General features: G+C 51.3%; 10 protein-coding genes and 1 pseudogene across 15 annotated transcripts; 7 read left to right on the forward strand and 4 right to left on the reverse strand.

Annotated features, from left to right (window-relative positions):
• The first annotated feature begins 34307 nt into the window (after positions 1-34307).
• SCGB1C1 (secretoglobin family 1C member 1) lies at positions 34308-36569 on the forward strand. 2 transcript variants are annotated; one of them, XM_055415089.1, is made up of 4 exons: positions 34308-34360; positions 35003-35148; positions 35783-35982; positions 36404-36569. In XM_055415089.1, the coding sequence occupies exons 2-4, from the start codon at positions 35094-35096 to the stop codon at positions 36434-36436; spliced, it is 288 nt and encodes a 95-aa protein (XP_055271064.1). In that variant the 5' UTR covers positions 34308-34360; positions 35003-35093; the 3' UTR covers positions 36437-36569. The 2 variants fall into 2 exon arrangements, with proteins under 2 accessions (XP_055271064.1, XP_055271065.1); XM_055415090.1 differs by lacking the exon at positions 34308-34360 and adding an exon at positions 34361-34464.
• Positions 36570-38030: 1461 nt separating this feature from the next.
• CIMAP1A (ciliary microtubule associated protein 1A) lies at positions 38031-40973 on the forward strand. The gene is made up of 6 exons (XM_055415086.2): positions 38031-38142; positions 38323-38523; positions 38970-39071; positions 39248-39369; positions 40158-40298; positions 40686-40973. The coding sequence occupies exons 1-6, from the start codon at positions 38034-38036 to the stop codon at positions 40773-40775; spliced, it is 765 nt and encodes a 254-aa protein (XP_055271061.1). The 5' UTR covers positions 38031-38033; the 3' UTR covers positions 40776-40973.
• A 1130-nt stretch (positions 40974-42103) lies between these two features.
• BET1L (Bet1 golgi vesicular membrane trafficking protein like) lies at positions 42104-48676 on the reverse strand. 2 transcript variants are annotated; one of them, XM_055415088.2, is made up of 4 exons: positions 46375-48676; positions 45131-45217; positions 44837-44893; positions 42104-44707 (listed from the first exon to the last, which is right to left on the reverse strand). In XM_055415088.2, the coding sequence occupies exons 1-4, from the start codon at positions 46594-46596 to the stop codon at positions 44540-44542; spliced, it is 534 nt and encodes a 177-aa protein (XP_055271063.1). In that variant the 5' UTR covers positions 46597-48676; the 3' UTR covers positions 42104-44539. The 2 variants fall into 2 exon arrangements, with proteins under 2 accessions (XP_055271063.1, XP_055271062.1); XM_055415087.2 differs by having other exon boundaries at positions 43455-44707; positions 45131-45222; positions 46375-48665.
• A 308-nt stretch (positions 48677-48984) lies between these two features.
• RIC8A (RIC8 guanine nucleotide exchange factor A) lies at positions 48985-54433 on the forward strand. Of its 2 annotated transcripts, XM_055415091.2 has the most exons (10): positions 48993-49182; positions 49475-49522; positions 49608-50198; positions 50681-50772; positions 51242-51392; positions 52205-52300; positions 52386-52530; positions 52603-52747; positions 53136-53255; positions 53764-54433. In XM_055415091.2, exons 1-10 carry the CDS (start codon positions 49099-49101, stop codon positions 53882-53884), a joined length of 1593 nt encoding a protein of 530 aa, XP_055271066.1. In that variant the 5' UTR covers positions 48993-49098; the 3' UTR covers positions 53885-54433. The 2 variants fall into 2 exon arrangements, with proteins under 2 accessions (XP_088688543.1, XP_055271066.1); XM_088832417.1 differs by lacking the exons at positions 53136-53255; positions 53764-54433 and adding an exon at positions 52848-53129 and having other exon boundaries at positions 48985-49182.
• Positions 54434-55750: 1317 nt separating this feature from the next.
• On the reverse strand, positions 55751-79018 carry SIRT3 (sirtuin 3). Its single transcript, XM_055415093.2, has 7 exons — positions 78892-79018; positions 71649-71834; positions 71327-71559; positions 68447-68547; positions 58746-58907; positions 57391-57600; positions 55751-55888 (listed from the first exon to the last, which is right to left on the reverse strand). Exons 1-7 carry the CDS (start codon positions 78972-78974, stop codon positions 55865-55867), a joined length of 999 nt encoding a protein of 332 aa, XP_055271068.1. The 5' UTR covers positions 78975-79018; the 3' UTR covers positions 55751-55864.
• A 1133-nt stretch (positions 79019-80151) lies between these two features.
• On the forward strand, positions 80152-92281 carry PSMD13 (proteasome 26S subunit, non-ATPase 13). Its single transcript, XM_055415094.2, has 13 exons — positions 80152-80327; positions 81605-81683; positions 86885-86919; positions 87000-87055; positions 87282-87325; positions 87510-87596; positions 88065-88236; positions 89199-89278; positions 89356-89481; positions 90130-90192; positions 90797-90877; positions 91077-91193; positions 91793-92281. Exons 1-13 carry the CDS (start codon positions 80233-80235, stop codon positions 91886-91888), a joined length of 1131 nt encoding a protein of 376 aa, XP_055271069.1. The 5' UTR covers positions 80152-80232; the 3' UTR covers positions 91889-92281.
• A 399-nt stretch (positions 92282-92680) lies between these two features.
• On the reverse strand, positions 92681-94252 carry LOC148773837 (cytochrome c oxidase subunit 8B, mitochondrial). The gene is made up of 2 exons (XM_088832079.1): positions 94072-94252; positions 92681-92847 (listed from the first exon to the last, which is right to left on the reverse strand). The coding sequence occupies exons 1-2, from the start codon at positions 94180-94182 to the stop codon at positions 92746-92748; spliced, it is 213 nt and encodes a 70-aa protein (XP_088688205.1). The 5' UTR covers positions 94183-94252; the 3' UTR covers positions 92681-92745.
• Positions 94253-107121: 12869 nt separating this feature from the next.
• On the forward strand, positions 107122-107651 carry LOC129548395 (gamma-glutamylcyclotransferase pseudogene; annotated as a pseudogene).
• Positions 107652-111472: 3821 nt separating this feature from the next.
• Positions 111473-117464, forward strand: NLRP6 (NLR family pyrin domain containing 6). The gene is made up of 7 exons (XM_088832092.1): positions 111473-111752; positions 111945-111983; positions 112199-113906; positions 114808-114900; positions 115889-116059; positions 116136-116303; positions 116729-117464. The coding sequence occupies exons 1-7, from the start codon at positions 111473-111475 to the stop codon at positions 116865-116867; spliced, it is 2598 nt and encodes an 865-aa protein (XP_088688218.1). The 3' UTR covers positions 116868-117464.
• Positions 117465-119070: 1606 nt separating this feature from the next.
• Positions 119071-125259, forward strand: PGGHG (protein-glucosylgalactosylhydroxylysine glucosidase). Of its 3 annotated transcripts, XM_055415099.2 has the most exons (15): positions 119080-119185; positions 119443-119554; positions 119789-120072; positions 120452-120662; positions 120737-121172; positions 121707-121826; positions 122188-122319; positions 122515-122626; positions 122791-122863; positions 123031-123167; positions 123304-123437; positions 123556-123651; positions 123725-123822; positions 123897-124108; positions 124180-125252. In XM_055415099.2, exons 3-15 carry the CDS (start codon positions 119814-119816, stop codon positions 124284-124286), a joined length of 2127 nt encoding a protein of 708 aa, XP_055271074.2. In that variant the 5' UTR covers positions 119080-119185; positions 119443-119554; positions 119789-119813; the 3' UTR covers positions 124287-125252. The 3 variants fall into 3 exon arrangements, 2 of the variants coding, with proteins under 2 accessions (XP_055271070.2, XP_055271074.2); XR_016036331.1 differs by lacking the exon at positions 119443-119554 and having other exon boundaries at positions 119071-119185; positions 123979-124108; positions 124180-125259; XM_055415095.2 differs by lacking the exon at positions 119443-119554 and having other exon boundaries at positions 119071-119185.
• Positions 125260-127477: 2218 nt separating this feature from the next.
• IFITM5 (interferon induced transmembrane protein 5) lies at positions 127478-128557 on the reverse strand. The gene is made up of 2 exons (XM_055415100.2): positions 128351-128557; positions 127478-127703 (listed from the first exon to the last, which is right to left on the reverse strand). Exons 1-2 carry the CDS (start codon positions 128540-128542, stop codon positions 127491-127493), a joined length of 405 nt encoding a protein of 134 aa, XP_055271075.1. The 5' UTR covers positions 128543-128557; the 3' UTR covers positions 127478-127490.
• Positions 128558-137385: the final 8828 nt, after the last annotated feature.

Raw genomic sequence — 137385 nt, forward strand, 5'->3', positions numbered from 1 at the left:
AACAAAGGTCCGTCTAGTCAAGGCTGTGGTTTTTCCCGTGGTCATGTATGGATGTGAGAGTTGGATTGTGAAGAAAGCTGAGCACCGAAGAATTGATGCTTTTGAACTGTGGTGCTGGAGAAGACTCTTGAGAGTCCCTTGGACTGCAAGGAGATCCAACCAGTCCATTCTAAAGGAGATCAATCCTGGGTGTTCATTGGAAGGACTGATGCTGAAGCTGAAACTCCAATACTTTGGCCACCTCATGTGAAGAGTTGACCCACTGGAAAAGATGGGAGGGATTGATGCCGGGAGGGATTGAGGACAGGAGAAGAAGGGGACGACAGAGAATGAGATGACTGGATGGCATCACTGACTCGATGGACATGAGTTTGAGTGAACTCTGGGAGTTGGTGATGGACAGGGAGGTCTGGCGTGCTGTGATTCATGGGGTCACAAAGAGTCGGACACGACTGAGCGACTGAACTGAACAGAACCACAGAGTGCATGCCAGAGAGTTATCACACACTGTCTGAGTTCTTGCAACACCCCAAGTGCTACTTTCCTGGTTTCCCTAATTCCTTGGAGTAGGACATTTGGAACAGGCAGGATGAAGAGAGGATCTTCCTCAAGGCAGAGTTGGCCTTGGCAATGGCTAGCCAGTCCCTCTTCACTGTCTGCTCCTGCCCTGGAGTTCCAGTTGCCAGATGGGGTATGACTCGGTCTCAGGCTTTCCAGGCAAGAATGCCAGGTGATCTGCCCTCTCATGGCATTCTCCAACCCTCCACTCTCTTGAAAGAGGCTGGCATGGAGAAAATCTTGGAGCATCTGATCAAGTCAGAGGACCCACAGGGGCCATCCCCAAGTCAGCCCCACACTGAGCACAAAATCCAATCCCAAAACACCACCTCTGTACACCTGTGCTAAACCGAATTTCAGAGATAGAGTTTCAGGTGAAGTAGAAAAGCATAGCTTTACTGCTTTGCTAGCAAAGACGGACACAGAAAACTCGTGCCCTCAAAAACTGCCCCAAAGCAGGAGGATTTGTTTAGGAGTTTTATAGCTATGGGCTTCCCGGGTAGCTCAGCTGGTACATAATCTGCCTGTAATGCAGGAGACCCTGGTTCAACTCTTGGGTTGGGAAGACTCCCTGGAGAAGGGATAGGCTACCCACTTTAGTATTCTTGGGCTTCCCTGGTGGCTCAGCTGGTACAGAATCCACCTGCAATGAGGGAGACCTGGGTTTGATCTCTGGGTTAGGAAGATCCCCTGGAGAAGGGAATGGCTACCCACTCCAGTATTCTGGTCTGGAGAATTCCATGGACTGTATAATCCATGGGATCAAAAAGAATCAGACTGAGCGACTTTCACTTTATAGCAATGGTTAAAGGGCAGAGTTGTTGTAAGGATTAGGGTGTGTACAGGGCCTGAACTCCCTTCATCGGACCTCAGGTGGTCTCTTGATGAGCTTCTCTGGAATGAAGAATGCTACAATTTTCCTTTTTGCTGGAGAGGATGTTTAGTTGGGTAAAAAATTTAGAGATATTTTTATGTGTATCCCTTTGGACAGAAACAGGACCCTGACCCAAGACAAAATACTCTTTCTTGAGTGCTCTTTCCTTCTCTCTGCATCCCCTCCCTTCCCTGATTAGCAACTCTTCCAATCTGCCCTTTGGAGCTCATGGTAGGTCATGGAGCCAGGAGTCTATTCCCAACAAAGAAACAGGGGACATGGGAAAGGCTTCTGGACCCAGGAGCCTCACAGGGTCCTGCTCAATTTCACTACCAGGCCCTGACCCTACACTAACTATGGCCCTGAGCTGTCCATGATGGCCTGAGCTTTCCCAGTCTGTCTTCTTAACTCTCTCCCTAACTAAGGCCCTGATGCTGGTTGTAACGAACACCCTGACAATACCCCTGGGACAAATGATCTAAAGTGTCTTTTACTCAGGTCTGCAAGTTTTCTCTGAGGCCCTGACAGTCTCCCTAGTTAAGCCCTTAACTCTGTATTTAAGTGACAGCCTGATGCACTCCTGATGCACTCCTTCACTCAAGGCACTAAGGCCTTGAAGAAGTCTCTACCTGAGGGGCTGATACAGTCTGTAACCAATTTTCTGACTCTTTCCCTAACTACCATCCTCATTTTGCCTCTAAATAACACCCTGAGACTCATCCTAATGCCCTGATGGTGTCCCTAATAGCCCTCAATATCCCTACTTTTGCGTGATCCTATTCATAACTAAGGCCCTGAATATGTAGATCTCTGACGCTGTCCCTAACTAACACCCTGACACTGGTCACAACTATGAACCCGACGCTAGCCCTATTAAGGTCCTGAGATGCTGCTAAGTAACAGCCTGAACTTCTTTAAGGCCCTCAAGTTATCTCTAACTGAAGCCTTGAAACTGTCTTTAGCTAAGCCCCAGACACTGTCCCTAGCTAAGGCCTGAACTATAGTTCAGGAATGCCCTAAGCCTGTCCCTGACTCTGAAACTGCCCCTAATTGAGGTCATGATACTGCCCCTTATAGCCTGCTGCTGCTGCTGCTAACTCACTTCAGTCGTGTCCGACTCTGTGCGACCCCATAGACGGCAGCCCACCAGGCTCCCCCGTCCCTGGAATTCTCCAGGCAAGAACACTGGAGTGGGTTGCCATTTCCTTCTCCAATGCATGAAAGTGAAAAGTGAAAGTGAAGTCGCTCAGTCATGTCTGACTTGTAGCGACTCACTGAGTCAAGCTAAGTAACAGCAGAAACCCACAAACTTTTCTCTATCTTCTCCCCTATATCATCAACTTAATGAGAACAAAGATAAACACAAATTTACCATCATAATACCTTTTTTGTAGACAGAGAATACACAACCATTTTGGAAAGACTTCAGTCCAAGCCACATTTTGTTTTTTAAATTTTCTGGCTGTACCATGCCACATGTGGAATCTTTCCCACCAAGGATTAAACACCCACACCCTCTCCACCAGCATTGGAAACATGGAGTCTTAACCACTGGACCACCAGGGAAGTCCTTATAGCCTAAGTTGTCACAAAATAACACCCTGCTCCTATTACTAAGGCCCTGACTATGTCCCTAAGAAAGTCACTGAAGTGCATCTAACTAACAGCCTGAACTATCTCTCACTCAGGCCATGAAGTTATCTCTGAAGTCCTAACACTGTCCCTAATTAAGGCCCTGTTGCTGGCCCTAACTAATGTCCTGCTGCTGAATCTGAGTCCCTGGTGCTCTTCCTGTTATCCTTTGTCCTGCCAACAGAGTTTTGCCAAGAGAACACACTGGTCATAGCAAATACCCTCTTCCAACAACACAAGAGAAGACTCTACATAGGGACATGACCAGACGGTCAATACTGAAATCAGATTGATTATATCCTTTGCAGCCAAAGATGGAGACGCTCTATACAGTCAGCAAAAACAAGACCGGGAGCTGACTGTAGCTCAGATCATAAACTCTTTATCGCCAAATTCAGACTTAAATTTAAGAAAGTAGGGAAAACCTCTAGACCATTCAGGTTATGACCTACATCAAACCCCTTATGATTATCCAGTGGAAGTGAGAAATAGATTCAAGGGATTAGATCTGATAGACAGAGTGCCTGAAGGACTATGGACGGGGGTTCATGACTTTATACAGAAGGCCGTGATCAAGACCATTCCCAAGAAAAAGAAATGTAAAAAGGCAAAATGGTTGTCTGAGGAGGCCTTACAAATAGCTGAGAAAACAAAAGAAGCTAAAGGCAAAGGAGAAAGGAAAGATATACCCATTTAAATGCAAGGAGTAGCAAGAAGAGATAAGAAAGACTTCCTTGGTGATGAATGCAAAGAAATAGAGGGAAAAAAAAAAACAATGGGAAAGACTAGAGATCTCTCAGAGAAGGCAATGGCAAGCCACTCCAATACTCTTGCCTAGAAGAGCCCATGGACAGAGGAGCCTGGTAGGCTGCAGTCCATGGGGTCACTACTAGTCGGACACGACTGAGCGACTTCACTTTCCCTTTTCCCTTTCATGCATTGGAGAAGGAAGTGGCAACCCACTCCAGTGTTCTTGCCTGGAGAATCCCTGGGATGGTGGAGCGTGGTGGGCTTCCGTCTATAGGGTCGCACAGAGTCGGACACGACTGAAGCGACTTAGCAGCAGCAGCCGCAGCAGAGATCTCTTCAAGAAAATTAGAGATACCAAAGGAATATTTCATGCAAAGATGGGCACAATAAAGGACAGAAATGGTATGGACCTAACAGAAGCAGAAGACATTAAGAAGAGGTGGCAAATGCCAAAGAATGTTCAAGTTCAATTCAGTTCAGTTCAGTCGCTCAGTCGTGTCCGACTCTTTGCGGTAGTTGGAGCATTCTTTGGCATTGCCTTTCTTTGGGACTGGAATGAAAACTGACCTTTTTCAGTCCTTGGCCACTGCTGAGTTTGCCAAATTTGCTGACATATTGAGTGTAGCACTTTAACAGCATCATCTTTTACGATTTGAAATAGCTCAACTAGAATTGCATCACAATTGCACTAATCTCACATGTTAGCAAAGTAATGCTCAAAATTCTGTAAGCCAGGCTTCAACAGTACATGAAGCATGAATGTCTAGACATTCAAGGTGAATTTGGAAAAGATAGAGGAACCAGAGATCAAACTGCCAACATCTGTTGGATCATCGAAAAAGAGAGTTCCAGAAAAATATCTACTTCTGCTTTATTGACTACATCAAAGCCTTTGACTGTGTGGATCAGAACAAACTGTGGAAAATTCTCAAACAGATGGGAATACCAGACCACCTGATCTGCCTCCTGAGAAATGTGTATGAAGGTCAAGAAGCAACAGTTAGAACCAGACATGGAACAACGAACTGGTTCCAAATCAGGAAAGGAGTATGTCAAGGCTGTATATCGTCACCCAGCTTATTTAAATTCTATGCAGAGTACATCATGCGAAATGCCAGGCTGGATGAAGCACAAGCTGGAATCAAGATTGCTGGGAGAAATAACAATAACCTCAGATACACATCGACACCAGCATTATGGCAGAAAGCAAAGAGGAACTAAAGAGCCTCTTGATGAAAGTGAAAGAGGAGAGTGAAAAAGTTGGCTTAAAACTCAACATTCAGAAAAATAAGATCATGGCATCCGGTAACATCACTTCATGGCAAATAGATGGGGAAACAATGAAAACAGTGAGAGATTTTATTTTCTTAGGCTCCAAAATCACTGCACATGGTGACTGCAGCCATGAAATTCAAAGACGCTTGCTCCTTGGAAGAAAAGCTATGACCAAATTAGACACCATATTAAAAAGCAGAGACATTACTTTGCTGACCAAGGTCCATCTAGTCAAAGCTATGGTTTTTCCAGTAGTCATGTATGGATGTGAGAGTTGGACTATAAAGAAAACTGAGCGCTGAAAAATGCTTTTGAACTGTGGTGTTGGAGAAGACTCTTGAGAGTCCCTTGGACTGCAAAGAGATCCAACCAGTCCATTTTAAAGGAGATCAGTCCTGAATATTCATTGGAAGGACAGATGCTGAAGCTGAAACTCCAATACTTTGGCCACCTGTTGCAAAAAAACTGACTCATTTGAAAAGACCCTGATGCTGGGAATGATTGAAGGCAGGAGGAGAAGGGATGAGATGGTTGGATGGCATCACTGACTCGATGGACATGAATTTGAGCAAGCTCTGGGAGTGGGTGATGGACAGGGAAGCCTGGCCTGCTGCAGTCCATGGGGTCACAAAGTGGTGGACACGACTGAGCGACTGAACTGAACTGAAGCTCTTCCTAACTAAGGTCTTGATGATGACTCTACCTAAGGCCCAGACACTGTCATTAATAACCTAATTCTTTCCCTATCAGTTCAGTTCCGTTCAGTCACTCAGTCGTGTCCGACTCTTTGCTATATAACACCCTAATTGTGGCCCTAACTCTAACCTGAGAATGGTCCTATTTCTCTGATCCTATTCCTTCGTAAGGTCAAGAACCTCCTCCTCACAAAGGCCCTGACACTGCCAATAACAATGACCTGACTTTTCCCCTAAGTAACACCCCGATTTTGTCACTAACTAATGCCGGAGAGTCGGACACGACTGAGCGACTGAACTGAACTGAACTGAATGCCCTGACACTGGTCCTATTGAGAGCCCTGAGATATCCCCAAGGAACAACCTTACTTGAAGCCTTGACACTGTCCCTAGCTTAGGTCTTGGTCCCTTATAGTCTATGCTGTCACCAAATATCCCTCTGATTCTGTCCATAACCAAGGCCCTGAATATGTCCCTGATAAAGTCTGTGAAGTGTCCCTAATGAACAGCCTTAACTGACTCTTGCTAAGGCCATCAAGTTATCTCTGAGATCCTGACACTGTCTCTAAGGCCCTGATGCTGGCTCTAACGAATGGCCTGACGCTGACCCTTACTAAGTTCTTGCCCAGGCGTTGTCACGGGCTGCTGGGCAGTTTTCTGTTTTCCTCATCTCTCGCCAGCTGCCTGCCATTGGCCAATCTAAGATTCTGTGATGAAGTGGTCCCATATAGGATGCGCCTGAGGAGGCTTACCTACTGGAGGATGGTCATGGCCATTCCACCCTCCAAGAGACAGTGGCTCAGGGTGGGAATCTCTCAGCCAGTATCTGACCTCAGGTTCTGTGTCCCTATTTGTTGTAAAACTCTTGGAGTTACTTCAGTAACATTTTTTAATGGATCTCTCCCTTGGCATAAATATAAGATAAATTTTTACTGAATTAAAATTCAGGAACAACATTATTAGAATGAGCAGGACAACAAAGGATGCCCCCAGTGATCTATTACTTGGAGGGTTTTACAGTTCTCATGAGAAAACACTCACTCTCGTCACCCTCGAGGCATCAGCACGAGGTAGGAATCTTCTGCATTCTTTATTTATCCCTATGAATCTTCAGAAACCTGTCCTTCAGGAGAAATCTCTGGGCTCTTCAGGAACTATGAGTGGCGATGTCAGGTAAATCTGAGACTGAAAAGCAAGAGGAAAAGAGAGGGTGAGGAGATGAGACTTCTTGACGGATAAGCAGGGGCGTCCACGTTCACAGTCAACCTGCGAGTCTGAGTTAGTATCCAGTGAAAGCAAGGACCACCGGGACCTCCCCCACTGGCCTCGTCACCTGGTGCGGGGACTGGAGACACTCGACCTGCCCTGGCCACTTTCAGAGAGATGGAGAAGGTGGGAGAACACCACGAGGGCCACATTGAAAAGGTCACTGCTACGAAGTAAGATGCACTTTTCAAGACAGTGAAGGATGATCCCTTGGTTCTCAAAGAGTTGCAAAGATTCTGTGTTCTTCTGGAGACATGTTGAAGCCTCCAGTCTTTGAGGGCAGTGATGAGAAGGAGTGGAGCTCAAAACCATCCAGCACTCACTCCTTGAGTGCTGAGGATGACCAGTGTCCAGCCCAAGGGTGCTGTGAGACAGGAAACCCCCTTATCACCTGGGATGGGAGGGGCCCCACGGGCACCCCCCTGGGCCAGCGGGGTCTCGGCTTGTAGGCTACAGGCCTTTATCAGGTATGATATCTGCAAACATCTTGTGCCATTTTGGATGGCAGATCTTTTTCCTGACTCCTTTTGTGCACAACTTTTGTTTTGAAGTGGGCTTGCCTGGTGGGAAGTCTGATTCATCTCTTTTGTCTTCTGTTGCTTGTGGTTTTGGTAGCAGATCTAAGAAATCATGGCCAAATCCAAAGTCATGAAGTTTTTCTCATGTTTTCTTCCATGGGGTGTGTAATTTTGGTTCTTACATCTAGACCTTTGAGCCATTTTGAGTTGATTTTCTACAGTGAGGGAAGTAGGGGTCCAACTTTGTTCTTTTGCATGTGGGATCTTGAGTACACTCAAGATGCTGGTGGAATGCGTGTACAGTCAACTTTGGAAGACAGTTTGGCACTCCAAATCTAAACAGTCTCACCTCAGGATCCAAGAAGTGTGTCTCTTGTATTTAGGCAAGTGCTTTGCAAAACTGTGAAATAAAAACTAGCACCAAGTAATGTATGAGAGCTCTATTCATGATAGCTAAACACTTAAAGATATCAGGATGTCCGTCCGCAGATGCATTCAAAAGTAAACCAGGACACAGACATGTCAAGGGGAGCACAGTACAGCACACACGAAACATGCGCCTCTGACAAAAGGGTTATTCTGGACGGATTAGTTTAAAAACAGCAGCACCAGGAGAATCCTGCAAAACCAAGGAGAAGTGCCATTTTATGAAGCAGATTTCCATTTAATAAGGATATCTCCATTGGTAAGGGTGTGTCCCTCTCTGGGACAGGAATTGGATGATGACATTTCCAGATGGTCAACATAGAAATCAGACTGATTATATTCTTTGCAGCCAAAGATGGAGAAGCTCTATACAGTCAGCACAAACAAGAATGGGAGCTGACTGGAGTCCAGATCATGAACTCCTTACTGCAAAATTCAGACTTAAATGGAAGAATGTAGGGAAATCACTAGACCATTCAGGTATGACTTACATCAGATCCCTTATGACTATCCAGTGGAAGTGACAAATAGATTTAAGGCATTAGATCTGATAGAGTGCCTGAAGAACTGTGAATGGAGGTTCGTGACATTGTACAGGAGGCAGTGATTAAGACCACCCCCAAGAAGAAGTGGAAAAAGGCAAAGTCCTTGTCTGAGGAGGTCTTAGAAATAGCTGAGGAAAGCAGAGAAGCTAAAGGCAAAGGAGAAAGGAAAGATATACCCACTTGAATGCAGAGTTCCAAAGAATAGCAAGGAAAGATAAGAAAGCCTTCCTCAGTGATCAATGCAAAGAAATAGAGGAAAACAATAGAATGGGGAAGACTAGAGACCTCTTCAAGAAAATAAGAGATACCAAGGGAACATTTTGTGCAAAGATGGGCACGATAAAGGACAGAAATGGTATGGACCTAACAGAAGCTGAAGATATAAAGAATACACAGAAGAACTATACAAAAAAAAGATCTTCATGACCCAGATAACCACAATGGTGTGATCACTCACCTAGAGCCAGACATCCTGGATACGAAGTCAAGGATGCCTTAGGAAGCATAACTACAAACAAAGCTACTGAAGGTGATGCAAATCCGATTGAGCTATTTCAAATCCTAAAAGATGGTGCTGTGAAAGTGCCGCACTCTATATGCCAGCAATCTGTAAAACTCAGCAGTGGCCACGGGACTAGAAAAGGTCAGTTTTCATTCCAATCCCAAAGAAGGGCAATGCCAAAAAATGTTCAAACTACCGTACAATTGCACTCATCTCACACACTAGCAAAGTAATGCTCAAAATTTCTATACCAGGCTTAAACAGTACGTGAATCATGAACATCCAGATGTTCAAGCTGGATTTAGAAAAGAAGAGGAACCAGAGATCTAATTGCCAACATCTGCTGGATCATAGAAAAAATAACAGAATTCCAGAAAAACATCTACTTCTGCTTTATTGATTATGCCAAAGCCTTTGACTGTGTAGATCACAACAAACCGTGGAAAATTCTTAAACAGATGGAAATACCAGACCACCTGACCTGCCTCCTGAGAAATATGTATGGAGGTCAAGAAGCAACAGGTAGAATCGGACAAGGAACAAGGGACTGGTTCCAAATCGGGAAAGGAGTACATCAAGACTGTATATTGCTACCCTGTTTATTTAACTTATATGCAGAGTACATTATGTGAAATGCTGGGCTGAATGAAAGACAAGCCGGGATCAAGATTGCTGGGAGAAACATCAATAACCTCAGATACACAGATGACACCACCCTTGTGGCAGAAAGTGAAGAGGAACTGAAGAGCCTCTTGATGAAAGTGAAAGAGGAGAGTGAAAAAGTAGGTTTAAAACTCAACGTTCAGAAAACTAAGATCATGTCATCTGGTCCCATCACTTCATGTCAAATAGATGGGGAAACAATGGAAACAGTGAGAGACTTTATTTTCTTGGGCTCCAAAATCACTGCATATGGTGACTGCAGCCATGAAATTCAAAGACACTTGCTCCTTGGAAGAAAAGTTATGACCAACCTAGACAGAATATTAAAAAGCAGAGACATCACTTTGCCAACAAAGTTCTGTCTAGTCAAAGCTATGGTTTTTCCAGTAGTCATGTATGGATGTGAGAGCTGGACTATAAAGAAAGCTGAGTGCTGAGATATGGATGCTTTTTAACTGCGGTGTTGGAGAAGACTCTTGAGAGTCCCTTGGACTGCAAGGAGATCCAACCAGTCCATCCTAAAAGAAATCAGTCCTGTGTATTCATTGGGAGGACAGATGCTAAAGCTGAAACTCCAACACATTGGCCACCTGATGCAAAGAATTGACTCATCTGAAAAAACCCTGATGCTGGGAATGAATGAAGGCAGGAAAAGGGGACAACAGAGGATCAGATGGTTGGATGGCATCACTGACTCGATGGACATGAGTGAGCCAGCTCAGGGAGTTGGGGATGGACAGGGACGTCTGGTGTGCTGCTGCCCGTGGGGTTGTAAACAGTTGGTCTCCACTGAGTGACTGAACTGAACTGAACTTGCACCATTTCAGGAAGTGACTCAGCATTCCCAGGTATCCTTCAAGTCTACACGAATGCGTGGCATATATTAAATCTTCGATTGTTTTTCTCCAGTTCATCTCCCTTTCATTATGAGGATCTCAATAAAGAACATCGAAGGGTAGACAGAAAATTATCTTTCCTCTCATATAATGCAACACAATAGTATTCAGAGATACAAAGGAATGAACCACCAACCCATTTATTTAAAAAGCATGAATCTAACACATTACTAAGTGAAGGAATCCAGCCTCAAGTGTTACACACTGTACAAACTTATAAGACACTCTAGAAAAGGTAAACCAGGCATGATAAACAGTTTATGGAATACGTGGTTGAAATATTTCATATGGTATTGCAGTGATGAATACCTGCCACTATGCATTTGTCTAAGCGCATATATTTTTGTTTTTAGAACCCAACAAGTAAATTAGTACCTATTCACATTTATTTATTTATGGTATGGGAGTGTCAAAGACTGGAATGCAGAATTTAACAAAGAATCTAACTGATTGAGAAATGTATGAAAAACATCAGGACTTCCCTGATGGTCCAGTGATTAAGACTCCACGTTGCCAATGCAGGAAAGGTGGGTTCAATTCCTGGTCAGAGACCTAAAATCCCACATGCCATATAGCACAGCCAAGAGATTTTTTTAAATAGAAGAAAAAGAAAAAACCCACTCTTAGTGGTAGGACAAAATGAGCTGACCTAAGTTCATTGTGGCAAAGAATGGAATCTGCAGGCCAAAGGCAAAATGTACCATGTGTAAACAATGGACTCTGTAAGTTCTTTCCTATGGGAGGTTGTAGCTAACAGGACTGAAACTACTGTGTCAGTCATCGAATGGGACAAGCATTGAATTTGATAAATGACAAGTAGTGGGAGGCAGGTTTCTTACCACTGAAGTGGGAAGTTACAGGCAGACAAAGGGAGAAGGTTACAATACCTGTGTCATAAGAGATCAGGTTAGAGACATAATTATAAACACTCTTTAAACACATAGCTCCCTGTGAAAATCTTCAAAACTGTGTGTATGCCTAGTCTGGGATAGATGCATATGTATTTTCATGCATTGTCTACTGAGAATAGTAAGTTCCCACATGCAAGTTTTTATTACCATTCTCTCATAAAGAGGAACAAGGGCTCTTTAAATATGTGACTGATACTAGGACTGAGACAGTAAATATGGAAAGCAAGATAATCTTAAAATATGAGAAAGAAGTACCAAAAAACCCCACAAAAGCTGAATTATGTAAAATAAAAACAGGAGAACATGGGAAAAGCTCTCAATAGCCAAAGCAAGAATAAACTAAGCAGTCTAATAACGTAGTGCTGGATTATAACCAAAAGTTTAAAATAATTGTCATGTGTCCAAACTGGTTTTTAAAAAATGTCACATAGGTTTTATGAGTAGTGTTGAATAAAAATCTCCATGCAGAAAGAGTCTAAACAATTGATACAGACACTCAGCTGTCCATCAAGTATGTGAAGCTAACTTCCCTCTCCTCAAATGTGGGTCCTGCATTATGACTTCCTCCTTAATAAGGCATACAGGATGGACATGGGGAAAATCAACAATAAAGACAAATAACAAATGTTGGCAAAAATGTACAGAAATTGGAACTCAAACTTTACTTGTGGAGATGTAAAATGGTGCAATCAATGTGTGTAAAACTTCAGCTGCTGCTGCTGCTGCTAAGTCACTTCAGTCGTGTCCGACTCTGTGTGACCCCATAGACAGCAGCCCACCAGGCTCCCCCGTCCCTGGGATTCTCCAGGCAGGAACACTGGAGTGGGTTGCCATTTCCTTCTCCATTTTCTCAAAAATATAGAAATGTAATTATCATATGTTTTGGAAGCTCCACTCCTAGTTCAGTTCAGTCGCTCAGTCTTGTCCGACTCTTTGCGACCCCATGAATCACAGCACGCCAGGCCTCCCTGTCCATCACCAACACCCAGAGTTCACTCAAACTCATGTCCATCGAGTTGGTGATGCCATCCAGCCATCTCATTTTCTGTCGTCCCCGTCTCCTCCCACCCCCAATCCCTCCCAGCATCAGAGTTTTTTCCAGTGAGTCAACTCGTCGCCACTCCTAGACATACATACAAAGAATTTAAAACAAGTGTTCAAATATAAAGTTGTACACCAAGATTCATAGCAGCACGTTCTCAACAGCCCAAGGTAAAAACAATGAAAATGTCCACCAACAGGTGAATGAATAAGCAAAGTCAGGTAAATCCATCCATAAGATGCATTACTCTGCCATAGAAAGGCATACAGTAATATATGCCATATAGTAAAATAGAGCCACAGCTGCAGAAAATAGTAGGGGGCTCCTCAAAAACAAACACAGAGTTAACATAGAATCCATCAATTTCGGTTTAGGGAATACACCCAAAATATTTAAAACCAAGAACTGGAACAGATATTCGTATCCCATATTCATAGTAGCCAAAAGGTGGAAGCAACACAGCATTCAACAGATGAATGGATAAGCACAGCGTAGTATATACACAATGGAATATGATTCAACCTTTAAAAACAAGATAACTCTCACACATGCTCTAATGTGAATGAACCTTCAAGTCATTATGTGAGGTGAAACAAGGCCGACACAAAAGGAAAAATGTTCCATGATTCCACTAGTACAAGATATCCATATAAAACAAACTCCAAGTAGAACAAGGTAGCCAGGGATTGAGGGTGGTGAGTGTTTAATGGTTACAGTGTCACTTCAGGAAAAGGAAAAGATTCTGGAGATAAATGGTGAGGGTACTTTTACAACATGAGTGCAGTTAATGCTGTAGAAGTGCATACTTAAAATGACTCAAATGATAAATATTACATGTTTGTAATCACAATTAAAAAATGATACAGGTTATAACATGGAAAAGCACTGAAAACATCCTCAGTGAAAGAAGCCACACAGAAAAAGCCATGCAGATCATAGTCATCTTGTCACTTTAAATCCACGAAAGTTTATGACATGAGGAAAAGCCCCAGTGGTGGTCCCAGAAAAAGAAAAGTGCATTAGAATGCAGAAAGACATTTGCACAAAGTTTAGTGCAAGCTGATGCAAGTTGAAGTGGTCCTATGGATAGGATTGTAATGTGGACACCATAACTATCCCCCATTTGGGGGTTATGGGCTGGTTCCCTGGGAAAGTGACCCTGTTTTAGGTAAAACACATTGCATTTTTTGGTGTGAATATGGAAAACTTTGTACCACTATTTAAACTTGAAGCTTTTGAAATTTTACTAGAAAGTAAGTTACTTTTTACTACAACCATATAAGTCACATGCCAGAAAATCAGAGATGGCATCAAACATTCCAATAGACTCCAAGACTTAACCAGACCAAATTCAACTAAAGTAGTGATGCTAATTGCCTTGTAGTAGTCCACGTGGTATTAAAAGTCACCGTAGGAAGAGTAGCCACCATGCCTTGAGTGCTGTGAATGGCCCTGATGGAACTGAAACAATGAGATGTCTGAATTCTAGTTTTCCATGTAACACTACACCAAAGCAACTGTCAGAACATAAAGTGAATTCAGGGACTTCCCTGGCAGTCCAGTGGTGAAGATTCTGCACATCCACTGCAGGGGGTCCAGGTTTGATCCTTGGTCAGGGAACTAAGATCCAACATGCTCAGTTGCATGGCCAAAAAATAAATCAGTAGAACTGCAAGATCATGTGTGATTTTCTACACTAATAATGAACTATCAGAAAGAGAAATTAAGAAAATAATCCCCTGTACAATTGCATCCCTCCAAAACTAGAAATTTAACCAAGGACTTGAAAGAGCTGCAAGCTAAAAACTGCAAGACACAGTGCTCAATTAAACTGAACAGATATAAAAAGATATCCCATGCTCATGGGTGACAATACCATTAAAACCTCCATTCTAATCAAAGTAACATACACATTCATGCAATCACTACCAACATCTCATTGACATTTTTCACAGAAACAAAAACAATGTTAACATCCGTGTGGAACCACAAAGGACCCAGAAGAGCCAAAGTGACCCTGAGAAAGGAGAACAGGCGGGCAGCATCTCCATCCCTGACTTCAATCTACATTACACACCTAAAGGAACCACAAGACGTGTGGAACTGTATCAGAAACAGGCACAGATACCAGAGACCCAGAAATAAATCTGCAGGTTCATGGTAATCAATTTACAAGAAAGGATCTAAGAACACATACCCAGGAAAGGACAGTCCCCTCAATAAGCCATGCTGGGGAAAATGGACACCACACACCAAGGAACAACACTGGACACCATTGTATACCACAGACAAAAACTGATGAAAAACCCACAACTTTCCACATCAAGCCCTAACTGTCCTGGGTCCTCTGAAGACAGACACTCAGCAACAGCCACACACAGATAGTTTCTTCCCAATTTTCCTCACCTTTTCCTTCAGCGGCACCACCTCCCTGCAGGTCCTGAGGAAACCAGACTCCTGTCAGACTCGACTGAACCCCACAAGTACCAAAGATGAAGCCCCAGCAGGTCCTGAGGAAACTAGGCTGTCAACCCGAACTGAACCCCACAATGTCCCGAAGCTGAAGCCCCAGTGGGTCCGGAGGGACCAGACTCCCATCACCCTGGGTTGAACCCAAAATGTATCAAAGCTGAAACCCCAGTGGGTCCTGAGGAGACCAGACTCCCTTCAGCCTTAACTGAACCCCACAATGTCCCAAAGGCGAAGCCCCAGTGGGTCCTCAGTGGCCAGACTCCCTTCAGCCTGAACTGAACCCCACAACGTCCTGAAGCTGAAGCCCCAATGGGTCCTGAGGAGACCAGACTCCAATCAGCAGCCACACGCAGCCAGGCGCTCGGTCAGAGCGGGAACTCCGCTTGGGGTGGGGGCGGGGCGGGGAGGCGGGCTCCGCGCTCCTGCCAGCCAATGAGAACTGCAGATCTAGCCGCCCTCACTTGCGCTGGCGCAGCCAAGCGGAGACGCCGCCTCTCAGGGCAGTTCTTAATATCTTGCCACCTCTTAATATCTTCTGCTTCTGTTAGGTCCACACCATTTCTGTCCTTTATCGAGCCCATCTTTGCATGAAATGTTCCCCTGGCATCTCTAATTTTCTTGAAGAGACCTCTTGTATTTCCTATTCTGTTGTTTTCCTCTATTTCTTTGCATTGATCGCTGAGGAAGGCTTTCTTATCTCTCCTTGCTATTCTTTGGAACTGTGCATTCAGATGCTTATATCTTTCCTTTTCTCCTTTACACATATTATCCTTTGATTATCCTTACAACACTCCCTTCCCCTTGGAGTTACATATCAGAAAGGCCACAGAGTCACTGAACCGCTAGATTCAATTACTGGGCTACAGACACGAGGCTAGAACTGTTTTTAACAAGACCCTAACAACTCTGTTCCTCATCACTAAGTCCTGACTGCAAGCCCTCGTCTTATATAAGCCCCTGGACTCCTCAAGGGAGGGGGCACAGTTCCCGAGGCATCACCTTATGGGGTTCCCCTCTCCACTGGCTGGAAATTTCTGTTAGGAAGTTCTATTCTGTAACTTCAGAGTTAAATTATTATGCCTTCAAAGTTTGTATAAGGCATTCAGCACAGACCTTTTTGATGTATAAATCGAGCCAAAACAAAATTCCTATTTTTAAGTAAGAGGTTCTGGGATCACCAGAGTCGGGTAGAGCTGAGAAAGTCAGGCCCTTTTTGGCTCAGTTCAGTTCAGTTCAGTTACTCAGTCGTGTCCGACTCTTTGTGACCCCATGGACTGCAGCACACCAGGCTTCCCTGCCAATCACCAACTCCCGGAGTTTATTCAAACTCATGTCCAGTGAGTCAGTGATGCCGTCCAACCATCTCATCCTCTGTCATCCCCTTCTCCTGCTTTCAATCTTTCCCAGCATCAGGGTCTTTTCCAGTGAGTCAGTATTTGCATCAGATGGCCAAAGTATCGGAGCTTCAGCATCAGTCCTTCCAATGAATATTCAGGACTGATTTCCTTTAGGATGGACTGGTTGGATCTCCTTGCAGTCCAAGGGACTATCAAGAGTCTTCTCCCACACCACAGTTCAAAAGCATCAATTCCACGGCGCTCAGATTTTTATGGTCCAACTCTCACATCCATATTGAATACTGGAAAAACCATAGCTTTGACTAGACGGACCTTTGTCAGCAAAGTGTGTCTCTTCTTTCTAATGTGCTGTCTAGATTGGTCACAGCTTTTCTTCCAAGGAGGAAGCGTCTTTTAATTTCACGGCTGCGTCGCCACCTGCAGTGACTTTGGAGCCAAAAAAAATCACTCTCGCTGCTTCCATTGATGCCTCACCTATTTGCCATGAAGTGATGAGACCGGACGCCGTGATCTTCGCTTTTTGAATGTTGAGTTTTAAGCTAGCTTTTTCATGTTCCTCTTTCACTCTCATCAAGACACTATTTAATTCTTCTTCGCTTTCTGCTATAAGGGTGCTGTCATCTACATATGTGAGGTTATTCAGGCAGCCTCTCTCTCTCCTGGTGCTGGGGGTCCCAGTTCCAGCCTCCTGCCTGAGAATGCAGCCTTCTGACACCTAAGAACCCCCAGCAGTGCACTGTGTGCCCTGAAGGGGCTCGTCTGGACAGGCTGTTTGTGAGATGCTGTAGGGGAAGGGAGTGAGACTCAGGCCCTGTCTTCTTTGCTCAGGCACATCCCACTCATTTATTGCACAGTCCAGGAGGCCAGCTGGCCCTAAGGGTCCGCTTGCCCCCAGGATCCAAAGAAGGGCATGGGAAAGTGCTGCCTCCTTGTGGACATTTCCTGTAACTACAACATGACCACAGGCACCTCAGTTCAATCCTCAAGGCCTGGGCTTCTGAACCAGTTGCCCCCAGGGAATGGCAGTGGCTGTTCAGGAAGCCAACTGCCTAAGGAAAATTGTCCTCCACCCTTAAAGGAGAAGAAAGAAAGAAAAAACCAGAAAAGCACAGACGCACCCAACCTCCCCCACCAAACAAGGCGCTCAGTATCCCTGATTATTGCAGGAATGCCAATCAAAAGGACGATAACTCACAAATGCCAACATGGCAGAGTCTAGAGGAAGAAGAATCGCCCTAGGCTGTGGGTGGGAACACCCATTGACAGCAGCCACTAGAATGGAGACTGACAGTCTCTGAATGCCTGAAAGAAACACTCTCAAGTCAGGCCTCATGTCATTCCCGCACCTTGGCCTGTTTCCTGAGAGCTCCATCGATCAAAAGGCACATGCATCCCAACAAACCTCGAGCACTTCTTCCTCAGGATCCTAGACGCGCACCCTGCAAAATCCCCAATGAGAGACTGAAGCTTAAACAAAATGTTGTACATAGATCTGGTGGACGGTTTCTCACTCACAGAAAAAGTGACACAGAAAGTAGGGAACTCTAACCCTTGGAGACACGGATGGATGGCCCATGAAGGGTAGGAGGCCAAGAATAGTCGGTCAGACAGAGGAAGATCCGAGTATATGAGGTCTGCTGCTGCTACTGCTGCTAAGTTACTTCAGTCGTGTCCGACTCTGTGTTACCCCATAGACGGAAGCCCACCAGGCTCCCCCGTCCCTGGGATTCTCCAGGCAAGAACACTGGAGTGGGTTGCCATTTCCTTCTCCAATGTGTGAAAGTGAAAAGTGAAAGTGAAGTCGCTCAGTCGTGTCCGACCCTTAGCGACCTCACGGACTGCAGCCTACCAGGCTCCTCCACCCATGGGATTTTCTAGGCAAGAGTACTGGAGTGGCTTGCCATTGCCTGCTCCGATATGAGGTCTAGTCTAGGCCTAGTCTAGGCCAAGTGAGGACAGACATAGAAGGCAATAAATTGACATCCCAGAAAGAGATGCTGAGAGTTCAAAGTCAAAGAAAGGGTTTCAGAAAGAAAGAGCACGGCCTGGAACAAATTAGCAGGTAAGTACCCAAAACGAAAGCAGATCTGTCCCTGTAATGAATCACCCACGTGGAGTGTACCCTTTCCTCCTCCCTTCCACCACACAGACGTACAACTCTGTAGCTCTCAGAGACGATCCAGACCAGTTACCTGTTATCTTCCTGCTTTCCATTGGCAGCAGAAAGGGTATGTGCGGTAGAAAAGGCATGGAGACCTGGTGCCCATCACTCCGCTCAAACTCCTAAGGCAAACAGTCCCCTGAACACCATAGAGAAAACCCACAGATGACTTCATATCGAATCAGTGCAGTGACAATCGTCGCAGCAGGTCCACTGGACTATGCTGCGGGTAGTATTGGCAAGATGTTAAAGAAAAGGGAAGGAAAGCAGTGCCTATTGTATGATGTCTGCCCTCCCTGGCTTGGGACGCTATCCCATCCCTGGAGGCCGAGCAGGCTAGAGTCCCACTGCTGAACTGGGGTGGGGCGGAAACAGTCTGGCAGGGTGCCCTTCACTGAACAATTTTTAAAGGTTTAGTGTGTGCTATGTCGGGCCGGGACAAGATTGCATTGTGGGATTAAGGCCGCTAATAATTTCAAGGCAAAATTAAGCCAGTCTTCACCTCTGCTGGTCCTGGGGATCTCAGTTCAAGCCTCCTTACTGTCAATGCTGCCTCCTGGCATATAAGCACCCTCAGCAATGTACTGTGGACCCTGAAAAGATTAGTCTGGATTGGGTGTTTGTGTGATGTTTTATGGGGAAATAGTAATGAGACTCAAGCCCTTTTGTGTTTGTTCAGGTAGAATCCACAAACACAGAAAACTAATCAAACTGGTCACATGGAACACAGCCTTGTCTAACTCAATGAAACTGAGCCATGCTGTGTAGGGCCACCTAAGGCGGACGGGTCATGGTGGAGAGTTCTGACAAAACGTGGTCCACTGGAGAAGGGAATGGCAAACCACTTTAGTATTCTGGCCTTGATAATCCCATGAACAATATGAAAAGGCAAAAATATATGACACTGAAAGATAAACTCCCCAGGTCGGTAGGTGCCCCATATGCTACTGGAGATCAGTGGAGAAATAACTCCAGGAAGAATGAAGAAACAGAGCCAAAGTGAAAACAACGCCCAGTTGTGGATATGATTGGTGATGGAAGCAAGGTCCAATGCTGTAAAGAGCAATATTGGATAGGAACCTGGAATGTTAGGTCCATGAATCAAGGTAAATTAGAAGTGGTCAAACAGGGGATGGCAAGGGTGAATATTGACATTTTAGCAATCAGTGAACTAATATGGACTGCAATGGGTGAATTTAACTCAAATGACCATTATATCTACTACTGTGGGCAAGAATCCCTTAGAAGAAATGGAGTAGCCATCATAGTCAGCAAGAGACCAAAATGCAGTACTTGAGTGCAAACTCAAAAATGACAGAATGATTTCTGTTCATTACCAAGGCGAGCCATTCAATATCACAGTGATCCAAGTCTATGCCTCGACCAATAATACTGAAGAAGCTGAAAGATTCTATGAAGACCTATAAGATGTTCTAGAACTAACACCCCCAAAAAGATGTCCTTTTCATTATAGGGGCTGGAATGCAAAAGTAGGAAGTCAAGAAACACCTGGAGTAACAGGCAAATTTGACCTGGAAGTACAAAATGAAACAGGGCAAAGGCTAACAGAGTTTTGCTAAGAGAACACACTGGTCACAGCAAACACCCTCTTCCAACAACACAAGAGAAGACTCTATACATGGACGTCACCAGATGGTCAATACCAAAATTAGATTGACCATATTCTTTGTAGCCAAAGATGGAGAAGCTCTATACAGTCAGCAGAAAACAAGACCAGGAGCTGACGTGGCTCAGATCATGAACTCCTTATTGCCAAAGTCATACTTAGAAGGAAGAAAGTAGGGAAAACCACTAGACCATTCAGGTATGACCTAAATCAAATCCCTTACGATTATACAGAGGAAATGACAAATAAATTCAAGGGATTAGATCTGATAGACAGAGTGCCTGAAGAACTATGGACAGAGGTTCATGACATTGTTCAGGAGGCAGTGATCAAGACCTTCCCCAAGAAAAAGAAATGCAGAAAGGCAAAATGGGATTGTCTGAGGAGGCCTTACAAATACTGAGAAAAGAAGAGAAGTGAAAGGCAAAGGAGAAAGGAAAGATATACCCATCTGAATGCAGAGTTTCAAAGAACATCAAGGAGAGATAAGAAAGCCTTCCTCAGTGATCAGTGCAAAGAAATAGAAGAAAACAATAGAATGGGAAAGACTAGAGATCTCTTCAAGAAAATTCGAGATACCAAGGGAATATTTCATGCAAAGATGGTCACAATAAAGGACAGAAATGGTATGGACCTAATAGAAGCAGAAGATATTAAGAAGAGATGGCAAGAATACACAAAAGAACTACGCAAAAAAGATCTTCATGACCCAGATAACCATGATGGTGTGATCACTCACCTAATGCCAGACACCCTGGAAGGTGAAGTCAAGTGGGCTTTAGAAAGCATCACTACAAACAAAGCTAGTGGAGGTGATGGAGTTCCAGTGGAGCTATTTCAAATCCTAAAAGATGATGCTATGAAAGTGCTGCACTCAATATGCCAGCAAATTTAGGAAACTCAGCAGTGGCCACAGGACTGGAAAAGATTAGTTTTCATTCCAACCCAAAATAAGGGCAATGCCAAAGAATGTTCAAACTACCACACAACTGCACTCATCTCTAGCTAACAAAGTAATGCTCAAAAGTCTCCAAGCCAGGCTTCAACAGTACATGAAGAATGAACTTCCAGATGTTCAAGCTGGATTTAGGAAAGGCAGAGGAACCAGAGATGAAATTGCCAGCATCTGCTGGATCATAGAAAAAGCAAGAGAATTCTAGAAAAACAACTACTTCTGCTTTATTGACTACACCAAAGCCTTTGACTGTGATCACAACAAAGTGTGGAAACTTGTTCAGGAGATGGAAATACCAGACCACCTGAACTGCCTCCTGAGAAACCTGCATGCAGGTCAAGAAGCAACAGTTAGAACCCGACATGGAACAATGGACTGGCTCCAAATTGGGAAAGGAGTATGTCAAGGCTGTATATTATCACACTGCTTATTTACCTTATATGCAGAGTACATCATAAGAAATGCCAGGCTAGATGAAGTACAAGCTGGAATCAAGATTGCTGGGAGAAATATCAATAACCTCAGATATGCAGATGACACCACCCTTATGGCAGAAAGCAAAGAAGAACTAAAGAGCCTCTTGATGAAAGTGAAAGAGGGGAGTGAAAAAGTTGGCTTAAAGCTCAACATTCAGAAAACAAAGATCATGGCATCTGGTCCCATCACTTCATGCAAATAGATGGGGAAACAATGGAAAGAGTAAGAGTTTATTTTCTTGGGCTCCAAAATCACTGCAGATGGTGACTGCAGCCATGAAATTAAAAGATGCTTAATTCTTGAAAGAAAAGTTATGACCAACCTAGACAGCATATTAAAAAGCAGAGACAAGACTTTGCCAACAAAGATCCGTCTAGGCAAAGCTATGGTTTTTCCAGTAGTCAGGTGTGGATGTGAGAGTTGGACCATAAAGAAAGCTGAACACCAAATAATTCATTCTTTTGAACTGTGGTCTTGGAGAAGACTCTTGAGAGTCCCTTGGAATGCAAGACCAAACCAGTCCCTCCCAAAGGAAATCAGTCCTGAATATTCTTTGGAAGGACTGATACTGAAGCTGAAACTCCAATACTTTGGTAGCCTGATGCAAAGAGCTGACTCATTGGAAAAGACCCTGATGCTGGGAAAGACTGAGGGCAGGAGGGAAAGGGCATGACAGAGGATGAGACGGTTGGATGGCATCACCGACTCGATGGACATGGGTTTGAGCGAGCTCTGGACATTGGTGATGGACAGGGAGGCCTGGCGTGCCGCCGTCCATGGGGTCACAGAGTGGACACGACTGAGCGACTGACCAACAAGAAGACGTGCTGCACTCACATGGGGGACGGTTTCTCACTCACATAAAACTGCCGCTGAAGTCAGGGAATTGTGACCCTGGTTCTTGCCTGGAGAATCCCAGGGACGGGGGAGCCTGGTGGGCTTCCGTCTATAGGGTCACAGAGTGGACACGACTGAGCGACTGACCAACAAGAAGACGTCCTGCACTCACATGGTGGGCAATTTCTCACTCACATAAAACTGCCGCTGAAGTCAGGGAATTGTGACCCTGGTTCTTGCCTGGAGAATCCCAGGGACGGGGGAGCCTGGTGGGCTTCCGTCTATAGGGTCACAGAGTGGACACGACTGAGCGACTGATCAACAAGAAGGCGTGCTGCACTCACATGGGGGACGGTTTCTCACTCACATAAAACTGCCGCTGAAGTCAGGGAATTATGACCCTGGTGGTCACAGGGATGGACCTTGAAGGATCATACACTAAGGGAAGTCAGTCAGGCAGAGGCAGAACATGGTGTATGAGGCATTGTCCAGGTAAACTAAAAAAGGGTGTACACGTCAACAAATTTACATTCAGACAGAGACTCTGAGAATGCAAAATCAAGCCAATGGTTCCAGAAAAAAAAAAAAAATGAAGTGAAGAGATGGAACAAATTAGGAGGCCCATACCTAAATTGATAAGAAATCAATATATCTAACAAGCAATCCATGAGGATAATCCTCTTTCTGCCTTCCTTCCTTCCTTTGACGTATGCACAGAAATCTTTCTCTCTAAGAGATAATTCATAAAATTTATCTCCTACTGAAAGGTTGTTGCTGAACCATGAAAGCCGGGATTCTTGGCCTCCAGAGGAGAAGAATTCAACCCGGGGCCAGAGACGAGGCTTTAGAGATTTTGTGTAATAAAGTTTTATTAAAGTATAAAGGAGATGGAGAAAGCTTCTGACACAGACGTCAGAAGAGGGCAGAAAGAGTGCTCCTTCTCTAGAGTTAGCAAGGGAGTTATACACTTTTTAATTAGTTATTACAACGAATCAAAAGAATGTCTGGAGGTTGTAAAGATCTACTAGACCCACTCTCATAATTTACATTTTAAGATAACAGAATTAGCTAGGTTTTCAGGAAGGCGAAACTGTTCTCAAGCAGGATCCATTGTTGTTATATAATCCTTAGTACAGAGTTTAAACTGAGTTCTTTGTTGTGTAATCATCAGTTTGAGGCTAAGGAACGTAGGAGGGAAAAAAGTTTGTCCTTTCCTTCTCCTTGAGAACCCCAGACCCCTCTCTCCTTGGGGACCCCTGGATTTCTTATCAACCTGCCTAGGAATTGACTCTTTATCTTCCTGTTTATATTCACAGAAAAGTGTATCTGATATAAGTAACTCACAAGGACCCTATGCTCACCACTCTGCTCAACCTTCTAAGGCAAAAAGTCCAGGGAACAAAGCAGAGATTTCCCACAAATAACTTGCATTCCAGTCCCTTATGATGAAAAGGACATCTCTTTTTGGTCTGAGTTCTAGGAGGTCTTGTAGGTCTTCATAGAATTGGAACTTCAGCTTCTTCAGCATTAGACGTTAGGGCATAGACTTGGATTACTTTGATATTGAATGATTTGCCTTGGAAACGAACAGAGATCATTCTCTTTTGAGACTGCAGCCAAGTACTGCATTTCACACTGTTTCGTTGACTATCAGGGCTGCTCTGTTTCTTCTAAGGGATTCCTGCCCACGGTAGTGGATATAATGGTCATCTGAGTTACATTCACTCATTCCAGTCCATTTTAGTTTGCTGATTCCTCAAATGCCAATGTTCACTCTTGCAATCTCCTTGACCACTTGTAAGTTACCTGGATTCATAGACCTAACATTCCAGGTTCCTGTGCAGTATTGCGCTTTACAGCATCGGACTTTACTTCCACCACCAGACACACCCACCACTGTTTCCCCTTTGGCTTAGCCTTTTCATTCACTCTGGATTTATTTCTTCACTCTTCTCCAGTAGCATACTGGGCACCTCTAAACAAGGGAGTTCATCTTTCAGTGTCACATCTTTTTGTCTTTTCATACTGTGCAGCTGAACATTAAATGCCAGCTGAATTGTGAAGCAGTTAATATTCAGGAGGATCCAGGGTTTTGTAGTTGTTCAGTTGCTAAGTCATGTCTGACTCTCTGTAACCCCATGGACTGCAGCATGCCAGGCTTCCCTGTCCCTCACTGTCTCTAGAAGTTTGCACAAGCTCATGTCTGTTGAGTGGGTGATGCCATCCAACTGTCTCATCCTCTGTTGCCCGCTTCTCCTCCTGCCCTCAATCTTTCCCAGCATTAGGGTCTTTTCCAACGAGTCGACTCTTCGCATCAGGTGGCCGAAAGATTGGAGCTTCAGCTTCAGTCCTTCCAATGAATATTCAGGATTGACTCCACAAGGAGTTTCTCTCCAACACATACAGATCATTAGTACAGCTCAGTTAAAACAAAACAAAAAAAAAAAACTCAACAAAAAAATCAACCAAAGAGCTAAATGCATGTTTAGATGCATTTAAAGAGGTCATAGAGACGGTCAGAAAGCACATGAAAAGATGCTCAGCATCACTAGTTCTTTGAGAAAGGCAAACCAAATGTACCATGAGGTATCACCTCACACTGGTCAGAATGGCCACATCAAAAACTTACAACAATAAATTCTGCAGATGATGTGGAGAGAAAGGAACCCTCCTATACTGTTGGTGGGAATGTAAATTAATACACCCATTAGGGAGAACATTATGGAGGTTCTTTTAAAAACTAAGCATACAAGTACCCAGTGACCCAGAGATCCAATACCTAGAAGTAGATCCAGAATAAAAAGCAAACTTTTAAAAGACACCTGCACTCCAAAGATCATGGCAGCCCTAGGTACAACAGCCAATACAGAGGAGCAAGTTAAGTGTCCAAGGACAGACGAACGGATACTAAAATGCGATCATGCGCACACTGCGGTGTCGCTCCGACACAAAGAGGGTGAAGCGACGCCGTTTCCAGTCACAGCGGAGAAACCTGAGGCCCTCAGAGCAGTGAGGGAATCGAGGAAGGGAGAGGCGGGCAGCAGAGGGCGTCGCTTCCGGTGGGATCGACACGCGGCGCGAGCGAGCCTCACCGCGGAAGACGAGCAGGTCACAGGCTCAGAGACTTATGATCGCGGGACGGAAAGGCGGCGGGGCGGGGGGCAGGCGGCGGGCGCAGGCCGACACTCACACGTTAAAACGGGTGCAGTTGTTGCTGCTTAGTTGGGCAGTCATGTCTCTTTGCAACCCCACGGGCTGTAGCCCGCCAGGCTCCTTTGTCCACGGGATTCTCTCAGCCAGAATACTGGAGTGGTTTGCCATTTCCTTCTCCAGGGGATCTTCCCAACCCAGGGATTGAGCCCAGGTCTCCTGAAAGTCCCTGCATTGCTGGTGGATTCTTTTACCACTGAGCAAGCAGGGAAGCCATAAAACAGGTGCTGAAGGGCTCTGAATAGTCACAAGTTTGACAGGGCTTTAAATGACATCTGCCCTCAAGAAATGTCCTGGGGTATTTCATCAGAAAAGAATTCCAAACAGGGCCGAGATTCAGGAAGCCACTTTCAAGAGGTAAACTGTACACACAAAGTATAAAATAATAAAAACACAAGGAAAGATACTGACAACAATAATTATTAAATCAATGCCGATCAAAACTACCATAAGGTGTCAACTCACACTGGCCACAATGGCCATCATCACAACGATCTACAAAGAATAAAGATTAAATAAATAAATAAATAAAAAGATCTGCAAAGAATATACAGAAAATTAAATCCTCCTACAATCTTTTTGAGAACATAAATGGTGAAGCCACTATGGAAAACAGCATGGAGCTTCCAAGAAACACAAGACATAGAGGTACCACGTGACCCTGCAATCCCATTCATGGGCTTAGGTCCAGGGAAAGTGAAGTGAAATTTGCTCAGTCATGTCTGACCCTTTGCAACCCCGTGGACTATCCAGTTCATGGAATTCACTAGGCCAGAACACTGGAGTGGGTAGCCTTTCCCTTCTCCAAGGGATCTTCCCAACCCAGGGGTCAAACCCAAGTCTCCCTCATTGCGGGCAGACTCTTTACCAGCTGAGCCACAAGGGAAGTGCAGGTCCACAGAAAATCACCATTCAAAATGACACGTGCCCCTTGATTTTCCGGGCAACACTATTTCAATAGGCGAGACATGGGATCCACCAGAAGGTCCACTGACAGACAATGAAGACCAGGTGGTACCTCTGTGCACCGGAATCCTGCTAAGCCGTGAAACAGAATGGAGTAAGGGTGCAGTCAGCAGCATCTGTGCACCGGAATCCTGCTCAGCCGTGAAACAGAATGGAGTAAGGGTGCAGTCAGCAGCACGGATGGACTAAGAAATCATCACAGTAAGTGAGGGAACTCAGAGAGAAAAAGACAATATCACGAGATCTCACTCACGGGTGCAATCTATAGGTGGTACACCTGTGCAACGGAATACTGCTCAGCCGTAAAACAGAATGGAATAAGGATGCAGTCAGCAGCATCTGTGCATCGGAATCCTGCTCAGCCGTGAAACAGAATGGAGTAAGGGTGCAGTCAGCAGCACGGATGGACTACATCTGTGCACCAGAATACTGCTCAGCCGTAAAACAGAATGGAATAAGGGTGCAGTCAGCAGCACGGATGGACTAAGAAATCATCACAGTAAGTGACGGAACTCAGAGAAAAAGACAATATCATGAGATCTCACTCACGGGTGCAATCCATAAATTCATACCAATGACCTAGTGTACAAAACGGACCTCACAGCCTGAGAAAATAAAATTATGATCATCAAGAGAAGTTAGAAAGAAGGGATAATTAAGAGTTTAGGATTAACTATACACACTAATATTTAACAAATTAATAATCAAATAGGACCTAGTGAATACAACAGGGAAATCTACTGAACAGACTGTAATAATCTAAAGAGGAAAAAAATGGAGAAATAGATACGCTTCTATGTAAAATCAAATTAAGTTCTTGTACCGCTGAAACTAACAAAACAATGGAAATCAACTTGACTCCAATAGAAAGTAAAAATTAAATTACCTGAAATCCATCTACGGAACCCCAGACAGCGGCGACCCTATGGATTAGATACGTGATACGCTATGACTTTAATATGACACCACCAACGGTTTTCACTCAGCAGAACACAGAGCAGCAACCCATTCAAAGGTGCCTCACCTCGTGTGAATGTCCCAAGATGAAAAGAAGAAAAAGGACCACAGGTTAATTAGGGCAACGCCCTCAACTCAGATGCTGGGAATCTCTGAGAGGCAAGACACACTGAGGTGAAGAGCAGAAACAGGGCGTCCGGGTACAGGATCCTGACCCACGTGGGTGCGGTGAGACCCACACAACCCCAGACCCTGCATCCGGGGTCGCATGACTCTTGGTTAGGACACCAGGTCTCTGATGGCTGGGCCCCTAAGGCGGAGACGAGTGGGCTCCTGGAACCTCCTGGGATGGTAGAAAGAAGCGTAGGGTGGGTCTCCTCTCCCCACACTTGTCCCAGAGAAGTCCTCCTCTCCTGCCCTTTGGTTCTGTCTGATACTGTTTTTACAGCCGTCACAATAATGTTGAACACACTACCTTGGTTCCAGCAGGCTCCATCCTTTGTTTTCATGCTGAGCTGTTGAGAAAACACACCAGACACGGGGCTGGAAGCTGAGGGGCAGGTCTGGTCTCTGCTGAGCAGGGACGGCCAACCAGAAGGCGATCACACAGCAACCTCACCTGCTGCCTGTTGGTTTTTTGCCTGATCCCTGCACCCTGGAATCAATTTACCAGGTGAAGCTGCCTCCCTACTCAAACTGAATGAGCTGAAAACTGGAATAATTACCAGGTAGCCCACCTGAGGCGTCTCCATGAGCCCCAGGGCAGGTGAGTCTGGCAGGAGGAAAGACTAGGAGCCCTACTGCAGCACTGACCCCTGGGAGGGCCATGGAACCCCACTCAGAGGAGGGCACGTTACCCAGAGAAGCCCACCTCAGCTCCAGACCCCAGACATCTGAGCACTGACATTCAGACACGGGCACGGAGTTTTCCAGGACAGAGGACAGGCCCAGGCTGCACCCAGGTCTCCACATCCTGGTGCACACAGAACATGTTCGGGTGGAAATATTCTCATCGTAGAAAGCACGCAGTCTTGTCTAAACATAATCAGTGCAGACAGGATTGAAAAGTCAAAGTGTTCATCGTTCAGACACATCTGTTTGTGACCCCATGGACTGTAGCCCTCCAGGCTCCTCTGTCCATGGGATTCTCCAGGTAAGAATACTGGAGTCGGTTGCCATTCCCTTCTCCAGGGGATCTTCCTGATCCAGAGATCGAACCCAGGTCTCCTGCACTGCATGCAGATTCTTTACCATCTGAGCCACCAGGGAAGCCCTTAGATAAGACAGAGAGGTCTAAATCTACCATGTAGACAGAACCTGGTCAGGTTTAAACTGAAAACTATAAGACATTGATAAAGCAATTGAAGAAGACAAAAATAAATAGATCTCCTGTGTTCATGGAATAGAAAAACTAATATTGCTAAAATGTCTATTCTTCCAGTGTATATACATGCCCTACCAAAATTAATGGCATTTTTTATGGAAATAGAATAAACCAATGGCATTTTTCATGTTGTTCTGTGTAGAACAACAAAGCACCCTGAACAGCCAAAGGGATTTGGCAGGGGTGGGGACAGGCTGGAGGCATCTCGTTCCCCACCTTCACGCTACATCACAACATTGTGACCACCAAAACAGCGTGGAATCGGCACAAAACCAGGCATGCAGACCAGGGAGCTCAGAAATAAACCTGTAGGCATGTGGTCAGTCAATTCACAAGACAGGAACCAAGAAATTACCCTGTGGAAAGCACAGTCCCCTCAATAAACGGAGATGGAAAACAGGACACCATACATCAAAGAGCAATGCCGCGCTGTCCATACCACGGACACAAACTGGTGAAGACCCTATAATTGCCCACATCAATTCCTTTCCCACCTGGATTCTCTGAGGATAGACTCCCAGGAGTCAGGCAGGCACAGAAAGCTTCTCCCCACCTTTTCCTCCAGCAGTACCACCTCCTGGCAGGTCCTGAGGAGACCCGGCTCCCATCAGCTACCACTCCAGTCACTGTGGGCCATCAGGGAAGTACAGGCCATGCACGCGCACAGTTCAATCAGGCCCTACACCGTTAGCAGATCAGCTTCATACAGTAACCTTTGGAAAATCGAGCTGAAATGCAGTCAAGCATCCTGCTTGACTTTTGATCGAAAGATGATGTTATAATTTAGAACCGTTGTTTTCCAGATCCCAAGGAGTACTGAGTAGGGTTGCAATAAAATACTATTTTCTTTTATTCATAGGAGTATAGCTGAAGATCTTCCCAGTTTTGCAAAGTATACCCTAGGGGACTACAGAATGGAGCGGAGTTCTGATCACCCACACTTTATTTTTCACTACCAGTATTGTCAAATATCAACCAAACATCAAACCAGGGCAGAACAGTCTCTTAAGGCAGCAGTTCCCACGGCTTCCCTGATGGCCCAGTGGACAGCTTCGATCCCTGATATGGGAAGATCCCACATGCTGCAGAGCAACTAAACCCATGTGCCACGACTTTCGAGCCTGTGCTCTAGAGACTGGGAGCAGCAACTACTGAGCCCACGTGCTGCAGTGGAAACCGTGCTCCGCAGCAAGAGGAGCCACAGCAATGACAGGTCTGCACACTGCAACTAGAGACTAGCCCCTGCTGACCACAACTAGAGCCCACGCAGTAAAGACCCAACACAACCAGAAATGGATAAATAATTAAGAATAATAATAATAAAAAGATCACAGTTCCCAGCACACAGAAAGGGAGATTCCCAACCAACACCCCATCAGTCAGAGACAAGTCCAAAAGACCAAGCCAACCAAAAGCAAGAACGCCAACCAATGCCTCATCTGAGATGGGGTCAAATGACCAAGCCTTAGTCCCAACCAATGCTCTGCCGCAAGCAGGGCCAACGCGGTAGGAAGAACGAGCTCCATTCCCAGAGACATCACGACCAGCCAGAGCAGGCACTGATGCACACACGCTGCAGACAGCAAGCACCGCTGCACAGACAAGCACTCAGATGAGGCGGCATCCACATATGCCACTCCAACCCCCAGATGGAGGTGGCCAGACAGGCAGGCCCAGCCCCCGAAAGGGAACCCAGATGGAGCAGGTAGAACTCCCAGCCGGCACAAACTGGAGTGACTCACCCCCAAACGACTCTGAGTATGGACTGTGGCTCAGGATATTTATTGGCCTCAAACAGTCTCATGTCAGAAAGGCCAGTGCCTGTCAGGAAGAATCCCTTCAAGTTCCCTGGAACAAAATGAGTTCCAGTAGCTGCTGGGGACTCAAGGAAGGGGCTTCTCTGTCTGAGGTCACCACCATGGATATGGACTCCTGGTTGACTTGAAAAATTGCTGTTGGACCCAAGTTTGTATGTCCAACACATAGTGAGGACAAAAAAGCTGAAACATCAGAGTTTGGAGCAGAGAAAAGTTATTTCAAGAGCAGAGCAGAACAGGTGGCTTGTGCTCAAAAAACTGGAACTCCCAGATGGTTTGAGGGGAGGCGTTTTTAAAGGCAAATTAAAGGGTGAGGGCTGCAGAGTATGTCACTTTCTTCTGGGGTAATACAGTGGTGCTCCAGGAATCTTGCATTCAGTAAGAATTTACCATTCTCCACCTGGGTGGGGGCCTTAGCTTCTGCAGAAGAACTCAAAGATGTGTTATTATTAAGTCCATCTCTCGAGGAGGACTCAGGACCCTGCTTTATTGCTGCTCTATTGTTACTTGGGAGAAGGAAACGGTAACCCACTCCAGTATTCTTGCCTGGAGAATCTCATGGACGGAGAAGCCTGGTAGGCTACAGTCCGTGGGGTCGCATAGAGTCGGACACGACTGAGCGACAGAACGGAACGGAACGGATTGTTACTTGACTGCTCCTCTTTTATTTCTGTATTCCCTCCCTTCCCTAATCAGTAACTGCATCTGTCCTTTGGAATTCAGGGACGGTCTAGGAGGTTGAAGCCTTCTTCCTGCAAACAAGAAATGGGGAACATGGAAAAGCCTTTGTAGCCAAGAGGGTCCCACAAGGTCCTGCTTGGTTTCATTATTTTTCATTATAACTTGGTGAATACAGTCATTGATAAGATGGAAATTGTTCCAAGATATATGTAGTTTGAATATGATGATGTAAAAAAAACAGATATTATTTTTTAGCCTTATTGCCAACAAAACTGTTAGCTCTAAACCATATGAGGTCTAAACCATTTTCAGATATGATGGTTATCCAGGGGAAGAGTCCTACTAAGAGAATTTGACTACAGAAAAAAACATCCACTGTCAGCCTCTGGCTCATTAACAACATGAATCAGACAGTCTGACCTACCTTGTGATATCTTCAATGCCAGAACCGAATGTCACATACTTTCATGAGGGCACTAGGTCATAGGGCACAAATAAATGTTCAAAAACTAGAAGAAAAGAGACTTTGAAGTTTGAGGAAATGAGTTTCATAATTTAACAAATATGATCTTGTATTTGCACATCTCTGAAAATTGCAACTGAGCAAACTATGGATTGATAGAATCTGGTGGGGTCTTTTTAAAGAACATTTTGACTGTAATTTTCCATCAAAAGAAGATCCATGCCTAAAATGTTAATGAATGCAGAGTCTACTTGTTGCTCCCCATTAGCGAAACCCAACCTGAAAAAAGAAGACTGGGAGCCTCCTGGGGCTCAAAGTGAGATGAAGTTGAGTGGAGAGTGGTCTGAGGAGCCAAGGGGAAGCCTCCAGCACTGGGGCTAGGGAGCAGCTTTTGTTGTGCTGCATTTGGCTCACAGACGCGTCATGTTACAGCAGGGGTAGATGTCGATGCGAGTGGTGCCGTAAAGACAAAACCCCGATACTGCAGAGAGATGACAGAGCCTTTATCTGGGGAAAGTGATGGAGGAGGACGGTCTGTGGTGTGTGTGGAGACAGGCCCTCTCTCACAAGGCAAGTCTTGACGTGAGTTTCAGCATGCCCTGCTGAGTTGGCAGGAGGAGAGGGAGAGGTGGCACGAGCCAGTGCTGGGGAAGGAGGTGGGAGGGGAAGGGTTTTGGTGTGACTGAAGGAAGGTTCCTAGCCATGGTCTGGAGATCCAGGCCAGGTGCACTGGATATGTGTAGGACTTTGAGGGTTGGCCAGAGCAGTTTCCAAGTAACTGCTGGGCACCAGAGGCAGCAAGCTGAGGGACAGGACGTGGCCAGAGGCAGGGGCACTTAAAGTGGAAATTGAGAAGGGAGTGCCATTATCGGTGTTACAGAGACCAGGGACAGTCTTGACAGTGGCTGAGTGAAGTGTGTGGCGGGCAAGACCGCAGGAGGAGGCCTGGGGGATGAGGGTCGGGTGAGACGGGTTAGCTGTGTGCATAGCAAAGTCACCAAGAATGGCCCCTGGAGGAGTAAGCAGAGCAAGACAGAATCAAGACGCTCACAGCCTCTGCAACTGCGAGAGATTGCTGGGGACTCTGCAACTGGCAGTGCCTCTGAAGAGCTTCAAGAGTACCATTGAACTGCATGTCACCCCAGAGGGTTGGGTTTGCTGAAAAAGGAAATCTGCAATCCTAAAATAGTACAGGGGGCACCTAGTCCTCCACCAGTCTGAGGAGTTATTTTGTTGGAAGGGGACAGCAAATTATGCCTGGAGACTGAGATTGTCTTTGCCCATAGTTTATTTAACACAGAATTATAATAATTGCATAAGCCAGTAACATGCAGGATAATGTTTCCTTATAATAAACCAATAAAGAAATAACATAATCCAAACAAATGATAAATTAATTACACTGTTGTTCCACAGAAGGGGAGATGACAGGAATAAAGTCCAAATTTAGTTGAAGTTATTTATAACTTGAGGTGTAGCTTCTCCAAGAGGTTCTCCAGAGAGTCAGGAGCCAGCCAGGAGCCGACATTCAGTGGCCTGTTGCTAGGGAATGATCCTGACAGAGCTCGCTTCATTCTTAAATCAAAACAACTTTACTTCCCAAAACAACCTCTTTTGGCCTTTGTTCACTTACATCATAAAAAGTGCATTTGCAATCATATCAAACCAACACACAGCACTCTGGAGACTGGGAGGAAGTGGGGAAGGGGAACGATGCTGGGCCGGGTGGTCTCTGCCGGGGCAGATTCAGGAGGACAGGGATCCAGGCCCCGTCCCCGAGGACCCTGCTTCCAGGGGTCTGCACCATGTCGAAGCCCAGGGACAGCACTTAACATCTCTCCAGGTGACCTGGCAAGCAGCCCGAGGGCCACGAGGTTAAAGAAGGTGATGGGTCCATCGGAGCGCAATCAGAGCAAAGGCTGTCCCACCAGCTAGAGCCCTTTGGGCCTTTGGGGACAGGTCGGGGCTCACGTTTGCTGACTGCAGTCTCACCCATACAGCCACGTTGTTTTGCTGCTGATGACTTCACTACAGGTTATTTCTCCTGAAGTCTTGGAACTATGTGTACAAGTAGGTTATATCATCTATGGGTTTCATCTCACATTAGCAAGGGGATTACGGACTGCTTGTGATAAACAGACGCCCGAATGGATGAGAAGCTCTAAGTGCTCAGAGGACACAGGACAAGGGTCTGGGGTCTGTGAGGGACTCAGGACCAGCTAGAGGCGCGTGAGAGGCAGGGTGACAAACAGGGCAGGGCAACCAGCCCGGATGTTAGCTCTGGAGGCTGAACAAGGGGCCCCCCGGGTTCAGGTACAGCAGAAACCCTGGGCCTGTCCTGCCGGACGCCATGGGCCACCAGGTGGCAGCATGGGACAGGAGAAGAGGGGCCGGGCCCAGGGCAGGAGGGTCAGGACGGCAGCACTGCTCTCGCGAGATCAGGTCAGGGGCCCAGGCGGCCCAGTCCCATGTCTCCACCACGGCATTGGACTGTCTCCCCCAGACCCTAGACTTCCCCAGGCTGGAGGACCACCGAAGGGAGCTAAGTCAAAGCAGCCCTTCCTTGCTTCCTGCAGTGACACGGTCGTCCCACCAGGCCTCAGAGAGAGCCCAGCTCCTCGCCGCTTGGTCACTCTCAGGCCCACCCTCTGTTCTCTGGAGGCTGCTGCCCACTTCAGGCCTCCTGTGGCCCTGGGCCCACCTCCCAGCACTCAATCTGCAGGACCCGGGAAGCCCTCGGGGAACGCCCCACCCTCTGCACCCACCCCCGCCCCAGTGGGGACCTTCAGGCTGTCTCAGGGCTCAGAGCTCAGTACTGGGCCACGAAGCATGTTGAGTGGAGGAGGTTTTCCAGCCCTACAGCCTGCCACTCTCAGCCACAAGCCAAGCAAGGCTAGAAGCCCTCAGCGTCCCTTCCTTCCTCACTGACCAGGCTCACCTTGCCCCCTTACATATGTCCATGCACCCCAAAGTTTGCTAACCAACCCTCACAGAACACCCTGGGCCCCTTGTTGCTTGGCACCCACTCAGGGCAGGAGATGAAGACACACCCCCAGCTGCCCTTCTTGTGCTCTCATTGGCCAGGCCTTGACGAACAGATTGGACCCGCCCCCCAGACTGGCCTGTGAGGCATAAAGCCGGCAAGGCAGCTCAGGAGTCACTGCCGCCCTCCACCATGAAGAGAAGCAGCGCCCTCCTGCTAGCGGCTCTCACCGTACTCTGCACCTGCGGTGAGTCTGCGCTGACAGGGGCTTCCAGCGCATTCGGGAGGCTGGGGCCAGAGGAACAGGAGGGAACCTCGGAAACTAGAAATCCAGGCACTGGCGCTGCAGTAATTGATGCCCACCTTCCCAGGCACCCCGACCCACTTCCATCACAGAACATGATAATGGGCAATGACCTTGGTGCCCTTGCTGACCCCAGTCCCCAGGCGACCCTACTCCAACCATCGACTAAGCCCAACTGGCCCCAACCCCTGCCCAGCTTCAACCTCTGTCTTAGCCCCTGTGTCACCACCAAGCCCAATGTCACCAACTCAGCCCAACCCAGGCTGACCCTGACCCCAATCCAAGCTCCAGGTAAGCCAACCTCACAGGAAAAGGAAATTCCCACCACACCAGAGGCTTGACTTTCCTTCCTCAGTGATGCCAGGGAGCCCAGGGTGAAAAGAGGCAGCTGAGGTTAGGGTGATGGGAGGGGTCTGAGGGTGGGTGGAGTTGGGGGATGTTGCGGAGGGAAGTCTGGGGCGGGTGGGGTAGGCGTTGACGGGGAGGATCTGGAGAACCACTGAGGCTGGAGTTGGGAAGTGTGGGGCTGGGGTTGGAAAGAGTCCTGTCCTAGCATCATCTCACCCCCACAAAACAGGGCTGGCCACAGGGGAGGACAGCGAAGAGCTTTTCATGGACTTCCTGCAAACGCTGCTGGTGGGGTCCACAGAGGAGCTCTATGAGGGGCCCCTGAGCAAGTACAACATCAATGCAGATGCCAAGGCAGCAATAGCCGAGCTCAAGTCCTGCATAGACGGCCTACAGCCCATGCACAAGGCGGAGCTGGTCAAGCTGCTGGTATTGTGGCCACTGGGGCACACATTCCCTAAAGGCCTGCAACCCTGTCAGGACCCACAGCCCTATTCCTTAGGCCCGCGACTAAATGCCACAGCCCCTCATCGCGCACCCAGTATAGCAACCCCATGCCCCACCATCCCACAGACACCTTCACCTACCTCCGCCAGCAGAGGTGGACATCCCAGACCTCACTGCCCACAGCAGCCTTCAGCCTCCCCATGCATGCACACACACACACACACACACACACACACACACACACACGAACACACCCTGCTTCCCCAGCTGCTGGGAGGGGACTGGCTGCAATGTGCAGAGGCTGGCCTGGGCCTGTTTGCCTGATGGAGCTGTGGCTCTCCAGTTACTGATCACTGGGCATGGAACCGCCTGGCCCCTTGGCCCACACCTGTCTGCCTTCCAGGTGCAAGTGCTGGGCAGTCAGGACGATGCCTAGTGGACCACAGACGTGGCTCCAAGAAGCCATAGGACCAGCTACACAAGCAGCCATGATGACAACACCCCTACCACTTCCCTATGCATGAATTTATCCTCAAGTCATCCAATCAATAAAGCCTCCTGTAGCTCAGGCTCTGGCTCCTGTCTCTCCCCACCCTCAGGGACACGACAGACTCCCATACACAGGGTCATGTGAGTGGAGCACACATGTGTAAGTAGCCCCTCATAGAGGGCAGACCCACCAACAAAAATCCAGGCAGACACCCTCGTAAGGAAGCAGAAAAAGCAAGCCAGTGTGGAGGCAGACGTGGAGATGCAGGGAGGCATCGGACACAAGAAGGTCGGCAGAGGCAGAGGCAGAGGCAGGGGCAGGGGCTCAGAGCAAGGAGCGGCAAAGAGCCCCAGAGAGAGGCAGTGGCCAGGGCTGAGGGTACAGACTGGGTGGGGGCGGTCTGCGTCTGAATGTTGTCATTTGGAGACAATAAATGTGCACAGTGTACACACGACATGGGTTCAGGGGTTGAGAAGTCACTCAAGGAAAGAGACAAAGTCCCAGCTGGAGCCCCAGGAGGCTTCTGCTAGTGAGGACGCTCAGGGTCCAATGGTGGGTGCAGCCTGCGTGGAGCGGGGACAAGCAGTGTCAGAGGAGGGCCCCTCAGCAGCGCCCACGCCAACACCTGCCCCCAGGCCAGGGAAGGCCTGCCCTTTCCTGGACCCCACAGCCTTCCTGTGTCTCAGCGTCCCCAGCTCAGCAGTCCCAACTGGGGCAGGACTGAGCAGGTTCAGTTCTGCCCCAACAACCTTGCTCCTTGCCTCACTGTGCTGCTCCCGGCCCTGGCAGTCCCCTGCCTGTCCTCCGCACTCTACCCTGAACCCTGCAAAGCAGAGCAAAGCAAGGTCTCGGTCCTGAGCCAGGCATGGTGTGGGTGGAGGTCCCGCAGGCTGAGGCCATTGTCTCCATCACACAGACAGCGATCTAGAATCCACCGTCCCACAGAGCCACATTCTAGAGCTCAGAAGCGGGGACACCTCCCCAGTTCTTGACGCCCCCAGGGGGAGAGGAGAGGCCTTCCTCTCCATGCTCCTTTTCTGGAACACCCTGGCACCAAGGCTGGTGCGACGGGACCATCTCTGAGAAGGCTCAGTCCATAGGTCACTCTGAGTGCTGCTCCCAGACCAAAGAGGTGAGGGTCCCTCCAGAGCGGCCCCCTCCCCACTCCAGGGCACAGTCTCATGCAAGGAGTTCTTGTCCACTGCGCCTTACCCAGTCACACTCAGAGTCCTCTGAGCAGGAGGAACCTGCCCAAACCCCCTCAGAGCCGCTGTGGGCAGGTCTGCGAGCGCTAAGACAGCTTCATAGGCTTGCCCGTGAGGCTCTGATGCTCCTCCTCTTGGGGGTGGGTGCAGCAGAGCCAACCAACTGCTCTAAGCAGAGGCTCCCAGTGATCCTTGGTCTGGGCCCCAAGTCGAGACCCCACTGAGGAGGCGCAGTGCCTGCAGTTCTGCCCGTCGGTGCGGGCAAAGGCAGTGACAGGGGTGGAGGGCCCAGGCCTTCCAGCACTTGGTCACCCTCCCATCCATGGACAGAACCAGTCATGGCGGAGGAGGTATGGGTGGGCACCTGGAGGCCCCATCGTCCCCGGGGGCCCATCATGGCCCTCTACAGCAGCCCTGGACCCAAGTACCTGATTCCACCCACCACGGGTAAGCGCTTGGGACTCTGGGGGGGCAGGGCAGGGGAAGCAGAAGCCAGGTCTGGGGTGGGCCTGGGGTGGGCCTGGGCTCATCTCTTACTCCCAGCCCATCAGCTCCTCTGGGGTCAATGGGGGGTTGGGGGGAAAGGCACGGTCTGGTTCCAGACCACTCAGAATCCCTGCCCCACAGGCTTTGTGAAGCACACGCCCACCAAGCTGCGTGCACCAGCCTACAGCTTCCGTGGGGCTCCCATGCTCCTGGCAGAGAACTGCTCCCCAGGGCCCCGCTACAGCGTGAACTCCAAGATACTGAGGACTGGCAAGGATCTTGGCCCCGCCTACTCCATCCTGGGGCGCTACCACACAAAGACCACACTGACGCCTGGCCCTGGTGAGGTCCCGACTCAGCCCCGGCCCTGCCCAACCCTGCTGCTGGCCTCTGCAAACCTAGGGCATGAGCGCGTGAGGGGTGCAGCCGTCCTCACCCTCCCAGCCCACCTTCTCTTCACAACAGGGCAACATCAGGCCTGGTGGGGAGCTGGGACCCAGTGCAGCCTCTGAGACTCTGGTGTCCAGTTCTGATTGAGGGCCTTCCTTGTCTGATTGAGTCACCACATCAGACTCGCTCTCCAGGCCCGTCTCTCCAACTCCTGCAACCAGAGTTTTCGTCCCAGACACCCCTTCCAAAACCACGGTTGCCTCTCACTGGGGCCCAGAGGCCCCACACCTGCCACATTGGGGGTCCTCCTTGAGTTGACCAGGGCCAGGCATCTGTTTTCATCTGTAGGATCATCCTTACCCTCTAGCACCCACATTGTTCCCCCCACCCCATCCCAGGTGACTACTTTCCAGAGAAATCTACCAAGCACGTGTTCGACTCGGCGCCCAGCCACTCCATTTCTGCCCGAACCAAGACCTTCCGAGTGGACAGCACCCCAGGTCCGCGGCAGCCTCGGTGGTCCACGGCTGACTGGGCTGGGGACGCTGGGTAGGGTGGGTGAGGGGGCCACCCTGATGGCTGGTCTCCTGGAGGTGGAAAGCCCAGGGAAGAAGCCAGTGGAGACTCGGGCACAGGGTTCGGTCCCGCCTGAGACTCAACACTGGTGTATCCGCAGGCCCCGCAGCCTACATGCTGCCCATGGTGATGGGTCCCCACACTGTCGGCAAGGTCTCCCAGCCGTCCTTCTCCATCAAGGGCCGCAGCAAGCTGGGCAGCTTCAGCGACGACCTGCACAAGGCAAGGGTCACCTGGCTGGGGCACAGCACTGCCTACCCCCTAGGGAGATGGCCCATCTGGTCCCTTCCCCCAGACCCCAGGGCCTACCAGGCTGACCCCCATCCTCCCGAAGCTCCAAAGCTCTTCCTCCTCTGGGAGCCTGCCACCTACCTGGCCCCACCCTCACCGGGCTACGTTCCAGAGGTGAGGGGCAGACGCTGGACAAGGACGAGAGAGGTTAAGACTCGGCCAGGAGGCGGACAGTGCTGAGGCGTGATGGAAGCGACGGCTGTGGTGCCGCCTGAGAGGCGAGGAGAGTCTGAGGCAGCACAGCACGCAGGAAGCTGAGCAGAGGAGAAAAATGAGCTGTGACGTATTTGGGGGAGGAGGGCTCTGGCTCCAGAAACAGCCAGTGTAACGGCCCCGAGGAGCTTGTGTGCCCGGGAGCCTGGCGAGGCTGGCATCACGGTGCTGGCAATCTCACCAGCCCAGCCCGCGGCCCTTGAGTCCCCAGTTGGGAAGGGGCCTCTTTCACACACACTCATAGAAGGGAAAGCCCGGGGCTGGCACAGACTCGGGTGTCATTGCCACGGTGAGGCTGAAGACAGGGTGACGTCCACACAGAGAAGGACCCATAGCCCTGGAGTGTTGTCCCACGATGTGGCCATTGTTTGGAGACAGAAGAGGTCCCAGACACACAGACACACAGTGACTTGGGGCCTGAATCCCACTGTCTGATGCCAACCCCTGCCCTTGGAGGCCCCACACTCTGACAGGCTGAGCCTGTCTGAACCTCTTTCACCTTGCAGACCCCAGGTCCCGCGGCCTACCACCAGACTGATGTCCAGGTGACTAAGTTCAAGGCTCCACAGTATACCATGGCTGCCCGGGTAGAGCCTCCAGGGGACAAGACCCTAAAGCCAGGACCAGGAGCCCACAGCCCTGAGAAGGTCTGGCAAGAGCACGGCCCAGATGGGTAGAGTGGGGGCCAGTATCGGTGACATGGCCCAGAGGGGTGGTGTGGGGAAGGGTCTGCAAGCCTGCAAGGGTCATGGTGGCTGGGTACCCTCAGGACACACACGTTCCAGCAGCAGCCTTCTCCCCCGCTGGCAGGCTTTGTGTTCCCAGACCCCCAGACACAGGATGGTGAGTGCTGCCAAGCGCTCACCACACCCAGACTCTGCAGTCAAGCCTGGCAGAGTAGCCTTCCTGCTGGTCACCTTGGCCCAGGGTTTCGGGGGTGCAGCAAAACCACTGTCAGCAGCCCCAGCCCTTGAGGGCAGAGCCTGCGGGGTGGGGGCAGCGGTGCCGGCTCCTCACAGCCTCTTCTCTCCCAGGTGACGATGACCAAGCCCTGCGCCCCTGTTGTCTCCTTTGGCATCAAACACTCTGACTACATGACGCCCCTGGTCGTGGATGTGGACTAGCCCCGACCCTGCCCCCCACCGCTGGAAGCCTCTGCATGTCGCATCGCCCCACTAACAGATTCCGCGAGCTGAGGGCTGTGGGCGCCTCCTCCTCCAGCTGGGCTGCAGCCGGCCTGGCCCTGGAGGGCTTGTTTGGACAATTGCAATCAGTTATTTTTTCTATGTGTTCCCATTTGCTAACCTTGTTTCTTGCTGTGCCCAGATATATAATAAAATCATGGATTCTACTAGCAATGGTCTCTCTTGGGGGAGGATCCAGCTTTTCCAGAAAGAGGCCCTCATAGGCGATCACGCTATCCCACGTCGGGTTCCAGGGCCTGGGGTCTGAGCTGAGAGGAGGGCTCATTCTGCCTCCATCCCTGCCCTCGACGTTCTGTTGTATCCTCCAGATGGTTTCTCCCTGTTTGACTGACTTCCCTGCTGAGATATGGAGTCTGTGCCCCTGTCCTGGAATTTAGAATAGAGCCTGTGACCGACCTGAATAATTATGCTGTTGTTATTTGACTTCTGAAGCCAGGCCACACAACATACAAAGGGTTTATGCCTGGACACCCTCATTCTCTTTGCTCAACCTCCCATCAGCCACCATGCCGTGAGTAAGCTCAACACACAGCAAGGCAGTGAAGCCAGTTGGGCCCGCAGCTCACATCTGCAACCACCTGCAGATTTGTGTTGAGCTTTCAGCGGGTGGTAGTGCCATCCTGTGTCTCCAAAAGGCTGTAACTAACATCCTAGAGCAGAGAGAACCGTCTCTGTCTCAAACACAAGTAGTCCCCATGAGACATAAACCACTGCAACTACACCTGAAGGTGCTCTGTTATACATCAAATACAGGAAGCATAGGAGGCTGTGGACAGGGAAGCGGGTGTCTGAGCGGGGATGCAGAGGGGTGTTTCGAGAGGGTACCCTGGAGTCCAGGGCCAGCCTTTGAGGAATGAATCTAATCTTCACCCCAGCCCTGAGCAGGCAGCCCTGTTGCACCTGGGCCTGCAGCTATACAAAGCACATGACAACCGCTGACCTTCACTAAGTTGTGACCATGTCAGGCCACTTGTTCTAAGTACTCACATATATTCCCTTAATCCTGAAGCAGTAATGCTATCATCTTCCCATCTGAGTCACAGAAACGTGGGCAAAGAAAGGTCCAGGAGCAGGAATTGTCAGCCCCACATCTGCCTGCCCAGGGGGTGAGCGAGGAGCAGAGCGGGGCCCAGAAAAAGAGCAGCAGCATCAAGACCACCAGTGCCTGTGGCCAGTTTGTGGACCAGGGTCAGTTCCAGACAAAACTTTCTAAAGCCCGCACAGAAATGAAAACACCAAAGGCCATGTTTACTTTATCACGATATTGTTTACTTCAAGTTTTTATTGCTAAATGCCTTGTCTTTGACTTAAGGGATAGAGCCTGGCGATTTGTCCACACCCAACACCGAAGGTCCTCAAGTCCTTGTGTTTTATAGTCTCAGGGATCAGTGTCAGCAAACCCCCCTGACCCACGGGATTAGGCACTCAGTGTACGGGGCTGAGGAAGAGGAGGGTGAAGGCCCCACAGGAAACCCTGCTGACACAGCACAGCAGAGCTCCATGCCCGCTTCAGGAACTCATCCAACACAATGAAAGACAAATACCCAGACCCCAAATAGCTGGAAAGGGTACAAAGAGTCATAGAGATGGAGAAGCAGGGAGGCACAGATGGCAAGCTGAGGAAGAAAACACAGCAGCTGAAGGTCTCAGAGACGGCGAAGTCCTCCTCATAGAAGGGACTTCACTGACAGCTCAGTTGGTAAAGAATCCTCCTGCAATGCAGGAGACCTGGGTTCGTTCCCTGGGATGGGAAGATTCCCTGGAGAAGGGAAAGGCTACCCACTCCAGTATTCTTGTTTGGAGAATTCCACGAACTACAGTCCATGGGGTCACAGTTGGACATGACTGAGCAACTTTCACAGAAAATACCACCCTGAAACACAAACTCCAAATTCCTGGTCTGCTTTGGAGCAGGACAGTGGAGAGGGCTGCCCTGGCTGAGCCACTTTCTCAGGAAACAAGGTTAGCAGGCCCAGAATAGGCAGGGGCCATGGAGTTCAGGTCTAGGGGGTATCTGCTGCGCCTGCAGTGACCAGATGGAGACACTATATGGGTAGCAGCTTTGAGCGTGGTGACCAGTGGACAAGTCCCTATGACTAAGTTCACTGTGAGATGGGCAGAGGGCGAAGTCAAAGCCGTGGTACACAGAAGAATGGGGATCAAGGCATGAGCACAGGGGCCTGTGAAGGAAATGCCAAGGAGGACAGAGAAACACCCAAGCCCCAGGGACACAGAGGCAAGTGAGCCAACCTTACTGGGTGAGAAGCACACATTGGAGGGATGGGGACAGTCAAGTGGGCCAAGGGCCCAGCCAAGTGCAGTAGAGAGAAAAGGGCTCCATGGCGAGTGTCTGAGGAGAGGCCAGGCCTGCTAGGCACAGAACAAGGGAGAGGAAGAGGAGAAGGAGCAGGCACGGCAGGGCCGGAAGGCGAGGCCCACATGGCCAGAGGCGAGAACAGGGCGGGCAGAGGAGCTGAGACACCACACGTGCATGAGCGTGCGGGCAGCTGGACAGGGAGCCAACTGTCCTCAGAGAGGAAGGAGTGCAACTGAGAAGAAAATGGGAACAGGAACCAGCAAAGACACAGAGCCAGTGACTTGTTTCTTACAAGTGTTTTTATGGGAAGACAAGGATACTGGGGACTCACAGTGAGGTACGAAGAAGCCACTGGTTTGGCTGGACCTATTAGTTCAGTTCGTATGAGCAGGGGACTGACCAAGTGGACACTGAGGGCCCAGGGAGAGGTGGGCAGACACTCCAGGGTTAGGGTTAGCTTAGTGGAAACCGCCCACAAACCCTCAAAAAGTGACCTATAGGTCCTAGGAAAAGTCATTATCCAGAAACCTGCTGCCTACACCCATAAAAGCCCTGCCTCACACCTTGCCTGACTCTTAAGTGTCAGATGGACCTGTTACTAGAGATCTAGTCTCCTGGAAACAGGGCTCTGGTGCTGTGTAGATCCTGAATCCCATGAAAACATAAGTTTCTGCTCCTGGATACATGGCTGGGAAATTGCCAGGATCTGGACCCCAAGTCTTCAGCCAAGGCTGCAGTTCCTTCCTCCATCCACAACCCCCTGCCCATCCCGGAGGGTGTGGTTTCAGTTGTGGGATTGGAGGGCAGGAAGAGGCCGCTCAGCAGGACCTTTGAATCTCACTGGGTCATGGATGACTAGCCGTCCTGGCCAGAGAAACTGCAATCTCCGGGCTGAGGACACTCAGTTGGAGGTGACAGCAATGATTTGAGCTTCACAGCCACACTCCCTTCCTGTGTCACCTCCAGGCAACTCAAATATCAGACACAGCCTCATCCAGACCAAGACAGCGTAGAGGAGCCTTGAGACGTTCAGAACCTTGAGGGCCGAGGGAAGGACTGCTGCTCACAGGTGGCCGTGTCCAGGATTCCCAAATGCTCTGCTTGGACCCAACACTGCTGGGGCTTCTAGAGCCCAAGGTGGCAGAGGGAGCTGGGCCTTGGCTACCCCATAGGGATAGGGCCCTTGCACACCAGCGAACATGAGCTCACTGGGTTACAGGCTCCCAACCACGCAGGAAGAAGATTCCTGAGCCCTGATCATCAATTCAAAGGAGTATTTTGTAAACAAGTTCTCTGGAGCCCAGAACACCAGACAGAGGAAGATCCTGGTTGCCCCAGGCAGCCGCAGAAGCCAGCTCCCACGGGCTCACGCCCTTGCCCTTGACAGGAGGTAGGCGAGGATGAAGAAGGCCACAAGCAGGCCCACAGCCACACCACAAAGAAGCTTCCGGTTGTCTCGCCCAGACCGCGCCACTGTGGAAAACCGCTTCACACTCCCTGTGAGTAGGCCCGTCATACTTGTGAAATCTGAGTCCTGGGGGAGAAATTCCAACATTGTCACAAAGGGACAGCGACTCCACAACGCACACACACAGATGGGGGCTGCAAAGCAGGTGGTGGGGCGCTGAGCTGAGCGCGGCGCTTGCAAACCGCAGACCCTTACCATGCCGTCCAGGTACCGGTTCTGGTCCTCCGCATCCCTATCAATGTCCAGAGCCAGCTAGTCAGGACACAGAGGGGGCAGGGTCAGACCAGGACAAACACAATGAATAGCACCTGACCCCCAACAAGACCAACAGAGATCAGGAGGTCCAAATGCCACCTGGGCCTCACACAGATGAGTGTGTCATGGATGGGACAAGAACAGAACTACCTGAAACCCATCCAGGTCTTTACCGCCCTCTGATCCCCACTCCAGGGTGCCAGGTGGAGGCAAAAGGAGAGGACCACCACTGACCGATTTGAGCCTGGTGACCTTGGAGGCCAAGCTGTCAGCCATCCGCTTGTTCTCTCGGTCTAGCATCTCCTCCACAGCACCAGGGCTCTGAGCTACGAGGAGAGAGAGGGGCTGAGGGCACGAATCCACCCATGAACATCCCCCTGACCCCTGTACCCCAGCCCTTTGTGGCCTCCGGACTCTTACTCCAATCCCATCTGGCCCAGTCAGGTGTCTAAGGGAACTGGGCCTTTGTGTGTCTGTTGAACAAGTCCTACCCTCACCCAGGATCCAACACTTCACACATGAGATAAACTGTATAAACAACAGCGTGTGTGAGCACACGTCCTGTGCATGTATCCAAGCTGGGATGGGTGGGCGGGCACCTCCAAAGGGCTCAGTTCAACCAGGACTTTCTGACATTGTGTGACAGAACTTGTACCACCCCTCCGCACACGTCACTAGCAACGTACTGTTCTCAAAAAAACTCCCATGAGCTCTGGTAAAGACTTTGGAAAGACTTACTCACAGGGCTTGAGACTGATCCCACACAGGGTCTTGTGTGTCACCCAGAGCCTGGTACCTGCTGAGACCTGGCCCGTGACAGGCGCTGGGCCTGGTGATTCATAACTACCGTCCTATCAGGCTGGTGAGAACTGTTTCCCACAAAGTTCAGAGTGCATATCTGCCTCGGGCCAGATGCCTCAAAGAGCCTCATCAAAAAGGGGCACAGCCTAGGAACCACGGATGTTTACAAACCCCAAAATAAGAGGTGTAACGGTCCTACCAACCGACTGTACCATTAATTCCTTAAAAGTCACAACAGCCCAGCCAAACAAGCATCAACATCCCACTTCGCAGGTGAAAAGAGAGACGCCCAGAGAACAAGTGGGGTACCCCGACCCCAGTGAGTACTAGGCAAGCTTGGGCCTTCCTATCACGCGCAGCTCCCACTCCGTCGACCAGGAGACCCGGGCGAGGTCGCGTGCAGCTTGATATCGCAGGGACAGAACGAGTGGGGCCTGCGGGCATCCGGACACCGCAGTTTCACGCACCAGCTGGGCAGGAGAGCCCACAGGGACCCAGCGACGCATCCACAGCGCGGCGGGCTGCACCCTGGCCGCCCTGCCCAACCTGCGCCCTCCCGCAGGGTCTTCCCAACAACGCCACCTAGTGGCGCGCAAAAAGGCGAAGGCGGTTCCTAAGGGCAGCGGAGTCGGCCCGGCGAGCCCCGAATCCATCCGCCTCCGCCCCTCCGCGCTCACCCCGAGCCCAGTCCGCCATCGCGTCCAGCTCCGACCGCGGGTCCGCCACCGCCCGCTCGCAGCCTCCTCGGACGTGGCGCAGTCGCCGGAAGCGGCTTCCGGCCCCACCCCTTCCGCCTGAGGCCTCCCACTTCCGGCCGAGTCGGGCCGACAGACTCCGCGGTGGGAACCGGAAGGGTCTGAGGTTTCTTCTGTCGTTTGACTTGGGGATGGGGCTAGCATTTGCTCTCAGGTCCCCCGGATGGTTCGTGTTTTTAGAGGCAACTATGGTGTCGACCGGAGAAGGCAATGGCAGCCCACTCCAGTACTCTTGCCTGGAAAATCCCATGGACGGAGGAGCGGTGGGCTGCAGTCCACGGGGTCGCTAGGAGTCGGACGCGAATGAGCGCCTTCACTTTCACTTTTCACTTTCATGCGTTGGAGAAGGAAATGGCACCCCACTCCGGTGTTCTTGCCTGGAGAATCCCAGGGACGGGAGAGCCGTGAGGGCTGCCGTCTGTGGAGTCGCACAGAGTCGGACACGACTGAAGCGACTTAGCAGCAGCAGCAGCAGGGTGGTGTCGACGGACACTCCAGCAGCCATTCCCGCCTCAGACGGTGTCGGGGTCCTAACTGGGAAGAGCACACCAGCCTTTCCCCGGCCACAGAGGCTCCTCGCCGCTACCCCGCGGGGGTAGAGGCCCGGCCCGCCCCGCCCGGCTGCGGTTCAGCTAAGGAGCGAACTCGGTCGGTGGGAAGCCCGGTTCCAGTTCCTGCCGGCAGGACGAACTGGAGATCAGCGCCTAGAAAGTGCCTGAAACGAGCGAGCGGTCCACAAGTCGCAGGACTGAAGCCCTCCGAAGAAAACGAGAAACCAGGAAGAGGGGTGGGAGCGTGAGGGAAGTGGGTATGGTGGGAGCCAGTGCTTTTTGACCTTACACGCGGTGCTGACAAGGGGCCTGACAAAGTAGATGCTCAACAAAGCCTTCTTGCCCGGTGGATGGATTATAAGTGACCCACCCATCGTAATGGAGCAATTGCTGTGTGTCATTTACTCCTGACAATCCACTGAAATGGGAATTTTTATCATCTCCGCTTTTCAAAAAAGGAAACTGAGTCCAAGCATACCAGCAGGTGTGCCTGCTTATACAGTAAGGAAGTCACGGCACACAATCAGACTTTTTCTTCATCCTGACCTCCCCTCCCCAGTCTCCCTTTTCTCTCAGCCCCAACAATGATGTTTCTCTCTCCCAGCACGGCCATTCCCACCCTCGCACTGGCCACTCCTGCCTTGCATAACCTTCCTTCAGAGCCTTTCCTGGCTCACTCCTTAGGGTCCGATCTCAGCAAAAATTGCCACTTCTTCAGATCTCCTTCAGTTCAGTCGCTCAGTCGTGTCCGACTCTTTGCGACCCCATGAATCACAGCACACCAGGCCACCCTGTCCATCACCAGCTCCCGGAGTTCACTCAAACTCATGTCCATCGAGTCGGTGATGCCATCCAGCCATCTCATTCTCTGTCGTCCCCGTCTCCTCCCGCCCCCAATCCTTCCCAGCATCAGTCTTGTCCAGTGAGTCAACTCGTCGCATCAGGTGGCCAAAGTATTGGAGTTTCAGCTTTAGCATCAGTCCTTCCAATGAACACTACTGGTTGGATCTCCTTGCAGTCCAAGGGACTCTCAAGAGTCTTCTCCAACACCACAGTTCAAAAGCATCAATTCTTCGGCGATCAGCTTTCTTCACAGTCCAACTCTCACATGACCACTGGAAAAACCATAGCCTTGCAGCCCATCAAACCCCTTTTCTTATTCAATCACAGCACTATAGCTGCCTAACGTCGTCTTGTTTGCCCGTTTTAGTCTTCACATCTGGCACATAAGCGCCAAGAAGGCAGGGACCTGTGGGTTCTATTCACCCGCATCCCGGCTCCTCGCATGCAGTAGGAGCTCAAACGTCTGTTTAGAAACCAAGTGGTCCGGAGGTTGTAAAGTCCTTTCCACCTCGACTTTTCCCTGGACATTTCATTCGTTCTGTGCATCAAGAGCGGTGTTGGTGTGCGTGTGATGGAGGGGTGCGGGGCTGAGGCCCTCTCCTGTCAGGAATCCTGGCCCAAGGAGTGAGGCTCACCGCTCGATTCAGGGCGATTCCGGCCCATAGGTCGGACGATCACCGACCCGGAGCTTAAGACCAAAGCTGACTCGGCAGCAAAGCCTTCAAGTTCTATCCAGCTTTTCCAGGCCTCGCCCCTTTACGGCCCCGCACAGCCCATAGAGCTCGGCGCCCGCCGGGTCCCGGCTTCCCCCGCCTGCAGCCCAGGCCACACCCAGTGGCGTCGCGCCCGCCCCGTCCCGGCCTTCCCTGCGCGCAGCCCAGGCCCCGCCCCTTTAAGGCGCGCGCAGCCCAGAGAGCTCAGCGCCCGCCCCGTCCCGGCCTTCCCTGCGCGCAGCCCAGGCCCCGCCCCTTTAAGGCTCGCGCAGCCCAGAGAGCTCGGCGCCCGCCCCGTCCCGGCCTTCCCTGCGCGCAGCCCAGGCCCCGCCCCTTTAAGGCGCGCGCAGCCCAGAGAGCTCGGCGCCCGCCCCGTCCCGGCCTTCCCTGCGCGCAGCCCAGGCCCCGCCCCGCGGCGCCGCGCACGCCCCGTCCCGGCCTCCCCCGCGCGCCGAGCCTGGGCGGGGCGGGCGGACGCAGGCCCGGAATCGCGAAGCCGGGAGCCTCCGGCTCTCCTGGCATCGGGTCCTGGAGGTGCCATGGAGCCCCGGGCAGTTGCGGATGCCGTGGAGGCGGGGGAGGAGGACGTGGTTATGGAGGCTTTGCGCGCGTACAACCGGGAGGTGAGCGTGAGTTGTAGACTTTGGACGTGCAGAGAGGAGGTGGGGCCGGGTGGGGCCCGCGCGCTTGGCCGGCAGGAGGGGCGGCGAGAGTGATGAGCGTGGCAGGGGGCTGAGGGTGGAAGGGAGAGCGGCGCGGAGGAGCACCGACTCTGAGGAGTCGCTAGGGTGCTGCTGTGTGGGGCTGGGGCGCCATTTGTTCATAGGGGTGCCTTCGGCCTCAGGCCCGCATCCGCGGAACCCGGGTTCTGCCGCGGTGGGCCTGTGCCTTCTGAGCCTCTGGGTTTCTTTGCAGAACTCCCAGAGTTTCACGTTTGATGATGCGCAACAGGAGGATAGGAAGGTGGGTGCTCACCGGAGGTAGAGGGGCATGATTGGGTGGCCCAGGTGGAAGGACCTGGTGGAACGGCGTTTCTCCCTGCCCACAGAGACTGGCGAAGCTGCTTGTCTCGGTCCTGGAGCAGGGCCTGCCACCCTCCCGCCGCGTCATCTGGCTGCAGAGCATCCGTATCTTGTCCAGGGACCGCAGTTGCCTGGACTCCTTCACCAGTCGCCGGAGCCTGCAGGCTCTTGCCTGCTATGCTGGCATCTCCGCCTCGCAGGGATCGGCCCCTGAGCCACTGAACATGGATGTTGTACTTGAGTCCCTTAAGTGCCTGTGCAACCTCGTGTTAAGCAGCCCCGTGGCACAGGTGCTGGCGGCAGAGGCGGGGCTAGTGGTGAGGCTTGCAGAGCGAGTAGGACTGTACCGCCAGAGCAGCTTCCCGCACGACGTCCAGTTCTTTGACTTGCGTCTTCTCTTCTTGCTAACTGCACTCCGCACCGACGTGCGTCAGCAGCTGTTTCAGGAGCTGCAGGGAGTGCGCCTGCTGACGAGGGCTCTGGAGCTGACGTTGGGAATGACTGAGGGCGAGAGGCGCCCTGAACTCCTGCCTCCCCAGGAGACTGAGCGAGCCATGGAGATCCTCAAAGTGCTCTTCAACATCACCTTCGACTCCATCAAGAGGGAGGTGGATGAGGTGAGGACTGACCTCAACCTGTGGGTGGAGTTTAACAACTTGGACATTTCCTACACTTGCTTCTTTGCTGGGTTCCTTCAAATTTCTGGATTAGGCATGCTTAGCTAGTCGAGAGAAGAAGGGAGCACCCATCTTGGACGGGTCTCACGGAAGTTTTCTGAGGGAGTTGGAGAGCATAACTGGCTCTTGCAGCCTGGCTGGAGGGCTGTGTGGTGTGCAGGGGAAGCTATGAGATTCTTCACGGTGAGACTGAGTGTGGGGCTAAAGCACAGAGCAGCTGTGTCCCAAGGGGATCCATTGACATTCTTAAGCAAGAGAGTTCTCTTGAGGTTTCCTGGGAGAGGCCAAGCACCAGGGTGTACATGGGGAAGCATAGTTAATGCATGTGGTCTTGCAGGGGCGTCCAGAAGGCAGAATCTCAGTTGGCACCAGTGGGGGCCAGTGGGGCTCTCTCTCACAGGAACTCCTGTCTGTTTGGTCAGGAAGACACTGCCCTATACCGGCACTTGGGGACCCTTCTGCGGCACTGTGTGATGCTTGCTGCTGCTGGAGACCGCACAGAGGAGTTCCACGGGTGAGGGGGGTGCCTGTCATGCGGGGGGGTGGGGCGGAATGGGGGTGGTCTGCTCACAGGTCTCTGGTGGTTCCCAGCCTTAGAGAGTCTTCATCCATCTGGGTGGGACCAGATAAAATTGTGTTTCTGGGGAGCTCCGGCACTTACGGTCTAGGATTGGAGGTGTGAGTCCAAGACAGGAAGGTGTCAGGGAGCCTTGGGTAGGGGCAGCGGACACTGTGGTATCAATAGGGTAGTATGCTTCTTCACTTTCATTCTTGGTGGTCTCTGCCTAGGCCGGTTCTCAGTTTTACTTGTATTGCCTCAACCTAGATATGGGGTAGGCCAGGCATTCGCAGAAGAGGTACCCTTAGCTCTGGTACCTGGTTCTGCCGCTTGGGCCCCCAGACACTGGTTCGTGGCATTTATGGCCCCAGCAGGTGGCAGCAGGGGGTTGTATTTACCAAGTACCCTTTTCATCTGTCCCCAGCCACGCAGTGAACCTCCTGGGGAACTTGCCTCTCAAGTGTCTGGATGTTCTTCTCACCCTGGAGCCACACGAAGGTTCCTTGGAGTTCTTAGGAGTGAACATGGATGTGATTCGTGTTCTCCTCAGCTTCATGGAGAAGCGTCTTCATCAGGTGGGCAGGGGAACTACTGTGGCTCTGGCCCAGGTTTTCTGAGCTACTGTGGTCACTGTGTTTTTGCTGTCCACACTGGTGAGGGGAGATCAACTCCCCAGTGTGATTCAGGCAATGTCTCCAACTTCACGGTCAAGCCAGACCTTCCTCCCTGAGAAAGTATGTGGAAACAACTTTTTAGAATCTGACAAAGTACTCGTTTTTTAGATCTCTTTGTGAATCCTCTTGAGGGGTCCTGAGAAGCCCCCCACCCCTATCCCCTTGAAGCGCCACCACGCTCCCCATCCTTCCTTGTGACCCTAGACTCAGAATGTCACTGTGCATGATCTGCCCTCGGAGATAAGCGTCAGCTGTGCCTTGGCTTCCCTCAGAGGGCCCTCTGAGGACCTTAAGAGCCAACGGCTCCCTGATTCCTGCAGCTGCACCACGGCGCACTGACTGGCCGGCACTAACCAGCTTCCCCGGGAGTTTGCAGGCATCGTGCAGGCTGGAGCGTGACAGACTGAAGATTCGGTGCTTCGTGAGCTGTCTTGTATGCTGGTGGTTAAGGACTTTAAACACGCTGTTTTCCGCCCCCTCTTGTTTAAAGGTGGGGGAGTAGTTAAATGATTCGCCCCCACGTGCCAGTGGCCTCTGGGTTAGGGTCTGTGCTTGCTCTTTCTGAAGCTCATACAGACACCCACGGCTCACTCTTGGTCCCTCAGCTGGGGCCACTTGCCGAGATCCTCCCTCCAGGATCCTCTGGGGCAGGTGCCTGGCCCCCTGGCCTTGAGTAAGGGGGGCCCAGTCCGGTGACCGAGGCTCCTCTGCAGACACACAGGCTGAAGGAGAGCGTGGCCCCCGTGCTGAGCGTGCTGACGGAGTGTGCCCGCATGCACCGCCCCGCCAGGAAGTTCCTGAAGGCCCAGGTATGGGGCAGATGGGCTGTGGCCAGGCCCTGGTTGGAGTCCCTGGTCTTTCCAGGCCCAGGCTGAGAGACAGCTGCCTCCTCAGGTGCTGCCCCCGCTGCGGGACGTGAGGACTCGGCCTGAGGTGGGGGAGCTGTTGCGGAACAAACTGGTTCGCCTCATGACGCACCTGGACACCGACGTGAAAAGGGTGGCAGCCGAGTTCCTGTTTGTCCTGTGCTCTGAGAGCGGTAAGTGGGGGGCCTGCCCCCGCCTGCCCTTCCCAGTCACGTTTCCACACTGACTTCTGGCCTGCCCTTCAGTGCCCCGGTTCATCAAGTACACGGGCTATGGAAATGCCGCCGGCCTCTTGGCTGCTCGGGGCCTCATGGCAGGGGGCCGGCCTGAGGGCCAGTACTCAGAGGACGAGGACACGGACACGGACGAGTACAAGGAAGCCAAGGCCAGGTGTGTGCGAAACTCGCACTCAACCCCCCACCCGTTACCACGCCCATTTGAACTTGCAGGGTGGGTGGGATAAGGGTGACCGACGGGTAAACCCTTACAGAACCAGGCTTCAAGGGACCCACATTCTGACACCAGGGTGTTCCATTGAGAACAGGCTGAAGAGGTCTGACCGATGTGGGGGACCAGGTAGGCCAGGTAGCAGGAGCTGGTTACCTGCTGCTCCTGGAGGGAGGTCCTTCTGCAGTTTCCTTGCCTTCCCTGCATCCAAGAGAGGGAATTTCTTGCCATTCCAGGCCCAAGCAGGAAGATGGGAACTCCACCCACCCCATGCAGCCCTCCCATCCTAGAGTCACTAATGCATTCCCCACACCTCTCTCTCGTGAAACAGCATAAACCCAGTGACTGGGAGGGTAGAGGAAAAGCCACCCAACCCCACGGAGGGCATGACAGAGGAGCAGAAGGAGCATGAGGCCATGAAGCTGGTGAACATGTTTGACAAGCTTTCCAGGTGTGTGGCATGGCCAGGAGGGCCCAGAGCTGGGGCAGAGGAGGACGGCCCAGCCCCGTCGTGTGAGCTGAGGAGGTGGAGTCAGAGTGGGGTTTAGGTTCTGGCAAGACTGCATTACTCATGTTGGAAATCCTCTGTCTTGGAGAAAGTTCTCTAGCAAAAGGCTAGGGCTGAGGTAAGCACGATGTCCATTTTTCAGCTGATGAAAACTGAGGCCCAGAGACAGAGACTGCCTGACGTCTCAGTTTAGTAGCAGCTGGGATTTAGGCCCGACTGAGACTGCTCCCATCCAGGTCTCCCCAGTCCTCAGCTGGGATTTAGGCCTGACTGAGACTGCTCCCATCCAGGTCTCCCCAGTCCTCAGCTGGGATTTAGGGCTGACTGAGACGGCTCCCATCCAGGTCTCCCCAGTCCTCAGGTGGAGCAGCAGGTCACAGGGAGGGGGAGCACGACCCCTGCTCCACCCGCCAGGCCCCATTCCCATCCCCACCACACCTTCTTCCCACAGGCACAGGGTCATCCAGCCCATGGGGATGAGTCCCCGGGGTCAGCTCACGTCCCTGCAGGATGCCATGTGCGAGACCATGGAGGGGCAGCTCTCCTCGGACCCTGACTCGGACCCTGACTGAGAACTGCTGCTCTTTCGCTCCTCTTCAGATCCGGTGCTGCTTCCAGAGGTGTCCTTGGGGCCCGAACGTGGGGAGGCATCGCCCCTCCCTCTAGCTTGGAGGTCCCTTTCTCTTTCCTTCCAGAGTTCTGTTCATGATTTGCCTTTGGTCCATTTTCTTCTCTGTGGGACTGTGAGGCTCTTGTCCTGCTAGAACTCTGGGAGCCCACTCTTTGTTTCTGTAAATGAAGTGGTTTCTCGTGTGTGCCTGAGGGCAGGGCTGAACTGAAGGCAAAGTGTACGTGTGTTTGGGAGGGTGGGACTGAGCGTGCGCACAGGCAGACAGCAGGGGCACAGCCGGCACGCTGGTCCAGAGCTGGTGTTGGGCAAGCGCCGCATTTCCCAGGGCAAAGAACCTGCTGGAACTTTATATGCTAATGCCAGAAACACTTCTGACCCGCTGTTCTGTGCGCACTGAGAACGGAGCTGGTAGCCTGGCTCAGTGCCCAAGTATAATCGCAGCCCTTCCTGCTGGCGTAGATCATTAAACACGAAGGGAAACCTAAGTCTAGATTCCTGTTGTGCACCACCAAGCTTCATGAAAACGTCTTTTTGAAAAGAGTTCCAGGCAAGAATGTGTGCGCATGCGTGTGTGTGAGTACATGTGCGGAATATCAAGTAAAGGCACGTTGAGTAGACGTAGAATCATGTCTTTCTTAAAACCCAGCACTTTTCCTGGGTGACCACTCATGTATTAGGCCACCAGGTCTCCTGAGCAGTTTGTGCATGAAATCTGCTCCAGGGGGCTCTAACCCAAGGATCCAATGGGGAGCTGAGACTCCAAGAAGGAGGGAGCACCGAGGGGCAGAAGCTGGGCCTAGGGGCAGCCCCAGACAGGGCCTGTGCCAAAGCAGGACGATCCCAGTAGGTTCTGCCCAAACAGCAGTGTGGCTGTTAAGAAGTGAGCAGTGCCTTCTGTCTTAGAGATTAATTCAAGCAGCATTAATGGAAGAAAACCTGGTTGCGGGGGGGAATGATGCTAGAATGGTCTGAAACGTGTGTTTCTGGGGCTGATGTGAAAGGCATCAGGGACAAGGGTGTGTTGGGTGCTCTGAAGGGCCTGTGGATGAATTCAGGGACAAATGTTCTCAGTCAGTAGAGGAGAAACACCCACACCTCCAGGTTTCCACATTCCTATTCCTTTTACGTGACAAAAATGAAGGGATGCCCAGTTTCTATATTAAAATTTATTTCATGCCAGAAAAGAAGGACAGACTAAAAATAAGCCTACTAAAGAGGCCAGGGTGCTAGAAGACTAGTGCATTACCTGGAACCCAGACCCACTCCTGGGAGGTGGCTGGGGCTGCTCACCCCAGGTGGACAGATGTTGATACTGCCCTTCAAATGGACTCCAACTTGGGGTTCTGCTGCTGCTAAGTCACTTCAGTCGTGTCCGACTCTGTGTGACCCCATAGACGGCAGCCAACCAGGCTCCCCCGTCCCTGGGATTCTCCAGGCAAGAACACTGGAGTGGGTTGCCATTTCCTTCTCCAATGTGTGAAAGTGAAAACTGAAAGTGAAGTCGCTCAGTCGTGTCCGACTAGTAGCGACCCCATGGACTGCAGCCCACCAGGCTCCCCTGTCCATGCGATTTTCTAGGCAAGAGTACTGGAGTGACTTGCCATTGCCTTCTCCGAACTTGGGGTTCTAGGCAGTCTGAATTCAAGAGATTCACCATCAGAAGAAAGCTTTTGACATTAAGAGCTTCAGCAGAGTAAAGAGTTAAACAGCAAAGTCAGCCCAGGCAGCGCCTTCACATCTGTGACGAGTGACCCTGAGTGCACAGGGTTTACGACCCAGTAAGACACTCCAGGGGCAGCCTCGGGTTGCGTGTTCTGGTTCAGCCAGAATTTGTAAACGTGCCCGAGCTGTTCTTCAGGCAGAAGTCTTCATCAGAAATGGGCAGTGACTCCCAAGTAACCTCTGGCGTGAGAGGCATTCCTCACAGTCTGTCCCAGCCATCAAACTGGAACACAAAGAGGAAATCGGTTACTGAAAACACACTGGGCACATGTGAGGGCCTGGAATCAAAACTTTCATAAAAGGGAAGCTTTTCTGTCTACAAGTGCTATTCAACCAAGTTAAGATGATGCCAAGCAGGGCTGGGCAAAACTGGGTGGCTAAAAGGGCTTTGCTTAAGTAACCAATATAGACATACTGAGGCTCACGTGCTCAAGAACATTCACTATTTGGAAAAGTGATCCAGCTTTCACTTCCATTCACCCCTTAGTGTTTACTCTTGGGCAGCAACCCTTTTAAACAAACCGCTAAAATCGTAACACACTACACAAATTCCTCTCGAACTAGAAAATGGTTCAGGTCAAATCCTGTAGGAATAATTGCAAAAACCCATAGCATCTACTTGACTTGTGATTATATGAAAGCAGGAAGGCAGTCCCTAGGTAAGGAAAGGCTCCTGTGTGAGCTGCCAAGTGGATGTGACCAAGACCTCTACCCCCCTATGAGTGAGGCATCTGCTGCTGTTCCTCTGCAGATGCAAAGTGAGAACATCGTGTTAGCTGGACTTCATTAGTTAACACAGCAATGTGACAGACACTTGGTCTTTACTTCCTCCGATGAGTTGAGAAATGACACCACCCTTTAGCTTATCCCTAAGAGCCGGACTCTGGGTTGAAGGGCAATGATGTCTAACTCCATGAAAACAAGATAACTGCAAGTTCTCATAGCCTTAAAAAGCCTCTATTCTCACTTTGGTCCAAATTGGTAAGAAAATAGCCTATAGCCAGAGGCTGAGGGCTTTTGCCAGTGGAGATGAAAGGGGTGACCCATGGTGCTAAAGCCCAAAGGCAGGCAAAGCCAAAGGTATGGAGGTTTCCAAAGACAAGAACATGAGCATTCTGGTGAAGTCCACTTTGGGCAGTGTTACACCTGGCTGTAATTGTAAACGATCCTCTTGAGAGACGGACTTCAAACGTTTAATGCTGCCCCCTGGAGAAAATAACCTCTCACATGAAAGCTATCCATGCTAGCTGATTCTTGTGGGAAACTTCACTTGGAGGTTTGACATCTAGAGCAATGAAGGCTCTGGCTTTCTACCGCCAGTAGATAAGTCAATGGCTCTCACACTGTCCTAAAAGCATCATCCCACACTGGTTCAGAGAACTTCAGAACCACATCTTAGCCTGAAGCTAGCTGTGTGGTGGTCCTTCAGTTTAGGGTACAAAGAGCTGAAATGTGATGACTGTAGAACAACAGCACCGTGGGCCTGGACCCTCATCTGCCACTAGAGCAGGCACAAGGTGGCAGTTTCTTTATGTCTAAACGGAGGGAATAAGAATCACAGCACCCCGTTAATAAGCACACAGACAGCCCGGACAGTGCCTGGTGCAGAGTTAACACCAATATTACCTGTTACTGTTACAGTGTTAGCCAAACAGGGCTCTGCTCCAGGTCAACCAGACCCCGAAGCAGAAGAGACCCCTCCTGTGACTGCGCGGCAGGCCATACCTTTCCAGTTTCCCTCTGGATAAGGTCCTGGATGTCGTCTGTCCAGCCAAGAAGCTCCACCAGCCTTTTCACACCGTGGACCACATCCCCAAGCTGGACCACATCCCTGCCCCGAGGATTCCTAGCCAAGGACCCCACCAAGTCCCGGTTGATGAGCAGTCGGGGCACCGAGCTCCGCACAGCATCGGACAAGCTGGCAAAAGGTTCCACCTGAAAAATTGCCCAAACATGAGGAGCTGGGTGCTCACTTTTCCAGGCCCTCAGGACCTTTGTGCCACAGTCCCTGAGGCCCTGGAGGTACAGACTGACCGAGGTGAGACCTTGGAAATGGAGAAGACCCAGCACCTGCTACAGTTCTGCAGCAGTGCTCCTGTTGCTTGGTCTCAGCACCCTTGCGTCCCCCTCCCTTGAGCCTCCCTCTTATCCACACCCCTTTCTCTTCTGCCTCTCCTGGCTCCTGCGGGTCTCCCTGCTGAAGTTCATCCACACCATCTCACCTGCCCTCCCCATCCACACACTGTCTTCTCCCAGCTCACCACTGACGTGACAGCTCATCTATCTGTTCCTGCTCCCTGAGGGCAAGTGCCCAACTCCTCAGAGGGACCACCAATGAGGGGCTCCCAATGCACTCGCTACAACAGGGCCTGGCAAACTTGGGGAAGACACACACAGCTCTGGGTCTCTGGCTGGAAGCCAGGTCTTCCTGGCCCCTCTGCCCCCGTGGTGCCTGAATCCAGCCAGGCACAGTACCTTCAGGGTCTCATCACAGCCTTTAGAAGCTTCCCGAACATCCAGTCCAGATGCATCTCCCAAGCACCTCAAGCGTGTGTCAGAACTGGATTTGGCAACCCCAATCCAGACTCCTCAGCAAAGGCCCTGACCTCCCACAGGAGAGACAGGCATCTCCCTCTTCAGTGCTCGAAGAGACGCCAGGCTGTAAGTCCAGCCCTCCTCCCCTCTGCCATCTCTCAGTCCCCAAGTCTGACTATGCTCAGCCTCCTGGACACGTGCTCAATTCATCCTGTTCCCACAGATGACCAGATACACCCCTGGTTTCACTGCTTCTACAGAAAATCGGTCTCTGTGATAGATGCGACCTGGGAAGCCTGCTCCTGCCTGACATCTCCTTTGCCCTCACGCGTTGTGCCCACCCACACTCTGGACACCTTCTTTCTCCCCGTCCTCCCACGCAGACTGCTGCTCTCAGCCTGGAACACCACTGCTTCCTCACATGTTGAATCCACTCATATTCCAAAGGGAAGGCCCCAGAGTGTCCCACCGGCCCTCACTTCCTCTGCCTTGTCTCGCGAGCCTCCTCCCCACACATCTGTGCACCACTAGGCCTGCTGACAAACCTCCAGGGAGGTCCCAAGGATGAGCAGCAGGTCTGCCATGGGGAAGTCAGCCAGATGCAGCAGGAACCTAGTGGGCAGCGGCTCCCCAAAGAACACGATGTCAGGCTTCGTGACGCCAGAGCAGACGGGGCAGCGGGGGACCCTGTCCACCATCACGTCGGCCTGGGTGACAGGGAGAGAGTGGTCCAAGGGAGCCATACAGCACACTTAGAAAGGCAAAACCAACTTCTTACTGAGAAAGTGTCAAACAGTCCCAACAGCTGAGACAGTAGCACAGTGAAGCCCCTGTGTATGAAGAACGCAGCTTCAGCAGCAGTTATTAACACTCTGCCAGCTTTATTTCATATAGCCCCCAGAATCTGGGGAGATGGCAGTATTTTTTTTGAGGTTGCAGTATTTGAAAGCAGATCTTGGACACTACATGACATCTGACACACTGAACACTATGCTCTGCACCAGGAGTGCTTATCAGAGAGATTCAGGTGGTGAGGAAACCGAGCTGACCCTCAAACAACACAGGGGTCGGAGGCAACAATCCTTTGCACAATTGAAATCTGCACAAAATTTAGGTTAAGCCCTCTGTACACATGGTTCCTCCATATCTGTGGTTCTGTATCTGAGATTGATTCAACCAGCTGTGGATCATATAGTCCCAGAGTTCACAGTTATTTTCTTAAAAACACGTATGAGTGGATCCACACAGTTCAAACCCATGTTCAAAGTCAACTGTACTAATTAGATAGTCCTCAGCAGTACTCTGTAGGCATCTGGCTTACAACAGGTTATTGTAACGTTATTACAACGTTATTCAATGAAAACAACAGTATAAATTTGTCCCTGATTTTAGCTGAAGTGATCCTGACATGACCTTAGCCCTGAAGACATTCAGGTCAGTTTGAACTCACTGGCTGGAGTTGACTCACAACACTATCCGCAGACCTCCCACTTGCAGGCCAAGGTGAAGCAGATGTGAGTCATTATATCCTGCTACACTTGTTCATGCTTGGGCTAGACATCAGAAGAGGAAACTAAGGGAAAAGACACTTGCCTTCTAAGGTAAACCTTTACACCTAATGCAAATTTGTTTTTGCAGGCTGAACCCAGTAAGGAGCAGCAGAAACAACAGACAAAAGAGACGGACTATTCAAAGACTTTAGATATTAGCAGAGCCAGATAAAAATTGTATTACGCTTAAATTTTTTAAGGACAGGTTTGAAATACTTGTTGGAGATAAAAAGCTATACAAAGTATTGCAGTGGATTTGGAAAGGAACCAGGTAGGACTTGAAGTAATAAAAAGTTCAGTTCAGTTCAGTCACTCAGTCGTGTCCGACTCTCCGCGACCCCATGAATCACAGCACGCCAGGCTTCCCTGTCCATCGCCAACTCCCGGAGTTCACTCAAACTCATGTCCACAGAGTCGGTGATGCCATCCAGCCATCTCATTCTCTGTCGTCCCCTTCTCCTCCCACCCCCAACCTTTCCCAGCATCAGAGTCTTTTCCAGTGAGTCAACTCGTCACATGAGGTGGCCAAAGTACTGCAGTTTCAGCTTTAGCATCAGTCCTTCCAATGAACACCCAGGATCGATTTCCCTTAGAATGGACTGGTTGGATCTCCTTGAGGTATAAGGGACTCTCAAGAGTCTTCTCCAGCACCACAGTTCAAAAGCATCAATTCTTTGGTGATCAGCTTTCTTCACAGTCCAACTCTCACATCCATACATGACCATGGGAAAAACCATAGCCTTGACCAGACGGACCTTTGTTGGCAAAGTAATGTCTCTGCTTTTTAATATATTATCAAGGTTGGTCATAACTTTCCTTCTAAGGAGTAAGCGTCTTTTAATTTCATGGCTGCAATCAGCATCTGCAGTGATTTTGTAGCCCAAAAAAATAAAGTCTGACACTGTTTCCACTGTTTTTCCATCTATTTCCCATGAAGTGATGGGACCAGATGCCATGATCTTTGTTTTCTGAATGTTGAGCTTCAAGCCAACCTTTTCACTCTCCTCTTTCGTAGAGTACTGAAAATTAAAGCTCAGTGGAGGGGCTTTATGGAAGAACAGTGTATCAATAAACTGGAAAGTAGATCAGGAGGAAGACTCAGAATGCAGCACCCAGGGGAACGAGACAGGATGTGGAGAAGAGCAGCCAAGGGTTCTGGGCAGAGCGTGAGCCAATCTCAGAGGTGTTTAACCCAAGGTCCAAAGAGGGAATACAAGGTACACATGGGTGGGGCAGCCACTGTCCAGAGGAATTACCATGACTGAGGGTTTGGGTTTTAAGCAAAAATGAAAAAGATATCAATCTGCAGATTCAGAAAGCTCTACCAAAGTCCATAGGGTCACGAAGAGTCAGACACAACTGCGGGACCGAACAACAGCAATACGGAGACAAAGCACAGTAAAGTGCAAAACTCCAAAGACAAGTTTTTCAGTGATCGGAAAACAGCAAAACAGTGACTCTAAAGTTTATATAGAAAGCAAAGGACTTAGACTAGTCGATACAATATGGAAAAAGATGATCACTGAAAGAAAAATATGATACATCAGACTTCATTAAAACGAAAGCCTTCTCCTCTGTGAAAGGCAGTGTCAGGAGGATGAGAGAAGTCACAGACTAGGAGAGAATACTTGCAAAAGACAGATCTGATAATGCAAAGAATTCTTAAAGCTCAGCAATAAGAAAACACGCAACTCAATTTAAAAATGGGCCCAAGACCTCACCAAAGAAGACACAGATGGCAAATGAGTATAAGAAACAAGTTCTACATTATATGTCACTAGGAAACTGCAAATTAAAACAATGAGGTACCACTACCCACCTACAAGAACGGCCAAAACCAACACCAAGTGTCGGTGCAGAGCAGCAGGAACTCACACTCACTGTGGCTAGAAATGTAAAATGCGGCAGCCGCTTTGGGAGGCACAGACCAAACAGTCTCACCATAGGGTCTGCAATCACATTCCTTGGTATTTACCCAAAGGAGTTGAAAACAGATCCACATAAAAACCTGTATGTGGATGTTTGTAACAACTTTACTCATAATTACCAGAACCTGGAAGCAACCAAGGTGTCCTTTAGTAGGTGAATGGATAAACAAACTGTGATACATCCAGACAATGGAATATTCAATTCAGTTCAGTTCAGTCGCTCAGTCGTGTCCAACTCTTTGTGACCCCATGAATTGCAGCACACCAGGCCTCCCTGTCCATCACCAACTCAAGGAGTCTACCCAAACCCATGTCCATCGAGTTGGTGATGCCATCCAGCCATCTCATCCTGTCGTCCCCTTCTCCTTCTGCCCCCAATCCTTCCCAGCATTAGGGTCTTTTCCAATGAGTCAACTCCACATGAGGTGGCCAAAGTATTGGAGTTTCAGCTTCAGCATCAGTCCTTCCAATGAACACCCAGGACTGGTCTCCTTTAGGATGGACTGGTTGGATCTCCTTGCAGTCCAAGGGACTCTCAAGAGTCTTCTCCAACACCACAGTTCAAAAGCATCAATTCTTCACCGCTCAGCTTTCTTCACTGTCCAACTCACATCCACACATGACCACTGGAAAAACCAGAGCCTTGACTAGACAAACCTTTATTGGCAAAGTAATGTCTCTGCTTTTAAATATGGTATCTAGGTTGGTCATAACTTTCCTTCCAAGGAGTAAGCGTCTTTTAATTTCATGGCTGCAATCACCATCTGCAGTGTTTTGTAGCCCAAAAAAATAAAGTCTGACACTGTTTACACTGTTTCCCCATCTATTTCCCATGAAGTGATGGGACCAGATGCCATGATCTTAGTTTTCTGAACGTTGAGCTTTAAGCCAAATATTTCAACTCAGTCTCAAAAAAAATAAAAAACAAACCAGCTATCAGGCCATGAAAAGACATGGGGGAACCTTAAATGCATAATACTAAGTGAAAGAAGTCAACGAGAAAGGCTGCATGCTGTATTTCCCAACTCTATGGCACTCTGGAAAAGGCACAGTCATGACTGCCGGTCTAAATGGAGCACTGGCACGCTGACAGAATGGACAAAGAAGATGTGGCGCAGGCACACAACGGACTGGAGCCCAACCGTCAAAACGAAACCAAACGACACCGGCAGCAGCACAGGTGAGCCCAGAGATTCTCATGCCAAGTCAGACACAGACAGCGTCGCTCAGATGGAATCTAATTTTCACATGAGACGAGTGAACTTACGTGCAAAACAAAAAAGACTCACAGATCTCAAAAACAAGTTTATGGTTACCAAAGGGGAGCTGTGGTAGGCAGGACTGAATCGGGATCTTAACACACACACACTACTAAGTATAAAACATAAAACAGATAACCAGCAAGGACCTGCTTATACCACAGGGGACTCAACTCAGTAATCTGTGACAACCTCTATGGGAAAAGAATCTGAAGAAGGATCTATAACTGAATCACTCTGCTGTACACTTGAAACTAATACGGCACTGTAAATCAACTACTGTTGTTCATTGTTCGCTCACTAAGTTGTATCCAACTCTTTGCAACCCCATGGACTGCAGCACACCAGGCTTCCCTGTCCCTCACTATCTCCTGGGGTTTGCACAAACTCATGTTCATTGAGTCGGTGATGCCATCCAACCATCTCATCCTGTCGCCCCCTTCTCCTCCTGCCCCCAGTCTTTCCCAGCATCAGGGTCTTTTCCAATGAGTTGGCCCTTCATGTATCAGGTGGCCAAAGTATTGGAGTTGCAGAATCAGCATCCATCCTTCCAATGACTATTTAGGGTTGATTTCCTTTAGAATTAACTGTTTGACTATACTTCAATAAAATAATAATAATAAAGATCTGTGGTTGCTAAGGGCTTGGGATCAGGGAGGGAATTAAGCTTGACTGATTACTGGATACAGGATTTTCCTATGGGGTGATGAAAATACTCTGGAATTAGATAGAGGTGGTGGTTGCACAATACAGTGAAAATACTAAATACCAATAAAGTGTACACTTTAAAATGGTTAATTTTATGTTATGTGAATTCACCTCAATTAAAAAAAGACAGGATTCTGTGCCATGTCATTATTTCAGTTTCAGCTTTATTTAAGATTTTCCACTCTACCTTACTCTGCTTAAAAAAAAAAAAACATTCTAAGATTAAAAATATATGGTATATATATACACGATGGTATATTACTCAGCCATTAAAAAAAATTAAATAATGCCATTTGCAGCAACACGGATGGACCTAGAGATTATAATACTAAGCGAAGTCAGACAGAGAAAAATGAGTACCATATGACATCACTTGTATGTGGAATCTAAAATACGACACAGGGATGCCAGAACACGTGCTCACAGGAGCCCAAGGCTGCAGGTCTGGTGCTCACACTTGGAGAATGCTCACACTGTCTAGAGGAGAGGAGACACGGTGTTTGCCTGCCCTTAGCCCAGGCCACTGGGTGAGGTCCTCCAGCATCCACGCGGGAACTCTCCCCAGATCGTGTGTCACAAGCCCCTGGGCTTTGGGCTGCCGGTCCTCCTCCATCCAGGCCCTCTCTGAGATGGCACTGAAGACCAAGCCCTGAGCCTCTGGAGTGGGAACACTGACTCCAAGACGCTAGACTAACAGGGGACTAACCCCAGGGAGTTTCAGATAGTGAGAACTCACACAAAGGAAACCGCCCGAATACAAGACCCAGCATCACCCAACCACCAGTAGCACCCTGTGCAGGACGCCTCAATTAAACAACAAACAAAGCAAAAATACAAACCCAGTCATCAGCAGACAGGGTTACCGCCCCACTCAGCCTTGCCCATCGAGGAAAAACAAACAGAAAAAACTCATCACAAATCTCACCCTATATGAAGCTCACACAAACCACCGGACCAGCCTTACAGAGCAGAAACCAAAAGGAAGAAAGAATTCAACACTGAAGCCTGGGGGAAAGGAGACTTCAAACACAGTAAGTTAAAAGAAAATAATGAAAAGGCAGTGAAATACTACACAGATGAAGGAACAAACTAGAAACACAGACGTCCAAATAAACGAAGAGGGGACAGGCAAACTACCTGAAAGAGAATTCAGAATAATTATAGCAAAGATGATCAAAAACCCTGAAAACAAAATGGAGAAAATGCAACAATCCATTAACAAAGACCTAGAAGAATTAAAGAATAAACATACAGGAACAAACAACACCATTTCTCTGGAAGGAATCAATAGCAGAATATCTGAAGCAGAAGAATGAATCAGTGAGCTGGAAGATAAAATGGTGGAAGTAACTTCTGAAGAGCAGAATAAAGTAAAAAGAATGAAAACAACTGACGACAGTCTCAGAGACTCTGGGACAATATCAAGTGCTGCTACTGCTGCTGCTGCTAAGTCACTTCAGTCGTGCCCGACTCTGTGTGACCCCATAGACGGAAGCCCACCAGGCTCCCCTGTCCCTGGGTTTCTCCAGGCAAGAACACTGGAGTGGGTTGCCATTTCCTTCTCCAGTGTGTGAAAGTGGAAAGTGAAAAGTGAAAGTGAAGTCGCTCAGTCGTGTCTGACCCTTAGTGACCCCACGGACTGCAGCCTACCAGGCTCCTCCATCCATGGGATTTTCTAGGCGAGAGTACTGGAGTGGCTTGCCATTGCCTTCTCCGCCAACATTCAAATCATAGGGGTCCCAGAAGAAGAAGAGAAAAAGAAAGGCTATGAGAAAGTTTTTGAAGAGATTATAGTTGAAAATTTCCACAACATGGAAAAGGAAATAGTCAATCAAGTCCAAGAGGCACAAAGAGTCCCATACAAAAACAAGACCCTATACATGCTGTCTACAAGAAATCCCCTTCAGACCTAAAGACACACAGACTCAAAGTGAGAGGATGGAAAATGGGTACAAAAACAAGACCCATATACATGCTGTCTACAAGAGACCCCCTTCAGACCCAAAGACACACACAGACTCAAAGTGAGAGGATTGAAAAATATGTTCCATGCAAATGAGAAGCAAAAGAAACCTGGAGTAGCAATCCTCCTAACAGACAAAACAGACCTTAAAATAAAGAAGACTACAAGAGATAAGGAAGGACATTACATAATGATCAAGGGATCGATCCAAGAGGAAGATATAACAATTTGAACTGAACTGATGTACCCAACACAGGAGCACCTCAATACATAAGACAAACACTAGCAGACATAAAAGCAGAAACTTACAGTAACACTATAGCAGGAGACTTTGACACCCCACTCACGCCAGTGGACAGATCATCAAAACAGAAAATTAATAAGGAAACACAGGTCTTAAAGGATCCATTAGATGAGATGGATCTCACTGACATCTTCAAGACACTCCATCCAAATGCAGAAGAATACACCTACTTCTCAAGTGCACAAGGAACATTCTCCAGGATAGACCATATCTTGGGTCACAAATCAAATCTCAGTAAACTTAAGAAAACTGAAATCATATCCGACCGCAAGGCTGTGAGAGTAGATGTCAATTACAAGAAAAAACCTGTAAGGAACACAAACCCACGGAGGTTAAACAACGCGTCTCTAAATGACCAGCAGGTCCTGAAGAAATCAGAAGGGAAATCAGAAACCTTCCGGAAACAAATGACCATGAAAACACAACAACTCAAAGCCTGTGGAATACAGCAAAAGCAGTTCTAAGAGGGAAGTTTATAGCAATACAATCCTACCTCTAAGAAACAAGAAAAACATCGAATAGACAAGCTAACTTTACACCTAAAACAACTGGAAAAAGAAGAACAAAAAAAAATTAGTACAAGGAAATAAATCAAATAAATGAAAGAAAAAATAGTAAAAATTAGTAAAACTAAAAGCTGGTTCCTTGAGAAGATAAACAAAATTGACAAAACGTTAGCCAGACTCAAGATGCCAGATTTGGAAAACTCATCAGTGGCCACAGGACTGGAAAAGATAAGTTTTCATTCCAATCCCAAAGAAATGCTTTGCCAAAGAATGCTCAAATTACTGTACAATGGCGCTCATTTCACATGCCAGCAAAGTAATGCTCAAAATCCTTCAAGTTAGGCTGCAATAATACGTGAACCAAGAAATTCCAGATGTATAAACTGGATTTAGAAAAGGCAAAGGAACCAGAGATCAAATTGCCAACAACATCTACTTCTGTTTAATTGACCACACTAAAGCCTTTGACTATATGGATCACAACAAACGGTGGAAAATTCTTAAAGAGATGGGGATATCAGACCACCTTACTTACCTCCTGAGAAACCCATATGCAGGTCAAGAAGCAACACTCTGAACCATACGTGGAACAATGGACTGGTTCAAAATTGGGAAAGGAGGACATCAAGGCTGTGTATTGTGAAAAAGCTGACTTAAAACTCAACATTCAGAAAACTAAGATCATGGCATCTAGTCCCATCACTTTATGGCAAATAGATGGTGAACAAAATGGAACAGTGACAGACTTTATTTTCTTAAGCTCAAAAGTCACTGTGGACAGTGACTGTAGCCATGAAATTAAAAGACACTTGCTCCTTGGAAGAAAAGCTATGAAAAACCTAAACAGCGTATTAAAAAGCAGAGACATCACTTTGCCAACAAAAGTCAATATAGTCAAAGCTATGGTTTTTCCAGTAGTCATGTACAGATGTGAGAGTTGGACCATAAAGAAGGCTGAGCTCTGAAGAACTGATGCTTTCAAACTGTGGTGCTAAACAAGACTCTTGAGCATCTCTTGGACAGCAAGGAGATCAAACCAGTCAATCCTAAAGGAAATCAACCCTGAATAGTCATTGGAAGGACTGATGCTAAGCTGAAGCTCTAATACTTTGGCCACCTGATGTGAAGAACTGACTCATTAGAAAAGACCCTGAGGCTGGGAAAGATTGATGGCAGGAGAAGAAGGGGCAACAGAGGATGAGACGGTTGGATGGCATCACTGACTCAAGGGACATGAGTTTGAGCAAACTCTGGGAGGTAGTGAAGGACAGGGAATCCTGGCGTGCTGCAGTCCATGGTATCACAGAGTCAGACACGACATAGCAAATGAACAATAGCAATGCTCCATAGTTAACTAAAAACAGTAAGCAGAGCTGTAGTTACTGACACAAGATATCTATGAAATTTTGCTCAGGGACAAAGCAATGTGAATATTAGTTATCCCCTTAATGGAAAAAACTAATTGTGTGTGGGTGTAGGTACATAGAAATGTGCATATATGTTTGTATATACATACACATATCAAATGGGCTACAGGAACTGGCAGAAGACAGATTCATTTTTCCCTACATAGTTTGTATTTCCTTAATTTTTTTAATCTGCAAATATCCTATGGCCCAATAAGTTTATATTTATAGATACTGGCAGTTAGGACTTGCACATCAAAAGAAAATATTGAAGTACAGCTGATTTACTATATTGCATTAGTTTCATGCGTATAACAAAGCAATTCGGCTATACATATATATGGGTGTACATTCTTTTTTTATTCTTTCCCCTTATAGGTTATTATTAAAGATACTAAATATAGTTCCCTGTGCTGTACAGTAAATCCTTGTTGTCTGTACTCCCTTAATTTTGACAAGTAAATATTAATTTTTTATTTTAAATTAAAGAAATTTAAATTAAAATCATTTTCATAGTATTACTGTCCTGTTGTCCTTTCAATACAATGCTTATAAAATACCACTTCTCCAGATTACTCCCAGTGAGAAGTACAGAGGAAAAGAACTCTCTGTGACAACTTACCCAGAAGTCCTCCCCTGGATAGGGTCTTCGGCAGATGGTGCAGGTGGCAGAGGCAAGGGATCCATGAGCTTCAACAAGCTTTGAGTCAGGAATGCCAGATGCTGAAATTCAAACTGAAGCTAAGTGCTGCTGCCTCTGGGGTAGGCACACAAGCCCCTCAGTGTCACCTCTGGGCATGGCAGGCCCCCAGGAGGAGCCGTAGCCCTCCATGGAAACCTTGCCTCTATAACCCACAGACAAAACCCCGCTGATCAGAATAAGCTCAGTGATGAGGCTCTGACAAGGAGCCAAATCACAGTTAAAACAAAGCCTGTCTAATAGCACATGGAAAAAATTAACAACGTAGCTCATAACTGTGTGTGTGTGTGTTGCTCAGTTGTGTCTGGCACTTTTTGCAACCTTATGGACTATAGCCCACCAGGCACCTCTCTGTCCACTGGATTTCCCAGGCAAGAACACTGGAGTGGGTCGCTGTTCCCTTCTCCAGGGGATTGTCCCAACTCAAGGGTCAAACCCAGTCTCCTGCGTGGCAGGCAGATCCTTCACCATCTGAGCCACCAGGGAAGCCCATGAAAAGATACTCAGGATCGCTCACTACTGAAAAATACAAACCAAACTACAATGAGATACCACCTCACACTAGTCAGGATGGCCATCATCAAAAAATCTACAAACAATAAATGCTGGAGAGGGTGTGGGGGAAAGGGAACCCTCTTACACAGTTGGTGGGAATGTACATTGATACAGCCACTGTGGAAAACAATATGGAAATTTCTAAAAAAAAAAAAAATGAATAAAACTACCATATGACCCAACAGTCCCACTACTGGGCATAGACTCTGAGAAAACTATAACCAAAAAAGACACAAGTACCTCACTGCCCACCACACCGCCATCTACAGATAGCTAGGTCATGGAACGGAGAAGGCAATGGCAAGCCACTCCAGTACTCTTGCCTAGAAAATCCCATGGATGGAGGAGCCTGGTAGGCTGCAGTCCGTGGGGTCGCTAAGGGTCGGACACGACTGAGCGACTTCACTTTCACTTTTCACTTTCACACATTGGAGAAGGAAATGGCAACCCACTCCAGTGTTCTTGCCTGGAGAATCCCAGGGACGGGGGAGCCTGGTGGGCTTCCGTCTATGGGGTCACACAGAGTCGGACACGACTGAAGTGACTTAGCAGCAGCAGCAGCAGGACATGGAAGCGACCCAGATGCCCATTGACAGACGAATGGGTGAAGCAGCTGTGGTACATCCATGCAGTGGAGTGTTAGCTATAAAAAGGAATGCGTCTGAGTCAGTGCTAATGAGGGGGATGAACCTAGAGTCTATTACACAGACTGAAGTAAGTCAGAAAGAGAAAAACAAATATCGCATATTAACGCATGTATATAGACTCCAGAAAGATGGTACTGATGCATCTATCTGCAGGGCGGCAGTGGAGATGCAGACATAAAGGACAGACTTGCGGACACGGGGTGAGAGGGGGAGAGGATGGGACGAATGGAGAGGAGCATGGAGACATGGACACTGCTCATGTACACAGACAGCCAGTGGGGGTTTGCTGTATGACTCAGGGAGCTCACGCTGCGGCTCTGTGACAGCCTACGGGGTAGCAGATGGGAGGGAGGTTCAAGAGGGAGGAGACACATATACCTATGGCTGATTCATGTTAATGTATGGAAATTTGTTTTAATTAATGAATAGCAAAAGAAAAACAAAACAAAGCCTGTGAAAACACCGTAGAAAAAACATCTGACATAAGTCTAGATCAAATTATATCTAATACCAAGAAAAACATTTTCTATGCTACAGACCCCAAGATTAAGAAAATATTGCTAATATAAATACATTTCCAAAAACCTGTGGAAAAACAAACAAAAGGTTACTTATCGTGCAAGTTCTGTTACCGCCATGAGCTTTGGGAGGCCATGGGTGTGAAGACCTGGTCCCTGCTGCCGTGTTCCCCACCGTCCTCACTCTACACATGTAAAGGTCACAGCCACACACTCCCACTTCCCACAAGGCTGCCCTGCTGCATTTCCAGGAAAGAGATCATCCCCATGGGGTATTCACTACTGCCTATGTGGTTCCAAGTTGTAGAGTCCTTTTAGCAAGTAAACATTTTCCTGGAGTTGAGACAGCTCCTTTTTTCCATTCACAAGACATCTGTAGCCTGGCTGAGCTGCTGCTGGCTTGCTAAGAGCTGCCTGTCAGCACCTGCAGAAAAGAAAAGGCCCAGCAACTGCTTCTCCAGAGTGCACGGCCAGAGGTCAGCATGACACACGAGTCACTGTGCGTGCACCATCTAGGTACAGTCAAGAAATCACCACACTGAATTTGATATTAAGGAACTCAGTGATTTCTTTCTGTGATAATGATATCACAGCTGTGTTTTAGAAGTCTTTACCTTCTAAAGATCTCCATTGCTGGATTTATAGTTTAAATTTATGATGAGAGGGATTTGCTTCAAAATCCTCAGGGGTGAGGGAAGATGGGGGTAGGACACAGGTTGAACAGGACGCCGCAATGCAATGATGAGGACATGAGGGTTCATCACATTCTTCTGTGTGCTCAAAAAATTCCATAATGAAAACTTGAAAAAAGAAAACCATCAGATCAGCAAAACCAGAAGCTCCCAATGTCAACTTTAGCTCTATCCCAAACTCACAACCTAGACAAGGGTCCATCAATGAGATCCTAACAGTGGTACTTAAAACACAAAGAGGACATTTTTGCTGGAGATGATGGCAAAACTTCTTGGGTCAAAATCAGCCACGAGCATGGGGAATAAGCACGAGGCCTCAGCCCTACCTAAAACAGGCACCTGAGCCTTCCCTGCAGGAGCGAAAAGGTATGAAACAGGACTGAGGCTCACCTCTCTCAAGCCCGTCGATGTTCTGTGTGTAGAGCCGCAGAAGCAGCCCCTTCTCATGTAGCAACCGGAGGAAGTAGTGAGTGGCATTAGGCCTATAGTTCCCAGGGTACAGCTTCTTGGCGAAAGTGAAAAATGGCTTGGGGTCATGAAAGAAAAATGAGAGCTCAAAAATGGCCTCAGGATAGGGGAGCTTGTACTGCTGGAGGGTGCTGTAGTAGCCGACCCCTGGAGACCTGCAGAAAGAAGCGAGAGGCTCTGAACCCTTCAAGAGACAGCAGGGAGTGGAGGGAGCTGTGGAACGAGCTCTGGGAGTGCAAGGCACCTGAAGTCTGGGATGCCGCTGGGTGTGCTGATGCCGGCCCCCACCATGACCACCACCCTCTGGCAGGCTCTGGTCTTAATCATCTCAGCAATGTCCTGCAGGAGAAACTTCTTCTGACTGTGGCCTCCACCTCCAGTGTCACTTGAGGCACCAGCAAAGCAAGAGGGCCATCCTCCACCTGTAATACTGATAGAAAAGGAGAGCAGCCAGGTAACCGATGATAATCAAGCTGTTGCCAGCAAGAACGAGCAATGTCTGCGTTCCCCCAATCCCACCACTAAGAATGACTGCACTTCCTTCCCGCCCCACAAACAACCATCTCTCTTATCACGGGATAAAACATAAACTCTGAGGTCAAGATGTATTTGGGAGCAAAAATTTCAACTTAATGGGAACTGTGCAATTCAGGAAAGTATCATTTCACAATTCCTGTTATCAAAAGCTAGTGAAGACACAAGCTACAGCCAAGAGCGCCTGAGGATGCTCTCTGCAGAGCCATACACCGTAACATAAAAAGGGTGTGACAAATACTCAGTGACATTTAAAGCAAATTAAAATTCAGACTTTATGCCAAATATTCAGTTCAGTTCAGTCGCTTATTTGCGTCTGACTTTTTGCGACCCCATCGACTGCAGCACACCAGGCTTCCCTGTTCATCACCAACTCCTGAAGCTTGCTCAAACTCATGTCCATAGAGTCGGTGATGCCATCCAACCATCTCATCCTCTGTCGTCCCCTTCCCCATCCGCCTTCAATCTTTCCCAGCATCAGGGTCGTTCCAAATGAGTCAGTTCTTCGCATCAGGTGGCCAAAGTATTGGAGTTTCAGCTACAGCATCACCCCTTCCAATGAATATTCAGGACTGATTTCCTTTAGGATTGAATTGGCTGGATCTCTTTGCAGTCCAAGGGACTCTCAAGAGTCTTCTCCAACACCACAGTTCAAAAGCATCGATTCTTTGGCACTCAGCTTTCTTTATAGTCCAACTCTCACATCCAAACATGACTACTGGAAAAACCATAGCTTTGACTAGACAGACCTTTGTCGGCCAAGTAACATCTCTGCTTTTTAATATGCCGTCTAGGTTGGTCAGCTTTAGCATTACTTTGGCCACCTCATGCGACGAGTTGACTCACTGGAAAAGACTCTGATGCTGGGAAGGATTGGGGGCGGGAGGAGAAGGGGACGACAGAGAATGAGACGGCTGGATGGCATCACCGACTCGATGGACATGAGTTTGAGTGAACTCCGGGAGTTGGTGATGGACAGGGAGGCCTGGCGTGCTGTGATTCATGGGGTCGCAAAGAGTCGGACATGACTGAGCGACTGAACTGAACTGAACTGAAATGTTTTTCTGGAACTCTCTTGCTTTTTCGATGATGAAACCAATTTGATTTCTGATTCCTCTGCCTTCTCTAAATCCAGCTTGAACATCTAGAAGTTCACATTTCATGTACTGGTGAAGCCTGGCTTGGAGAATTTTGAGCATTCCTTTGCTAGCATGTGAGATGGGTGCAACTGTACAGTAGTTTGAACATTCTCTGGCATTGCCTTTCTTTGGGATTGGAATGAAAACTGACCTTTTCCAGTCCTGTGGCCACTGTTGAGTTTTCCAAATTTGCTGACATATTGAGTGCAGCACTTTCACAGCATCATCTTTCAGGATCTGAAATAGTTCCACTGGAATTCCATCGCCTACCACTAGCTGTGTTCATAGTGATGCTTCCTAAGGCCCACTTGACTTCACATTCCAAGATGTCTGGTTCTAGGTGAGTGATCACACCATCGTGGTTATCTAGGTCCTGAAGATCTTTTTTTGTATAGTTCTTCTGTGTATTCTTGCCACCTTTTCTTAATATTTTCTGATAGGTCCATACCATTTCTGTCCTTTATTGTACGCATCTTTGCCAAATATTAACAGGATGTTAATTAAGTAGGTTCAAGACACCATTCCGAAAAGAAACACTCATATCCTGACACCGAGGGATTCAAACTGCTGCAGAGACTCCATCTTCTACGTTCGCAGCCAATAGCAGCCAAACATATGGCACAACCCAGGCAAGGCAGGAGCCGACTGGAGCTGGGGGTCACCCTGCAAAACTCCAGGAGTCTCAGGTCACCTGCAGAAGCCAGGAGCTGAGACACTCACAATACTAACTGTTTAGAGTATGAGATGGTCTTCCACAAGAAAAAAAGAGCAAGTCACACAATAAAGATGCCACAGGCTTCAGAGAGGCATCGGGACTCAGTAAGAGGCCACAACCAGGAAGCACCAGAAAGAAGAGGAAGACAACACAAACTGCACAACAGAAGCACCTGAATGCGTCCACCTGAAGCAAGTCTGCAGCCACGGGCACACCGGCAGAGCCCAGCGTGGGCCTGAAGGCTCTGGACTTCCTGTCTGCGCTCAGGGCCTCACCCCGCATCGCCCTGAGCTACACAACTTCATCACCTGCTGGGAGCATGCTGGCAACCTGTCCAGAGTTCAAGACGGCCAGCCCCACCGCACAGAGCATCTGCCTTTCACCCCAAGGCTGGCAGCCCCCACGCCCATCTTCCAGAAGGCCCTGATGACCCACAGCTAGGACTCTGGCCCTCGGTATAGACCCCTCCACCCTGACAGGAAGAGATTAAATGGACTGAAACGGAAACCCACCCCAAATGATTGATAAATCTAAAGTGAATACAGACACAAAAAGAGAAAACAGAGCATTTATTTTACTCATTGTGATACAGGCAAGAAATAAGCACCCTAAAAGCACACCTTCAGATACAGGTCAGGACAATCCAAGCTGATCTTCCAGGAGTGTGGTCCTAGCTCACTCTGTTTGCCCGTTGTCTCTGGTTTTCCTTTTGTCCCTGCACAATCTGCACACTCACCTGCTTACACCCTGCTGCTGAGGTTCCCCCTGATGCCCTCGGACCCCACAGCACCAGAGCATCTTAGCACCACACACCCCGCCCCAGTGACAGTTTCAGGCCCACTACTCCCTCTCATAGACCTCTCCTTTCCTGGTTCCTGAACTCACTCTAAACCCAGTTCCTTTACCGGAAAAGACCTTTTTTACCCCTCAGCATGTCTAGAGGCTCCCAGAGTCAAGGCCACCTCCTTCATGAAGCCACTGCCCAACCCAGGAAGAAGTCACCTTCGCCCTCCTCTGAAGGGTGACGGTACTCACTCCCCTGCACTTCAGGGTGCATGTCGCCCCTCCCCTCCCAGGGTAACGCTGCACAGCTGCCTCTCACAGTCCACTCTCAGGTCAATGACAGTGCAACTGTTGCCCCTCCCCTCCCGAGGTAACTGCACAGCTGCCTCTCACCGTCCACTCTCAGGTGCAACTCAGGAGCTCACTGGCCACTCAGTCCACTTGGGATGCCTCTCCTGACAAACCATCATCTTGGTTTTCCAAAGAACAGGCCTCAGAAAAGTATGTAATGAGAGAGGAACTGGCAAGGGAAGGCAGGGCTGAGGGCACCAAAAGGGGAGTCAGAGCCCTAGTCACCACTGCCTCATTAAGTCACTCAAGCACCCTGAGCCTTGGCTGCCAAAGCCAAAAGCAAGGGAGCCAGAGATGATTCCAACCGTCTTTTGAAAAAATCCACAGCTGTAAACCTCCTAGCAGAAAGTACAGGAAATACAGCAGGGAAACAATGCTTTCCCACTCCTCCCCATGCTCTTCCAGAGATGCCCACAGATTCTACAGAAAGTTCTCCTCCACCCAATCTTCCATAAAGCACCAGACAAGGCAGATCTCCTGAGTGCACGTCAATGAAACCTCCAAAGGGGGTCTTCCCGTGAAAACCATACAGTTAGGAAGGAAAAAGATGGCTCTGGCTACAACCACAGCTATTAAGTGTCCACTGCACACAGCGCCAAGAACATCTGCTCACCTAAGGTCCTCAACCAAACATTTCTGTGCTCCTTCTAATTGCAAATTATGAGAAATCCAAAAGGAATGAGAGGAAAGTTATGATATTGTGATTTAGAATTATATATATATTCAGTTCAGTTCAGTCGCTCAGTCGTGTCTGACTCTTTGCAACCCCAAGGACTGCACCACACCAGGCTTCCCTGTTCATCACCAATTCCCAGGGCTTGCTCAAACTCATGTCCATCAAGTCAGTGACGCCATCCAATCATCTTATCCTCTGTCTACCCCTTCTAGTCCTGCCTTCAATATTTCCCAGCATCAAACTTTTCCAGTGAGTCAGTTCTTCACATCAGGTGGCCAAAGTATTGGAGTTTCAGCTTCAGCATCAGTCCTTCCAATGAATATTCAGGACTGACTTCCTTCAGGATTGACTCTTTGAATCTCCTTGCAGTCCAAGGGACGCTCAAGAATCTTCTCCAAAACAGTTCAAAAACATCAATTCTTCGGCACTCAGCATTCTTTATAGTCCAACTCTCACATCCATATATGACTACTGGAAAAACCATAGCTTTGACTATATCTGTCAGACTTTATTTTTTTGGGCTCCAAAATCACTGCAGATGCTGACTGCAGCCATGAAATTAAAGACGCTTACTCCTTGGAAGGAAAGTTATGATCAATCTAGATAACATATCAAAAAGCAGAGATATTACTTTGCCAGCAAAGGTCCGTCTAGTCAAGGCTGTGGTTTTTCCAGTGGTCATGTATGGATGTGAGAGTTGGACTGTGAAGAAAGCTCATCGCCGAAGAATTGATGCTTTTGAACTGTGGTGCTGGAGAAGACTCTTGAGAGTCCCTTGGACTGCAAGGAGATCCAACCAGTCCATTCTAAAGGAGATCAGTCCTGGGTGTTCATTGGAAGGACTGATGTTAAAGCTGAAACTCCAATACTTTGGCCACCTCATGCGACGAGTTGACTCGCTGGAAAAGACTCTGATGCTGGGAAGGATTGGGGGCGGGAGGAGAAGGGGACAACAGAGAATGAGATGGCTGGATGGCATCACCGACTCGATGGACATGAGTTTGAGTGAACTCCGGGAGTTGGTGATGGACAGGGAGGCCTGGCGTACTGTGATTCATGGGGTCGCGAAGAGTCGGACACGACTGAGCGACTGAACTGAACTGAACAATATATATTTTCAGTCTTAGTCCCAGAACCCTTAGAATTTCCTAAGAGCAATGGGAACACCTTTTGTTATGGTATTTGGTCTTTTGGCCTCAGGCCCTGAAATCCCTGAGCTGTGAAGTGAAATGGGTGTCCTGTTATTCATAACAAGACTCTTACAACTACACTGAGTTTATGTTAATGAGATGATTATTGGAAATCCCCTAGAGATGGGGTATGGTTGCCAGGGAAGCCAACCACAATTAGAGGGTTGGAATCTCCATGAAAACTCAAAAGCAAGAGGTTCAGAAAGCTTCCACATGCCAAGCCCCAAACTCCACAGGGACAGAAGCTCCTGCACTTGGAACTCTCCCAAACCTCACCCTAGGCATCTCTTCATCTGGTTGTTCATTCATACTTTTTAATAACCTTTATAATAAACTAGCAATCTACTAAGTAAACCGGCTTCTCGAACTCTGTGAGTGGCTCTAGTAAATTAATCACATCAGAGGAGGGGGTCACGGGAAGCTCTGATCTGTAGTCAGTTGGTCAGAAGCACAAGCGGACCGATCAGTAAGTGATCAGTCCTATGGAACTGAGCCCTTAACCTGCAGAATCTGGTGCTGTCTCCAGACTGACAGAGTCAGAATTCAGTTACATTTGACATCCGGCTGGTGTCTGTGGAAAACTGAAAAGTTGCTCGCTGGTACTGAAATAAAACCCACTGGCGAGTGCCTATACTCGAGTGCAAGGTATTACTCAGGATACTTAATGTGTACTTCTCATTTACACAAGTAAAACGTCTATCACTGAAAAACACACGGACTGAATTTTACCAAACATCTAGAAAATACTGAAGGTGTATGACTTAAAGTAAATGCTACATGGAATGAGATTTACTGAGAGTAGGGGTAAGCTGAAGAGCAAGCACAGACGCTGCTTGGGAAATGGAGACAAAGGACCCTTTCAAACAGGAGCCCCTAAGATACAAGCTCGAAAGGCAGAAATTCCAAATTGTACACAGCCTATGCAAGCAAACTGCTCCTCACAGGTACCTTCATGCCTCCAGTTTGGGCCACAAGTGGTAGCAAGGATTTACTGATTGATAAGGTCACTATTTTGGAGAAGGAAATGGCAACCCACTCCAGTGTTCTTGCCTGGAGAATCCCAGGGACGGGGGAGCCTGGTGGGCTGCCGTCAGTGGGGTCGCACAGAGTCGGACATGACTGAAGTGACTTAGCAGTAACAGCAAGGTCACTATTTAGCCATGCCCTACCCACACAACTGCCTGCAGATTCTGAAACTGAAATAAGCTCCATGGAGGCAAAAATTTGACCCCTGTTCCATCACTGCACCTAGAACAGCCTGATAGATGACAAGTCCAACAAAAGTTTCTTGGATGAAAGAAAGACTTCTCCTTGGTATCTCTTTATCAAACTCCAGTATTTTTGGTAGTTGTGTAAGAAGGCATTAAGTGAGTGTGCCATTATTTACTTAAATATTTGTCCATTATTGAGCATGAAGTTGGTTCCCTAACAACTGTGAGTCACAACTATGGTCTTAAGATTTTTCCACTTGTGCGTCCGATTTCTAGACAAGGATTCAAAATGTGCAATTACTGCGTATGAACCTGAGTAAAGGGATGAACACATGCTGGTGGGAGTATTAACTGCACGACGTTTATGTGGGGCAATAAAATGTAGACACAGGAGCTCCACTACTAGAGATTTACCCAAAAGGTGGAGTACGAACAAGGTTATTCAACACATCACTATTTGTAATAACTAAAGATTAGAAACATTTTCAACAGGAGACTGTTTAAATCAAGTATGAAAAGTCCAAAGAACGGAATTCTACAGATCAGCATAAAAGACTGAGAAAGCATTTAAATTTAGAATGGAAGTAACTCCAAAACACGTTAAGTGGGAAAAAAAAAAAAAGGAGAGGTACAGAACAGAATATAAAACGGGGGCCGGATGTCAAGAATGAACATTAAGTGTTGTTTACACACGTCCGAAATACCCCTGGGAAGAGACGAGAAACCGCTGCCGTCCGGGACTCCAGAGCGCCCTTCAGCGCCGCCAGAGCAGGGACTGGCCATTGTCAGGTTCTCCAATCGTCCCGCTGGCATCCCCGCTCGCCTGAGGGGGTCGGTCTCTTCCCTGGGCCCCGCCCGGCACCGCAGCCGCCCCCGCCCGGAACGAACCGAGGCCAGCGGGTCCACACCCGCGTCCCTCGCAGACCCCAGAACCTCAGGGCTGAAGCAGCTGAACCACGAAACAGCGCCATGTTCCTCCGCAGCGCGCAACGTCAGGTGCCCAGGCGCGCCCCGCCCCCGACGTGCGCCCCGCGCCCCGCCCTCGACAGCGCGCCCCGCCCTCGACAGCGCGCCCCGCCCCCGACAGCGCGCCCCGCCCCCGACAGCGCGCCCCGCGCCCCGCCCTCGACAGCGCGCCCCGCCCCCGACAGCGCGCCCCGCGCCCCGCCCCCCGACAGCGCGCCCCGCGCCCCGCCCCCCGACAGCGGACCCCGCCCTCGAGAGCGCCCCGCCCCCGACGGCGCGCCCCACCCCCGACAGCGCGCCCCGCGCCCCGCCCTCGACAGCGCGCCCCGCCCCCCGACGGCGCGCCCCGCCCCCCGACAGCGCGCCCCGCCCCCCGACAGCGCGCCCTCACCGTAGCCTCACGCTCTTTCCCCGCCCCTGTGCGTCTTTGCTGGTCCCGCCCCTCCAAGCGCACCTTCGCCAGATCTTCGCGAGCCTCTACCCTAGCCTCGTGGATGGAGGAGTCTGCTAGGCTGCAGTCCATGGGGTCGCTAAGGGTCGGACACGACTGAGCGACACTTCACTTTCACTTTTCACTTTCACACACTGGAGAAGGAAATGGCAACCCACTCCAGTGTTCTTGCCTGGAGAATCCCAGGGATGGGGGAGCCTGGTGGGCTTCCGTCTGTGGGGTCACACAGAGTTGGACACGACTGAAGTGACTTAGCAGCAGCAGCATGTTCTCTTTCCCAGTCCCAGCAGCCCAGGTGGAGGTGGACGTCGGGTGGGGGCGGTTTCCTATTCTGTTGAGTTCCCGCCTCTAGTTCCCAAGACCAAACCTGGAACCTGCATTTCCCTACCCTCACTCTCACCTTTTTTCTGTTGAGGTGGAGGCGATAACTAACACTTTTGGGAGCGCTTTTTGTGGCCAGGCATCATATTTATACTTAGTCCTCGCAAGCCACTACTAGGAAGGTGGTATTGTTAACCCCACTTGAATCGAGAACATTGGGTCACAAAGCCAGCTCGACCTAGGCGCCCGTACTCTTCAATGCCTCAGTAGCACAGCCAGCTTCGAGAGGAAATCCGTTACAAACCCTGGAGAGAACTGGGTCCAAAGCCAAGAGACGCGGTTACTATGACAACCAGCTGGCGCTAAAGCTAAGCACAGTGCTCCCAGCTTGCCCCGCGTGACGCAGCGCCGGAAGTGAGTGAGCACTTCCGGCGGCCTCCCCCGCGCCCTGGCATCTCCGCGTTCTGCTTTCCCTGGTTGTTCCTGCCGTCATGAAGGACGTACCCGGCTTCTTACAGCAGAGTCAGAGCTCCGGGCCCGGCCAGGCCGCCGTGTGGCACCGTTTGGAGGAGCTCTACACCAAGAAGTGAGCGCCGAGCCGAAGGGCCGTGGGCCTTCTGGGATAGGAGAGCGACAGGGGGGACGGGGTGGGCCTGGATCTTGGTGGACTGAGGGCGCTCGGACTCGTGTGGAGTGAATGGGGACAAGCTAGACAGAGAGGGTGTGCTGAGGGACCCGGAAGGCAGGACAGAGGAGGGAAAGGGGTGACATCCCACAGGCCTGAGGAGGAGAGGCGCAGGCTGGGCTTTGGGATCCAGCGTTCACTGCCCCCGGACCCAGGGACTGGGACTGAGCAGGTGCCGGTGCCTTGTGTTCAGCTTTGTGACAGTGTGGTTGTACCTGCTGTTCTTCTCAGCAGTCTCGCGGAACGAGGCAAACCAGAGACCAGTGCGTTCTTCCCCCTGTTGATTCTGCCACTACTTACTGGTGGTTGTTGGCATGCAACCACTTCTCCGCGTGCCATGGCCCCTGCCTTCCATTGCATTTCATATTGGGCTTTGTGCACCTAGAAAGATCTTAGAGTATGGGTTTGTTTAGAAACAGGATGAATTTCGTAACAAGTTTATCAGTTGCTAAACAACAGCTTCTTTTTAAATGAATAGAGTAAAATGTTAGCAGTGGGTTAGTGATTTTTCACAGGAAAACACAGCTCTTGTAGTACTCCCCTGTTAACTACCTTAGGCTTTAGCATTGTGCCTTTTGCATGGATATTCAGTATGTGTTTTGATGATAGCAGCCTTCTGCTATTAGCAGATTTTGAGGGAAAAAAAAGTCTTAATCTTTGCAAATAATTGCTTCTGTAGCCCTTTGTACTTGCCATGCGTTTTGCTTGCATTCTTAAGAATTAGCCTTCGGTTTCAAATGCGCTGTCATTGTTCTAGATTTTTTCTGTATTAGCTCGTTCAGTCCTTCATCCTATTCATAGATGAGGAAGCTGAAGCTCAGCTTAAGCTCCTTCCGTGAGGTAGTCAGCTAATAAGTAGAAGAGCCAAAATTTCAATTCCATACGTATGATTCCAAAATTCTAGTTTCCAGTCAAACCTTGCAGTAACCCTTTGAGGTAGTCTAGAAAGATGTTCTCCATTTATAGCTGAGAAAACAGTCTTAGAGTTATTTCTCGGTGACATAACCATTGAGTGGCAGAGACAGGGAAAGAACTAAGCTTTAAAAAGCATCTGCTTTAGCTTTCTTGTGTTAAACATTAGAGACTGATGAGTGTTTGTTATTTGATAGGACCATCGAAGGTGAAGGTGTCTGTGACTGATGCTAGGTTATAGGTCTTAAGAGCCTTGTGTTTTTCAGGTTGTGGCATCAGCTGACACTTCAAGTGCTTGATTTTGTGCAGGACCCCTGCTTTGCCCAAGGAGATGGTCTCATTAAGGTAAATTATTTGCTATGCTATGTCACAGTATTTAAATATAGTCAAGTACTTTTTAAAAATAAAAGGTGGACTTCTCAACTATATATATATATATGTAAGTCTACTCAGCAGTCACTTTATGTCCGGTACCATTCTGAGTGCTTCACACATTTATTCATCTACTCCTCATAACGACGTTGGTAGATGAGTACTGCTGCTCTTCTGGTTTTCTTATGTGGAGGCAGACACCAAGAGTTTAAACGACTGGTCGAAGATCACAGCCGATACGTGACAGAAGAGGATCCAAACGTAGACATTCTAGCCTCTTCTAAAACCCCAGCCTTGTACTTGCCAGCAGTTGTTACAACTGCCATCTCTCCTCTTCCCCTCTGCCCCAGTGACTCTGCTTGTTCCCCCAACACTTTGTCCTGGGCAGTGTGGAAGATGTGCTTCACTTGGGAGTGGGAGGCTTAGCATCATGGAATGCTGCTTAGTATTATGCCGCCTCTAATAGAGCCTTGTAGAATTTTGTCAACAGAAAAACACACTCTGCCCGAGCCTTTCCCAGATCCCCTGCTTTTCACCCCACAAACCCCTCCCTTTGCCCAGATTTGTTTACTGGTAGACTACTGACTTGATGGATGTGAGTTTGAGCAAACTCCAGGAGTTGGTGATGGACAGGAAAGCCTGACCTACTGCAGTCCATGGGGTCACAAAGAGTTGGACATGACTGAGCAACTGAACTGATCTGAGACTACTCTTTGAAATCTTTCCTGATATCTTTCTCCTTGATGCCTTTCTCTTGGATTCTGAATGAATCAGAGGTGTATAAATGCATTGGAACTGAAAGCTAGTTGGTAATCATAGTTTCAGTTATTTGCTTTAATTCTGCTTACAGTGAAGCTTACCACTTTGATATTCCACTATCTGGGCTTCTAAGGTTTTTTTGTGGTTTATATCTATTGGTTTGACATTTTACTACTCAAAGGAACTTGTAATCTTCTGTAAGCCTGGAGATTTTGCTGGCCATGCTATCTTCTGGATTATGTGAAAAAATGATAAATTAGAGCTGTCTCAATATTTATTCCCTGCGGTTCTACATCATAGTGGTAGATAGCTCATAATTGCTCATTTCTATTCTTTGGTTTCTTATCTTCAAATCACTTTCACCTCAGAGCAAAATATTTGCTCAGCCTCTTGGGAATGTGACATCATATTTAGGTCAGTAGATTTGTTTACTATTTTCTTGGACAAAATAAACCTTTAAAAATTGCTGGGCCCCAGCCCTCATCATTCTCAGATAGATAGTGTTGACAAAAATGTAAATTAATAATCAAAAAGGAATAGGGGGGATTTTATTTGAGCCAAATTGAGGATTATAACCTGGGAGACAGATTCTCAGAAAGCTCAGAGTACTATGCACCGTGTTAGGATAGAAACCAAGCCCCGGTCAAAAGCACAGTCATACACATTTGAGACAAAAGGTAGTACATCAGAATGACATATTGATATTTTACATACAGTCTATCAAGGATGCATGGCCAGGTAAGGTCATACACAGAGAGCAGCAAGTCACCTTGACCACTACAGAGCTGGAAAAATACGCCCTTCATTTAAGAATTTACATCGTCAGAAGAAAGGAAAAAACTGACGTTTACGGTGGAGCAGGCACCCTAATGCACATGCGCAGTGCAGGTGCGGGAGGAGGGGGAGCCCAGAGAAGGAGATCCACGTGTGATTTTTCTTGTCCTGCTTAAGAATATAAATTGTTTGTATTAATATTCTTTATTCAGTTTTTAGTTTATGTATTTTAGTGTTTAATATAAATTTATTTCATCAGTTGTATTCATGAATTTTCAGTCACCAGGAATAATTTTGACTTTCTAGACTTACTGAACTTTTTGCCTTAGAGAGCTTTTTTTTTTTTTAGGTAATTTCATAAATCATAACATATCAGAGAAGTTGAAACCCTCCCTCTTAATGATAAAAGTATCTTTCAAATAGTTGTCTGTAATGAAAAATCCATTTTATTACATTGACTCTTTGCCAGGTGCCTGATATAAATATCTAACCGGCTGCTACAGGTTCATTTTTCTGCCTAAGTTTTATTGAGAAATAATTGACATCTAGCATTGTTTTAGTTTAAGGTGTCCAGTGTAACGATCTGATGTACGTATGTGCAAAACAATCACCGCAGTGAGTCTAGTTAGCATATCACGTCACATTGTTACTGATCTGTTTTTCTTGTGATGAGAACTTTTAAGATCTACTCTCCTAGCAACTTTCAGATATACTGTGCAGTGTGGTTAACTGTCGTCACCATGCTGTACACTGCATTCCCCAGGACTTAGTTATCTTATAAATAGGAGTTTGTACATTGACCTGTTGACCACCTTCATCCCTGCTTCTGGCAGCCACTGTTCTGTTTTCTGTATGAGTTAGTTTTTTAGGTTCCTTGTAACAGTTCAGTTCAGTCGCTCAGTCGTGTCCGACTCTTTGCGACCCCATGAGAATATGTACACTTTTCTAAAATTCAACCTGATCTTTAAATTATCTACAGGTATAAAATAAAGTTTATTTTTATATTAAATCTTACGTTTAAGTTTCAATTCCACAATACCCACTGGCTTACTACATATCTCATCCCCTTTTAATGTTCAGTTCAGTTCAGTCGCTCAGTCGTGTCTGACTCTCCGCGACCCCATGAATCACAGCACGCCAGGCCTCCCTGTCCATCACCAACTCCCGGAGTTCACTCAAACTCATGTCCACAGAGTCGGTGATGCCATCCAGCCATCTCATTCTCCGTCGTCCCCTTCTCCTCCCACCCCCAACCTTTCCCAGCATCAGAGTCTTTTCCAGTGAGTCAACTCATCGCATGAGGTGGCCGAAGTATTGCAGCTTCAGCTTTAGCATCAGTCCCTCCAATGAACATCCAGGATTGATCTCCTTTAGAATGGACTGGTTGGATCTCCTTGCAGTATAAGGGACTCTCAAGAGTCTTCTCCAACACCACAGTTCAAAAGCATCGATTCTTCGGCGATCAGCTTTCTTCACAGTCCAGCTCTCACATCCATACATGACCACGGGAAAAACCATAGCTTTGACTAGACGGACCTTGGTTGGCAAAGTAATGTCTCTGCTTTTTAATATACTATCAAGATTGGTCATAACTTTCCTTCCAAGGAGCAAGCGTCTTTTAATTTCATGGCTGCAGTCAGCATCTGCAGTGATTTTGTAGCCCCAAAAAATAAAGTCTGACACTGTTTCCACTGTTTTTCCATCTATTTCCCATGAAGTGATGGGACCAGATGCCATGATCTTTGTTTTCTGAATGTTGAGCTTCAAGCCAACCTTTTCACTCTCCTCTTTCACTTTCTAAGTGAGGTTAAATAGTACTTGTCTGACTTATTTCACTTCACACAATGCCCTCAAGGTTCACTTGCATTGTCACAGATGGTGGGAATTTCATTTTTTAGGCTAAGTGATATCCCATTGTGTATATATATTCACCACCTTTTGTTTCACAGAGACATTTCCATCTTTCAGTCTTCATACCCAGAGGAACTTTAAACGCTCCTTATCCAAAGTTGACTTGTCTGAAGGTTCCCTCTCCCAGCTTTGCCCATACTGGGCACTCCCTTTGCCACCCTGTTACCCAGCTGTGAACTCAGAGGTTGTCATCAGCTCCCCTCTGTGTGACCTGCCCACACTGAGCAGGTCTGGTTCAGTTCACTTGCAGATATCTCAGACTGTCTGTCATCCTCACTGCCTTTGCTCCTCTCTCTTCTCTCATGATTACTCATGGCCTCAACTGTTCTGTCTCCTTCAGGCCTTTTCCTTCCCATCCTCTTTGCATCCAGCCATGTGCATAAAATACAAATGTGGTTGTCTGTGTCCACTGGTATAGCTTTGACTTTAGGGTGGAGACCAAGGCCCAGTCTCTGGGTCCTTCAGAAGTACTTCTAAAACATAATGCAGTTATTTCTTTGGTGCTTTTGCATATGTTTGTTCCTGTCTGGAATGGATTCCAAACTACCCCCTCTACCACATCAAATTTGTCCACCTCTTACTGCTCTTCATTCCTTAAAGCTCAACTATCAGTTTTTGAAATAACCTTTGCAATCTCTCTCATTGGCTAATCCAGTTGTGTGCTTTTTTCTTTGGTTTTTAACTCACAGTGTTTATTTATTTGTTTGTAAATCTGGCTTCTCCACTAGGCCAGAAGCTCCTCAGAAGTTCAGTTTTTGTCTTACACATTCTGTGCTGTAGTATTTAGTAAACAATCTGAGTAAGTGCTCAAGTGTTTGTTGAATGACTGTGATATTTGATAATGGGACATAATTAGCCTGCAAACTTCTGACCTCTGTTTAGTTAGTGAGCCTTTCAAACGGATAGTCTGTTTTTTTCAGAGTAATTTGGAGGACAAATGGATGAGTTGGTCCTTGGGAGAGTCTCATGGGACAAGGTTCTAATTCTAAAAGCTCGGGAAGAAGAAAACAACTCTAGCATCTTTCAGTGGTTCATGGGCGACCGTTTCTAAAATTATTTGTCTGCTTGGCCGTGTCGGGTCTTAGTTGTGGCACTCAGAGTCTCTCTAGAGTCGTGAAGGGTCTTTGCTGAGGAGCACAGACTCTCTAGCTGCGGCACAAGCTCAGTTGTTGCGACACATGGGCTTAGTTGCTCTGCTGCGTGTGGGATCTTAGTTCCCCATCCAGAGGCTGAACCCACAACCCCTGCATTGCAAGGTGGATTCTTAATGCCTCGACCACCAGGGAAGTCCCTGCTGCTGCTGCTAAGTCACCTCAGTCGTGTCCGACTCTGTGTGACCCCATAGACGGAAGCCCACCAGGCTCCCCCTTCCTGGGATTCTCCAGGCAAGAAAACTGGAGTGGGTTGCCATTTCCTTCTCCAGTGTGTGAAAGTGAAGTCGCTCAGTCGCGTCCGACCTTTCGCAGCCCCACAGACTGCAGCCCACCAGGCTCCTCCATCCATGGGATTTTCTAGGCAAGAGTACTGGAGTGGCTTGCCATTGCCTTCTCCGAGGGAAGTCCCTAGTGGTGATCATTTATGTGAGCTTAATAAGCCCCAATTTGGGTCTTCTGTTATTCAGCACACACTTATGAAGTGCCTGCTGTCTGATGGGTATGCTAGTGTCTGAAGTCTTGATTTTGCAGAATGAAAGACATCTTATAATTATGATCCGTGTTTTGGTTCCACAGCTTTATGAAAACTTCATCAGTGAATTTGAACACAGGTAAAATTCTTTTGTTTGTTTTGTTTTTGAAAATGAATACATTGATTTGTTGACCTTCAAAGACTGGGTTTTTATTTCAGGGTGAATCCTTTGTCCCTGGTAGAAATCATTCTACATGTAGTTAGACAGATGACTGGTGAGTCTCACTTTGTTTCATAAAGGAGCAGATCCTAATGGTAATTAAAATGATCTCAAAGTATAAGTTAATTGAGCTTTTGGATTTCAATAGACAATATAAAATTCTAAGTTTTGTATTTTATGGTCTAAGCCTAAAGAGTATCCCACCTGTAAAGATGGATACTTTATAGGTACAACAGGATACTCTGTTGGTGATGCTTCTGACTTTGGTCTTTCTTTTCCAGATCCTAATGTGGCTCTTAGTTTTCTGGAAAAGACTCGTGAGAAGGTAACCGTGGAGTTTGAGGCAGATCTGTTAAAAGACACACGAATCATAGTTTGTGTCTGTGCCCCCTGTTCGCAGCTCTGGAGACCAGTGTCTGTAGTCATGCACGTTAGGTCAGCGCACAGATGCCTGCTGTGTGACTCCCCTGCCCACACTCCTGAGGGTCCCTCACTTCTGATGTCTTTAGGTGAAAAGTAGCGATGAGGCAGTGATCCTGTGCAAAACCGCGATCGGAGCTCTGAAGCTAAATATCGGTGACCTGCAAGTTACAAAGGTAAGATTGCCACAATACAGATTTATCATTGTTTAAAATGGTAAGGGGAAAAAATCCTAATTTTCCTCTTTGTTTATTTTTAAATAATTTTAAATTACAGGAAAGTTGCAAAAATTGCACAGAAAGCTGTCCTTTGCCCTCACTTCTGGCTCCTGTTGACGTTTCTCCTCTTGCCCTGTCACTCTGTGGTGTGTCTCTGTGTGTGTAGGTGTGTTTTTTTTCCAAAGCCGCTTAAGAATAAGTTGCTGATATGATGCCTGTTACCCTTAAACAGAGTTCTCTCCCTTGTGAGCAGGGAACAGGCATCATATCAACAACTTATCCAGCAGGAGACTACACAGGATGAACTGAAGTTTTCCATTTTATTGTTGTCAAATTTATCAGTCTTTGTGGCTTATGCTTTTCACCTTGTCATATGTTACTTGAAAAACGTTTAAGTTAGAAAGCATTCTTGCTTCCTGTGTATAGGAAACTATCGAAGATGTTGAAGAAATGCTCAACAACCTCCCTGGGGTGACATCTGTTCACAGTCGTTTCTACGACCTCTCCAGTAAATACTATCAAACGATTGGAAACCATGCGTCCTACTACAAAGATGCTCTGCGGTTTCTGGGCTGTGTTGACATCAAGGATCTGCCAGGTAATGTGACCAAAAGGTCTATGTCACACGAGGCGCTCGCTCACATGACGTAGTAGTTGTGACATGCCTGAGGCACCTGATCTCAGAAATTACCCAAATGTGTTTATTTCTTCTAGAAGAAAGCCCATGTGGTAGGAAGAGTTGTTTAAGTCTTAGTTTTCGCATCTGTTTTCAGCCTGTAATTCATTGAAAGTGAGGCTGACCCTCATAACCCCTTTACTGTTCCTGCTCCGGAACTAGTCCTTTCTGTGGTCTGCGTCAGAGTGAGAGGTCTAGTGATGTGAATGCCGTGACCCCCTGCAAGGCACCGTGCCGTCCCTGAACCAGTGCTACACCCAGGGCAGTAAATTACAAACATCTTCCAAGATTTGGGGGTGGAAGAAAAGTGACCAGTGACTTTTGGGGATAGTGCAAAAAATATCTGTTTACAAAAGAAATTTTACCTTATTGTAACATATTTTAGATGTTTCACAGTATACTGTTGAAGCTAAGGAGATCAGCAACTCCTAAAATTGTTAGTGCAATTTTAGTTGCTGCCTTTCAAGAAAACTATATTGGAAAAAGGAATTAATATGGTCAAGAGAATAAGGGGACAAAATGTAGGTTAATTCTAGTCAAAAGAGGCTAAACATGGTGCTTTAAGCTGGATAAGAAACGGTGCTGCTTCCCACAGCAGGCAAGGGGGGTGAGGAGCACACCCCACCAGGCAGTAGATATACTGAAAATACAAGTAGATTCACGTACAGTTAGGAAAAAATAAGGAATGCGTTTCCTACCAAAGCTGTATATGTGGTTCCAGGTACAGTCTGAGTCAATCCAGTACTTGAAACGAGATAAGTGATGTTAGGGCTTTGTAATATAACCATTATAGAAAACAGTTTATTTTTTATGGGAGATTTCTAAAGCAAAACAGACCTGATTGTTATGCCTGGAGTGTAACTGGAGGTGTGTTGCTGCCGTAGTATCTGAGCAGCAGGAGAGGGCTTTCACGCTGGGACTGGCAGGACTTCTTGGCGAGGGAGTTTTCAACTTTGGCGAGCTGGTAAGTGGACCAGGGGCACAGATTCCTGAGCCCGGGGAGGCTGAGCTTCTGTCAGCTGACCATGTCTGTTCTCACAGCTCATGCACCCTGTGCTGGAGTCGCTGAGGGACACGGACCGGCAGTGGCTGATTGACACCCTCTATGCCTTTAACAGTGGCAACGTAGAGCGATTCCAGACTCTGAAGACTGCCTGGGGCCAGCAGGTCAGTCCCGTGGGATTGGCTGTGCGCCTGTGGAGCTTGTCTGTTGGTTTATTGAGCACCTTCCTTCCACATGCCAGGCCCTGGCTCTGTTTGCTCTCTAACCCTAACTCTCCCTGCCTTTCCCTGTGCCGAGAGCCCTGGCTCACTTTGCTCTCTAACCCTAACTCCTCCTGCCTTTCCCTGTGCCGAGAGCCCTGGGCTCGCTTTGCTCTCTAACCCTAACTCTCCCTGCCTTTCCCTGTGCCGAGAGCCCTGGGCTCACTTTGCTCTCTAACCCTAACTCTCCCTGCCTTTCCCTGTGCCGAGAGCCCTGGGCTCACTTTGCTCTCTAACCCTAACCCTTTCCCTGTGCCGAGAGTCCTCTCGAAACGCCCACATACACCTTGTCCTGCCTCCTGGTGTTCGTGACAGTGGCACAAATCTTACTTTGTAAATTGTTTGTCTTGGAAAATCCTAGGCCTTCAGCTAAGCACCCTTCTAATGATTTCCTAAGAAAAATTAAGTTCAAATCACTTGAAGCTAATAATAAGCCTCAGTGATCTAAAGTGGAAAATGTTTGGACCTGCCCAGTTTCTTTTTGTTCTATTGACTATTGTAGAAAAAATTTCAAAACCCAGGTTAGGTGACTGATGTTGTGTTGCTCTACAGCCTGATTTAGCCGCCAACGAAGCCCAGCTTCTCAGGAAAATTCAGTTACTGTGCCTCATGGAGGTAAGCAAGACCCAGGACCTGCTTGGCGATCTCAAACCCTGCCAGGAGCCATGGGGCCCTGCAAACTCTGCAGACCCTCAGGGTGCAGCTTGAGCTGTGGTGGTGGTGGGTCTCCTGCCCCTGCCTCCCAACCACCTCTGCTCTTCCTTTGCCACCACTTGCTTTTTTTAGTTTGTATTTGAGCCTTAGCTTCGGTGACCCCTTCTCAGAGAGGGATTCTCTGTCCATCTGTGCTGAAAGAACTGTCACCTGCTTTTCTTCATCTGCCTGCTCCTCTGTCCTGCACTGGAACGTAAACTTCTTGACCAAAGGCACTGTGTGTTTCTGGTTCATCGCAGTGTTGCCAGCTCCACATACAGCCCTGGCACATGGCAGCCTCAAGTACTCATTCAGGAAATGAGTAATGACTGTTCTAGAAAACGACCATAAAGCATATTTCACCTTCTTGTCTAGGAATGGGAAGCTTAGTCTGAGTAAGATAAGAAATGTGACTAATACTAGGGAAATTTTAGTGTGTGGGGTACTGATGTGGTCTGTGTTTTCAGAGCAAGTATTGACAAAAATATCTTTATCAGTTCTCTGACTTACAAAAAATTTTTTTCAGATGACTTTTACACGACCTGCCAATCATAGGCAACTCACTTTTGAAGAAATTGCCAAAAGTGCTAAAATCACTGTGAACGAGGTATGTTGTTCTTAGACTCAGGATGTTGCAGCAGCAGAGCTGCTTCTGCCAGTCCGGACTCCTGTGTGAGCTCACCGCCCCTAGACTCAGGTCACAAAGACACTGAGCCATGCTCCCTTGGTGTTTCCCAGCTGGCAGGGTCCACAGGGATGTGCGTGTTGGCGCCAGCATGTCTTACACAAGCCCCCTCTATGCACAGGTGGAGTTGCTGGTGATGAAGGCCCTCTCAGTGGGGCTGGTGAAAGGCAGTATTGATGAGGTGGATAAGCGGGTTCACATGACCTGGGTGCAGCCCCGCGTGTTGGATTTGCAACAGGTAATGTGCTTGAAATACAGAGGTCACCTTTCTGGGTGTTTGGGGTTGGATCTGTGCTGTCTTAGTTTCATTTGGATGGCAGCCATTTAGGAATAAAGCATTGTTAGACAAGAGATTTCAGAGCATGAATTACCGTTCTATGGACTAAGGGCTTTCCAAGGAACCTAATTTGATGCAAGCTTGAGATTTGAACCCTGCATTTAAAGCGCATTGCGATAACAGTGCTGGTGGCGCTTGATGATGGCTTTTAATCTTAAAATTGGTACTCTGATGAAATATTCTTCTGGATCTGTGATTTGAGCTAAAATCTATTTTATTTATATTTTCTGGAAATTTAATCCTGTGGATTTTCTCCATTCTTGCCTGTTTCCTTTCATGCAAGTTTTTCTTAATGTCCTTCTGGTAAGAATTGACTGGGACAATCCCATCTCACACACCCAGCTCTCCCCAGCTCTGATGTCCTGTTTAATAATGCTGCCCTAAAGAATTAGCTGGACATTTAGGACTGCCCCATTAGCTGCCGTGATTCCCAAGTGCCTTAACACGTGTGTGTCCTGGCTTGCGCACCTTAACACGCGTATGTCCTGGCTTGCGCGCAGATCAAGGGGATGAAGGACCGCCTGGAGTTCTGGTGCACCGACGTGAAGAGCATGGAGATGCTGGTGGAGCACCAGGCCCATGACATCCTCACCTAGGCCCCCGGGCCCCGACCTGTATGTGGAGAGGTGTTCCGTGGCTGATGATCCGGGCAGCTGAGAAGACCTGCGTGTAATCGGGGGTGGGAGTGGGATTCGCTTTGGAGTAGGGGCCGTTCTTACTGTGCAGATTGTCACAGAGGCCTGTCACTGATGAGGCACCAGCCATGGGCAAAAGCCTCCTTTCTGGATGCTGCTGTAGACTGCACTGGAGAGGGGTCACTGGGGCTCAGGTGGGGCAGCAGGAATGGCTGGGAACCTCCGGGAATGGGGAAGAAGACCCCTCACAGATGGAGGGCGCCCATTCCAGCATTGGCCTCCACTGCACCCACATGTGAAGGGCCTCTCCAATGCAGCGTGAGGGCGTTTCTGTAATAAATGCCTTGCTCTGTCCTTTTTGTAGTTCTGTTTCCTTAGGCTTAGCTCCCAGGTTAAGCCTGTGCCTGAAGTGGTTAAAAAGCAGGAGATGGAACCTGGTGGAACTTTGGCCTTGGTTCTCACCATCTACTCTGAGGAGAAGGCATCCCTGACCACACCGGCCATGGGGCGGAGCCAGAGCAGAGGGTGGTGGGCACAGCGGCCAAGGAAGGGAGTCCTGCCTGTACTGTTGCTCAGGGAGACGTGGTGTCTGTTTCCTTCTAACATGTGTCCACCCATTGCCACCGAGCCAGCAGCTTCTGTGGCCTGAGTATCCCGATGCTGACAGGAACCAACTTTCCAACAGCCCAGTCCTGGGCATCCAGGGGGAGTGGGGGAGGTGCACGATGCACATACAGAGAATCACCAGAGACATGAGGAAAGAGGAGGGCTTTAATCGGATCTTCCTGCCTGCGCCTGCTGTGGTGACCGCAGAGCCTTCATGCTCCTGAGCTCTTCTTGTAGTTATCCAGGTGGTACAGGACCCACCCAGCAGGAAGCAGGAAGCTGAGGAACGTCACAGAGAGCCCAATGGCCTGCTCCTGGGTCGAGGAAACGCACATGAGTCCACTCGGCCCAGGCCAACTGCTTCTGTCCCTGGGGCTTAACCAGAGCAGGGCAAAGAGCTGGACACGCGGTCCTGCGCCCTTGGCCCAGCAGCGTTCACTCCATCTGCCTCAGATAGCCTCATCTGCAAGGTGTGAGCAGTGACCGCTGCCGTTGTAAGGGAGGACAGCCTGTTGGACTCTGTTCTCTGGGTGGGGCCTTTTATCACAGCCCCACCCTCTGCCTGAGAGCCTGGCCTGTTCCTTGACCTTGAACTCCTTCCCACGAGTATGATGTGCACCCTCCCTTCTGGTTACCTGCGAATTTGTGCATGTCAGGTGTGGTGTTGAGTTGCTTGGAACAAGTCCAAGGCCCTCTGAGAGGTGGTCCTGTTCAGAAGCCTGGGTGGGATTCCCTATACATGTGTGTGCGCGCGAGCATGCATACACACATGTAGAGGCCACGTCACCTGGCACCCTGCGTTCTCAGTGGCTGTACCCTTGGAGCCCAGTTCTGAAGCACCAGCTATATTTCAGCTTCATTGTTTCCTCCTGAAACAGCCCAGACTAGTCGCCCCACCCCTCCCCAGAGTGAATCAGGACATCAGGTTGGAGACCAATCCTTCCTTATTGACTTTTCACTCCCAGAGATTTAAGCAACGTTGGCCTAGAATAGGGAATGAAGGCTGGGTTCAGATCTAGTCCTATGACCTTGGGCAGTGACCTTGGCTTATTTATGCTTAAAACAGAGATAAGTTGTTGACTGTCCTGGAGCCCCAGGGTCGCAGGTTTGCATTTTCACCTGGGCTCTCACAGACCCTCAAAGCAGCCCACTCTTTCCTTTTAATGGGTGGTGAAGCAAGATGTCCTGGGTGCCCCCTCACCTCGGCCGGCAGCACTGTTGTATACAAACGGGGCCTGAGAGCAGAGGGCCCCCACCCACCGACTGACTGCAGCTTTGGGAGCCTGGCTTGCGGGCGATGGCTGCTGGGACCCCATTTGGAAACTTGGGACACTGTTCCAGCCGAGGGTCTGAGACCGAGCACCAGGGTCCCCTCTGTAAGCAGGCCTGAAGGAAGCCCCTCTCCCCTCTGCATCCTGCCCCAAACCCACCTCATCCTGAAAACATCTCAGGACCACCCAAACACCCTGCCTTGGGTAGGCCCCTACTCCCACCCTCTACCCCTCACCCCCACTCCCCACTGCCTTGGTGGGACCTACCTTTGGAGAAGTGGGTGTTTTGGCTGGCTTGGCAGTGATGTGTGCCTTGGGGACCACCCAGCCCCCCAGCGGGGCTTGCAGCAGCCTGACAGTGGGGGCCAACCGCAGCATAGTTGTAGGACTGAGCGCCTCCTTAGTGAAGTTCCGGGTGTTCACGCGGTATGCCCTCTGCTCACTTGGTTGCTGGAGCCTTTTATAGCTCACGGAGGCAACTGCAGCTGTCCCCTCCTGTCACAGGGCTTGGCAGAAGGAAGCCTGCTTGGAACTGGGAGAGAAAGGGCCTCAGACCAGCAACTTCAGGCCCAGCCACTGCTATGGCTCCTGAGGGGGCTTCAGGCTGCTTGCATTGCAGGGAGGACTGGCCCTCTCTGGAAAGGACGTTCACTTCTTTGTGGGGAAGGAGCTCAACAAAAGAGCAGGACCAGAGAAGTTGGTTTGAGAAGGCAAGAGGGGAAAGTGACATAATTTAAGAGTTAACCCTAAATATCTGGGAAGTCAGCAGGCAGTGCGCTGTGGAGATGCTATGAAGTTCTCTGATGCCAGAATTCCTGGTTGAATGGTCAGGCCTTCTCTACCTGAACGTACTGGGCAGCCCTGCTCTAAACCTGGGCCACAACCCAGGGCTAGCCCAGAGGCCACTGTTCCTCGGGGGCTGGGCTGCGGAGGAGCAGAGGGGAAGTTCAGCGGACAAGACGCTTTGAGGATCTCCCTCCAGGCCCACGTGCAGGGACAGGTACTCAGGCCTGAACGCACTGGGTCAGCACCACCTGCTGGCCCCTGGGAGGTGGCTGCAGCATTGCCGGTCACTGCATGTGAACCCGAGCCTCTCTCTTACTTCTGCTGGTGACGAGCTGTTCATTCCCTCCCACACCAAACGCTGGTTAGTGAGATTTTTTCACAGAGTCTTCCACATTCCTTCTGGGCAACCATCCCTCACCCCTTGCAGTGAAAACCCTGTGCTACCCTGAGAGAATGGAAGTGGCCAGAGGAGACCACTGCTGACCCGTCAGTGTCCTCTGGAGAGCAGAGAGCCATCTGTGGGGCCCAGTTAGCCTGTGCCCTCAGACCCCCTTCTTCCAGAGGCCAAAGGTGTCATCTGTCCTGTCCTGGGGCTCTGAGTGCTGACCCCGCTGAACCCACGCCTGCCCTCCCCATCCAGCCTCCACAGGTGCTCCCCGAGGCAGCCAGGATGCGCCTTCCAGAATACTCAGGTCTCTGCCCTGCTCTGCCCAGAACCCTCCAGCAGGGCCCCGAGGCCTGAGTGGTCTGACCGCTGCCACCTGGCCCTCCCTGCTCCCCCTGCGCCCAGGCTGGCCTCCTGTCTTGTGCTGGACGTGCCACACCCTGACCCACGCCGGGGCCTGTCTGGGAGCCTTCCCCTCGGCTTCTCACGTGTCTTCAGGCACGCAGGCCCTGAGCAAGTGACGTCTCCTCAGACGTATCTTGTGGTCAGGCCCTCAAGGGCAGGGACTGGTGCGTTCAGAACCATGGAGATTCTGGGGCCTGGAGCAGGTTTTCAGTGAACGTTAAATGGATGGAGGGCGGGGAAAGAAGGGATGGGTGGGCGAGTGGGCTGCTGGGAGGCTGGGCGGAGCCTCAGTTCTGCACCGCTGAGGGTTAAGCTGGAGGAGTGCAGAGTCCGAGATGACAGGAAACTGCGGGGTCACAGCCCACCGTCAGAATGACTGAAAGGTTATCAGTGACAGTGCTCAAGGCCACAGCCCAGAGTGCGTCCCTCAGCTGTCTCCACCAGGTCAGTGTGGGTGTGAGCCCAGGGGCCAAGCAGCAGCAGGACGTCTCACCGCACTGGTCTCCATCCTGACTTACGATTACACCCCGATGGTGACTGATGGTATGACTGACTCCAGGAGGGACATCAGTTTACCTTGTTCTTCGCTGGAGGCTACACCTGTTCTGAATCCTGGGCCCCAGTCTGGTCGTCCTGTAACTTGGTTTCCCAGGGAGGAGCCAAGTCCTGGGAGGCCAGAGGAGGAAGTGTGTGCTGAACATTATCTGCAGCCTCAGGCTGTGGGGGGCGCTGCCCCCCCGTCTCGAATAATCCCTTCCGCCTGAACCTTTAATTATAGCTTTGGGGTCCAGTTGGGGATAAAGCTGTGGGTCAGAGGCTTGTCACCCTGCCCATGGCGTTTCTTCTATCACAGATAAGACCGCCTGCCCCCATCACGCAGGCCTGGCTCTGAGGGAGGCCTCCTCCACCCATCCTGGCTTGAGGGGGCTTGAGGTCGGGGTGGGGGGTGGGGGGCAGTAGAGTGCCCGCTGTGCTCTGGGGCATTAGCCCCAGGCTCCCAAGAAAGACCCTTGCCAGCCCAGCGCGAATGGGTGGAGCCCAATTGAGGAGCAGGACAGGGGGACTGGAGGACACTCTGCAAGGGAAAGAGATTCCAAGCCTGTGCTCACGCCTGGATGGACACTCCGGCCTGCCTGTCTGCCTTCCCCAGCCCTTCTGACCTTCCCAACCTTTCCAGGCATAGACCGGCCCACCTCGCTCTCTGTACGCAGCTTCCGGCTGCACCCGAACCGGGATTTCAGACCCCAGAACCAGTCACTCAAACCAAACTCTGTGCCGATCCCTGCTCCCCTACCCACACTGAGGCTGCTGGAGGTGGGGAGCCTGGCACAGTCTCTCCATCGCCCGAGGCCAGGCTGCCCCTGCCCCACACAAAACGCAGCCGTAAGTCCTGGACTCCGTTTCTCCACTGGAGTCTGCCTTTTCTGGAAAGAAAACAACGTGCCCTGTGAGGAAAGCAGCGGTGGCCAAGGAGGGGTCACAGTGAACAAGGAAGGAAAGGGCCCTGAGGGGTGCAGGGTGGAGAAAGGACCCCCTGCAACAGCGGGACAGACCGAGCCACAGAGGGCGCACAGCCAAAGGCTGGGGCCAGCCAGGCCCATTCCGGCCTGTTCTGGGCAGGGCTGGCGTCAGGAAAGCCTCTCAGGGCTCTATGGGCAGAGGTACCCCTTCTTCACCCTCAGCACATGTCTATGGATCCGGGTCTGAGCTGGATCTAGGCCCTAGACCTGTCCCTACTGCCCCCCAGTGCAGGGAGATCAGCCACCATGCACACCGTCCTTCACAAAGGCCACCCGGAAGGTCTGAGGCAGACTCTGTGGACACATGGCACCACCCTGTGTCCACACTCAGAACCACAGACGCTCTCGAGGAAGAGAGGCACTGACCATGGAGCACAGCCCTACTCTGTAGCAGACACTCTAGACATCAAGGACCCGGACAAAATGCACATGGATGCAAACACTTGCATCTTAGTTTTATTGCATTGGAAATCTATTTTCAACACATAAAATATAACTTCTCAAAGTATGCTCTCTAGACCAGAGCAGCAGCGTCACCCGGGACCTTGTTAGAGCTATCAGGAGCTCCGGATGGTCCCAGTCATCTGTTATAAGACGTCCCCCACCCAAGGTTTTCTGATGCACAATCAAGTTTGAGAAATATTTTCATGTCATATGAAAGCTTTATGCTTCATAACCACTGAAAACTAAATGACCACTTCCAGGAGGCTAAAAATCTCACCCAGGTTGCAAAACTCACCCCCCACTCCCTTAACCTACAAATAAGCACCTCCACTAAATATTTTTTAGGGTTAGCAAAATGTACTGAAACTGAGGGTCACCAGCAGATTCTGTGAGAGGGCTGCTGCCCGATTTCTGCCCCCAGCCGCCGCTTTCCACACCCCTCCTCTGAAACTCAGCTTCTACCCTTTTCACACAGGACGTGCTCCCAGACAAATGCCGGTGCCCGGCAATAGGGCATTTTCACAGTTCTGTTGGTTTGGTGGTTAGTTTCATGTTTCAGCTCGGCTGGGCCATGATGCCCAATATTTGGTCCAACATTGTTCTGGGTGCATCTGTAAGGGTGTTTCTGGGGGAGATTAACATTCAGAGTGGGGGACTAGGTAAAACAATTTGCCCTCCAAAATGTGGGCGGGCCTCACCCAATCAGAGGACTGAATAGAACAAAAAGCTGGCCCTACCCCGAGTGAGAGGACCCCTCCTGCGCGACTGCTTCATCTGGGACACGCTCTCGTCTTGCCTTCAGACTCAGCTGAAACATTAGCTCTTGCCTCTTGCAGGGTTTCAAGCCTGCGTTTCTCAGGACGGAGTTGACTGTCAGGTGTCCTGAGTCCAGCTCGCCACTACAGGTCTTGGGACTTCTCAGCCTCTATGATCACGTGAGCCAAGCTCGCCTCTACAGGTCTTGGGACTTCTCAGCCTCTATGATCACGTGAGCCAATCCTCATAATAAATCTACATCTTTATCTGTATGTATGGATGTTTCTCTGGAGAATTTCAGCTAATACAATTGTATGCTATGTTTTGTCGCCATCAATGAACCAACATTGATATGTACTCGGTTGTTTCGGCCGTGTCGAACTCTTTGTGACCCTATAGACTGTAGCCCACCAGGCTCCTCTGTCCATGGGATTCTCCAAGCAAGAGGACTGGAGTGGGTTGCCATGCCTCCAGGGGAATCTTTCTCACCCAAGAATCAAACCTGGTGTCCTGCCTGCAGGTGGATTCTTTACCCATGAGCCTCCTGGGACGCCCCCAGGATTGATGCACCATTATTAAGTGAATTCCACAGTTTCTTCGTATTTCTTCAATTTCTCTCTGATGTGTCTCCTCTGGGCTGTGACCAGTCTCAGATTTTCCTTGTCTTCAATGAAATGGACAGGTTTTGAGAACTGTTTGGGTGTGTTTTCGGGAACCCCTCTATCAGAATTTGTCTACTGTTGCTCTCAGGATTATCTGGGCTTATGAGGTTTGGGAGCATGATGACGGAGGTAAAGTGCCCTCTCGTCATACCATACTGCGTGCACAGTCCAGATCAGTATGGTCTCATGCGTATTGTCTTATACTTTGGGTGTTAATCAATACTACTGTTCTCATTTTGTTGCTTGAATGTTTCCGGGTTTGGTGTTGGGAGTTCTTTCTTTTGACTGCTGTGCCCCCTTGGCAAACCATTTTCATTATGGAGTTTTCTCATATTTTTTAATTTGTCTTACACTTTCTTACTTACTTGCACTATAAAATTCTCCACACTCATGCTGTATATATTCTGACCCAGTCCTAGAATAAACCAAGGAACCTTGATCTTTTTATTGGTGAATGGCATTAGAAACTAGGATCTGGGCAACAGGTGAATGTGACATTATGCATCAGTCAAAATTCACAGAACTTTACAGCACAAAGAGTGAACATTAATGTCTGCAAATTAAAAATATCACTCTAGATTCAGGGAATCCAGGACTAATATACTAATCCAGTCCTGTATTCCAGGACTAATACAGTGCATGTCACAAAAGATTCTAACCATAACACAGATGTATGCAAGAATCTCAGGGAAAGGAGTGGGAGGTGGGAGGGAGGTCCCAAGGAAGGGGACATATAGTATCCCTTTGGCTGACTCATGTTCATGTATGGCAGAAACCAACACAATACTGTAAAGTAATTGTCATCCAATTAAAAATAAATCAATTTTTTAAAAAAGAATCTCAAGGAAGAGAGTGGGGAAAGTTGTGATCTAAGCGACTCAGGAAACGAGTGGAGTCTGTAAGAATAAAGGCAAAAGAAACTGCCGGTAGGTAAGCTCCGTCCTCCAGTCATAACGCGGCTCCCGCTGGGGACTACCTGTGTGTGCTTGTGTGTGTTTATATACGTGTGTTTATGTGATTCTGTACAAAATGCATACATAGTTTATACGTACAGTGTATACATGTGAATGTATGTATGTATGTGTGTGTATGCATATATATGTAACCCCTGTGGGTGGTAACAGAGACAGCTCAGCAGAATTCAGGGCCGAGCGGCGCAGCTGAGACGGCTAGTCGTGCTCCTGCCCTCCTGACACGGCCAGACTACACTCCCCACCTTTGCTGCTATCAGGACGGGTGCCGCGATTCTGAGTGGAAGAGACACACGGCTTCCTGATCTGTACATCATGCATCAGCACTCAGCAGCCTGGAGAATCCCAGGGACGGGGGAGCCTGGTGGGCTTCCGTCTATGGGGTCACACAGAGTCGGACACGACTGAAGTGACTTAGCAGCAGCAGCAGCAGCAGCAGGGGAAGTGGACTAACCCAACATTCATTAACAGGGCTGGTTACACTCCCGCAGGCAACTATGATAAAGCTACAAAGAATGATATTTTTACATACACTAACATGAAAACAAGGCCAAACATGACGGTTATTAAATGAACAAACTAAGTTACAAAGTGTCCTATAATGTCCACACGTGAGGTACTACTCAGCGGTGAAAAGGGACGAACTACCAAGACACGCAGCCACGTGGAAGCATCGTACATGCATTACTCTGCGTGACAGAGCTCAGGCTCAAAACAACGCACAGTCTCGGCTGTTGACAAACTGTGACCTGTGTGTCAAGTCCAGCCTATTTTCAATGAGAATAGAAAGCCCACACATAAATGGTCTATTAATTTATGATAAAAGAGCCAAGAATATACAGTGAAGAAAGATGACAGTCTCTCCAATGAAAGGTGTTAGGAAAACAGAACAGATGCATGCAAAAAAGTGAAACTGAACCACTATCTTATACCATTTGCAAAAATTAACCCAGAATGTATCTAAAACATGAACGTAATACTTGAAGCCATAAAACTCCTAGAAGAAAAAACAGACACGGTAAGCTCCTTGACATCTGGTGATGATTTTTTTGGATTTGACACCGAAAGCAAAGGCAACAAAAGCAAAAATGAACAAGTGGGGGCTTTTGCACAGCAAAGAAAACCATCAACAAAATGAAAAGGCAACCTACTGAATGAAAGAAAATATGCGTAAATCATATATCTGATAAGGGGTTAATATCCAAAATACATGAAGAACTCATACAACTTAATAGTGAAAAAACAAATAATCCAATTAAAAATGGGCAGAGGATCTGAAGAAATGTTTTCCCAAAGAAGAGATACAGATTATGCATAGCTGATGCGTACCCGTACAGCACTTCCCAGGTGGCACAGTGATGAAGAATCCACCTGCCAATGTAGGAGATGCAAGAGACTCAGGTTCGATTCCTGGGTTGGGAAGATCCCCTGAAGGAGAAAATGGCAACCTGCTCCAGTATTCTTGCCTGGAGAATCCCGTGGAGAGAGAAGCCTGGCAGGCTACAGGTCATGTGGTCGCAAAGAGTCAGACACGACTGAGTGACAAACACACACAGCAGAAGCTAACACAACATTGTAAAACTGCACTCCAATCAAATGTTTTAAATGTAAGAAGACATACAGATGGCCAACAGGAAAAGGAGGTGGGAGAGGGTGGGGTCCAGAGCACTGCGGGACCCCGTGGTGGGGGTGGAGGTGAGGACCGGGTGTGGGCTCAGGAGCTGAGGGGCTGGCAGGGTGCAGCGACCCCCCCAGTCCTTCTGCAGCTGCCCTCAGTGGCACAGGTCAGACAGGGTCAGTCAGACTTTATCCCAGTGAGAACCATGGAGACAGGAGGTCCAGGGCGTTCGTAGTGACCACAGGGGCTGCCGTGGCATATAAGCCAGTGGACACAAGGGACAAGGGACTCTGGACGACTGGGATTCGATGGTCCTGGTGGGCGGAGTCCAGGGGGTGTGAACTGCGGGGAGGCCTCCTGGGGGCTGAGGGGGCCTCCCCACCTCCGCCCTCCCCTTGCCTCGGGTGCTCCCCCTGCGGCTCTGTCAGATGTGTGGAAAGTGCCCCCCGCCCTCCTGGCCCCGGTCCGGCAGCAGCCCTTCCCCCGGCAGCAGGCCTCAGACCTCTCCCTGCACAGCCACCTGTGTCCTGAACAGGCTCCCGCCAGACCTCAGCACAGCTGTGTCCAGGCCAGAGTGCTCCCACACTGCCCTGTGGTGTCCCCCACGTCCGCCTGTGCACCCCCTTCCTGTCTCCTCTCTCTGCCCTGCTCTGTCCTTGGCACTGTTTAATTCGCGTGTAGTTTACTGGTTTATCCTGTTTATTTTCCGTCTCCCCAAAAAGGGTGCATGCTCCTTCCAGGCAGAAGATTTTGTTCCCGTCACTCCACACCACATGCTTAGGGGCTGTGGGGCAGGTGCTTTTGTTTATTGTGGTAAAATATACCTAATGCAAAATGTTTCATTTTAACCACTGTGAAATGTAAGATTCAGTGGCGTTAATTACATTCACAACATTGTGTTACAGCCACCACTGTTCCATCACCCATCCCCATTCCCTCCCCCGACCCAGACCCGTAACTTGTCTAGTCTGTTTCCTGTGTCTGAGTTTCCCTATTCTGTTTGCTTCATGTAAGTGGAATCGTACAGTATTTGTCCCCTTGTGTCTGGCTAATTGCACTGAGCGTGTTTTCAAGGTTTATCCTATCGTAGCCTGTGTCAGAATTTCATTCCACTGGGTGGCTGAATAAGATTCCATTGTATTACACATCACACTTTATCTGTTCGTGTATTGATGGACACTGGGTTTGTTTCTATCTTTTGGCAATTGCAAATAATGCTGTTAAGAACATTTGTGTACAAGTATCCACCCAAGTCCTTGTTTTCAACTCTTTTGAGTCTTTGGAGAAACAACCAAACCATTTCCCACAGTGGCTGCGCTATTTTAAATTCCCACCAGCAGTGCACAAATTGCTCCACATCCTCAACAGCACTTGGGGTTTTTTCCATTTTCCTTTTAGTAGATGTGAAGTGATGCCTAATTGTGGTTTTCAGGTGCATGTTTCCAGTGGCTAATGATTTGGGGCAGCTTTTCATGTCATTATTGATCATTGCTGCGCCTTCTCTGGAGACACGTTTGCTCGAGCCCTTGCCCGTCTCTGACTGGGCTTTCTGGGCCCCAGCTTGAAGAGCAGCGGGGGCTCGCCGTGTCGGGGGCGGCTCTTGCCGGGCGCGCTCTCCCACTCTCCGGACGTCTTTGCTTCTCGTGCCCTTTGCTGCTCAAGGTTCAATTCTGATGAAGTAAAAAAATTGTATTGCCCATGCTTTTGCTGTCATTATCTAAGAATTCATTGCCAAATTCAAGATCCTGAAGATTTTCTCCTGTGCTTTTCCAAGAGTTCTATAGTTTCAGCTCTTAAATTTAGCTGTCTGGTCCATTTTGAGTTAGTTACTGAATGTGATGTGAGCTAGGGGCTTCCAACTATTTTTACTTGTATATCCCCCCTTTAAGCTCACAATCCCAAGAAGTCCGGATGAAGCAGATGAAGGAAATTGGCCCCAGGAATGTCAAGAGCGTTTCTAGGGTCACGTAGTGGCCAGTGAGTTGCAGAACTAGGAATTAGGCTGTGAACAGGACCCCCCCGGCCCCCAGACTGCACCGCCTGTGGACACCTGATCAAGGATGAAAGGATAGTGGAGGGAGGCCGTTTAGGCAGGTGGTTGGAGGCCTTTGGGGAGGGCATCTGAGCAGGAGGCGGAGGGAGGGAGTGATGCGCCTCGCCCACTCAGCCTGCTCACAAGAGCTGCGCTGTGGCCTTGCCCAGGGGGAGGAGGCACTCACAGGCATGTGTGCCAGGTGGGAGTGAGCCCACAGGCCACAGCGGAGCACGAGCCATGGGTAGGGGCAGGGCTTCAGGGACAAAGGCCCCTCGCTGATCTGCAAGAGGAGCTAGGGCCTGCAAGGGGCTCCCCACTGCAGCAGCAAGGCCCCAGGGGCTTCCCTGTCCCCATCCCTCCGTGGCCTCCACAGCCAGGAGAGCCCCCAGCCCTGCGAGATGACAGGGACTCTCAGCGACCCCCTCCAAAAAAGAGCTTTGTGTGGAGAGCAGGCCCGCGTCTGTGCCCCCTGGCTCAGGGCACTTGCCAGCCATCCAGCCCTCCCTGAGCCTCCCAAGAATCCGGATGGGGCCCCCCATCCACCTGATGAATCCAGACCACCTTTGGAAGAAGAACCTCATCCATGATCTTCCACCAAGCCCCACCTATGGAGGAGCTGAGGAGCAAGACACCCCACACACACACAAGCAGAGACCAGCATGAACCTGGGGGTCTGTCAGAGAAGGGGCTGCCCTTCCATCCTTGCAAGTGGGGCTGTGGCCAAAGATTTGGACTCCACGATGGTGGGAGGCCCCCACAGCTGCAGCAAGACAACCAGGGGATCTCAGTGTTCTTACAAACCTAGTTCTCAGAGGACGGAGGTCATGGGGCGGGCACTCAGCAGCCCCCAAGCCAGATCAGACTTTATGGCCCTGGTGCTCCCCAGGTGGCACTGCTAGTCCCAAGGTCCTGCCAGCAGCCCTTCCAGCTAAATAGAGGCCTGGTTTCCAACCTGGGGAGAACACTTGAGCTAATCATTAATCAGATTACTGACACGAGACTTTGTCTTTTTCTTAATTGTGGTAAAACACACATAAAATTTCCCGTCTTAACCATGTCTAAGCGCAGCTCAGGGGCATTAAGTGTATTCACATTGTGATGCAACCACCAGCAGCATCTACCTCCAGGACTTGCTCACCCTCCCGAAGGGACACTCCGTCCCCGGAAACACTCACTCCCCTTCGTGGCCCTCCTGTAGCCCCTGCCCCACTGTCTACTTCCTGTGTCAGTGAATCTGACCCCTCCAGGGCCCAGTGTGAGTGGAGTCAGATAGGATATGTTGTTTTTGGTGACTGTTTTTGGTGAGCATCATGTCCTCAAGGTCCATCCACACTGTAGCACGCATGAATTCCCTTCCTTCTAAAGGGTGAATAATACTCATGTGACTTATTTTAAAGACCCCTGTAAGCCCCTCTCCTTGGCTTCTCTACATAGCTGAGGTTCCCAAGGGTGAAGTATTTGGCCAGCAGGATCCTGGGGGAAGGAGCCTCCCGTCTGCCCTGGGGGAGAAGAGGGCATTCCTAGGCATTGTACCAGGGTGCAGGGGCTGGGTCTGCTCTTCACGGGAGACAAAGCAGCGGAGGGCCTTGCTGGGGACACAGGCGTCAGAAAGAAGTCTGAGCAGGAACTGCCTCGGAGATGGGTCTCTGAGGATCAGGGACGCTGCCTGGGGCCATGTGGGACAGAGACCCACAGGGGAGGGGTTCCCACCCAGCAAGGGCTTGGGAGGCAGGCTCGGAGCTGGGCGTCCCCCAGCCAGGCTCCTTCTCTCCTCCTGGTCCTCTGCCCTCAGAGAGCTGTTGCCATCCTTGCAAGAGCATCACTCCTGACCTGCAGGCCCTGTGCCCACAGCCACACAGGACACGGGGCAGGGAGGGGGCAAGACCAAAGGCTGTGCCAGCTCATCTGCTCTCCCCACCAGCAGCACTTTTCTCCCCGTCACTCACCAGGCAGCTTCCTTTTCCCTCTCATTGGCCCAGACGCTGTCCCATGGTTGTCTCGGGCAATCAGACTTTATAGGGCGACACTGAACTAATCACGAGGTTGCAGCAGAAGGGCAGCATGGGTCTTGGGTCCGGAGCTGGCAGAGCCTGCCACCACTGGTCCGTCTGTGACCCCTGGAGTGACATTGCTGTTACAGTGCTAGGGGACCACAGGGGGCGGGAGGAGAGAGGGAGTGATGCGTGCAGACAGCGGGTAGGGGACACAGAGAGGAGACAGGACTGCCGGACACTGCCCTGAGCACTGGATTTCAGGCAGAGGGACAGGCTCTGAGGGTCTCTTCAAGGAAAATCCTGCTGTGGTGGGGACCTCGGAGGAGCTGAAGCCCAGAGGGACACTGTGGAGGCCCCCAGCACCACCCTGATGATTCTGGATGTGGCTGTGAGCCTGAGCCTGAGGCTATCCAGCTTCAGGAGGGTTCTGTTGGGATCTGTAGGGACTATGGACTTAAATCCAATTGTCTGCTGCACCTTGAACTGAAACCATCCTCTCCTGAGCCGGGAACAGCAGCATCACCACCACCAGCTGCTGAATTTTGATGCAAATTTGATAGACTTGCACCACGCTGGCCCCTGGATACGCTCAAGATCAGGGCACTGCTGTGGTCAGGCCACAGGTCTTGGGAGAACAAACTGTGGTGATGGACTTTAGGCTGGAAGTGTGGCCCGCACTTCCTCCAGCTGGGAGTGGCCCATGAGTGACGCCTGGCCTGAGGCCATGATCCCAGTCTTTTGAATGTTGAGTTTTAAGCTTTTTCACTCCCCTCCTTCACTGTCATCAAGAGGCCCTTTAGTTCCTCTTTACCTTCTGCCGTCAGAGTGGCGTCATCCACATATCTGAGGTTATTGGTATTTCCCTCCCAGCAAACTTGATTCCAGCTTATAACTCATCCAGCCTGGCATTTCTCATGATGTGCTCTGCATGCAAGTTAAATAAGCAGGGTGACAATACCCAGCCTCCCTCTGTTCAGTTCAGTCGCTAAGTCGTGTCCGACTCCTTGCGACCCCAGAGACCGCAGCACGCCGGGCCTCCCTGTCCATCACCAACTCCCGGAGCTCGCTCAAACTCCTGTCCATTGAGTCGGAGATGCCGTCCAGCCACCTCACCCTCTGTCGTCCCCTCTCCTCCCCTTCTCCTCCTCATACGCTCCTTCCACATCTCACATCGTGGCAAGGATTCCCGGAAACCCTGGCTCCTGTTATCAAAGGCTCCTCCAGGGCTGTTATCAGCAGGTGCTGAGAGTTTATGGGGCACAGAGTCCATGAGCCCATCTCAGGAGAGAGGCTGACCTTGGCACCCTCGCAGCGCAGGCCCAGGGCCCCCGCAGGCTGGCTGTGCAGAACGCACCAGACAGACGCTGCCTGGGCCCCACAGCTATCTCTGTGCCTTTGACAAGAGGAAAAGGCCTTTTTGAGGAAAAGTTCATGGTCGGGGTTAAGTGCTGGGGAGAGGTGAAGTGGAATCAGAACTGGAGTTTAGAGACATGGACATTCATGGTGAGAGGTCATCCACAGAACATAAGTGATAATAATAACATGCCTGGAATGTGGCAGACACAGCCCTTACAGCCTGGCTCCTCTCAGCCCTCGACACTGAAGTGCCATCACCATGCCATTCTGCAGGGATGGAGGCACAGAGGTTAAGGAACTTGTCCAGGGTCACCCCGCTCCTGGATTGTGGGGCCAGGATTTGATCCCAGGTAGTCCGTCTAACACAACGAAAGGGTGGTGGGATATGGCGAATTTGGGCTGCGACGCCCTCCGGAGTCAGGATGGGGAGAGTTTTCTCTACTTCGCCTATAGCAGCAACCTGCTGACGGAGCGGATCCACCTCCGAAACCTCTCCGCTGTGTTCTACAGCGTGGCCCGCTTGCAGGAAACTAAACTCTGAAAAATGGAAAGAAATCTTCCTAGACCAAACAGCTGAGATTTTAAACTTGACTTTGGCAATCCCCAAGGCAAAACAAGTGAAACTTGGCATGGAGGCAAGAAGGGGTTAAAAGTGGAATGCATGTCCCAATAGAAGTTACTGTTTCAACTCAAGAAGGAAAAGAAATAACCTGTCGAAGTTATCAGATGACAAATTATCAGCATGTTCCCCCATCACCCCAGTATAAAACGGTCATTTGCATGGGTGCAAAAGAGAATGGTTTGCCACTGGAGTACCAAAAGAAGTTAAATGCAATAGAACCAAATGACTACAGAGGAAAGGTCTCAGAAGAAATTGAAGACATTATCAAAAGGGGGGAAGCAAAGACTCATTAGAACTTAATGGAATATATCTACACATATTTTCTCTATATGCTGATACCTTTTTAACATTTAGAACACGGATCTGGGATGTATCTCTGTTTAGTATATTTCAACAGTGTTCTGGAGGGTTATCTCACTTGGGTGATTTCTTGTTTTCAGACTGTAAGAAGACCGAGGTAGGGTTAGACATTTGAAAGGGGGGCTGTGAGAGGTGTTGGAATGCATGGCAGGCGTGAGCACTCCTGTGAACCCTTAAAGTTATTTTACTGAGTTTATCTGAAGTGTATTCAGCTCTGTGACTGAAGATAAATTTGCAACTTAATGATGGTGCTGGTAAATCGCTCTGCTCTGGCATTTTTAAAAATCAGCTTAATAAGAGCAAGAAAATTGAAGAGACAATTGATTACAAAATTTTAAAATTATTTTAAAACTATTTAAAATTTTAAAAATTATTTTAAAATTTAAAAGATGGCATAATGGTCTTAGAGGAATAAACGTATTTGTGGTTTAACCTGTAAAAAAACAAAATAAATAAATAAAACAATGAAAGGGAGATGGTTCATTTGCAGAGAACTTGCTTTTGAGAATTCGTACTGTGAAGAGGAAAGAGTGAATGTGCGGTTAGAGGAAACAGCCGTGGCCTGTGTGTGACATCTGTCTGTGCAGCAGCTCTGTGAGGGGTCCCGGGAGGGGGTCAGTCAGTTCAGCTGCTCAGTCGAGTCTGACTCTTTGCGACCCCATGGACTGCGCACGCCAGGCCTCCCTGTCCATCATCAACTCCTGGAACTTGCTCAAACTCCTGTCCATCAGGTCAGTGATGCCATCCAACCATCTAATCCTCTGTCGTCCCCTTCTCCTGCCTTCAATGTTTCCCAGCATCAGGGTCTTTTCCAATGAGTCAGTTCTTCACATCAGGTGACCAAAATATTGGAGCTTCAGCCTCACTATCAGTCCTTCCAATGAATATTCAGGACTGATTTCCTTTAGGATTGATTTCCTAAAGGAAATCAGGGAGGGGGTCAGGAAGGGGACCGGTTGGGGCCACATAGGGTCTTTAGGACTAGGGCTGTGGCCAGGGTCCCCAAGATGCCCAGCAGTTGTGTAGGGCCAGATTCTGTCCACAGCTGAGCTCTAAACCATCTGCTTTTGTGGTCTAGGCTGTTGCTTTCCCTGGCAAAGCCCCCTCTGCCGAACCCCAGCATGTCAGATGGGCAGAGAGAGGGGCCAGTGAGTTGAAGCATCTGGGATCTCACCCAGGGCTCACAGTGGTCCCTCTGGCAGCTGAGGCCAGACTTTGCTCAGGGCTTGTCTCCAGGACTCAACTCCAAGGAGACCCTGCCCACTCCTCTGCTTTGCTGGATACTGCCCACACTGCGGTATGGAAGGAGGGTCTTGTCCCTGCTCTGGACCTGGCCTGAGAGAACTGCTTCAACACACCAAGCAGGCGCTCTGCTCCACCCTCTCAGGGTTCTGTGGGAGCAAGCGGTCCCCTCCCGGCAGGATGTGTGCCGACAGAGTCTCCTCCAGGCTTTCTCCTCAGCCGCCCTGCTTGTGCCCAGGAGGCTGCCTGTGGGGGCGGGGCGGCTCGGCAGGAGCTGAGAGCAGGAGAGAGGAGATGACCCTGGGGAGGCCCAAGTGTGGCTAAACAGAGCCCTCCCTCTCCTCTCCCGTAGACTTCCTCGGGGACAGGTGGGGCTTTATTAGTCTCACACAGAAACAAAACTCACAAGCAGAAGGGGCATCTCTGTGGACGCTTTCCTCCTGGGGAAGGGCTCCAGGACTCTGGGTCCCTCCCCAGGGCGGCTCTCAAGGCCTGAAGGCAGCAGGACTGAACATGGGGGTGGCTTGTGGAGCCTGAGAGGCTGTGATGATGCTAGAGTCCCTCTTTCTGCAGAGACCCCCTCGCAGAAATGCACACTCACAGAGGTTCTCTCAGGGAGACCCTGAGCTGTTACCACAAACTTGGGTGCCGAAAACAACACGCATTCATCCTCTTCCAGGTCTGGAGGGCAGAAGTCCAAAGGAAGTTTCACTTGGCTGAGGTCAGGGTTGGCTCAGCCACACTCACTCCGGAGGCTCCGGGGGTGAATGTCTTCCTTTCAAAGTAGCGTCTCCAGCTTCTGGGGCTGTGTCCCCTGCACTCCTTGGCTCGTGGTCCCTTCCTCTGTCCTCAAGGCCAGCAGCCTGGCACCTCACCACAGCGTCACACTGCCTTCTTTTGTGCCAAACCGCCCTTTGTCTCCATCCCATGACACTTGCGATGACCCATCTCAAGATCCTGATCTAACCACACCTGCAAAGTCCCCTTTGACATAATGAGGGGGCATTCACAGTTCCCAGGCACTAGGATCCGATATCTTTGGGGACTACCATTTAGCCCACCACAGATACATTCACACAAACACAGTATGAAGATGGTCACACAGACAGACCCAGAAAAACACACACACCCACACTTCACACAAGAAGACACTGTCCGTAGAAACCCACATTCATGAATCCCACGTGGCCACACACTCATTCAAACCTCTTGCCGTCAACCTCCTCAAGCCAGGTCTGGAGGCCACAGAGCTCTTCCCAGTCCCCTTATCTCATAGCTCCCAAGTGACAGCCTTCCTTTCCCCAAAAACACCATGCAAGTCCCTCCTCTGTCCCCTCTGCCTAGGAAGCCCTGGCTCACCCACCTTCAGAAATTAACCTATCTTGAGGCCTTAAAGTTTAAGGTCTTGTTCTGAGCCAACTGCCTCCTCCATGCAGCCCACCTTGCTCTGCCATTTCCGGCTCACAGCCTGCCTTGCTGCCACACCCCGCAGGTTCTCAGAGCACGTGAACTGAATAAAGGAACAGTAGAAAATCAAAGGTCACCAAGCAGAGCTCTTAAAGGTTGGTTGTAAGCATGTGCCACAGTCCTTGAGTTTGAGAGCTTGGTGACTGTTGGACGGACATCGCAGAGTTGGCTGAGCTAGAACACTTTGGTTTGGGTATGGACAGGGCTGGAAATCCCCCCTAGGACTTGACCCCAGATAGGCTCCCGGATCCCCACCTCTGTGCCTGAGTGCCAGACCTAGGGGTCGACTCTGCAGACCAGCTAGAGGCCTCCTGCTCCAGGTAAGTGCCGGCTTTCTGAGAGGTCACTTGGCCTCAGCTCTCTGGGTCCTCTGCCTGGCACCCTGCAGACACATCCTCACCCCAGGCTCCAGGTGCTGGGGACTCAATCCCCTCAGAGGGTACCTGTAGGGTCTGTCCCCCACCAGGAGCTCAGTCTCAGCGACTGGTGCAAGGCCCTCAGGCTAGTCCCCACTAAAGGGTGCAGTGACCATGGGTGTCCTGGGGAATTCAGGAGCACAGTGAGGGCCAGCTGGTGAGTCTGCTCCAGGCTCCTGGGGAAGAGAATGGGAGGGAAGCAAGGAAAGGGGAGGACACAGGCCCTCACTGACACATCTTACCTGGGACATTTGACATGGATCCCTAGAAGGAACGAGCAGAAAGGGGGGGGTGCGGGGTAGGAAGGCTCCCCCTAATGCTGGGGTCAGCGACGGCCAGTGCCCGCTTGGGAGTAACTCCATTTCGCCACCAGACCGCGGTCGGCGGTCGGCGGAGTGAAAGCCTTGGAAAGCCTTGGAGGAAAGTCGTCGATCGCGGTCCTGGGAGGAGAGGACGACCCTCCCGGTAGAGCGCTCTTTCAAGCGTTGGCCTGGAGCCACCTGGATAGACGGGGGCTCGTCAAAACCCCTGCTGTTCGTAGGCGCCCGGGGCTGCGGTCGGACAGCACGGCCAGAGGCCGGGGTCACGGGGGCGCGGCACGCTGCTGACCGCGTGCGCCCGCCCGCAGCATGGAGCCCCGCGCTGCCGCCGCCCGCGAGCTGCTCCTGGGCGCACTGGAAGACCTGAGCCCAGAGCATTTGAAGCGCTTCCGCCACAAACTGCGGGACGAACAGGTGGACGGTCGCAGCGTCCCGTGGGGGCGGCTGGAGGGTGCGGACACCCTGGACCTCGCGGAGCTGCTGGTGCATTTCTACGGGCCGGGACGCGCGCTGGACGTGGCCCAGAAAGCCCTGAAGAGGGCAGACGTGCGCGACGTGGCGGCGCGGCTCGAGGAGCGCCGGCTGCAGAGTGAGTGCCCGCCGGGGCTTCGCCTGGGTCCCCCTCGGCCTCTCCCGCCCGGGCGGCTTCCTCTGGCCCGCGAGGGAGCCCCCCGGGCCCGCCCCCGGCGCGCCTTCCGCACCCCGCCCGGTGCGCCGGGCCCAGCGCCGCCCTCCCTCGCAGGTCTCGGCCGCAGCTCCCCAGCGCCGCCCTCTCTTGCAGGTCTCGGCCCCAGCTCCCCGGCGCCGCTCTCCGTCTCGGGTAGGTGTCTCTCGGCGGGAAGCGCAGGCCCCGAGCTGTGCGGACACTGCGGGTGTCCTCAGAGCACTCGGAGGTTCCGCACCACGGGCCCCGGGGCGGAGCGCGGAGCGGGGGCTTGTGAGGCGACGGGAAACTGAGGCCGGAGCCCGCCGGGGAGCGCGGCGGGCCCCACAGGCTCTGACGGCCCGTCCCCCTCTCCGCCCGCGCCCCCGCAGAGTACAGGAAGCGGTACCGCGAGCACGTGCTGCGGCAGCACGCCAAGGTGAAGGAGCGGGACGCTCGCTCCGTGAAGATCAGCAAGCGCTTCACCAAGCTGCTCATCGCCGAGGAGCCGGAGGCCGAGCGCGCGCGGCGCTCAGACACCCGCACCTTCAACCGCCTGTTCGGCCGCGACGAGGAGGGCGAGAGGCGGCTGACCGTGGCGCTGCAGGGCCCGGCGGGCATCGGCAAGACCATGGCGGCCAGGAAGATCCTGTACGACTGGGCGGCGGGCAAGCTGTACCACAGCCAGGTGGACTTTGCCTTCTTCCTCTCTTGCCGCGAGCTGCTGGAGCGACCGGGCACGTGCAGCCTGGCCGACCTGATCCTAGACCAGTGCCCCGACCGCAAGGCGCCGGTGCAGCAGATGCTGGCGCACTCCGAGAGGCTGCTGTTCATCATGGACGGCGTGGACGAAATGCTGGCGCCAGAGCCGGCCGAGGCCGCGCCCTGCACAGACCCCCACGAGGCCGCGAGCGGCGCGCGGGTGCTGGGGAGCCTGCTGAGCAAGGAGCTGCTGCCCGCGGCGCTCCTGCTAGTGACCAGGCGAGCCGCCGCCCCCGGCGGGCTGCAGGCCCGCCTGTGCTCACCGCAGTGCGCCGAGGTGTGTGGCTTCTCAGACAAGGACAGAAAGAAGTACTTCTACAAATTTTTCCAGGACGAGTGGAAGGCGGAGCACGCCTACCGCTCCGTGAAGGAGAACGAGATGCTCTTCTCCCTGTGCTTCGTGCCCGCCGTGTGCTGGATCGTGTGCACCGTTCTGCGCCAGCAGCTCCAGAGCGGCCAGGACCTGTGGCGCACTTCCAAGACCACCACGTCCGTGTACTTGCTTTTCGTGGCCAGCGTCCTGAGATCGGCGCCCGCGGCCCACGGGGCCCAGCGGCAGAGAGAGCTGCGCAAGCTGTGCCGCCTGGCCTGTGACGGCGTCCTCGGGGGCAGGGCGCGGTTCTCCGAGGAGGACCTTGAACGGCTGCAGCTCTGCGGCTCCAAGGTCCAGACGCAGTTTCTCAGCAAGAAGGAGATGCCAGGCGTGCTGGAAACAGAGGTCACCTACCAGTTCATCGACCAGAGCTTCCAGGAATTCTTAGCTGCTCTGTCCTACCTGCTGGAGGACGAAGGGGCTCCCAGGGCACCTGCTGGTGGCGTAGAGGCACTTCTGCAGGGGGACCCGGAGCTGCGCGGCCACCTCAAGCTCACTACACGCTTCCTCTTTGGACTGCTGAACACAGAGAGGATGTGCGAGATCGAGCGCCACTTTGGCTGCACAGTTTCAGAGCGCGTGAAGCAGCATGTCCTGAAATGGCTGCAGGGCCAGGGCCGTCCTAGGGCGGCGCCCGAGGGCACGGCGGAGATCCTGGCGCCTGAGGGCACGGAGGGGTCAGAGGAGGAGGAGGGCGAGGAGCACAACTACCCACTGGAGCTGCTCTACTGCCTGTACGAGACACAGGAGGATGCCTTTGTGCACCAGGCCCTCCGTGGCCTCCCTGAGCTGGTGCTGGAGCGAGTGCACTTCAGCAGAATGGACCTGGCCGTCCTGAGCTATTGTGTGAGGTGCTGCCCGGCAGGGCAGGCGCTGCGGCTGGTCAGCTGCAGACTGGCCGCTGCACAGGAGAAGAAAAAGAAGAGCCTGATGAAGCGTCTACAGGGCAGCCTGGGTGGAAGCTCGTGAGTCTCCAGGGCAGGGCTGCCCTCTTCTGCGGGCCCTCTGTGGGGGGCATGTGTGCAGAGCATCTTATGTCCATCTGGGCCTGGGGAGTGTGTCCAGACATGACTCCTGCTCCCCGGAGGAGAGGCACGATTTCATGGCTGGTTTTTCTTACCTCCTCAAGGCAGCTCCCAGTGTCCATCTTCTTCCCCAGGGTGCCTTCACCATGTTCCCCACCCTAGCATCCACATCCAAGCAAACCTCCCTCTCCCACCACTGACAGGAGGCTTTCCCGTAATGATTTCTGGAACACACCATGCGCACTGTGCTCTGAGCCTTTGCTCCTGCCGTTCCCTCCACCCAGAACACTGCCTATCCTCAGAGCCTCTCCAAACCCCCCTCTCTAGTCTGAAGCCGTCTGACCGCAGCAGTGCCCCCACTGGGTGCCCGTAGCCATCTCCACCAGACCCTCGTCTCCTGGGCCAGGCTCGTGCCACTGTTCATGCTCTTGATGCCAGCACTGGGTGCCCGTACCCATCTCCACCAGACCCTCATCTCCTGGGCCAGGCTCGTGCCACTGTTCATGTTCTTGATGCCAGCCCAGCGCCTGACTCTGGTGTTCAGCATCTGCCGGGAGAACGAGTGTCAGGTGCTGACAGGGCGGGGCTGGGGACGCCCACTGCAGGCACAAGAACAGGCCTGCCTGTCCCAGGGGACTCACACAGACAGCTTCAGTGGGGAGGTGGATGCGGTCACAGATAAGTGGTTTCACTCTGGGTTTGGGATGAAGAGGGAGGGCATCCTGGCCCAGCTTGAGGGTGAGGGCAGAAGCAGCTCCAGTGTCTCAGAACCATAGGAAGGAGTCCTTCTCAGGAGTGAGGGTGGAAGGGGCAGGGACCTTCACCTTTTCTTTCTTCGTAGCTCTCGAGCCACCACGAGAAAACCCCCGATCTCCCCGCTGCGCCCACTCTGTGAGGCCATGATCAACCAACATTGTGGTCTGCACAGCCTGACGTGAGTAAACAAACCCCAGCTCTTCCCTTGAAAAGGACACAAAGCAGCGTACCCTGGGCAGGAGGAGGGATATAGCCCTGTCTGGGGACGGCAGGCCTAGTGGCCGCTGAGACAGGCTGAGAACCTGTATCCCTCAGCAGGATCAACAGGCTCTGCCCACACGGGACAGAGGAGGGATGTGCTTGGGTGCTAGTTAGAACAGAGGGTTTGGCCCCAGTGTGAGCTGGGAGTGGAAGGCAGCTGAGTTTCTGGAAGAGGGATAAAGGCCAGACTGTCATTTCCCTTCCCCAGGAAGGCTGCCAAGGGCTACTGGACACTGCTGAGTGGTCCTTCTGGATCTCAGAAGTAGTTGTGGAAGGTGTTCAGGGCGCAGGCTCTGAGGCCAGTCTGCCTGCCTCTTTGCCCTTGGCAGGCCAGTCTGTCTGAGCTTCAGTCTTCTCCCGGGGGAATGGAGCCTGTAGCTTCCACCTCAGAAGGTTGATGTGAGAATTACTGAGGCAGTACTTAGTATGTAATCTTTTCAATTACTCTTCACTACCACCAAGTAAGCAGAGAGTAAGAAACATTATAGGAATTAGTACTGGTTAGGTATGGTGGATTAGATACAGTCGTGTGTCAGTGCTGACACGGTAGCTTAACTTGGCATAGACATCAGGAGCCCGTCATTTATAACGGCAAAAAGAGTGGAGATGATGCACTGCCCAACTGTTAGGACTGGCTGACTGAATAAGCTCGGTCCCCCTGACCTGCTGGATGATTATATGAAGTTAGACACGTTGAGGGTAAGCTCGTGGAGAAAGCCCTAAGAGACAAGGGGAGAGCAGCCCAGCGGGTGCACGCGAAGCCTGGACACGGTGGTGACAGTGCAGGAGCAGCTCTGTGGGGCCCAGGGAGGCGGGTGTGGAGCCACAAGTCTGCAGACTGAACCTCAGCCCCCCAGGGAGCAGGCAGCTTACACACTGGGGACTCGTGTGCTTTGTGACCACAGGTTGTCCCGCTGCAAACTCCCCGACGCGGTCTGCAGAGATCTCTCTGAGGCCCTGAGGGAGGCCCCAGCCCTGGCAGAGCTGGGCCTCTTCCACAATGGGCTCAGCGAGGCCGGCCTGCGTGTGCTGAGCGAGGGCCTGGCCTGGCCCCAGTGCCAGGTGCAGACACTCAGGTGAGGAGCAGCCTGGGAGGGACCGAGGGAGGCACCAGGGCTCCCACAGCAGCTCCTGAGGTCAGCCCTCCCCTAGGGTTCAGCAGCCAGGCCTGCAGGAAGCACTCCAGTACATGGTTGGCAAGCTCCTGCTGATCCCAGCACTGACCACCCTGGATCTCAGTGGCTGCCAACTGTCAGGACCTACAGTGACCTACTTGTGCACCACCCTGAAGTGCCCAGGATGCCGCCTGCAAACCCTCAGGTGGAGACTGGGCTGGGGTGGGTGCCAGGGCTTCCCCCAAACCTTAAAGAGGAATCTCTCCCAGGGCCCTCCTGAGGCAATCCCGCTGTAACTCAGGCCCTGGAGCCCCACCCTCTAAATCCCTGCCTCCGGCCCTGGGCCTGGACCATTCCACTAGACCAAATGTCCATTGTAAGGTGCCCGTGCCCAGAATATGGACCAATGACCCCAAATCCCCCTTAGTCCCCTGAAGGCTCTGGCCCCTAGTCCCTGCCCCATTCCCCACGCTCTGACAATCCCCGACTGGCCACCTCCTGTCACCGTGTGCCTTTGGCACAGCCCAGGTCAGCAGCCCCAGCACTGCCCCTGCCGCTGCTCCCTGGTCACTGCACCCCCAGGCCCCCTCCCTCACCAACCCCACTGCCATTCTCTGCACATGGCTACAGGCTAACCTCCATGGAGCTGAGCGAGCACTCCCTGCAGGAGCTGCAAGCTGTGGAGAGAGCAAACCCAAGACTCGTCATCACACACTCAGCGCTGGACGTCCATCCCAAGCCCCCCAAAGTGTTTGCCAGTGCCCTCTGAGGTCCTGAAGGCCAAAACTGGGGAGGAATCTGGTCAGCCCTACAGAGTAGACTTCCCCATTTCAAGGGTGAGAGGATGGTGCTCTCTGCTCTGGACAACCCTTGAGCCTGAGGGGCCCGGGACAGGCAGGTGGGAGACTCGGACAGACGCGGTCCTCACCTGCTCCGGGGCAGGCCCAGGACACGTCCCTTCCACCATACCCTGGGGACAGCTTGTGTCTCTGTCCCCACGGGGAGGAGGACCTCCTCCCCTAACCCTCACCGCTGCCCTGCCCAGGTTTCTCTCCTGGGACCCTCCAGCCTTCCCACTGCAGGGTGCAGCTGAGGTGCCAGGGCCTGAGCCCCGACCACGTGTTGCCTCTACCTGGGGAGCTCAGCGCGAGATGACCCATTTGCGGACCCTGCCCCACTCAGAACAGGCACCCAGAGCCCAGCCGCTCTGCTCTGGCCACAGGGGACCAAGCAGGGGCCGAAGGCGCCCAGAGGAGTCCAGTTGCTCTCTGAGGACTTCAGAAACTAAGGGCAGTGGGGATGGAGCTCTGAACGGGGCTGTGATGGCACAGGTGGTGTGAGCCCCGTATGCTGATAATAAATTCTCCTTGGGATTCAGGTCTGTCATTCTCTGCTGCACTTAGTCAGGCATCCTCACGGGTGCTCATGCCCCTGCCTTTGTTCCCCAGCCCATCTGAAGGGGGCAGAGCTGCAGCCCCCATTTCCTGGGTGAGCTGGGGGGCAGGGGAGTGGGGGCGGGGACGGCTGGATTCAGGAAGCTCTGATAGGAGGTTTGGCCTTGACAGGCAGGGCCAGCAGCAGACAGCCCGAATCCTCAAGTCTTCTCTGCTCAGTGCTGCTGGACTCCACCAGCTTCTGAGGCCCTAGTCAGAAGGGCCCTCTGGGTCCCTTCATGTCCCCCAAACTTCCTTCCATAACCCATTTTCAAATCCAGTTATTCATTCCACAAAACAGACAAAATATCCTTGCCCTCCTGGAGCTGGCATTCTAGGAGCTGATAAATGCTGTGGAGGAAGGAAAAGAAGGGGTGGGGGATGGAGCCAAGGGTTTTCTCTTACCTGAAAGGAGTCTGGGACAATCGAGGGAAGACAGGGCACTTGAAAATGGAAGGAAGTGAGAGGTCAACCTAAGGATGTCTTGAGGAAAAGGCAGTGGGATAGCAAGTGTAAAGGCCACACAGCGGCTCGGCCTGCTGTTAACAAAATACCATAGAGCAGGTAGCTGAGCAACAACAGAAGTGTATTTCTCATAGTTCTGGAGGTTTGGATGTCTAAGGTCAAGGTGCCAGTCAATTCGGTGTCTGATGAGGACCCTCTTGGTGCAGATGTCTCCCAGCCGTGTCCTCACACGGCAGAAGGAGGGAGCTCCAAGGCCTCTTCTTCACTTCAGTTCAGACGCTCAGTCGTGTCCGACTCCAGGAGACCCCATGGGCTAGCACGCGAGGCCTCCCTGTCCATTGCCAACTCCCGGAGTTTACTCAATCTCTCTTCTTTATAAAGGCACTAATCCTACTCTTGACTGCTCTTGACCCAACTATATACCAAAGGTCCCACCTACAAACACCATCACAGTGGGGGTCAGAAGTCAACCGATAAACGTGGGGGGGACACACTGAGTCCATAATAGGGAGCATGCTTGGGATGGTGCAGAAGCAGAAGACAAGTCAGGTAACAGCTGGGTGGGGGGGGCTGAGCGGGGAGGGGCCTGGGTGGCTCCTCATGCTGGCCTGGGCGGCACTTTGCAGGCTTTGAGCAGACCCTAACTACTCTCAGGGTGGCTGTGGCTCTGCTCACTAGAGCTGTGGGGTCAGAGCAGGCCTGCACCAAACCACGAGGGTGGCCTGGTCTGCGAGGAGGCAGTGCCTGTGGATGGGGAGAGCCGGGAAGGGGGCCTGGTGGGGGCCCTGGGAGTGGGAATGGAGGGGCCTGGGTCGGGGGTGGTGAGGTCACCGTTGCTTGTGCCGGGGAGGGGCAGGAAGGCCAGGTTTCAGGCACAGGCTGAGTGTCTGGTTGGGCCAGTGGTCACAGCACAGTCATTTGAGTCAGGCCGGGGTTAGAGAGACAAGGTCCAGACAGGCCCAGGGCCCGGAGCTTCCAGGGGCAGGAGGGAACGTGGGGAAGACTGAGGCTGAGGGGGAGCAGTGCCAGCGAGTGGGGCGGGGACAAAGGAAGGCGGGGCTCCAGAGGAGAGCCCCGGCCCCACCTCTCCTGGGGGAGGGCGGTCAGGGAGACAGGAAGGAACCGTCGCCGGAGAGGGGACCGGTGAAAGCCGAAAGCCCTGTCAGATGCACCCTGGAGAAGCCTCAGGGTAAAGTTGGAGCTGGGCTTCTCTCTGCTCGGCCTCGCGGGCTTGGCCGCCCTTCGCCCCCTCCTCGCGCACGCCCGGGGGTGGGGACGCGCGTCCGGCCCGCCCCGCGCGGCCCTGGAGCGGAGACCACGGGGCCTTCCGGTGGCACGCCGCAGCTGGCTGCTTCTCCTCCTGCCTCTGGGGGGACCCGAGGGACGCGGCAGGGCTGCGGACCCAGAGACGGGGCCTCTGGCCCGCCTGCCCGTCTGCTTCCCCAGCTACTGGCCGCACCCCGCCCTGTACCGACTGGCCTCCAGGAGGGTGAGGCCCGCGGGCTAAGGCTCCGCCCTTCCTGCCAGCAGGACCGGTTCGTGGGGCTGCGGTCCTGAGGTGGGAGCCTGGGGCCTCCGTTGGGTCCCTGGATCAATAGTGGGGGGTGGGGGGTGAGCATCTGCTGGCGGAGGGTGTTTCCTGGGGCGGCCTGAGAAAATCGGGACCACCCAGGTGGGCACAGGCCCCTCCCTCCACCTCTGGGGGCATCAGTCAAGTTCCAAGGAGAGCTTTGGGAGTTACAGAAAACAGAGGCCCAGTCAACTGTGGGGCCTCTGACCCCTGCTTTTGCAGGCCCCTCCGCGGAGTCACCCTTTCCATGGAGAATGCTGGCAAGGACGCCACCAGATTCACTGCCTATTCTCTGCCCAGTGACCCCCGGCTCTTGGCCACTGTGACCAATGCATACTTGGGCACACGCGTGTATCATGAGACACTGCATGTGAGCGGTGTGTACAATGGGGCTTTGGGGGATACCCACCGGGCCATTCTGCCCAGTCCGCTCAATGTCCAGCTGGAGGCCCCTGCAGGGACAGGAGAGCAGCTAACCAAGACCTATGTTCTGGACACTAACACAGGTAGCCACTGCCTGCCCTCCGCCCACCCTTTACCCCACCCCCCACCCCCACCCCCCGCCATTGTTCCAAGCAAGCAGAAGACCAGAGGTCCCATCCTGGCACCTCCTCACTTAGGATGCCAGCACCCTGCAAAAGGAGGCTCTGAGAGGCCACTTTGTGAGGCTTCCAGCTGGCAGGCCTCCTGAATAAGCAGGAACCTGGCGGCCCCCATGTACCTGTTGCTTCCCGAACAGGACAGCTGGGGTTGGAGGTGGATCCCTCACTGAAGGGAGAGGGGGACTTCATTCCCAGCCCAGAAAGGCCGGCAGTTTGGAACTGTCCTCGGTGGCCCCAGGGCGGGTGTGAAAGTTGCCCCGTCTTCCTCTCCACCCTTTCCCAGGCTCCTTCCTGCACACCCTGGAGGGCCCCAGCTTCCGCACCTCCCAGCGCATCTATGCCCACCGCACACTGCCTCATGTCCTGGCCTTCAGTGTGTCCATCACCCGCCTGGCCAAGGGGAGCTGGCCCATCACAGTGCGGCTGCAGTCAGCGTTCTCCCCAGAAAGTCCAGACCTGGATCTGCATCTGGGTCCTGACTTCCAGGGAGCCCAGTGAGGAGGGGCAGGGGGCTGGCTGGGTGGCCGGAGGAGAGGCTGGTGCCTGAGACGCAGCTGCCCTCTTGCAGGTACCTGTACGGCCACACACTCACCCCTGAGCAGCCTGGGGGTGCACAGCAGGAGGTGCACATGCTGTGGACACCGGTCCCCCCGGCCTTGACCCTTGGAGAAGGGCAGGAGCATGCGACATGGGAGTTCCTGACGGTGGTGGGTGGCAGCCAGGCTGAGGCCCAGGCCTGCCTCGTAGAGGCCCTGCAGCTGCAGGCCAGGCACGCTCTCTACACGGCCCACGCCCAGGCCTGGGCCCAGCTCTGGGCGGACTGTGGCCTGGATGTGGAAGGGCCACTGGCCCTGCGCCAGGCCCTGCGTGGTGCCCTCTACTACTTGCTCAGCGCCCTGCCCCAGCCCGGGGCCCCAGGATGCGTCTGCCATGGCCTCAGCCCCGGGGGCCTCTCCAATGGGAGCCGTGGGGAGTGCTACTGGGGCCACGTCTTCTGGGACCAGGTGCCCGCCATCCCCCGTCCACGCACGCGCCGGGTCTCTGCTCTGCAGGGACGCGGTGGGGGGAGGCCTGCTGGGGGCAGTTGAAGGAGGAGGGGTCAAACCAGAAGGTGCAGAGGCCCAGAGCTACGCAGCTGCAGGGCACCTGGCTGGGGCAAGGGGTGCTCTCCCCTCTGGGGAAGGAGTCACTGTAGAGGGGCCAAGGAGGCCACAGAGACTCTACCTGGGGAGGGGCATGGCCAGCAGTGTGCTCTGGAAAGACCCCTGGGGCTGCTGCGGGGAGGGAGGGTGGAGGAAGGTGAGGCAGCCAGGACCAGCTGACCGCGGGGCCCTCCACCCGCTCCCCACACCCAAACGCTGGCCTGAGCCCAGACAGACACAGTGCCCACTGGGTCTGAGGAGTGTCTTGGTTTGGGGGATGCGGCCATGGGGTTGGCGGGCAGAGCATCGTCAGGGACAGACCCGGGGGCACACTGGAGGAGGAAGCTGGACGTGCTGCGGGGAGAGACCAGGGGCTCTTCCGTGGCTGTGCTCCAGGACCTCTGGGTGCTCCCCGGTCTCCTGCTGCTCCACCCGGAGGCCGCCAAGGCTCTCCTGCATTATCGCATCCGGACGCTAGGCGGGGCCCTGGACAATGCCCGGAGCCTGGGCTACCAGGTAAGGGGCCCCCAGAAGGCCTGAGGGCCCACACCCCTCTCAGGCCTTCACCCCTTGTCCCAGGCCCCCTCTGTGGGTGGGACCCGGACTTCCTGGATCCCTCCCCCAGCCTGTACTGCCCAGTGGGAACAACGGCCAGGCAGGCCCGTCAGGGCTCCCCTCGCTGCCCTGCCCCGGGGCAGGGACACAGTAGATGCCAGGCAGAAGCAAGCTGGCCCACGGCAGGGACACCCCGCAGGGCCCCACAACGGCCCCTGCCTCTGTCTGCCCTCCATGGCTGAAGGCTGGCAGCGAGGGGAAAGGGGCAGGCTACCCCTGGCCCCCAGGAACACAGTCGTCTGCTCCATCCCCCAACCCCCAGGGAGCCAAGTTTGCCTGGGAGAGCGCCGGCTCTGGCCTGGAGGTCTGCCCTGAAGCCATCTACGGGACCCAGGAGATCCATGTCAATGGGGCTGTGGTGCTGGCCTTCCAGCTGTACTACCACACCACACAGGTGTGTCACTGTGCCACCGGGGCAACCCTCCCCGCTGCATGACTGCCTGTCTGGGCCAGTCCTGTGGAGCATCTCGGAGCCAGGCCTGCATTGCTGGGCGCTCAGAGAGGTGGTCCTTGACGAGAAATGCAGTGACCAGTGGGAGCTAGAATCACAGGTGCCGTGGCCTCTGACATACCCCCTCCTGCTCCTCAGGACTTGGAGCTCTTCCGAGAGGCTGGTGGCTGGGACGTGGTCAGGGCCGTGGCTGAGTTTTGGTGCAGCCGTGTAGAGTGGAGCCCTGAGGAGGAGACGTACCACCTGAAGGGTGAGAGCGTGGCCGTCGCGGAAGGAGTGTGGGACAGGGAGCATTGGCGCTCACAAGTGGAGGGACAGGCGGACACGTGTGACCGCCAGCCCCACAGTGGCGACTGGGCCGGGGCAGGTCCCTGAGCCCCTCCATGAAGTACCGTCTTGCCCTTCTGTGCCCAGGAGTCATGCCCCCCGATGAGTACCACCCAGGGGTCAACAATTCTGTGTACACCAACGTCTTGGTCCAGAACAGGTCAGACCCCACCCCGCCTCCACTGCGAAGGGGAAGGAGTGTGGTGGCTGCAGCCCACCTTCCCCACCCCCCGCCCCTCCCCTGTCCCCCGCCCCTCCCCCACCCCTCCCTCACCTCCCCCGCCCCCTCCCCCCGCCTTACCCCTGCCCTGCCACCTCTGCTCCTAGCCTGCGCTTTGCCGCTGCCCTGGCCCAGGACCTGGGGCATCCTGTCCCCAACCAGTGGCTGGTGGTGGCTGATAAGATCAAGGTGCCCTTTGACCCGAAACTGAACTTTCACCCTGAGTTTGATGGGTACCAGCCTGGTGAGTGGACTCGCAGCTCCTTCAAGGCCCTTCTCTCCTCCTGCAGGACCTTGTGTCCACCCTGGACACCCCTTTCCCAACAGAGCAGTCCCCGCCCTAGCCCCATCCCTTCAGCAGCACCTCGCCCTCCCCCCAGGAGAGGAAGTGAAGCAGGCAGATGTTGTGCTCCTGGGGTACCCCGTCCCCTTCCCCCTGAGTCCTCACGTTCGCAGGCAAAACCTGGAGATTTATGAGGCTGTGACGTCCCCCCAAGGCCCCGCTATGACCTGGGTAAGGAGACTGCGGGGCGTGGGATGGTGGTCCCCACAGCAGCTTGGCGTTGCCCCACTGGCCTCAGTCTCCCCTCCCCCTGCTGTGGGCCTCACGCCAGCATGTCCTCTGACCCCAGAGCATGTTTGCGGTGGGCTGGATGGAGCTGAAGGACCCAGGGCGGGCATGGTCCCTCCTGGAGAGGAGCTTCGCCAACGTCACGGAGCCCTTCAAGGTCAGCCTGGCCCCAGCCCGGACCTCCATGCTCACCATGCTCAGCCCTGCCCTGACTGCCTTGCCCCCTGCAGGTGTGGACAGAGAACGCAGACGGGTCAGGTGCTGTGAACTTCCTGACAGGCATGGGGGGCTTCCTGCAGGCGGTGCTCTTTGGGGTCACGGGGTTCAGGTGAGTGCAGCGGCAGCAGAGGGCGACCGCCTGCTGCCCCCTGCCCTCCTCACACTACCTTCCCTTCCCCCAAGGATCACCGGGGCCGGTCTGACCTTCGACCCCATGTGTCCGGTGGGCGTCTCTGGACTGTGTGTCTCTGGCATCTCCTACCAGGGGAGCAGGCTTGACTTCTCCTTCTCTGCGGGCTTCGTGACAGTCGAGGTCACAGCCCAGGCAGGGCCCTGGGCCCCCTCTCTGGAAGCCGAGTTGTGGCCGTCGCGGACTCGGCTCCCCCTGCCTCCAGGTAGGCCCCCCCAGGCTCCCCCAAGGCGACCCCAGTGTGTGCCTCGCCCCACGATGCCCCTCTCCTTGCAGGACGCAGAGTCTGCTTTCCCTGCTCAGCGGGCCAGATACAAAGGTCAGACCTGGAGGACGCACAGGCCACACGCGCTGCCCCACGAGCTTCCTGGGAGGCTTTCTGAAGACGTTGAACAACTGCCCCAAGCCCACAGGCCCCGCTCTGGGACACCCTTGGGCCCTGAAACTCCATGAGCCCCTCCCCAGGCCCCTTCCCCGCAGACAGCCAGGGCTGCCCCCGCCTCTGGCCACGCCCCCTGCAGGTACTGAGTGGCTGTACCCGCCCCTTCTCAATGCCCTCCTGGACCCCCACCCACCTCCATGTGGCAGCCAGGCTCCATCTGGCCTGAGTTCAAGCCTCTGCCTCTAGCCAAGCCCCCAGTGACCCCTGTGGACTGGCCACTTCCCTGCTGCTCAGCCCTGTCTGCTCCCAGCCCCCTCATGCCCTTCCCGAGGGGCCAGTTCTGCGGAGGAGACTGCGGCAGGGGCAGGCCTTGCTGGGGAGGGCCACGGGGTGCAGGACGTGGGGAGGACTTGGAACCTGGGCCACGGCTTCCCACAGAGGGCTGTGTGCCGGACGCCTGGGCCCAGGCGCTCCTGGACTGTCTGGGGAGCCCAGCACCCTCAGTCTTGCTCCTCTTGCCTCTGGGCCACGTCGGTCATGCCTGATGGTCTCTATCACGTGCCTTCCTCGAGGAGCAAGGGGTGTGGAGTGTGGCGCAGGGCCCTGCTCTCCCCCCGACCAGCCGGAAGAACGGGGCTGCGGTGCTGGTCCTGCCCGGCCTGGGCACACAACCTCGGTCGAGGCTCCACCTGCTGTCTGCTCCGGGCCTGAGCCCCCCAGCTGGCACAGCTGACTTGGGCTCTCGGGTCTTCCAAGGTGGGACAGCGTCTGCTGGGGAAGTAAAGCTCGGTGCCGGGCAAGCTGTGTCTGTGCTGAGGAGCCGACGGGCACCCTCCTGAAAGGGAGGCTCTTGTCAACGGTCAGGTTTCCCTTCCCTTGCTCATGTGGAGCAAGTAAGTGGGTCCCATCACGTCTGCACCTGCCTCCCTCCCCAACCCCCCCACCCCCCGCGGCAAACTACTGCTCTCCGTTCTCAGTGGAGAGTTAGCCCGAGTTCTCCCAAAAGCAGACTGAAACCCCTGAGGAAGAGAGGAGCGGGATGGCGGAGGAGCTGGGGTCACCAGGGCCTGCCTGTGTGCGGCTGCAGGGAGCATGGCCAAGCTGTAGATGAGCTTCCTGAGTGCGCGTGGCCTCAGAATGGAGTCGGCGCTTGATGGGGCTCCCCCGGGTGCCCACAGGCTCTCATTCAGCTGCTGGCAGTGCAGCAAAGGCCCAGGAGGGCTGCTGGAGCCAGGCACGTAGGCCACAGATGGGCCCCATGAGGCAGACACTTGCCTTTGCAGCCCTGGAGCCAGATGTGGGCACGGGCGTTAGGTGGGGGTGGTTCAGTTCAGTTCAGTCGCCCTTTGTCCACAGGACTGACATAACCTGGCATTTCCCCAGGCGTGTGTGTCATGCGTGTGTGTGTCACGCGTGTGTGTGTGCACGCACCCACCTGTGCAGGGGCAGGGGCAACCCTCTGAGGGGCCTTAACAGGGTGGCAGCATGTGTATGCCGCCTGGCTGATCCAGTCCGTGGCAGCCCACTCTCTGAACTTGACCAGGTCCCTTCCTGGGGCAGGAAGCATTGCTGGTGACCTTCATCTGTACCTGGTTAACTGCACATTCTGTGTCCTCACACCTGGGTATGGGCTGGACACTCTGCTCCCCTCACCAAATGTGGGGACCAGCAGACTATCCCCTGCTTGGAGACATGTATTCGACCACACACAGGCTAACCCCAGCTCCCAGCCTCTGTCCAGCATGGGTTGTTCCCTTCCTGGGCCAGACCTGGTGCTTAATTTTGGAACACTGCCTCCATGCTAGTCTGAGCACTGGCCTTGTCCTTGGTCCACTGTAGGACCAGCACCCAGGAAGGGGCAGAACTCCACCTCCACCCCAGGTCCCTCCAGCACAACCTCTGTCGGGCTGGCTCAGGGCAGCACACACTCGGCATGGGGCTGGGGCATCGCTGGCCTGCAGCTGGGACTCATCACTGCTGGCATGTGGTGGAGACAGCTGGGCCAGCTGTTGGCTGTCACAGGAGGGGGCCACTCCAGGGGCTCCAAGTGTAACAGCTCCACAGAGACCTCCACCCACAGCCCAGGCCGGGTGGGAAGGGACCATGGGTGGGGTGCTCAAAGCCCTGAGCCACCCTGTGGTTAAGGCCCCTGCAATTAGCCTGCCCTGTCATTGGCCTGGCCACAGCAAGGCCCAAGGGCCTCGCCCCCAGCCACACAGGGTGTGCGTGTGTGTTTAGCAACCCCCTGCTCTGGATCGGGGAGGGGCTGCACAGGGAGGTAAAATGATGCAGGAACATGCGCTTGTGCCGAAGACACTTCACAAAGGGCTCACCCCAGTGTCTCCCTCTCTGTACAGTCGTGCGTGGGGGGTGCGTCTGTGCGTGTGTGTGTGATGGGCGTGTGCACTGCCTGTCTGCTCGTGTCCCCTGATCCTGGAGGGAGGGAGCCCACCGCTCGGATGGAGACCAATCAGAGTTAGAGGAATGTGAGGCCAGGAGGGCAGAGTGACACAAAGAAGGAGGTCAGCACAGGCCCAGCCACGGGCAGGAAGGTGCAGGGCAAGGACGGAGCTCACTGGCCAGGGATGCCCCTCAACACGCGTGCACACACGCCGACTCGAGGGCGGCACACGCGTGGACTCGGGGACTCTCCACATGCCCTGGAAGAGAGGCCACTAAACCACAGCGTGCCAGAGATCAAAAGCCCAAGTTCCCCAGCTTCGTTCTAAAATACTCAGGCGCCTCTGCCCAGAAGCCGCAGGCTGCCTGGTGCCTGAACGAAGGGGACAGGCAGGGCGCGGCCAAGCCAGCGGGACAGAGCGGCCCACTGCGGATGCTGGGGGCAGTTCAGGGGGACGTGCTGTGGTGTCCCTAGGGTAGCTCCTCTCAGGAAGATGCCCTCCCCAGCCCCAGCCAGGAACAGTCCCAGAAGGCACTTTCTGGAACCAGGTCTTTTTAATTGAACAGCCGAGCCTGGTGAGTGGGGAGGGAGGAGCTGGCCTGAGGGCCGGGGGTCAGGGAACTGGGGGCATCAAGCTAAGGGGAAGCCCCTGAGGCCCGAGTGGCAGACCTTCAGAGTCAGTGTTGGGTGCCCGGGCTAGGGCGGGGGTGGGCCTCGGCCCTGTAGATGGCCGGGGTTCCAGGGCGCTGGGGTAAAGCCCCGGGGTTGGGGCCCCTGCTCAGGCCAGGGGCAGGGCCCAGCCTGTCAGTCATAGTCGGAGTCATCGAACTTGGTGCTGAAGAAGGCAGCGGAGCCCTTGGCCAGCCGAGACAGGTGCAGGGCGCCGGTCACCACCAGCGCCAGAAGCAGCAGTGGCGGCACCAGCGCCCACATCGCGGCCAGGATGTTGTAGCACTTGGCTCTGGAGCCGAGACGCCGGGCCGCCTCCAGGTCTCCAGCCACCTTCTGGTCTCGGGCCTGCGGACCAGCAGCAGGGCCAGGTCGCTACATGTTCGCGGGGACTGGGGGCCCCGCCACCCCCATCCCAGGCAGCCACTGGGTCCACAGCTTGGGGGACCCATGCTGGACCCAAAACCTGGATGGAGGGGAGAGGCCTGAGGGGATACTGTCTGGGCTGGACTCACTCCCTTCACTGCCCCCAGCTGGACACATGGGCTTGACCTTCCTTGGGGGTTCAGCCTAAGGTGGGGCTGAAGGGAGCCTCTGCACCCTCCCACTCCAGTTAATGGACCCAGTGGCCATCCCAAGCCAGCATCTGCTTTCCAGGACTCCCAAGGGTAGGGAGTCCTCATTGGTGCTGGGAGGCCGCCACCACAGGAGCTGAAGCTAGGGAGCTGTGCTAACAGGAGCCCCGGCGCGTGGAAAGCCCCATTTGAAAGAAGAGACCCCCTTGGGTAATGCCTGATCTACCCTCGGTCCTTTGGGACAGACTAGACACTCCCCTTCATTTTTATGAACAGCAGTCAGACTCAGAAGCCTTCATGGGAGGCAGACCTCCCCTCACAGCCAGGCTGGAGGACACCCAGCAGAGTCCTCCCGCACCCCGGCGTGATAAGCACCCCCGTGAAATGCTCCTGGGCCCCCACGAAGTCCCCCAGGCCCACCTTGATGGAGTAGGCCAGCGCCAGGAAGCCGAGGCAGCACAGGTTCAGGTACAGGGTGCTGAACACGGACCAGATCAAGTGGTCTCGAGGTGGGGGTCGCGGCGCCCCCAGCGTCAGGGCCGTGTGGGTGTTGCCGTCGGCCTTGCGGGGCGTCGGGGCCCGGGGGTCCTCGCGGGGGTACGACGTGTCCATGGGTTCCAGCGCCGTCTCCTCGCTCGGACTCCTGCTCCGAGGGTGGGCGCCCCGCCGCTTATAGCCCCCGCCGCCGCCCGGCTGACCGGCCGCCGCTAAATATAACGACAAATGACAGCCCGCCGAGCGCCGCCCCGCCCGCGCGCGCCCACCGCCCGCCCCGCAGGGAGCCCCGCGCCCGGGAGCCGCCCCGCAGAGCCCCTCCCACCCTGGGGTCCGGCCAGCAAGCCCCCACCCCAGGCGGCGGCCGAGGCGCGCGGTGGCTGCGGTCGGCCCACCAGAGCCCCCTCCCCCGCGGACAAAAGCGGGTGCAGGCGCCGGGTCAGCGCCGCTGTGGCGGGGCGGCTGCCTTGGCTTTTGCTGTCCTCAGCACTGCCCGGATCACCGTCTGATCAGCCGTGTCCAGCCTTAGGGATAGGACAGTCCCTGTGAGTGCCGGTGGGAGGCACTTGGAACTGGACGGTGCTAAGGAGAAGATGGAGTGTGGAGAGAGAAAGCCGGGGTGCGCGTGTTGCGGGGCGCGCTGTGACCGGGGCTGCTGTCGGGCCGGTTACTTCTTCCTCCCCAGTCCAGAGCTGTTTGTGGGCGATGAACTTTTTATGTCTTAAGCCTGGTCTCATCTCCCTGCAGAGGGCCCAGCGGCATCTGTGTGCCTGCAAATCACATGTATGTCAAGGGCCAGATTGGATGTGAGAGTTGGACTATAAAGAAAGCTGAGCACCGAAGAATTGATGCTTTTGAACTGTGGTGTTGGAGAAGACTCTTGAGAGTCCCTTGGACTGCAAGGAGATCCAACCGGTTCATCCTAAAGGAAATCAGTCCGAGTGCTCATTGGAAGGACTGATGCTGAAGCTGAAACTCCACTACTTTGGCCATATGATGCAAAGAGCTGACTCACTGGAAAAGACCCTGATGCTGGGAAAGATTGAAGGTGGGAAGAGAAGGGGACGACAGAGGATGAGATGGTTGGATGGTATCACTGACTCAGTGGACATGAGTTTGAGCAAGCTCCACGAGTTGATGATGGACAGGGAAGCCTGGTGTGCTGCAGTTCATGGGGTCGCAGAGTCGGACACGACTGAGTGACTGAACTGACTGACTGGCTGAGATTCACATAACCAAGTGCCCGCTCCATGGAGGAGGGCTCCTGGGCTCTCCAGCCTGCTCCTCCAAGGGAGACCTCAGGCTCCCAAACCTTCTTGAGTTGGGACTGCTATAGCTAGTGCCCAGACCAGTGGTTCATAAATAATAGAAATGTATCTCTCACCTTTCCAAAGGCTTGAAGGTCAACTTCTTGCTTCCAGGCCCACCTCTTATGTAATCTTATCTATGTGGAATATCCCTCATAAATGGCCATTCTATTCTAGGTTGTTTTAGTAAGACTTTGCCATTTTTGTGATATATACAGCTTCTGGGACAGCAGTGGAAAGTGAAAGTGAAGCCACTCAGTCGGGTCCGACTCTTTGTGACCCCGTGGACTGTAGCCCACCAGGCTCCTCCGTCCATGAGATTCTCCAGGCAAGAATACTGGAGTGGGCTGCCATTTCCTTCTCCAGGGAATCTTCCCGACCCAGGGATCGGACCCAGGTCTCCCACATTGCAGGCAGACGCTTTAACCTCTGAGCCACCAGGGAAGCCCGGGACAGCAGTTCTTAGATATAAATTAAACAGTTGTGCCGGCAGGTGGCGAGCTACTTTCTTATATCTAACCCTTGGGTTCTCTCTGAGACAAACTAATACCTCAAAGGGACTTGCCTCTGCGATGCAGATTGTGCGTGATTCGTGGTGTACTTCGCTGCTCAGTTTTCTTGGGTTTGATGAGAGATCTGGAGTCAATACAACCAATTCCATAATCAACCTATCCTAACATGTGAGTCCTTAGGTCAGGAGGCAAGTGGTGTAACAGCTCTTAAATGCGTAATCTGCACTACCAATTTTTGCTGCTTGCTTTTCTAACTTGAAAATTTTGCATTCCCAGTAGGACTTGCACTAGACCCAGTCTAGCTTAAACTGGAAGTAGCTCATTTCGAGATCCAGTTCAGTTTTTAAATGAGACCCAGCCTGACTCCAGATGGTAAACACCAACAGTCCCTAACGTGGAGTCTGAGGACTGGGAGAGGAGTGGACCAGCAGAACTCCACACGTGAGGAGTGCAGCTGGGGGCTCCACACCAACTGGAAACTGGGCATTGGGACTCACAGTTCCCACATAGGTGCTGAGACAGATTTGGGGGACTGGGGTTTTACATCCAAAATAGGGAACTGTGAGAACTGCAGCTTGGGGAAACCCCCAGTGAGAGATCAAGGCAAGACTGTGGGTGCCCAAGGGGTGGGGGTGGGAGGCCTATGTCTCCATTGTCCCAAGACGTCCTCCTTCCCAGCCTCATTAGAAAAGGTACATCCTTCACCCTCAGATAAATTCAGATCTCGAGTCTGGTCCAGAAAAGAGAAAGGTGCTGGAAGGACACTGCCCCCTGGTGGGTGAGTGGCCAGCGAAGGGGCCAGAGCTGAGGGAGGGTGAGCCCCGGGGCTCCTGGGGAGGCTGAGAGTCTGGGAGGAAGAGATGGGGGCCCCTTGAGTGGGGAGGCCCACCAGCACTGGCCTGCTCAGGCCCCAGGGGATGGGCATGGGTGGGTCACCATCGGGAAGGATGGGCACTGCGGTCTAGCAGGGGGCCCCTGAGTCACAGCCCCTGGCTGTCACTTGGACCCTCACCAGCTCTTCTCCCCTAGTCTAGGTACCAGAAGATGGTGGGCAATACCACTGGGGCCCAGAGCCATGCTCCATTGCCAAGTGTCTGGACATCTGAGCCCTGGGCATGGGGCTCCTTCTGACCATCGGGTTGATTGTTCTTGTGTGTGCAGACCTGACCGCCACCAGATGGCTTTATAGTTTGTGCAGGATAGCAGATGCTATTGCCCATGGCAGGCACCCCATGAGCTCCCCTCTCCACTGTTGGTCCTGCACCTGGGGTTATGGCCCTGCCCTTGTCCCCACCCTTTTATAAAGCAGTTTATATCTGAATATTCTTTGGAAAGACTGATGCTGAAGCTCTAAAACTTTGGTCACCTAATGTGAAGAGACAATTCATTGGAAAAGACCCAGATGCTGTGAAAAATTGAGCGCAGGAGGAGAAGGGGGCAATAGAGGATGAGATGGTTGGATGGCATCACTGACTCAGTAGCCATGAGTTTGAGGGAGATAGTGAAGGACAGGGAAGGCTGGGGTGCTGCAGTTCATGGGGTCCCAGAGAGTTGAACATGACTTGGGAACTAAACAACAATACCTGTCAGCAATTGAATTCAGCACGCATGCTAAGTCACTTCAGTCATGTCTGACTCTGTGCAACCCTATGGACCTAGCACCACCTGGGATTGCTCTCTTCTTACCTAGAGCAGACAGGAGGCTCCTTCCCCCAGGATCCTGCTGGACAAATGCTCCACCCTTCGGAAACTCAGCTATGCAGAGAGCTGGCAGAGCAGCCAAGGAAAGAAAGGCTTTTATGCTCAGTGGCTCAGTTGTGTCCAACTCTCTGTGACTGCATGGATTGTAGCCCACCAGGCTCCTCTGTCCACGGGATGCTCCAGGCAAAAGTACTGGAGTGGGTTGCCATTTCATCCTCCAGGGAATCTTCCCGACCGGGATTGAGCTCACGTCTCCTGCATTGGCAGGCAGATTCTTTACCACCAAGCCACAGAGAAAGCCCCAGAATGGTAGCAAATCTGAAATTTGTTTTGAAAACTCTACCTTATCAAAAGGGATGGGATTTTTCATACACAACATAGCTAATCATAGGGCTTCCCTGGTGGCTCAAGATGGCTCAAGGAGACCTGGGTTCGATCCCTGGGTCAGGAAGATCCCCTGAAGAAGATAATGGCAACCCACTCCAGTATTCTTGCCTGGAGAATTCCATGGACGGAGGAGCCTGGCAGGCTACACTCCGGGTCACAAAGAGTCGGATGTGACTAAGTGACTAAGACCTTGACTTTGATGGCTAACTATGTGACCCAAAACTTTTAAACCTCTTCCCGTGCATCATAGTCATGTTCCAAACACAAATTAATCCTAGCCAGCATTGGAATTGGCGCACATGTCAATTCTACTGCAAGACAGATGGGAGACAGTAAAATGACAATGAAATCGCATCAAAGAGACGGAAAATAACAGAATATACAGATACAGTCAGGATCTCTTCTCTGAAGCCCTAGAAGAAAGTGATACTGTTCTGCCTGATCTGCTCTAATGGGTCTAGGCATTGAGATGCCATCTCATTTTGGATGTAACTGTGAAGTAACCTATTAACTGCATCTACACAAAACTGGAAACGAACAGAGATCATTCTGTCATTTTTGACATTACATCCAAGTACTGCATTTCAGACTTTTTTGTTGACCATGATGGCTACTCCATTTCTTCTAAAGGATTCCTGCCCACAGTAGTAGATATAATGGTCATCTGAGTTAAATTCACCCATTCCAGTCCATCTTAGTTCGCTGATTCCTAGAACGTTGACATTCTCTTGCCATCTCCGGTTTGACCACTTCCAATTTGCCTTGATTCATAGATCTAACATTCCAGGTTCCTATGCAATATTGCTCTTTACAGCATCGGACCTTGCTTCTATCACCAGGCACATCCACAACTGGGTATTGTTTTTGCTCTGGCTCCATCCCTTCATTCTTTCTGGAGTTATTTCTCCTCTGATCTCCAGTAGCATATTGGGCACCTACCGACCGGGGAGTTCATCTTTCAGTGTCCTAACTTTTTGCCTTTTCATACTGTTCATGGGGTTCTCAAGGCAAGAATACTGAAGTGGTTTGCCATTCCCTTCTCCAGTGGACCACGTTTTGTCACACTCTCCACCGTGACCCGCCCATCTTGGGTGGCCCTGCCTGGTGTGGCTCACAGTTTCAGACGAGTCAGACGAGGCTGTGGTCCGTGTGATCAGACTGGTTAGTTTCTGTGATTGTGGTTTTCAGTCTGTCTGCCCTCTGATGCCCTCTCTGTTCGTTTCCAAGGCAAACCATTCGTTATCACGGTAATCCAAGTCTATGCCCCAACCAGTAATACTGAAGAAGCTGGAGTTGAACGGTTCTATGAAGACCTACAAGACCTTCTAGAACTAACACCTAAAAAAGATGTCCTTTTCATTATAGGGGACTGGAATGCAAAAGTAGGAAGTCAAGAAACACCTAGAGTAGCAGGCAGATTTGGCCTTGGAGCACGAAATGAAGCAGGGCAAAGGCTAATAGAGTTTTGCCAAGAGAATGCACTGGTCATAGCAAACACCCTCATCCAATAACACAAGAGAAAACTCTACACATGGACATCACCAGATGGTCAACACCGAAATCAGATTGATTTTGTTCTTTGCAGCCAAAGATGGAGAAGCTCTATGCAGTCAGCAAAAACAAGACCGGGAGCTGACTGTAGCTCAGATCATGAACTCCTTATTGCCAAATTCAGACTTAAATGAAGAAAGTAGGGAAAACCACCAGACCATTCAGGTATGACCTAAATTAAATCCCTTATGATTATACAGTGGAAGTGAGAAATAGATTTAAGGGACTAGATCTGATAAATAGAATGCCTGATGAACTCTGGACGGAGGTTCATGACATTGTACAGGAGACAGGGACCAAGACCATCCCCATGGAAAAGAGATGCAAAAAAGCAACATGGCTGTCTGAGGAGGCCTTACAAATAGCTGTGAAAAGAAGAGAAGCGAAAAGCAAAGGAGAAAAGGAAAGATATAAGCATCTGAATGCAGAGTCCCAAAGAATAGCAAGGAGAGATAAGAAAGCCTTTCTCAGCGATCAATACAAAGAAATAGAGGAAAACAACAGAATGGGAAAAACTAGAGATCTCTTCAAGAAAATTAGAGATATGAAGGGAACATTTCATGCAAAGATGGGCACATTAAAGGACAGAAATGGTACGGACCTAACAGAAGCAGAAGATATTAAGAAGAGGTGGCAAGAATACACAGAAGAACTGTACAAAAAAGATCTTCATGACCCAGATAATCACAATGGCGTGATCACTCACCTAGAGCCAGACATCCTGGAATGTGAAGTCAAGTGGGCCTTAGAAAGCATCACTACAAACAAAGCTAGTGGAGGTGATGGAATTCCAGTTGAGCTATTTCAAATCCTGAAAGATGATACTGTGAAAGTGTTGCACTCAATATGCCAGCAAATTTGGAAAACTCATCAGTGGCCACAGGACTGGAAAAGGTCAGTTTTCATTCTAATCCCAAAGAAATGCAATGCCAAAGAATGCTCAAACTACCGCACAATTGCACTCATCTCACAGGCTAGTAAAGTCATGCTCAAAATTCTTCAAGCCAGGCTTCAGCAATATGTAAACCGTGAACTTCCAGATGTTCAAGCTGGTTTTAGAAGAGGCAGAAGAACCAGAGATCAAATTGCCAACATCTGCTGGATCATCAAAAAAGCAAGAGAGTTCCAGAAAAACGTCTATTTCTGCTTTATTGACTGTGCCAAAGCCTTTGTGTGGATCACAATAAACTGTGGGAAATTCTGAAAGAGATGGGGATACCAGACCATCTGACCTGCCTCTTGAGAAACCTATATGCAGGTCAGGAAGCAACAGTTTGAACTGGACATGGAACAACAGACTGGTTCCAAATAGGAAAAGGAGTACGTCAAGGCTGTATATTGTCACCCTGCTTATTTAACTTATATGCAGAGTACATCATGAGGAACGCTGGCTGGAAGAAGTGCAAGCTGAAATCAAGATTGCTGGGAGAAATATCAATAACCTCAGATATGCAGATGACACCACCCTTATGGCAGAGAGTGAAGAGGAACTCAAAAGCCTCTTGAGGAAAGTGAAAGAGGAGAGTGAAAAGGTTGGTTTAAAGCTCAACATTCAGAAAACTAAAATCATGGCATCTGGTCCAATCACTTCAAGGGAAATAGATGGAGAAACAGTGGAAACAGAGACAGACTTCATTTTTTGGGGCTCCAAAATCACTGCAAATGGTGACTGCAGCCATGAAATTAACAGATGCTTACTCCTTGGAAAGAAAGTTATGACCAGCCTAGATAGCATATTAAAAAGCAGAGATATTACTTTGCCAGCAAAGGTCCATCTAGTCAAGACTATGGTTTTTCCAGTGGTCATGTATGGATGTGAGAGTTGGACTGTGAAGAAAGCTGATCGCTGAAGAATTGATGCTTTTGAACTGTGATGTTGGAGAAGACTCTTGAGAGTCCCTTGGACTGCAAGGAGATCCAACCAGTCCATCCTAAAGGAGATCAGTCCTGGGTGTTCATTGGAAGGACAGATGCTAAAGCTGAAACTGCAGTACTTTGGCCACCTGACGTGAAGAGTTGACTCATTGGAAAAGACCCTGATGATGGGAGGGACTGGGGGCAGGAGGAGAAGGGGACGACAGAGGATGAGATGGCTGAATGGCATCACCGACTCAATGGATATGGGTTTGGGTAGACTCCGGGAGTTGGTGATGGACAGGGAGGCCTGGCATGCTGTGATTTATGGGGTTGTAAAGAGTTGGACACGACTAATTGACTGAACTGAACACAGAACTGGAAAACACTATCTATGAAGAGTACTGTAAACATGAAATTGTGGTGTGTAGCATGTTTTTTCTTGCTTCATCCCTGCCAGCAAGATGAAAGGGAGTCTCTAATTATGGCAAAATGTAGCTTCCCTCATCGGCCACACACCCTTGGGCTGACATTCAGACTAAAGAATTCTTCACGTCAAATGAAATTGGAGTGATAGGTCTAAAACATATTAAACACTGAAAGCTGCCTAAAACACTGTTTTTCATTCTGAATGAGAAGGAACAGTGTAAAAATCAATTGTTACCAAACTTTACTACAGGGTCTTTAAAATAAGTCACATGAGTATTATTCACCCTTCGGAAGGAAGGGAATTCATGCTACAGTGTGGACGGACCTTGAGGACATGATGCTCACCAAAAACAACATATCCTATCTGACTCCACTCACACTGGACCCTGAAGGGGTCAGATTCACTGACACAGGAAGTAGACGGTGGGGCAGGGGCTACAGGAGGGCCACGAAGGGGAGTGAGTGTTTCCAGGGACGGAGTGTCCCTTTGGGAGGGTGAGCAAGTCCTGGAGGCAGATGCTGCTGGTGGTTGCACCACAGTGTGAATACGCTTAATGCCCCTGAGCTGTGCTTAGACATGGTTAAGACAGGAAATTTTATGTGTGTTTTACCACAATTAAGAAAAAGACAGTCTCGTGTCAGTAATCTGATTAATGATTAGCTCAAGTGTTCTCCCCAGGTTGGAAACCAGGCCTCTATTTAGCTGGAAGGGCTGCTGGCAGGACCTTGGCACTAGCAGTACCACCCAGGGAGAATTGGGGCCATAAAATCACATTGAGGCCTCAGGCATCTGTTCCACCCAACAAGAACCCAGACAATCCAACCAAGTCACAAACAACAGGAAATAGAGACTACTGAGACATAAAAACTAATCCAGAACGGGAGCGCCCACTGAAATCCACTGGCATCTCAGACTATATAACAGGAAACTCATTTCTCCACTTTTCTGTCTGCCTTCAGCACATCGATCCCCTACAGAAGACATGCTCAAGAGAGAGCACGAGGCGGCCGTGCCGGGGGCGCCCCAGAGCCAGGCGCCCGTGACGACCACGGTGATCAACATTCCCAGCGAGACCGCCGTGCCCGATCACATCGTGTGGTCCCTGTTCAACACCATCTTCATGAACTGGTTCTGCCTGGGCTTCGTGGCGTTCGCCTACTCAGTGAAGGTGGGTGGGCACCTGGGGGCGTCGCCAAGGAAGCGTCTGGGAGCCTGGAG

The sequence above is a fragment of the Moschus berezovskii genome, chromosome 25 (genome assembly GCF_049115385.1).
Source record: "Moschus berezovskii isolate FMDL1 chromosome 25, NW_MosBer_1.0, whole genome shotgun sequence".
In the NCBI taxonomy this organism is placed as follows: Eukaryota; Metazoa; Chordata; class Mammalia; order Artiodactyla; family Moschidae; genus Moschus; species Moschus berezovskii.

Coding starts and splice junctions, on each gene's coding strand:
- SCGB1C1 (XM_055415089.1), top strand. CDS start 35,094: ATGAAGAGAAGCAGCGCCCTCCTGCTAGCGGCTCTCACCGTACTCTGC. Junction 35,149..35,782: donor CACCGTACTCTGCACCTGCG/GTGAGTCTGCGC, acceptor CCCACAAAACAG/GGCTGGCCACAGGGGAGGAC. Junction 35,983..36,403: donor CGGAGCTGGTCAAGCTGCTG/GTATTGTGGCCA, acceptor TCTGCCTTCCAG/GTGCAAGTGCTGGGCAGTCA.
- CIMAP1A (XM_055415086.2), top strand. CDS start 38,034: ATGGCGGAGGAGGTATGGGTGGGCACCTGGAGGCCCCATCGTCCCCGG. Junction 38,524..38,969: donor CACACTGACGCCTGGCCCTG/GTGAGGTCCCGA, acceptor ACCCCATCCCAG/GTGACTACTTTCCAGAGAAA. Junction 40,299..40,685: donor GAGCCCACAGCCCTGAGAAG/GTCTGGCAAGAG, acceptor CTTCTCTCCCAG/GTGACGATGACCAAGCCCTG.
- BET1L (XM_055415087.2), bottom strand. CDS start 46,702: ATGGGATTTTCCAGGCAAGAGTACTGGAGTGGGCTGCCATTGCCTTCT. Junction 45,223..46,374: donor GATGGCGGACTGGGCTCGGG/GTGAGCGCGGAG, acceptor CTCTCCTCGTAG/CTCAGAGCCCTGGTGCTGTG. Junction 44,708..44,836: donor ACCGGTACCTGGACGGCATG/GTAAGGGTCTGC, acceptor TTTCTCCCCCAG/GACTCAGATTTCACAAGTAT.
- RIC8A (XM_088832417.1), top strand. CDS start 49,099: ATGGAGCCCCGGGCAGTTGCGGATGCCGTGGAGGCGGGGGAGGAGGAC. Junction 50,199..50,680: donor TCAAGAGGGAGGTGGATGAG/GTGAGGACTGAC, acceptor CTGTTTGGTCAG/GAAGACACTGCCCTATACCG. Junction 52,748..52,847: donor TACAAGGAAGCCAAGGCCAG/GTGTGTGCGAAA, acceptor AAACCCTTACAG/AACCAGGCTTCAAGGGACCC.
- SIRT3 (XM_055415093.2), bottom strand. CDS start 78,974: ATGGCGCTGTTTCGTGGTTCAGCTGCTTCAGCCCTGAGGTTCTGGGGT. Junction 71,835..78,891: donor GTGTGGACCCGCTGGCCTCG/GTTCGTTCCGGG, acceptor CTTTTCTATCAG/TATTACAGGTGGAGGATGGC. Junction 58,908..68,446: donor ATCCAGGGGAGGACTTCTGG/GTAAGTTGTCAC, acceptor CCTGTCACCCAG/GCCGACGTGATGGTGGACAG.
- PSMD13 (XM_055415094.2), top strand. CDS start 80,233: ATGAAGGACGTACCCGGCTTCTTACAGCAGAGTCAGAGCTCCGGGCCC. Junction 87,056..87,281: donor TGTAGTTAGACAGATGACTG/GTGAGTCTCACT, acceptor TTTCTTTTCCAG/ATCCTAATGTGGCTCTTAGT. Junction 89,279..89,355: donor TTTTCAACTTTGGCGAGCTG/GTAAGTGGACCA, acceptor CTGTTCTCACAG/CTCATGCACCCTGTGCTGGA.
- LOC148773837 (XM_088832079.1), bottom strand. CDS start 94,182: ATGCTGCGGTTGGCCCCCACTGTCAGGCTGCTGCAAGCCCCGCTGGGG. Junction 92,848..94,071: donor AAACACCCACTTCTCCAAAG/GTAGGTCCCACC, acceptor TCCTCGACCCAG/GAGCAGGCCATTGGGCTCTC.
- NLRP6 (XM_088832092.1), top strand. CDS start 111,473: ATGGAGCCCCGCGCTGCCGCCGCCCGCGAGCTGCTCCTGGGCGCACTG. Junction 116,060..116,135: donor TGCCAGGTGCAGACACTCAG/GTGAGGAGCAGC, acceptor GCCCTCCCCTAG/GGTTCAGCAGCCAGGCCTGC. Junction 116,304..116,728: donor TGCCGCCTGCAAACCCTCAG/GTGGAGACTGGG, acceptor ACATGGCTACAG/GCTAACCTCCATGGAGCTGA.
- PGGHG (XM_055415095.2), top strand. CDS start 119,163: ATGCACCCTGGAGAAGCCTCAGG. Junction 120,073..120,451: donor TGTTCTGGACACTAACACAG/GTAGCCACTGCC, acceptor ACCCTTTCCCAG/GCTCCTTCCTGCACACCCTG. Junction 122,864..123,030: donor AACGTCTTGGTCCAGAACAG/GTCAGACCCCAC, acceptor CTCTGCTCCTAG/CCTGCGCTTTGCCGCTGCCC.
- IFITM5 (XM_055415100.2), bottom strand. CDS start 128,542: ATGGACACGTCGTACCCCCGCGAGGACCCCCGGGCCCCGACGCCCCGC. Junction 127,704..128,350: donor CGCTGGCCTACTCCATCAAG/GTGGGCCTGGGG, acceptor GCTGGTCCGCAG/GCCCGAGACCAGAAGGTGGC.